The following is a 130,429-nucleotide window of genomic DNA, read 5'->3' on the forward strand; positions in this document are numbered from 1 at the left end:
ATCTAAGGCATCTTTTTCCAAGAGTGCGGCGATCAGGGGAGCCGTTCCTTTCTTGTGATAGCATTTTCATCAGAGGGTCCGAGATTATAACAGCAGTAGTTCCTATGGAGGCCTGCAGGTGACACGTCTCCATAGGTATACAGCATAACTCTCATAGGCTGCAATGATTATTCATTGCAGTGTGTATGGGACAGGCGATCTAACAATCACTTGTTAAAGTCCCCTAAGGGGACTTAAAATATGTGTACAAAAGGTAAAAACAAAACCCATAAAACCATGGGAATTACATTTTTTCCCCAGTTCCAGCCCATTTGGAATTTTTTCCAACTTTCCACTACATCATATACAATATTCAGTGGCGCCAATACTTAGTGCAACTTGTCCTGCGAAAAACAAGCCCTCATACGGTTACATGAATGAAAAAAAAAAAAGAAAAGTTATAATTCCTGGAAGGCAGGGAGATAAAAAACGAAAATGCCAAAATGGAAAATCGCAAGGTCCTGAAGGGGTTAAAAGTTGGGAGGTATGCATATACATAATATACTGACCTAGATTAGTCCTGTCCCTATCCGGATGTCCTCCACTTCACCCTCCATTGCATTCCACTCCCAGAGAAAGCACATAGCAAAATGTGCATTGGAAGACATCGAGATATTCACATGACTAACCTGGGTCAGTGTGGCCATTGTTGGTGATATATTGTGGGATTTTGGAGTGCATACAGTCGTCTCTCCTTGTTTATCACATAGCAGTTTATACTGCTACAGTACATTATTTATTCATTGTATTAGTAGTAAAAGATACATTTTACATTTATAGGTGTGTCAGTATATTCTGCTATAACATTGTATACATTGAGGTCTGAACATCACATTATTGTAGGCGCTCCTGTATATATTGCTATTACATTTTATTCATTGTGGCCATATTATGTACTTTTTGTAGTGTGAGAGAGTGACTGGAAAAGTAGTACAGAATTGTTATATTTCGCCTAGGTTTCTTTCATATACCATGTACTATGCTACAGGAGGTGGATATCTTAACTAAAAAACCTGGGTGAGATATCAGAAATCCAGGAAAAGATGGTCTGCTTTAGCAAAACATAGTTTGCTGAGGACTTTGGTAAATGGTGTTGTCGGGCCTGGATTTTAATGGAATGAGGATGCAGATTGGTAGCGGGGCTCCTCATTCCCTTCCTGTCCAGAACAGGTTTCATATAGAGCTCTCAGCCAGGTGATGGAGCTCAGCTTATTTCTGGGCTATAAAGGTTTGCACTATAAGCATGTCTGGGTGGGGACTGGTTGAACTGACTGGCTTTCACTATTGCTGCTGAAGTCTGCTAAAGCAACAAAAAGGACACTGTGAGTAGAGTTGAGCGAACACCTGGATGTTCGGGTTCGAGAAGTTCGGCCGAACTTCCCGGAAATGTTCGGGTTGGGGATCCGAACTCGACCCGAACTTCGCCCCGAACCCGAACCCCATTGAAGTCAATGGGGACCCAAACTTTTCGGCACTAAAAAGGCTGTAAAATAGCCCAGGAAAGGGCTAGAGGGCTGCAAAAGGCAGAAAAATGTAGGTAAATCCCCTGCAAACAAATGTGGATAGGGAAATGAATTAAAATAAAAATAAAATAAATTAAAATTAACCAATATCAATTGGAGAGAGGTCTCATGGCAGAGAATCAGGCTTCATGTCACTCACCACTAGAACAGGCCACTGTCAGATATTTAGGCCCCGGCACCCAGACAAAGGAGAGAGGTCCCATAGCAGAGAATCAGGCTTCATGTCATAGCAGAGAATCAGGCTTCATGTCATAGCAGAGAATCAGGTTTCATGTCAGCAGAGAATCAGGCTTCATGTCATAGCAGAGAATCAGGCTTCACGTCACCCACCACTGGAACAGGCCATTGTCAGATATTTAGGCCCCGGCACCCAGACAGAGGAGAGAGGTCCCATAGCAGAGATCCAGGCTTCATGTCATAGCAGAAAAATCATGCTTCATGTCACCCAACACTGGAACAGGCCACTGTCAGATATTTTTAGGCCCCGGCACCCAGACAGAGGAGAGAGGTCCCATAGCAGAGATTCAGGCTTCATGTCATAGCTGAGAATCAGGCTTCCTGTCACCCAACACTGGAACAGGCCACTGTCAGATATTTTTAGGCCCCGGCACCCAGACAGAGGAGAGAGGTCCCATAGCAGAGATTCAGGTTTCATGTCATAGCAGAGAATCATGCTTCATGGCCCCCAACACTGGAACAGGCCACTGTCAGATATTTTTAGGCCCCGGCACCCAGACAGAGGAGAGAGGTCCCATAGCAGAGAATCAGGCTTCATGTCATAGCAGAGAATCAGGCTTCATGTCATAGCAGAGAATCAGGCTTCATGTCATAGCAGAGAATCAGGCTTCACGTCACCCACCACTGGAACAGGCCATTGTCAGATATTTAGGCCCCGGCACCCAGACAGAGGAGAGAGGTCCCATAGCAGAGAATCAGGCTTCATGTCATAGCAGAGAATCAGGTTTCATGTCACCCAACACTGGAACAGGCCACTGTCAGATATTTTTAGGCCCCAGCACCCAGACAGAGGAGAGAGGTCCCATAGCAGAGATTCAGGCTTCATGTCATAGCAGAGAATCAGGCTTCCTGTCACCCAACACTGGAACAGGCCACTGTCAGATATTTTTAGGCCCCGGCACCCAGACAGAGGAGAGAGGTCCCATAGCAGAGATTCAGGCTTCATGTCATAGCAGAGAAACATGCTTCATGTCACCCAACACTGGAACAGGCCACTGTCAGATATTTTTAGGCCCCGGCACCCAGACAGAGGAGAGAGGTCCCATAGCAGAGAATCAGGCTTCATGTCATAGCAGAGAATCAGGCTTCATGTCACCCACCACTGGAACAGGCCATTGTCAGATATTTAGGCCCCGGCACCCAGACAGAGGAGAGATTAAGGCTGCATGTCATAGCAGAGAATCAGGCTTCATGTCATAGCAGAGAATCAGGCTTCACGTCACCCACCACTGGAACAGGCCATTGTCAGATATTTAGGCCCCGGCACCCAGACAGAGGAGAGAGGTCCCATAGCAGAGAATCAGTCTTCATGTCATAGCAGAGAATCAGGCTTCATGTCATAGCAGAGAATCAGGCTTCATGTCAGCAGATAATCAGGCTTCATGTCATAGCAGAGAATCAGGCTTCATGTCATAGCAGAGAATCAGGCTTCACGTCACCCACCACTGGAACAGGCCATTGTCAGATATTTAGGCCCCGGCACCCAGACAGAGGAGAGAGGTCCCATAGCAGAGAATCAGGCTTCATGTCATAGCAGAGAATCAGGCTTCATGTCATAGCAGAGAATCAGGCTTCATGTCAGCAGAGAATCAGGCTTCATGTCATAGCAGAGAATCAGGCTTTATGTCATAGCAGAGAATCAGGCTTTACGTCACCCACCACTGGAACAGGCCATTGTCAGATATTTAGGCCCCGGCACCCAGACAGAGGAGAGAGGTCCCATAGCAGAGAACCAGGCTTCATGTCATAGCAGAGAATCAGGCTTCATGTCATAGCAGAGAATCAGGCTTCATGTCATAGCAGAGAATCAGGCTTCATGTCATAGCAGAGAATCAGGCTTCATGTCACCCACCACTGGAACAGGCCATTGTCAGATATTTAGGCCCCGGCACCCAGACAGAGGAGAGAGGTCCAATAGCAGAGAATCAGGCTTCATGTCATAGCAGAGAATCATGCTTCATGTCACCCAACACTGGAACAGGCCACTGTCAGATATTTTTAGGCCCCAGCACCCAGACAGAGGAGAGAGGTCCCATAGCAGAGATTCAGGCGACAATTTGGAGACCCAGAAGTTGAATGGGGCCAAATTATCAGCCAGTACGTGGTGGGGTGTGCACATGTACTGTTCCACCATGTTAGTGAAATGTTGCCTCCTGCTAACACGTTCCATATCAGGTGGTGGTGCAGTTAGCTGTGGCGTGTTGACAAAACTTTTCCACATCTCTGCCATGCTAACCCTGCCCTCAGAGGAGCTGGCCGTGACACAGCTGCGTTGGCGACCTCTTGCTCCTCCTCTGCCTTCGCCTTGGGCTTCCACTTGTTCACCTGTGACATTTGGGAATGCTCTCAGTAGCTTGTACTCGCACATCATCCTATCACGCTCCAGTGCAGGAAGTAAGGTGGGCACATTGTCTTTGTACCGTGGATCCAGCAGGGTGGCAACCCAGTAGTCTGCACACGTTAAAATGTGGGCAACTTTGCTGTCGTTGCGCAGGCACTGCAGCATGTAGTCGCTCAAGTGTGCCAGGCTGACCAGAGGTAAGGACAAGCTGTTCTCTGTGGGAGGCGTATCGTCATCGTCCTGCATTTCCCCCCAGCCACGCACCAGTGATGGGCCCGAGCTGCGTTGGGTGCCACCCCGCTGTGAACATGCTTCATCCTCATCCTCCTCCACCTCCTCCTCATCCTCGTCCTCCTCGTCCTCCAGTAGTGGGCCCTGGCTGGCCACATTTATTTTTGTACCTGGCCTCTGCTGTTGCAAAAAACACGAGTCACTTCGAAGAGACTGGCCTGAAAGTGCTAAAAATGACCCCTCTTCCTCCTCCTCCTGGGCCACCTCCTCTTCCATCATCGCTCTAAGTGTTTTCTCAAGGAGACATAGAAGTGGTATTGTAACGCTGATAACGGCATCATCGCCACTGGCCATGTTGGTGGAGTACTTGAAACAGCGCAACAGGGCACACAGGTCTCGCATGGAGGCCCAGTCATTGGTGGTGAAGTGGTGCTGTTCCGCAGTTCGACTGACCCGTGCGTGCTGCAGCTGAAACTCCACTATGGCCTGCTGCTGCTCGCACAGTCTGTCCAGCATGTGCAAGGTGGAGTTCCACCTGGTGGGCACGTCGCATATGAGGCGGTGAGCGGGAAGGCCGAAGTTACGCTGTAGTGCAGACAGGCGAGCAGCGGCAGGATGTGAACGCCGGAAGCGCGCACAGACGGCCCGCACTTTATGCAGCAGCTCTGACATGTCGGGGTAGTTGTGAATGAACTTCTGCACCACCAAATTCAGCACATGCGCCAGGCAAGGGATGTGCGTCAAACCGGCTAGTCCCAGAGCTGCAACAAGATTTCGCCCATTATCGCACACCACCAGGCCGGGCTTGAGGCTCACTGGCAGCAACCACTCGTCGGTCTGTTGTTCTATACCCCGCCACAACTCCTATGAGTTTCAGAATGGCCTGCTGACGTTTACCCCTGGCTGTGCTGAAGTTGGTGGTGAAGGTGTGTGGCTGACTGGATGAGCAGGTGGAAGAAGAGAAGAACATTTGATTTTATCGTTTACTTGGTTGTGCAGGGAAGGCACGGCTCTCTTGGAGAAGTAGTGGCGGCTGGGAACAACATACTGTGGGACAGCAAGCGACATGAGCTGTTTGAAGCTGTCTGTGTCCACCAGCCTGAATGACAGAATTTCATAGGCCAGTAGTTTAGAAATGCTGGCATTCAGGGCCAGGGATCGAGGGTGGCTAGGTGGGAATTTACGCTTTCTCTCAAATGTTTGTGAGATGGAGAGCTGAACGCTGCCGTGTGACATGGTTGAGATGCTTGGTGACGGAGGTGGTGGTGTTGGTGGTACATCCTCTGTTTGCTGGACGGTAGGTGCCAACGTTCCTCCAGAGGCGGAGGAAGAGGCCGAGGCGGCAGCAGCAGAAGAGGCAGAGGCGGCAGCAGCAGAAGAGGTAGCAGGGGGAGCCTGAGTGAGTTCCTTGTTTTTAAGGTGTTTACTGCAGTTCATGCTTTGCATGCAGGTGCCTGGTCATGCAGGTTGTGCTAAGGTTCAGAACGTTAATGCCTCGCTTCAGGCTCTGATGGCACAGCGTGCAAACCACTCGGGTCTTGTCATCAGCACATTGTTTGAAGAAGTGCCATACCAGGGAACTCCTTGAAGCTGCCTTTGGGGTGCTCGGTCCCAGATGGCGGCGGTCAGTAGCAGGCGGAGTCTCTTGGCGGCGGGTGTTCTGCTTTTGCCCACTGCTCCCTCTTTTGCTACGCTGTTGGCTCGGTCTCACCACTGCCTCTTCCTCCGAACTCTGAAAGTCAGTGGCACGACCTTCATTCCATGTGGGGTCTAGGACCTCATCGTCCCCTGCATTGTCTTCCACCCAGTCTTGATCCCTGACCTCCTGTTCAGTCTGCACACTGCAGAAAGACGCAGCAGTTGGCACCTGTGTTTCGTCATCATCAGAGACATGCTGAGGTGGTATTCCCATGTCCTCATCATCAGGAAACATAAGTGGTTGTGCGTCAGTGCATTCTATGTCTTCCACCGCTGGGGAAGGGCTAGGTGGATGCCCTTGGGAAACCCTGCCAGCAGAGTCTTCAAACAGCATAAGAGATATGCATGGGGGTGATGTGACAGACTTATGGGCTTGGTTTTCAGGCGCCATCTGTGCGCTTTCTGCAGAAGACTGGGTGGGAGATAATGTGAACGTGCTGGATCCACTGTCGGCCACCCAATTGACTAATGCCTGTACCTGCTCAGGCCTTACCATCCTTAGAACGGTATTGGGCCCCACCAAATATCGCTGTAAATTCTGGCGTCTACTGGGACCTGAGGTAGTTGGTTCACTAGGACGTGTGGCTGTGGCAGAACGGCCACGTCCTCTCCCAGCACCAGGGGGTCCACTAACAGCACCACGACCATGTCCGCGTTCGCGTCCCTTACTAGATGTCTTCCTCATTGTTACCGTTCACCACAATAAGTGAAAAATTATTTGGCCAAATGTATTGAATTCAAATTCAGGCCTTTTTTTTACAGACACCTAACACTATCTGGCTATCTATTTAGGTACCGTATTACACTAATACAGGCACAGCAGTAACGACAGATTTAGCTGAATATAAATTGTAGGCCTAGTATTTAGGCGAATGGATGACAGGTATATGTTTACGGACAGAATTAGACTTGGAAATGCACAGTAGCGTGTGAAGTTATTGAGGATGACCCTATCCGCACCTTCAATCTAATATACCCTTTTATGGATAGATTTAAAGTTGGCCTGATACAGCAGAAACCACATATTTAGGGAATTGCTAAGTTGGGAATTGTATTTCAACCCAGAACAAAAATATATCCTTTGCCAGACAGCAGACAGTATTACAATTGGCTAGCCACAGCTGAAACACCAGATTTAGGGTACTGCTATTTTGACAATTGTATTTAACCCCTCAATAAAATAGCAAGCACAGCCAAGCACCTGATGTAGGATATTGCAAAAAAAAAAAAACACACTATTGATGGTTAAATGTATTTGGTGGCAGCTTCTGCTGGCGCACCACAAGACACAAAATGGCCGCCGATCACCCCAGAAAAAAGTGACAGAAAAACGCTTTGGGCAGCCTCAAAACAGTGAGCAATTAAATAGCAGCAGTTGAATGATCCACAGCTGTAGATCGATCACTTCATTAAGTGTTTTTGCTGAGCAAATCCCTGCCTAATCTCGCCCTAACAGCAGCAGCTGCATCCTATCCCTACACTGATCAGAGCAGAGTGACGTGTGGCGCTACGTGACTCCAGCTTAAATAGAGGCTGGGTCACATGCTGCACTGGCCAATCACAGCCATGCCAATAGTAGGCATGGCTGTGATGGCCTCTTGGGGCAAGTAGTATGACGCTTGTTGATTGGCTGCTTTGCAGCCTTTCAAAAAGAGCCAAGAAAGCACCGAACACCGAACCCAAACTTTTACGAAAATGTTCGGGTTCGGGTCCGTGTCACGGACACCCCAAAATTCGGTGAGTCTATTTTGAATTGTGTCGTGTGGCTGGTACTTGGCCTCCTGTATAGAAAGGGTAATTTTATGTTTAGTTAGTGCTCAGCCGAGCAGGAATTTATTTTGTATCTTTGCCTGAATGTAAAGGCCTTATATTTTGTTTGTGGATGAAAATAAAGAAAACAGGCAAATCCCTGTGTGAACTGTGCCATTGTGTCACTGTCTCTGACTGCTGTGCCTACTACTATTGAGCTGACCCCCACATATGTGTCGGATGCGGGCAGTTGGATCAAAAAATGCAGTCTTAAAGAGACAGACACCTAAAAAGTTTGTTGCACAGACCTGCCAATTCACTTCACGGCTGGTGTAATGGAGGACTTTGGCAAACAATTTGGACAAGCCATTCTTCAACAGCAACAGCTGATTTTGCAGCAGCAGCAAACCTTTGCACAGGCTTACAAACGACAGCACCAGGCGCAGGCCAGGCAGGATGAGATGAATCGCCAATTAATGGAAAAAATTGAGGTGCTGAGAGAGGCAATTGTGTGAAAAGCTACCAGTCGACCAGTGGGCAGATGTGGTGGCGCCTTTCTTAACTGGGGAACCGCAGAAAGCCTATTACGATTTGGGTGAGCCAAATGCGAGAATTTATGCAAAACTTAAGGGTGAGATACTTGCTCGACTTGGAGTAAACATGCATGTGCGTGCAGGCCGTGTGCACAACTGGACTTTCTCTGAGAGCTTGCCACCCCGTTCACACATGCACGATCTGATCCATCTTGTGAGGAAATGGCTGCAGCCTGAGGAAAGTACACCAGGTCAAATTATAGAGAAAGTTGTCCTGGATAAGTTCATCAGGTCAGTACCCCCCAAGATCCAGCGCTGGGTTGGACAAGGAGTTCCTACAACTACTGACCAATTGGTGAGTCTCGTGGAGCAGTTCAGTACAACAGACGATCTACTCCAAGCATCTTCCAGGTATGCCAGCCCCAGGGAGAGCAGGTCACCGAAGTCTACTGGTAAGACTGTGCCAATGGCTAGAGAGGTGAGAAATGCTTTAAGGGGAGATGGCTCCAAGGGGTTAGCCAGCTGGGCCACGTTCCGCTGGGACCCGGAGGTCCAGGCCAGGGTCCCAAAATGGGGAACAGTGCCGTGTACAGTGCTGGTGGTGTCATGAATTTGGACATGTGGTTCCTAATTGCCCCCTCACAACTGAGCCAATGGATTGCAATATGTCCAGACGTATTTCTCTGTTTGCACAAACCGTGTATTCTGCAGAAACTGTGTCTTAGTTAGAACCTCAAATGTGTACTGTGTCCATAGGAGGTTGTACAGCTAAGGCGCTGTTGGTACACGGCTCTCTGGTAAACCCTGGGACAAACAGTGGACATACTGTTGGGGTACTATGCATAGATGGAGAAACCAGAGAGTACCCAACTGCTCGGGTCACAATAGAAACTCCATGTGGTGTATCATGTCATAAAGTGCGTGTGGTTAAATCACTAATGCATAGTGTGATACTTGGAAGAGACTTTTCCCTATTCTGGGACTTATGGCAGAGCAGAAATGTAACCTGTGGAGAAAATCTGACCGATAATGTGTGTACTGAGGTTACCCCCTGAACCATATGACCCAGATTCTGAGGTTCCCACAGACTACTGACGAAGTTGATAATTTTCCTCTAGCTGGTGATACTGAAGATGTGGGGAATGCTCCTGATATGCCTAATTTACAGGTATCTCGTGACAATTTTGGGACTGCTCAGCTCAGAGACCCCACTTCGATACGATCAAGAGAAAATGTGAAGGTGTTGAATGTTGTACCACAGTATCCAGGTGCTGATTGTGAGTTTCCCCGTATGGCTGTTAACCAGGATCTATTATACCGGGTAGATAAAATACGTGGGGTAATTGTTGAGTAACTGGTGGTGCCCCAACCGTATCGCAGACTGGTACTGGATCTAGCACACAAGCATGTGCTGTTAGGTCACCTGGGGTCTGAAAAGACCAGAGAATGCATCCTCCATCTTTTTTTTTCAGCCAGGGATTTTTTCTGAGGTACAGAGGTTTTGTGAATCCTTCCCAGAGTGTCAACTAACCTCTCCTGTGTCACATTTTAGAAGTCCTTTGATACCCTTGCCAATTATAGAAGTAGCATTTGAAAGGATGGCCATGGATCCGGTAGGCCCTGTTGTAAAGTCTGCAAGGGGACATCAACACATACTTGTATTGTTAGATTGCACCACACGTTATCCTAAGGCAGTGCCTTTATGAAACACCTCTGCTAAGCTTATTGCCAAAGAGCTTTTTTTACATGTTTTCTCGCACAGGCATACCAAAGGAGATCCTTACGGATCAGGGGACTCCTTTCATGTCCAAGGTCGCTAAAGAAATGTGTAAGCTATTGAAGATTAAACACCTGTGTACTTCCGTGTATCACCCTCAAACTGATGGCCTAGTTAAAAGATTTAACAAGACACTGAAGGGCATGTTAAAAAAAAGTGGTTAGCAAGGATGGAAAGGACTGGGATGTTTATTACCTTATTTGATGTTTGCAGTTCAGGAAGTACCGCAGTCCTCAACAGGTTTCTCCCCATTTGAGCTCTTATATGGCAGACACCCACGTGGTCTCCTTGACATTGCTAAGGAAACTTGGGAACAGGAACCCCACCCTTACCGAAGTGTAATAGAGCATATTGCTCTCATGCAAGACAGAATAGCTGCTGCCATGCCCATCGTCAAAGAACACTTAGAGCAGGCTCAAGAGGCACAAAGTATTGTCTACAACCGGTCAGCTAAAGTTAGAACCTTTAACCCCGGTGACCGAGTGTTGGTGCTAGTGCCCACTGTAGAAAGTAAATTCCTGGCTAATTAGCAAGGGCCATACGAGGTAATAGAAAAAGTGGGAGAGGTAAATTATAAAGTTTACCAGCCTGGTAAAAGAAAGCCTGAACAGTTGTATCATATAAATTTGCTCAAACCCTGGAAGGACAGAGAGACTCTGTCAGCAGTGAGTTCCCCTGGCAGTGTTGCCCCAGAGTTGTCGGCAAATGAGATAAACAACCCTTGTAATAATACAGTCGGTGTGCATATTTCAGAGTCCTTGTCCAAGTTTCAAATGCAAGAGACAAAAGAATATATCTCAAGAAACACTGATGTGTTCTCAGATTTGCCTGGGCGCACTTCAGTTATCAAACATGACATAGTCACTGAGCCGCAGGTATGAGTTCACTTGAAACCATATAGGGTACCTGAAGCTCGGAGACAAGCTATATCTGAAGAAGTAAAAAAGATGCTAGAACTTGGGGCGATTGAAGAGTCGCAAAGTGACATACAAATAGCCAGGAACCTAGAATTAACAGGCAACCTGTGGCCAGCAGGCTGCCTGTATTTATAGTGGGGTCTGAGGGTCATGTGATGTGGCCAGCGTCACATGACCGACAGACAGACAAGTCGAGCACCGAGTGATCAGCTCGGCGCTCAAGGCAGACCTAGGAGCCTCCCAGGCTAAGAAGTGTGCTTTAGGTCTTGAGGAAGTAAGTTATCTAGGGTATATAATTGGGAGAGGGGAAATAAACCTCAAGTAAATAAGGTAGAAGCCATCCAAGATTGGCCCCGGCCCATAACAAAAAAACAAGTGAGAGCCTTTTGGGAAATTGCGGGGTTTTACCGTAGGTTTTTCCCAAACTTTGCTAGTGTAGCAGACAGTACCCTTGACAGACATCACCAAGGGAACAAGGGAAGAAAGTGTCACGGGGTGCTCTCGGTCTCCCATCAGCCGCAGACCTGCTGCTTAGCTTCGGGAGTGAGGATCTGTGTTTGGCCTCGTTCCCAGGGCGGCTTTGCTAGCTGGGAGTCTCCCTGCTCCTAGGTCTGCCTTGAGCGCCGAGCTGATCACTCGGTGCTCGACCTGTCTGTTGGTCATGTGACGCTGGCCACGTCACATGACCCTCTGACTAGGGATGAGCGAACTCGAACTGTATAGTTCGGGTTCGTACCGAATTTTGGGGTGTCCGTGACACGGACCCGAACCCGGACATTTTCGTAAAAGTCCGGGTTCGGGTTCGGTGTTCGTCGCTTTCTTCGCGCTTTTGTGACGCTTTCTTGGCGCTTTTTGAAAGGCTGCAAAGCAGCCAATCAACAAGCGTCATACTACTTGCCCCAAGAGGCCATCACAGCCATGCCTACTATTGGCATGGCTGTGATTGGCCAGAGCACCATGTGACCCAGCCTCTATTTAAGCTGGAGTCACATAGCGCCGCCCGTCACTCTGCTCTGATTAGCGTAGGGAGAGGTTGCGGCTGCGACAGTAGGGCGAGATTAGGCAGATTAACTCCTCCAAAGGACTTGATTAACTGATCGATCTGCAGCTGTGGATCATTGAGCTGCTGATCCTCAATTGCTCACTGTTTTTAGGCTGCACAGACCGTTTGTCAGTCACATTTTTCTGGGGTGATCGGCGGCCATTTTGTGTCTTGTGGTGCGCCAGCACAAGCTGCGACCAAGTGCATTTAACCCTCAATGGTGTGGTTGTTTTTTGGCTAAAGCCTACATCAGGGTGAAGCTGTCACACCAAGTGCATTTAACCAGCAATAGTCTGTTCATTTTTTGGCCATATACAAAATCAGGGGCAAGCTGCGCCTGTCACCAAGTGCATTTAACCCTCAATGGTGTGGTTGTTTTTTGGCTAAAGCCTACATCAGGGTGAAGCTGTCACACCAAGTGCATTTAACCAGCAATAGTCTGTTCATTTTTTGGCCATATACTAAATCAGGGGCAAGCTGCGCCTGTCACCAAGTGCATTTAACCCTCAATGGTGTGGTTGTTTTTTGGCTAAAGCCTACATCAGGGTGAAGCTGTCACACCAAGTGCATTTAACCAGCAATAGTCTGTTTATTTTTTGGCCATATCCCAGTCTAATTCTGTCACTAAATCCATACCGGTCACCCAGCGCCTAAATACTAGGCCTCAAATTTATATCCAGCTAAATCTGTCCCTAGTGCTGTAGCTGGGCGAGTTATTTAGTGTCCGTTCAAGCACATTTCTTGTTCTGGGTTGAAATACAATTCCCAATTTAGCAATTTCATAATTTAGTGGTTTCTGCTATATCAGAGCTATTTGAAATCTATCCCTAAAAGGGTATATAATATTCAAGGTGCACATTGGGTCATTCAGAATAACTTCACACACACCCGCTACTGTGTATTTCCAAGTCTAATTCTGGCACTAAACCCATACCTGTCACCCAGCGCCTAAATACTAGGCCTCAAATTTATATCCCGCTAAATCTGTCCTTAGTGCTGTAGCTGGGCGAGTTATTTAGTGTCCGTTCAAGCACATTTCTTGTTCTGGGTTGAAATACAATTCCCAATTTAGCAATTTCATAATTTAGTGGTTTCTGCTATATCAGAGCTATTTGAAATCTATCCCTAAAAGGGTATATAATATTCAAGGTGCACATTGGGTCATTCAGAATAACTTCACACACACCCGCTACTGTGTATTTCCAAGTCTAATTCTGGCACTAAACCCATACCTGTCACCCAGCGCCTAAATACTAGGCCTCAAATTTATATCCCGCTAAATCTGTCCTTAGTGCTGTAGCTGGGCGAGTTATTTAGTGTCCGTTCAAGCACATTTCTTGTTCTGGGTTGAAATACAATTCCCAATTTAGCAATTTCATAATTTAGTGGTTTCTGCTATATCAGAGCTATTTGAAATCTATCCCTAAAAGGGTATATAATATTCAAGGTGCACATTGGGTCATTCAGAATAACTTCACACACACCCGCTACTGTGTATTTCCAAGTCTAATTCTGGCACTAAACCCATACCTGTCACCCAGCGCCTAAATACTAGGCCTCAAATTTATATCCCGCTAAATCTGTCCTTAGTGCTGTAGCTGGGCGAGTTATTTAGTGTCCGTTCAAGCACATTTCTTGTTCTGGGTTGAAATACAATTCCCAATTTAGCAATTTCATAATTTAGTGGTTTCTGCTATATCAGAGCTATTTGAAATCTATCCCTAAAAGGGTATATAATATTCAAGGTGCACATTGGGTCATTCAGAATAACTTCACACACACCCGCTACTGTGTATTTCCAAGTCTAATTCTGGCACTAAACCCATACCTGTCACCCAGCGCCTAAATACTAGGCCTCAAATTTATATCCCGCTAAATCTGTCCTTAGTGCTGTAGCTGGGCGAGTTATTTAGTGTCCGTTCAAGCACATTTCTTGTTCTGGGTTGAAATACAATTCCCAATTTAGCAATTTCATAATTTAGTGGTTTCTGCTATATCAGAGCTATTTGAAATCTATCCCTAAAAGGGTATATAATATTCAAGGTGCACATTGGGTCATTCAGAATAACTTCACACACACCCGCTACTGTGTATTTCCAAGTCTAATTCTGGCACTAAACCCATACCTGTCACCCAGCGCCTAAATACTAGGCCTCAAATTTATATCCCGCTAAATCTGTCCTTAGTGCTGTAGCTGGGCGAGTTATTTAGTGTCCGTTCAAGCACATTTCTTGTTCTGGGTTGAAATACAATTCCCAATTTAGCAATTTCATAATTTAGTGGTTTCTGCTATATCAGAGCTATTTGAAATCTATCCCTAAAAGGGTATATAATATTCAAGGTGCACATTGGGTCATTCAGAATAACTTCACACACACCCGCTACTGTGTATTTCCAAGTCTAATTCTGGCACTAAACCCATACCTGTCACCCAGCGCCTAAATACTAGGTCTCAAATTTATATCCCGCTAAATCTGTCCTTAGTGCTGTAGCTGGGCGAGTTATTTAGTGTCCGTTCAAGCACATTTCTTGTTCTGGGTTGAAATACAATTCCCAATTTAGCAATTTCATAATTTAGTGGTTTCTGCTATATCAGAGCTATTTGAAATCTATCCCTAAAAGGGTATATAATATTCAAGGTGCACATTGGGTCATTCAGAATAACTTCACACACACCCGCTACTGTGTATTTCCAAGTCTAATTCTGGCACTAAACCCATACCTGTCACCCAGCGCCTAAATACTAGGCCTCAAATTTATATCCCGCTAAATCTGTCCTTAGTGCTGTAGCTGGGCGAGTTATTTAGTGTCCGTTCAAGCACATTTCTTGTTCTGGGTTGAAATACAATTCCCAATTTAGCAATTTCATAATTTAGTGGTTTCTGCTATATCAGAGCTATTTGAAATCTATCCCTAAAAGGGTATATAATATTCAAGGTGCACATAGGGTCATTCAGAATAACTTCACACACACGCTTCTGTGCATTTCCAAGTCTAATTCTGTCACTAAATCCATACCGGTCACCCAGCGCCTAAATACTAGGCCTCAAATTTATATCCAGCTAAATCTGTCCCTAGTGCTGTAGCTGGGCGAGTTATTTAGTGTCCGTTCAAGCACATTTCTTGTTCTGGGTTGAAATACAATTCCCAATTTAGCAATTTCATAATTTAGTGGTTTCTGCTATATCAGAGCTATTTGAAATCTATCCCTAAAAGGGTATATAATATTCAAGGTGCACATTGGGTCATTCAGAATAACTTCACACACACCCGCTACTGTGTATTTCCAAGTCTAATTCTGGCACTAAACCCATACCTGTCACCCAGCGCCTAAATACTAGGCCTCAAATTTATATCCCGCTAAATCTGTCCTTAGTGCTGTAGCTGGGCGAGTTATTTAGTGTCCGTTCAAGCACATTTCTTGTTCTGGGTTGAAATACAATTCCCAATTTAGCAATTTCATAATTTAGTGGTTTCTGCTATATCAGAGCTATTTGAAATCTATCCCTAAAAGGGTATATAATATTCAAGGTGCACATTGGGTCATTCAGAATAACTTCACACACACCCGCTACTGTGTATTTCCAAGTCTAATTCTGGCACTAAACCCATACCTGTCACCCAGCGCCTAAATACTAGGCCTCAAATTTATATCCCGCTAAATCTGTCCTTAGTGCTGTAGCTGGGCGAGTTATTTAGTGTCCGTTCAAGCACATTTCTTGTTCTGGGTTGAAATACAATTCCCAATTTAGCAATTTCATAATTTAGTGGTTTCTGCTATATCAGAGCTATTTGAAATCTATCCCTAAAAGGGTATATAATATTCAAGGTGCACATTGGGTCATTCAGAATAACTTCACACACACCCGCTACTGTGTATTTCCAAGTCTAATTCTGGCACTAAACCCATACCTGTCACCCAGCGCCTAAATACTAGGCCTCAAATTTATATCCCGCTAAATCTGTCCTTAGTGCTGTAGCTGGGCGAGTTATTTAGTGTCCGTTCAAGCACATTTCTTGTTCTGGGTTGAAATACAATTCCCAATTTAGCAATTTCATAATTTAGTGGTTTCTGCTATATCAGAGCTATTTGAAATCTATCCCTAAAAGGGTATATAATATTCAAGGTGCACATTGGGTCATTCAGAATAACTTCACACACACCCGCTACTGTGTATTTCCAAGTCTAATTCTGGCACTAAACCCATACCTGTCACCCAGCGCCTAAATACTAGGCCTCAAATTTATATCCCGCTAAATCTGTCCTTAGTGCTGTAGCTGGGCGAGTTATTTAGTGTCCGTTCAAGCACATTTCTTGTTCTGGGTTGAAATACAATTCCCAATTTAGCAATTTCATAATTTAGTGGTTTCTGCTATATCAGAGCTATTTGAAATCTATCCCTAAAAGGGTATATAATATTCAAGGTGCACATTGGGTCATTCAGAATAACTTCACACACACCCGCTACTGTGTATTTCCAAGTCTAATTCTGGCACTAAACCCATACCTGTCACCCAGCGCCTAAATACTAGGCCTCAAATTTATATCCCGCTAAATCTGTCCTTAGTGCTGTAGCTGGGCGAGTTATTTAGTGTCCGTTCAAGCACATTTCTTGTTCTGGGTTGAAATACAATTCCCAATTTAGCAATTTCATAATTTAGTGGTTTCTGCTATATCAGAGCTATTTGAAATCTATCCCTAAAAGGGTATATAATATTCAAGGTGCACATTGGGTCATTCAGAATAACTTCACACACCCGCTACTGTGCATTTCCAAATCTAATTCTGTCACTAAACCCATACCTGTCACCCAGCGCCTAAATACTAGGCCTCAAATTTATATCCCGCTAAATCTCTCGTTACCGCTGTCCTGTTGTGGCTGGGAAAGTTATTTAGTGTCCGTCAAAGCACATTTTTTGTTCTGGGTTGAAATACAATTCCCAATTTAGCAATTTCATAATTTAGTCGTTTCTGCTATATCAGAGCTATTTGAAATCTATCCCTAAAAGGGTAGATCATATTGAAGGTGCACATAGGGTCATTCAGAATAACTTCACACACACGCTTCTGTGCATTTCCAAGTCTAATTCTGTCACTAAATCCATACCGGTCACCCAGCGCCTAAATACTAGGCCTCAAATTTATATCCCGCTGAATTTGAATACAATACATTGGGCCAAATAATATATTTGTTGTTGTGGTGAACCATAACAATGAGAAAAACATCTAGTAAGGGACGCGGACGTGGACATGGTCGTGGTGGTGTTAGTGGACCCTCTGGTGCTGGGAGAGGACGTGGCCGTTCTGCCACATCCACACGTCCTAGTGTACCAACTACCTCAGGTCCCAGTAGCCGCCAGAATTTACAGCGATATATGGTGGGGCCCAATGCCGTTCTAAGGATGGTAAGGCCTGAGCAGGTACAGGCATTAGTCAATTGGGTGGCCGACAGTGGATCCAGCACGTTCACATTATCTCCCACCCAGTCTTCTGCAGAAAGCACACAGATGGCGCCTGAAAACCAACCCCATCAGTCTGTCACATCACCCCCATGCATACCAGGGAAACTGTCTCAGCCTCAAGTTATGCAGCAGTCTCTTATGCTGTTTGAAGACTCCGCTGGCAGGGTTTCCCAAGGGCATCCACCTAGCCCTTCCCCAGCGGTGAAAGACATAGAATGCACTGACGCACAACCACTTATGTTTCCTGATGATGAGGACATGGGAATACCACCTCAGCATGTCTCTGATGATGACGAAACACAGGTGCCAACTGCTGCGTCTTTCTGCAGTGTGCAGACTGAACAGGAGGTCAGGGATCAAGACTGGGTGGAAGACGATGCAGGGGACGATGAGGTCCTAGACCCCACATGGAATGAAGGTCGTGCCACTGACTTTCACAGTTCGGAGGAAGAGGCAGTGGTGAGACCGAGCCAACAGCGTAGCAAAAGAGGGAGCAGTGGGCAAAAGCAGAACACCCGCCGCCAAGAGACTCCGCCTGCTACTGACCGCCGCCATCTGGGACCGAGCACCCCAAAGGCAGCTTCAAGGAGTTCCCTGGCATGGCACTTCTTCAAACAATGTGCTGACGACAAGACCCGAGTGGTTTGCACGCTGTGCCATCAGAGCCTGAAGCGAGGCATTAACGTTCTGAACCTGAGCACAACCTGCATGACCAGGCACCTGCATGCAAAGCATGAACTGCAGTGGAGTAAACACCTTAAAACCAAGGAAGTCACTCAGGCTCCCCCTGCTACCTCTTCTGCTGCTGCCGCCTCGGCCTATTCTGCTGCTGCCGCCTCGGCCTCTTCCTCCGCCTCTGGAGGAACGTTGGCACCTGCCGCCCAGCAAACAGGGGATGTACCACCAACACCACCACCACCACCTCCGTCACCAAGCGTCTCAACCATGTCACACGCCAGCGTTCAGCTCTCCATCTCACAAACATTTGATAGAAAGCGTAAATTCCCACCTAGCCACCCTCGATCCCTGGCCCTGAATGCCAGCATTTCTAAACTACTGGCCTATGAAATGCTGTCATTTAGGCTGGTGGACACAGACAGCTTCAAACAGCTCATGTCGCTTGCTGTCCCACAGTATGTTGTTCCCAGCCGGCACTACTTCTCCAAGAGAGCCGTGCCTTCCCTGCACAACCAAGTATCCGATAAAATCAAGTGTGCACTGCGCAACGCCATCTGTGGCAAGGTCCACCTAACCACAGATACGTGGACCAGTAAGCACGGCCAGGGACGCTATATCTCCCTAACTGCACACTGGGTAAATGTAGTGGCAGCTGGGCCCCAGGCGGAGAGCTGTTTGGCGCACGTCCTTCCGCCGCCAAGGATCGCAGGGCAACATTCTTTGCCTCCTGTTGCCACCTCCTCCTTCTCGGCTTCCTCCTCCTCTTCTTCCACCTGCTCATCCAGTCAGCCACACACCTTCACCACCAACTTCAGCACAGCCCGGGGTAAACGTCAGCAGGCCATTCTGAAACTCATATGTTTGGGGGACAGGCCCCACACCGCACAGGAGTTGTGGCGGGGTATAGAACAACAGACCGACGAGTGGTTGCTGCCGGTGAGCCTCAAGCCCGGCCTGGTGGTGTGTGATAATGGGCGAAATCTCGTTGCAGCTCTGGGACTAGCCAATTTGACGCACATCCCTTGCTTGGCGCATGTGCTGAATTTGGTGGTGCAGAAGTTCATTCACAACTACCCCGACATGTCAGAGCTGCTGCATAAAGTGCGGGCCGTCTGTTCGCGCTTCCGGCGTTCACATCCTGCTGCTGCTCGCCTGTCTGCGCTACAGCGTAACTTCGGCCTTCCCGCTCACCGCCTCATATGCGACGTGCCCACCAGGTGGAACTCCACCTTGCACATGCTGGACAGACTGTGCGAGCAGCAGCAGGCCATAGTGGAGTTTCAGCTGCAGCACGCACGGGTCAGTCGCACTACAGAACAGCACCACTTCACCACCAATGACTGGGCCTCCATGCGAGACCTGTGTGCCCTGTTGCGCTGTTTCGAGTACTCCACCAACATGGCCAGTGGCGATGACACCGTTATCAGCGTTACAATACCACTTCTATGTCTCCTTGAGAAAACACTTAGGGCGATGATGGAAGAGGAGGTGGCCCAGGAGGAGGAGGAGGAGGAGGAGAAAGAGGGGTCATTTTTAGCACTTTCAGGCCAGTCTCTTCGAAGTGACTCAGAGGGAGGTTTTTGGCAACAGCAGAGGCCAGGTACAAATGTGGCCAGCCAGGGCCCACTACTGGAGGACGAGGAGGACGAGGATGAGGAGGAGGTGGAGGAGGATGAGGATGAAGCATGGTCACAGCGGGGTGGCACCCAACGCAGCTCGGGTCCATCACTGGTGCGTGGCTGGGGGGAAAGGCAGGACGATGACGATACGCCTCCCACAGAGGACAGCTTGTCCTTATCCCTGGGCAGCCTGGCACACATGAGCGACTACATGCTGCAGTGCCTGCGCAACGACAGCAGAGTTGCCCACATTTTAACCTGTGCGGACTACTGGGTTGCCACCCTGCTGGATCCACGCTACAAAGACAATGTGCCCACCTTACTTCCTGCACTGGAGCGTGATAGGAAGATGCGCGAGTACAAGCGCACGTTGGTAGACGCGCTACTGAGAGCATTCCCAAATGTCACAGGGGAACAAGTGGAAGCCCAAGGCCAAGGCAGAGGAGGAGCAAGAGGTCGCCAAGGCAGCTGTGTCACGGCCAGCTCCTCTGAGGGCAGGGTTAGCATGGCAGAGATGTGGAAAACTTTTGTCAACACGCCACAGCTAACTGCACCACCACCTGATACGCAACGTGTTAGCAGGAGGCAACATTTCACTAACATGGTGGAACAGTACGTGTGCACACCCCTCCACGTACTGACTGATGGTTCGGCCCCATTCAACTTCTGGGTCTCTAAATTGTCCACGTGGCCAGAGCTAGCCTTTTATGCCTTGGAGGTGCTGGCCTGCCCGGCAGCCAGCGTTTTGTCTGAACGTGTATTCAGCACGGCAGGGGGCGTCATTACAGACAAACGCAGCCGCCTGTCTACAGCCAATGTGGACAAGCTGACGTTCATAAAAATGAACCAGGCATGGATCCCACAGGACCTGTCCGTCCCTTGTCCAGATTAGACATTAACTACCTCCCCATAACCATATATTATTGGACTCCAGGGCACTTCCTCATTCAATCCTATTTTTATTTTCATTTTACCATTATATTGCGATGCTACCCAAAGTTGAATGAACCTCTCCTCTGCCTGTGTGCTAGGCCTAAATATATGCCAATGGACTGTTGCAGTGGTGGCTGACATGAAGCCTGATTCTCTGCTATGACATGCAGACTAATTCTCTGCTGACATGAAGCCAGATTGTCTGTTACGGGACCTCTCTCCTCTGCCTGGGTGCTGGGCCTAAATTTATGACAATGGACTGTTGCAGTGGTGGCTGACGTGAAGCCTCATTCTCTGCTATGACATGCAGACTGATTCTCTGCTGACATGAAGCCAGATTGTCTGTTACGGGACCTCTCTCCTCTGCCTGTGTGCTAGGCCTAAATATATGCCAATGGACTGTTGCAGTGGTGGCTGACGTGAAGCCTGATTCTCTGCTATGACATGCAGACTGATTCTCTGCTGACATGAAGCCAGATCCTCTGTTACGGGACCTCTCTCCTCTGCCTGTGTGTGTGCTGGGCCTAAATATATGCCAATGGACTGTTGCAGTGGTGGCTGACGTGAAGCCTCATTCTCTGCTATGACATGCAGACTAATTCTCTGCTGACATGAAGACAGATTCTCTGTTACGGGACCTCCCTCCTCTGCCTGGGTGCTGGGCCTAAATATATGCCAATGGACTGTTGCAGTGGTGGGTGACGTGAAGCCTCATTCTCTGCTATGACATGCAGACTAATTCTCTGCTGACATGAAGCCAGATTGTCTGTTACGGGACCTCTCTCCTCTGCCTGTGTGTGTGCTGGGCCTAAATATATGCCAATGGACTGTTGCAGTGGTGGCTGACGTGAAGCCTCATTCTCTGCTATGACATGCAGACTAATTCTCTGCTGACATGAAGACAGATTCTCTGTTACGGGACCTCTCTCCTCTGCCTGTGTGTGTGCTGGGCCTAAATATATGCCAATGGACTGTTGCAGTGGTGGCTGACGTGAAGCCTCATTCTCTGCTATGACATGCAGACTAATTCTCTGCTGACATGAAGACAGATTCTCTGTTACGGGACCTCCCTCCTCTGCCTGGGTGCTGGGCCTAAATATATGCCAATGGACTGTTGCAGTGGTGGGTGACGTGAAGCCTGATTCTCTGCTATGACATGCAGACTAATTCTCTGCTGACATGAAGACAGATTCTCTGTTACGGGACCTCTCTCCTCTGCCTGTGTGTGTGCTGGGCCTAAATATATGCCAATGGACTGTTGCAGTGGTGGCTGACGTGAAGCCTCATTCTCTGCTATGACATGCAGACTAATTCTCTGCTGACATGAAGACAGATTCTCTGTTACGGGACCTCCCTCCTCTGCCTGGGTGCTGGGCCTAAATATATGCCAATGGACTGTTGCAGTGGTGGCTGACGTGAAGCCTCATTCTCTGCTATGACATGCAGACTGATTCTCTGCTGACATGAAGCCAGATCGTCTGTTACGGGACCTCTCTGCTCTGCCTGTGTGCTAGGCCTAAATATATGCCAATGGACTGTTGCAGTGGTGGGTGACGTGAAGCCTCATTCTCTGCTATGACATGCAGACTGATTCTCTGCTGTCATGAAGCCAGATTGTCTGTTACGGGACCTCTCTGCTCTGCCTGTGTGCTAGGCCTAAATATATGCCAATGGACTGTTGCAGTGGTGGGTGACGTGAAGCCTCATTCTCTGCTATGACATGCAGACTAATTCTCTGCTGACATGAAGACAGATTCTCTGTTACGGGACCTCCCTCCTCTGCCTGGGTGCTGGGCCTAAATATATGCCAATGGACTGTTGCAGTGGTGGGTGACGTGAAGCCTCATTCTCTGCTATGACATGCAGACTAATTCTCTGCTGACATGAAGCCAGATTGTCTGTTACGGGACCTCTCTCCTCTGCCTGTGTGTGTGCTGGGCCTAAATATATGCCAATGGACTGTTGCAGTGGTGGCTGACGTGAAGCCTCATTCTCTGCTATGACATGCAGACTAATTCTCTGCTGACATGAAGACAGATTCTCTGTTACGGGACCTCTCTCCTCTGCCTGTGTGTGTGCTGGGCCTAAATATATGCCAATGGACTGTTGCAGTGGTGGGTGACGTGAAGCCTCATTCTCTGCTATGACATGCAGACTGATTCTCTGCTGTCATGAAGCCAGATTGTCTGTTACGGGACCTCTCTGCTCTGCCTGTGTGCTAGGCCTAAATATATGCCAATGGACTGTTGCAGTGGTGGGTGACGTGAAGCCTCATTCTCTGCTATGACATGCAGACTGATTCTCTGCTGTCATGAAGCCAGATTGTCTGTTACGGGACCTCTCTGCTCTGCCTGTGTGCTAGGCCTAAATATATGCCAATGGACTGTTGCAGTGGTGGGTGACGTGAAGCCTCATTCTCTGCTATGACATGCAGACTGATTCTCTGCTGACATGAAGCCAGATTGTCTGTTACGGGACCTCTCTCCTCTGCCTGTGTGCTAGGCCTAAATATATGCCAATGGACTGTTGCAGTGGTGGCTGACGTGAAGCCTCATTCTCTGCTATGACATGCAGACTAATTCTCTGCTGACATGAAGCCAGATTGTCTGTTACGGGACCTCTCTCCTCTGCCTGGGTGCTGGGCCTAAATTTATGACAATGGACTGTTGCAGTGGTGGCTGACGTGAAGCCTGATTCTCTGCTATGACATGCAGACTGATTCTCTGCTGACATGAAGCCAGATCCTCTGTTACGGGACCTCTCTCCTCTGCCTGTGTGTGTGCTGGGCCTAAATATATGCCAATGGACTGTTGCAGTGGTGGCTGACGTGAAGCCTCATTCTCTGCTATGACATGCAGACTGATTCTCTGCTGACATGAAGCCAGATTCTCTGTTACGGGACCTCTCTCCTCTGCCTGTGTGTGTGCTGGGCCTAAATATATGCCAATGGACTGTTGCAGTGGTGGCTGACGTGAAGCCTCATTCTCTGCTATGACATGCAGACTAATTCTCTGCTGACATGAAGACAGATTCTCTGTTACGGGACCTCCCTCCTCTGCCTGGGTGCTGGGCCTAAATATATGCCAATGGACTGTTGCAGTGGTGGCTGACGTGAAGCCTCATTCTCTGCTATGACATGCAGACTAATTCTCTGCTGACATGAAGACAGATTCTCTGTTACGGGACCTCTCTCCTCTGCCTGGGTGCCGGGGCCTAAATATCTGAGAATGGACTGTTCCAGTGGTGGGTGACGGGAAGCCAGATTCTCTGCTATGGAACCTCTCTCCAATTGATTTTGGTTAATTTTTATTTATTTAATTTTTAATTTAATTCATTTCCCTATCCACATTTGTTTGCAGGGGATTTACCTACATGTTGCTGCCTTTTGCAGCCCTCTAGCTCTTTCCTGGGCTGTTTTACAGCCTTTTTAGTGCCGAAAAGTTCGGGTCCCCATTGACTTCAATGGGGTTCGGGTTCGGGACGAAGTTCGGATCGGGTTCGGATCCCGAACCCGAACATTTCCGGGATGTTCGGCCGAACTTCTCGAACCCGAACATCCAGGTGTTCGCTCAACTCTACCTCTGACCCCACTATAAATACAGTCAGCCTGTTAATTAAGGGTTCCTGGCTATTTGTTGGACTACTGAATACTCACCTGATCCTGTTCCCTGACGATTCTTTGCCTGCTCCTCCTGTACTGCGCATCCCTCCTGGTATTGTGACCTCGGCTCCCACCTGACTACTCTTTGCGGACTCCTCTGGTACTTCTCTACTCTCCTGGTATTTGACCCCGGCTTCTTCTGACCTGTCTTTACTTAACCCATTGTACTGCGTAGCTCTCTTGGTTCTGACCCGGTCTGTTCAAGTTCCGTATTTTGTCTTGTCTGTCTTTCCTGCACATATCCTAAGTAAGGGACTGTCGTCCAGTTGTCCCCTGTCATCAGGACTCGTGAGGCAAGTAGGCAGGGCCAGGGGTGAGGGTGGAGCACAGTGGTCACTATCCTTCCCCCTGTGTTTGTGTGTGGACGTGACTGTTACAGATTAACAGGCCCAATAACCACTGTATCATGAATCCTCTTGTGACCCTGACTTACCATGTCTCTAACCTAACACAGATGGTGCAGGAGCTAGGAGAGAAACTCCTTTCTTTTGAGTTAGGGCAAGGTTCTTCCACTCTTCAGCCCTCCAGTCCACATTTTAAGCCCCAGATCAAGCTCCCAGAACCCTTTTCTGGAGACCGGAAGAGGTTTCTCTCCTTTAAGGAAAGTTACAATCTCTACTTCCGTTTGCGCCCGTGTCCACCGTCCCTGAGAGCCAACACGTGGGTATTATTATTTCTCTACTACAGGATGATCCCCAGGACTGGGCATTCTCGTTACCTCCTGGGGCCAGTTGTCTAACTTCTGTGGAGTTTTTTTTTCAGGCCCTGGATACCCTCTATGATGAACCAGACAAGGCCCTGGTAGCTGAGACGGCTCTTAGAGCACTGGTTCAGGGCCATCTCACTGCGGAGGAGTATTGCACCCAATTCAGATGGTGGTGTGTCCCCTCAGGATGGAATGAACCAGCCCTGAAGAGTCAGTTTCGGTCTGGTCTGTCTGATAATTTAAAAGATCTATTAGTCAGTTATCAAATTCCAGAGACCTTAGAGGAGATGATGACCCTAGTTGTCCGACTTGACCAACGAGTTAGAGAGAGACGACAAGAACGACAGTTCTGTTCTCAGATGGTGGTCCATCACCGTACCAGTATGGGTATATGTAAAAATACACCCCAAAACACATTGCCCTACTTCTCCTGAGTACGGCGATACCACATGTGTGACACTTTTTTTGCAGCCTAGATGCATAAAGGGGCCGAAAGTCCAACAAGTACCCTTAGGCTTTACAGGGTTGCTCATAATTTAGCCCCACCCAAAATGCCAGAACAGTAAACACACCCCACAAATGACCCCATTTCGGAAAGTAGACACCCCAAGGTATTCACTGAGCCTGTGAGGTTTGTGCCAGGTCTAAGACACATAGGACTCGCCCTGCTGGTAACCTACGACCCCCTACCCATTCCCAGTAGACCCTGGTCCCATATCTTGATAGACTTTATAACTGACCTACTGCTGGCGGAGGGTAAGACTGTGGTTTGGGTAGTGGTTCATTTCATTCCCCTGTCTAAACTTCCGAATGCAAAAACCCTGGCGTCTATTTTTGTGAGAGAGATTGTTCGTTTACATGGCATCCCGGAAAATATTGTTTCTGACAGGGGTGTGCAGTTTGTGTCCAAATTCTGCAGGGCCTTCTGTCAAAGATGTAAAATTTCATTGTCTTTTTCTTCCGCCTACCATCCTGAGAGTAATGGGCAGACTGAATGTCTTAATCAGTCTGTGAAACAATTCCTGAGGTTGTATGTTGCTGATGACCAGCAATTATGGGTCAAATTCCTTCCCTTACAGGAATTTGCTTTGAATAACCGTGTCAATTCTTCTGCTGGGGTCTCCCCTTTATTTTGTAACCATGGTTTTCATCCCCGTTTTCATTCTGGGTCGTCCATCTCCTCCCCTAACCCTGAAGCGGATAAACTCTCCTCCGAACTGTGCACAGTTTGGGCCCGGGTTCAATCGAACCTAGAAAAGGCTCAAAGTTCTCAAACTCAAGGCCGATAGGAGACGTTCAAGGGGGGAGAACTTTCAGGCTGGGGATAAAGTATGGTTGTCCTCCAAGAATCTATCTCTAGAGGTAGCTTCTAGAAAATTTGCTTCTCGTTTTATTGGACCGTATAAGATCACGGACGTGATTAATCCGGTATCGTTTAAGTTGGAGCTGCCCGAGTCGTTCCACATTCATAATGTATTTCATAAATCTCTACTTAAAAAGTATTTTGAACCTGTTGTACCGTTGAAAGCCTCGCCTCCGCCGGTTCTTGTTAGTGATGCTGTCGAGTATGTGGTGTATAAGATAGTGGATGTCAGGAGAGTGCGTAATTCCTTACAGTACCTGATTCACTGGAAGGGGTATGGACCCGAAGAGAGATCTTGGGTACCCGCCAGGGCTTTTCATGCTCCTAGACTTGTTTGAAAATTTCATTTAGAAAACCCTGAATGGCCATCGCCTGAAGTCTTGGGTCCGGTGGCCAAAGGCACACTCGGTCTCCCATCAGCCACAGACCTACTGCTTAGCTTCGGGAGTGAGGATCTGTGTTTGGTCTCGTTCCCAGGGCGGCTTTGCTAGCTGGGAGTCTCCCTGCTCCTAGGTCTGCCTTGAGCGCCGAGCTGATCACTCGGTGCTCGACCTGTCTGTTGGTCATGTGACGCTGGCCACGTCACATGACCCTCTGACCCCACTATAAATACAGTCAGCCTGCTGGCCACAGGTTGCCTGTTAATTAAGGGTTCCTGGCTATTTGTTGGACTACTGAATACTCACCTGATCCTGTTCCCTGACGATCCTTTGGCTGCTCCTCCTGTACTGCGCATCCCTCCTGGTATTGTGACCTTGGCTCCCACCTGACTACTCTTTGCGGACTCCTCTGGTACTTCTCTACTCTCCTGGTATTTGACCCCGGCTTCTCCTGACCATTCTTTGCTTAACCCTTTGTACTGCGTAGCTCTCTTGGTTCTGACCCGGTCCGTTCACGTTCCGTATTTTGTCTTGTCTGTCTTTCCTGCACATATCCTAAGTAAGGGACTGTCGTCCAATTGTCCCCTGTCATCAGGACTCGTGAGGCAAGTAGGCAGGGCCAGGGGTGAGGGTGGAGCGCAGTGGTCACTATCCTTCCCCCTGTGTGTGTGTGTGGACGTGACTGTTACAGTAAGTCGGCCATGGTAAAATGGAGCACAGAAGCTGAGAGTGCATTTCAGGAGTTAAAAGTCTGCCCTTTGTAGACAACCAGTGTTGATGACCCCAGATTTGAAAAAGGTGTTTACTGTACAGACTGATGCCTCTGATGTTGGTTTGGGGGCAGTCCTGTCACAGGAGATTGGGGGAGAAGAACACCCTGTTACATACCTGAGTAGAAAACTTACTCCTGTGGAGAAAAATTATAGTATTATCAAACGTTAATTAAATGGGCTCTAGAGACTATAAGATATTACTAGTTGGTTCGACAGTTCAGGTTGGTGACAGATCATTCCCCCCCTTACATGGATGAGTCAGGCCAAGGAGAAAAGCGCGAGAGTCACAAGGTGGTTTCTGACTTTACAAAACTTTAAATTTTTGGGTGAGCACAGGTCAGGCAAACTGCAAGGGAATGCCGATGCCCTATCCAGAACACACTGGTGAGTAAAAGTGTTCGGCCCCACAGGTTCGAGCAAAGGCGTGTGTGAGAGTGACTGTAAAAGTAGTAGAGAATTGTTATATTTCGCCTAGGTTTCTTTCATATACCATGTACTATGCTACAAGAGGTGGATATCTCAACTAGAAAACCTGGGTGAGATATCAGAAATCCAGGAAAAGATGGTCTGCCTTAGCAAAACATAGTTTGCTGAGGACTTTGGTAAATGGTGTTGTCAGGCCTGGATTTTAATAGAATGAGGATGCAGATTGGTACGGGGCTCCTCATTCCCTTCCTGTCCAGAACAGGTTTCATATAGAGCTCTCAGCCAGGTGATGGAGCTCAGCTCATTTCTGGGCTATAAAGGTTTGCACTATGAGCATGTCTGGGTGGGGACTGGTTGAACTGATTGGCTTTCACCATTGCTGCTGAAGTCTGCTAAAGCAACAAAAAGGACCCTGTGAGTTTATTTTGAATTGTGTCATGTGGCTGGTAGTAGGCCGCCCGTATAGAAAGGGTAATTTTATGTTTAGTTAGTGCTCAGCCGAGCAGGAATTTATTTTGTATCTTTGCCTGAATGTAAAGGCCTTATATTTTGTTTGTGGATGAGAATAAAGAAAACGGGCAAATCCCTGTGTGAACTGTGCCATTGTGTCACTGTCTCTGACTGCTGTGCCTACTATTGAGCTGACCCCCACAGTAGCTAAATGACTAATCTGGGTCACTATAGTCACTAGGTGATTTATTGTGGGGTTTTAGGGTGTATACCGTCTTTTTGTTCACTACATATATATTATTCTTATACAATTTTTCTGAACAGCACTTTACTATAGGTGTGTCAGTATATAGCATTTTTCTCGTTGTAGTCATATTTAGAATTACTGTAGTAGTAAAACCTACAGTTTACACTTGTAGGCTTGTAGCAGCATATACTGATACACCTATAACATTGTATTCACTGGGGGTCTGAACATCATTTTATTATAGGTGTGTCAGTACATACCGCTATAGCATTGTAGTCCCATTGTTGTAATTAAATGCTGGATAGTGAAATATACATGTCCACAGTCCTTATAATGTCGCCTTATAGTGCCCACATTCCTTATAGTGCCCACCGGTACTGCCCCCAGACCTTGCAGTGCCCCCCTCCAGTTTCCACAGTCTTTATAATACCCCCTGCAGTCCCCACAGTCCTTATAGTGATCCCCTCATACTACCCCAAACCTTATAGTGCCTACCTGTGCTACCCCAGACCTTATAAAGTTCCTCTGTACTACCCCAGAACTTGTAGTGTCCCCCAGTACTGCCTCAGCCTTGTAGTGCCACTTGCAGTGCCCACAGTCCCTATAATACCTCCTTGTAGTGCCCACAGTCCTTATAGTGATCCCCTCATACTTCCCCCAAACCTTATAGTGCCACCCTGTACTACCCTAAACCTTATAAAGTCCCTCTGTACTACCCAAGAACCTATAGTGTCCCCCCAGTACTGGCCCAGACTTGTAGTGCCCCCTGCAGTGCCCAAAGTCCTTATAATGCCTCCTTGTAGTGCCCACAGTCCTTATAGTGCCCCCTGTACTACCCCAAATGTTATGGTACCCCCTGTACTACCTCAGACCTTATAGTATCCCCCTGTAGCACCCACAGACTTGTAATGCCCCCTGCAGTTCCCACAGTCCTTATAATGCCTCCTTGTAGTGCCCACAGTCCTTATAGTGCCCCCTGTACTACCCCAAATGTTATGGTACCCCCTGTACTACCTCAGACCTTATAGTATCCCCCTGTAGCACCCACAGACTTGTAATGCCCCCTGCAGTTCCCACAGTCCTTATAATGCCTCCCTGTAGTGCCCACAGTCCTTATAGCGCACCTTCATACTACCCCAGACCTTATAGTGTCCCCCTGTATTACCCACAGACCTTTAGTGCCCCCTTGCAGTGCCTACAGTCCTTATAATGCCCCCTGAACTATCCCAGACCTTAAGGTCTCCCCCTGTACTAATTTAAGTAAAAAATAATTAATTATACCACCTCTTCAAGTATGTGTACGTGGTATGTAATTACACCCAAATGTAGCAGAAAAATATTGTAAACTGGGATTCAATAAAACGTAACCTTTACTAGGTCATTTAAAATAGTATATCACACTAGGCGAGAGACGACATTGACAACACTAACAACAATTACCTCCACTATATCAATTCATATAACAATAGATGAAATGAAATAAAAAAGGGTGGATCTCACCTCGTCTGGGCGGGGTCCACGACCATGGAGGAAGGTCTTCCTCCATGGTCGTGGACCCCGCCCAGACGAGGTGAGATCCACCCTTTTTTATTTCATTTCATCTATTGTTATATGAATTGATATAGTGGAGGTAATTGTTGTTAGTGTTGTCAATGTCGTCTCTCGCCTAGTGTGATATACTATTTTAAATGACCTAGTAAAGGTTACGTTTTATTTAACCACTTAAGGACCACAGGTTTATACCCCCCTAGTGACCAGGCCCTTTTTTACAAATCGGCACTCCACAACTTTAGCGGTTTATTGCTCGGTCATGCAACTTACCACCCAAATGAATTTTACCTCCTTTTCTTCTCACTAATAGAGCTTTCATTTGGTGGTATTTCATTGCTGCTGACATTTTTACTTTCTTTGTTATTAATCAAAATTTAACGATTTTTTTGCAAAAAAATGTCATTTTTCACTTTCAGTTGTAAAATTTTGCAAAAAAAACGACATCCATATATAAATTTTTCGCTAAATTTATAGTTCTACATGTCTTTGATTAAAAAAAAATGTTTGGGTAAAAAAAAAATGGTTTGGGTAAAAGTTATAGCGTTTACAAACTATGGTACAAAAATGTGAATTTCCGCTTTTTGAAGCAGCTCTGACTTTCTGAGCACCTGTCATGTTTCCTGAGGTTCTACAATGCCCAAACAGTAGAAAAACCCCACAAATGACCCCATTTCGGAAAGTAGACACCCTGAGGTATTCGCTGATGGGCATAGTGAGTTCATAGAACTTTTTATTTTTTGTCACAAGTTAGCGGAAAATGATGATTTATTATTATTATTTTTTTTTTCTTACAAAGTCTCATATTCCACTAACTTGTGACAAAAAATAAAAACTTCCATGAACTCACTATGCCCATCACGAAATACCTTGGGGTGTCTTCTTTCCAAAATGGGGTCACTTGTGGGGTAGTTATACTGCCCTGGCAATTTAGGGGCCCAAATGTGTGGTTAGTAGTTTGAAATCAAAATGTGTAAAAAATGGCCTGTGAAATCCGAAAGGTGCTCTTTGGAATATGTGCCCCTTTGCCCACCTTGGCGGCAAAAAAGTGACACACATCTGGTATCGCCGTACTCAGGAGAAGTTGGGGAATGTGTTTTGGGGTGTCATTTTACATATACCCATGCTGGGTGAGAGAAATATCTTGGCAAAAGACAACTTTTCCCATTTTTTTTTATACACAGTTGCATTTGACCAAGATATTTATATCACCCAGCATGGGTATATGTAAAATGACACCCCAAAACACATTGCCCAACTTCTCCTGAGTACGGCGATACCAGATGTGTGACACTTTTTTGCAGCCTAGGTGGGCAAAGGGGCCCACATTCCAAAGAACACCTTTAGGATTTCACCGGCCATTTTTTACAGATTTTGATTTCAAACTACTTCGCACACATTAGGGCCCCTAAATTGCCAGGGCAGTATAACTACCCCACAAGTGACCCCATTTTGGAAAGAAGACACCTCAAGGTATTCCATGAGGGGCATGGCGAGTTCCTGGAATTTTTTATTTTTTGTCACAAGTTAGTGGAATATGAGACTTTGTAAGGGAAAAAATAAATAAAATAAAAATCATCATTTTCCGCTAACTTGTGACAAAAAATAAAAAATTCTAGGAACTCGCCATGCCCCTCACGGAATACCTTGGGGTGTCTTCTTTCCAAAATGGGGTCACTTGTGGGGTAGCTATACTGCCCTGGCATTCTAGGGGCCCTAATGTGTGGTAAGTAGTTTGAAATCAAAATGTGTAAAAAAGGACCTGTGAAATCTGAAAGGTGCTCTTTGGAATGTGGGCCCCTTTGCCCACCTAGGCGGCAAAAAAGTGACACACATCTGGTATCGCCGTACTCAGGAGAAGTTGGGGAATGTGTTTTGGGGTGTCATTTTACATATACCCATGCTGGGTGAGAGAAATATCTCGGCAAAAGACAACTTTTCCCATTTTTTTATACAAAGTTGGCATTTGACCAAGATATTTATCTCACCCAGCATGGGTATATGTAAAATGACACCCCAAAACACATTCCCCAACTTCTCCTGAGTACGGCGATACCACATGTGTGACACTTTTTTGCAGCCTAGATGCGCAAAGGTGCCCAAATTCCTTTTAGGAGGGCATTTTTAGACATTTGGATCCCAGACTTCTTCTCACGCTTTCGGGCCCCTAACATGCCAGGGCAGTATAAATACCCCACATGTGACCCCATTTTGGAAAGAAGACACCCTAAGGTATTCCGTGAGGGGCATGGCGAGTTCCTAGAATTTTTTTTTTTTGGCACAAGTTAGCGGAAATTGATTTTTTTTGTATTTTCTCACAAAGTCTCCCTTTCTGCTAACTTGGGACAAAAATTTCAATCTTTCATGGACTCAATATGCCCCTCATGGAATACCTTGGGGTGTCTTCGTTCCGGAATGGGGTCACATGTGGGGTACTTATACTGCCCTGGCATTTTAGGGGCCCTACAGCGTCAGAAGAAGTCTGGAATATAAATGTCTAAAAAAATTTACGCATTTGGATTCCGTGAGGGGTATGGTGAGTTCATGTGAGATTTTATTTTTTGACACAAGTTAGTGGAATATGAGACTTTGTAAGAAAAACAAAACAAAAACAAACAAAAAATTTCCGCTAACTTGTGCCCAAAAAAATGTCTACATGGAGCCTTACAGGGGGTGATCAATGACAGGGGGGTGATCAGGGAATCTATATGGGGTGATCACCCCCCTGTCATTGATCACACCCCTGTCATTGATCACCCCCCTGTAAGGCTCCATTCAGACATCCGTATGATTTTTTACGGATCCACGGATACATGGATCGGATCCGCAAAACACATGCGGACGTCTGAATGGAGCCTTACAGGGGGGTGATCAATGACAGAGGGGTGATCACCCATATAGACTCCCTGATCACCTGCGTCATTGATCACCCCCCTGTAAGGCTCCATTCAGACGTCCGCATGTGTTTTGCGGATCCGATCCATGTATCCGTGGATCCGTAAAAAATCATACGGACGTCTGAATGGAGCCTTACAGGGGGGTGATCAATGACAGGGGGTGATCAGGGAGTGTATATGGGGTGATCACCCCCCTGTCACTGATCACCCCCCTGTAAGGCTCCATTCAGACGTCCGTATGTGTTTTGCGGATCCGATCCGTGGATCCGTAAAAATCATACGGACGTCTGAATGGAGCCTTACAGGGGGGTGATCAATGACAGGGGGGTGATCAATGACAGGGGGGTGATCAATGACAGGGGGTGATCAGGAAGTCTATATGGGTGATCACCCCTCTGTCATTGATCACCCCCCTGTAAGGCTCCATTCAGACGTCCGTATGTGTTTTGCGGATCCGATCCATGTATCCGTGGATCCGTAAAAATAATACGGACGTCTGAATGGAGCCTTACAGGGGGGTGATCAATGACGGAGGTGATCAGGGAGTCTATATGGGTGATCACTCCTCTGTAATTGATCACCCCCCTGTAAGGCTCCATTCAGACGTCCGCATGTGTTTTGCGGATCCGATCCATGTATCAGTGGATCCGTAAAAATCATACGGACGTCTGAATGGAGCCTTACAGGGGGGTGATCAATGACAGGGAAGTGATCAGGAAGTCTATATGCGTGATCACCCCCTTGTCATTGATCACCCCCCTGTAAGGCTCCATTCAGACGTCCGTATGCGTTTTGCGGATCCGATCCATGTATCCGTGGATCCGTAAAAATCATACGGACCTCTGAATGGAGCCTTACAGGGGGTGATCAATGACAGGGGGGTGATCAATGACAGGGGGGTGATCAGGGAGTCTATATGGGCTGATCAGTGGTTTATAAAGGGTTAATAAGTGGCAGAGGGGGGTGTAGTGTAGTGTAGTGGTGTTTGGTGCTACTTTAGTGAGCTGCCTGAGTCCTCTGGTGGTCGATCCAAACAAAAGGGACCACCAGAGGACCAGGTAGCAGGTATATTAGACGCTGTTATCAAAACAGCGTCTAATATGCCTGTTAGGGGTTAAAAAAAATCACATCTCCAGCCTGCCAGCGAGCGATCGCCGCTGGCAGGCTGGAGATCCACTCGCTTACCTCCCGTTCCTGTGAACGCGCTCGTCTGCGTGCGCGCGTTCACAGGAAATCTCGGCTCACGCGAGATGACGCCTTTTGGCGTTAGCGTAGCCTGGGAGCGCCGCAGAGATGACGCCTTTCGGCGTTAGCGTAGCGCTAAGTGGTTAATCCCAGTTTACAATATTTTTCTGCTCCCCCTGTACTACCCACATACCTTTAGTGCCCACGGTCTGTATAATGCCCGCCCTGTAGTGCCCATAGTCCTTATAGTGCCCCCTGAACTACCCCAGACCTTAAAGTCTCCCCCTGTACTGCCCACAGACCTTTAGTGCCCCCTGCAGTGCCCACGGTCCCTTATACTCCCTCCCTGTAGTGCCCACAGTACTTATAATGCCCCCTGAACTATCCTAGACCTTACAGTACCTCCTGTACTGCCCAAGTTCTTATAGTGCTCCCCTATACTGCCCCCAAACCTTGTAGTGCCCCAAGCTGCACAGTACTATTTCCGCAAAAGACAATTGGCGGGAGGGAGGGGAATAAACTCACCTGATTTCCAACCACTTTGATGTAGCGATGAGACCACAGATGTGCTACAAAATATAGTTTTCTATTTAAGCTTCTCACTCACAAAAAAAGCCTGACCGTACCTCCACACCAACAGCTATGGACAGCGTGGGGGCTCAGTGATTAGCACTGATGCATTGCGGGCTTTCTTTGTCCAAATCTTTGTATGTTTTCCTTGTGCGGGTTTCCTCTGGATACTCTGGTTTCCTCTGGATACTCTGGTTTCCTCTCACACTCCAATATTAATAGTGCCATCAGTGTGACCCCAAATAATGGTGCCAAAAGAGAACCACCCTGTCCAAACAGACTGCCCCATGAACAATAGTGCCAGCAAAGTGACCCCAACACATATGTTTGTTAATGTAAATCACTTAACACAGCCATAGAATAAAATAAATATAATTCTAGCTAAACACATATGCAGAAAGCTCCACCTTGTGGCAGTTGTCTAATCTGTCAGGAAATTGGAAGATCTTTTCTATTTTGGGTGACTTCTGGAAAAAATGAAACAGTAGACTAGTACATCCTATTTTAGTAATTTTCTTCATTTAGGCATGAGATCCATGGTGTCTTTAGCGACTTCTATAAAAGTCCACAAGGTTTTTTTAATAAACACTATGGGGTAAAGGATTGTGTTAAATGTTTTTCTTTGCATCTTTTACTTTGTAGGTGTTTCAGATGACTTTTCTAAATAAGCTGGAATAACACTACTTCTGACCATTAGGTGCATTTGTCACCAGATTTCTAGACTCCATCTAAAGCATAGCTGCAATTTTGTCTCTCATACAGAGCAGGTAGAGGAGGGGAGATCATGCAACCTGATCTCTCTATAGCAGGGGTGGCCAACCTTACAGACACAAAGAGCCAGGAAAAAAAAACGTATGACTGCCAGGAGTCACAAGCTATATATGCAATTACACAAATGTGTGTGAACACAACAGTATTACTGCAACTGAGTTTACAAACATTTTATGGAACATTTGGCCCATAATAGAACAGTCCTATCCTATTTTTTGGGGGGAGGGACAAGGTAACAAAAAATGTTGAATTGAAATTATTATTTTTTTCTGTTACGGCGTTCACCGCATAGGAGATTTTTTTTTTATATTTTAATAGTTTGGTTTTTTTCAGAAGTTCGGACCCTACCGTAACCCCTATATAAATGAGCATTAGAATTATGCTATAACTGCTGTTGTAAAGGTAGCCTAAAGTGGGCCACCCTAAGTAGTCTGAGAATAAAAAAGGGGGAATGGGTGGGTGGGTGAAATACGCTGAGCCGTGCGTCCTAGGCTACGGAGAGTGAGTTTAAATACTGTGAGAGGGAGCCTCCCCTCACACAAACACGGCAATGTATTTGCCTTACACTTGTGTTCGGATAGGCTATCAGAAGTACGTACCCTACCGTAACCCCTATATAAATGAGCAGTAGAATTATGCCATAACTGCTGTCGTAAAGGTAGCCTAAAGTGGCCAAAAAGTACAGACGTTAGAGTGATACCCTTTATTAAACCAATGTATCATGACAACAGATTGTGAAAGGCAACAGACATTTCTTGACACGGGTCTGGAATGTATGTGACATAACACGAGGACTTCCATCTACCTAGCCTCTTGATGACATGAACCAGGACATTATTTTTAGAGGCGGCTGAAGCGGCACCAATGCGGAATGAGTGTCCCGTAATGCTGGCTGGGTTAACACCGATTTTGACTAAGAGTGTTCTAATGTATCTGAGGAAAACCTGAATGCTGAGAGGCGCTTTGTTGTAAGGCAGCAACGGCGAGTCTGGTGGTAACGTGCGCATGTGAAGTACCCATTCGCTCAGGACTTCGACTGGACACCACTGGTTACTAGTGGGAAAATACCTGATATGTACGACTTCCCCTGGCCGCGCGGCTTTATATTGTTCTACTGTAGGTTTAGCAGGTACCCTGAACTATCACGAGTTAAATCTTCCTTACGGAGAAACTTCGTGGAAGTGGCTGCACATGTAAATTCCCCGGGTCTTAAGAACCCATAGAAACACAAATATAATGCTGTTTTCACTAACCTACTAATCTGGAGACCAAAAGGGCAACCCTGTGGCATGTCGGTCACTGCCCTAAACATAAAGGAACAAAAACACGTCCCACGGCGCGAATTACCGTCAGCCAGTCACCAGGATCAAGAAGAAATCTTTTTATTGCAGCGATACAACGCGTTTCGGGGAATCACTCCCCTTCATCAGGTACACAGAGCTGCACAAAGTAACAGCACAAGGCTACACATATTTATACTTACAAACATACCGCCCTTAAAGGGTCACAGGGTCAGAAGGGAGGAGATTTGGGTGTTGCCTAAATGATCAGTGGCAAATATAATGTGCATATCTGCAAGCTCTCATAATGAGCCGCCGATGTGCACATTAGAAACACATTTGTATTATATAAAGCTAGAAAAGCACACTGAAAATAGTCCGTTTTGTAAGTGACCTCAAAACAATACGCCCATATGGGGGCCGACCCTATGAGGTGTGCAATTGCTATTGCACACCTCATAGGGTCGGCCCCCATATGGGCGTATTGTTTTGAGGTCACTTACAAAACGGACTATTTTCAGTGTGCTTTTCTAGCTTTATATAATACAAATGTGTTTCTAATGTGCACATCGGCGGCTCATTATGAGAGCTTGCAGATATGCACATTATATTTGCCACTGATCATTTAGGCAACACCCAAATCTCCTCCCTTCTGACCCTGTGACCCTTTAAGGGCGGTATGTTTGTAAGTATAAATATGTGTAGCCTTGTGCTGTTACTTTGTGCAGCTCTGTGTACCTGATGAAGGGGAGTGATTCCCCGAAACGCGTTGTATCGCTGCAATAAAAAGATTTCTTCTTGATCCTGGTGACTGGCTGACGGTAATTCGCGCCGTGGGACGTGTTTTTGTTCCTTTATACTATTATCTTCTTGGGGGCTCCAGGCTTCTCCGTTTGAAGATCTTCTGTGATCCCGTGGCTGCAGACCGCCCTATCCAGACATCCAGGCTTGTTTGATAATACCTACAATAGTGTTGTGCCTATCCTTGCACAACCATATAAGGTGAGCCTTACCATCTCTCTCCATATATCAATATATACCCACAGAATTACCCTATGGTGCGCCCATCTGTGTTTTTTTTACAGATTTTAAACCAGCCTGATATATTACTGCCCTAAACATGGGTCCTGTAAAAGGCTGACGAGCCGTAGTTTTCTGAAACGTGGTTTTCTGTATACCACGTAACATTGCCTTGATGGGATGGGCAGTGAATAAAGAAGGCTGCTCTGGGTGAGCGAGATACCAGTAATGCTTGATCCCAGCTAAATATAATTTGATTGTATTGTAGGCTAACTTTAGGTTTGAGTGGCAAAACCCGATAAAGGCCATTAGGTAAGTTATGTGCTCCATGTCTAGCGGTGGATGTGAATCTCTGAATTTATTAAACAACAACCAAGCACTTTTATATACCCTCAAGGTATTTTTAGAGAGGGATTGCTCCACCAAGGATCTGGCTGAGAGTAGCAGTGACGTTAATGCATGACTAGCAGGTTGTGGTGCAGGATCGTAGCTGGTAGCGGATCTGCCCCTGGAGAAACCTGAAAAAAGAATTGAAAGTTAAGTCTGGATAGAGCGTCTGCGGCAACATTCCTCTATCCCTGAATATGTGCGCAAACAAAATTGAACCGATGCTGTAACGATAACCACACAAATCTCCTAAGAAATGCCATGACTTCTTTAGACCCAGACCTACCCTTCATGAGGATGTCCACTAGCGCTGCATTATCTGTTAAAAATAATACTGTCTGATTACCCCATAGCCTTCCCCACACCTGAGCTGCTGCCACTAGAGGATATATTTCAAAAAGGGGGGATGACTGTAGAAAGCCTGGAATAGCCAGTACCTCAGGCGGCCAAGGACTGGCCATCTACCGATTCCCATAAATGGCCGCGAACCCAGTGGAAGAGGCCGCATCCGTGTGGACGACCGGGGATTCACTCGAAATGGAGGGAACAAAAAAGGACACGCCATTCCATAGAGCTAGAAATTTATCCCACATCATGAGATCTGCTAAGGCATCCTGGTCTAATTTAACCACGCTATCTTGATCTGGGGCTATAGGTAGAAGTTTCAGCAACCTGGAGATAAAAGACCTGCCTTGTGGGATTATTCTCATGGCAAAGTTTAACATACCAAGAAGATTCTGGAGATCTGCCTTTGTGGTGACTCTGGCATGTGCCAGTTTGTGCACTACTTCTCTTATCCTGGTTAACTTGTCCTGAGGTAGACTCGCTTTCATACAACCTGTATCCAAGCGAATGCCTAAGAAGGTAATGATATTGGCTGGACCCTCTACTTTACTGGACGCTACTGGGACCTTTAGATCGTCAAAAACTTCTCTCAACACTGAGGTCCTGTGGTACATGTGTGGGTGGCTCGATTAACAGGAAGTCGTCTAAATAGTGGATTACATGATGAACCCGAAAATCATTTGATAGTATCCAATGCAAGCTTTGGGTGAACTGATCGAACAACCAGGGACTCGATTTAGCGCCAAAGGTCAACTTGGTCGCAAAATAATACAGCCCTTGCCATTTAATGCCATGCCACTGCCATAACTGAGGTTTCAAGGGCAGTAACTTAAATGCGTCCGTGATATCGGCTTTGGATAACCAAGTCCCCTTCCCTAACGAGAGGATGACATGTATCGCTTCATCGATAGAAGAGTATTTCATGGAAACTTCTTTAGAAGGAACCAGTGAATTCAGACTTGGAATGGAGAGTGAATGAGGAGCTGACAAATCATAGATTGCCCTTTTTTTATTAGAAAACTTCCCTGTGACAACACCTATGGGGTTAACCCTCCAACAATCATAGGGGGACTGTGCCATTGGACCTATCAAGTAGCCCTTCTCTAATTCCACCGCTAACAGATGTGAAACTGAGTCTGGGTCTCTGACTGCTGACAAAAGGTTCTTGCATTCGTATGTAGCTTGCGGTAGTGCTACCAAACCTGTATGGAACCCATGCCGAAGACCATCACCTAAAAATTGCACCCAACTCTGATCAGGATGGCCTAGTAAATACGTGGCCAGTAAATCCGCATCCACTACGCTTAGTCACGCTGAATGCTGCCCCTTCTGTGGGCACACAGTGTTAGAATGAGCCCTGAAACAAAGGGTACACAGGTGCAGCAGCCTATATTGGTTATAATAACAACCTGTAGTGTTGAAGTTGTTGCATATCTGTGATTTGCCTAGGTATTTAATTGAGCGTCCTAACTTGTCTACGCCTGTTGAAAGCCTGGCAAGTGGAGGTTGTGGGGTATGACCGATTTGAGACCGCTCTGCCTTAGCACTAGCACACCAATCAGTTGCATGCGAATAAGAGCCGCAGTTATTACACGCCGGGGCCTTGAGACCTGCAAAATACCGGCAAAACAACTCAGTATCTACAACCAACCAGTCCACTGCTTTGGATGAAAATGATCTATGATATTCATAGAATGCTGTGCCACCATATTTGTTATGCTAAATCTACGACTTTGAATAAATAAAGATCCAGCTCTTCTCTCCTATTAGGACTCGCTGAGCACAACACATCTCTAAACAAACTGAATGCTAGGACAAATTCTGCTACGGTGAGTTTCCTATTAAGCCTGACATCTCTGGACTTCAAGATAACTGACACCTCCCCACACGCTATGGTTTTGTTGTCTGGTATTTCGTGAGTGGCTATCAGCAACGAAGCTAGGTTGACATCCTTACCATCTAATATGTCCTGACGCACGTTGGCCGGTATAAAATGAGATGGTGCTATGTTAGGCGAGTTAATTTGAGACCCAGCGATGGAGGACTGAGTGAGCGGCAGTACAGCAGTACTGAGACTAACAGTATTTGAAGTAGAGGCCGTATTTTCTACTGCCTCTAACCTGGCCTGACACTGCGACAAGGAGGATGCCATCGTATTCACGACAGCGTGAAGTTGTGTCAGCGAAGTTTGGATCATGTTCATGGATGCCGAGTCTTCCCCAGAAGCAGGGGGTTCTGAAAACAACAATCTATAAAGTTCCGCTTTCCTGGCAGATGCTGGAAAAGGAATCCCTCTTCTTGACAGCTCTGCTGTGAGCCTCGGCACAGTCCAGGACCTGATAGCTTGAACTACATCTCTCTCGGATTGGGAGTCTTCGTTACTGTGAGACGCCAAACTTCCTTCCATGTGGGATTGCTGAGACATCCTGACTGGAAAAAACCTATGGTTAACTATGAGTGCTAGATTCGTGTGCTCCCAACACCAAGCGTCAAATGACCTTGTTGCTAGGATGACCGTCCTGCCCAGTGAAGCGGGAATTGTACTCCTGAATGTGTTGATAACAGCAAGGCTACCGAATGGGATTCATCCTTCCCCTCATGACCTGTAGTCGTGACAGGATTTGTATCGCGTCTGTAGTCGTGACAGGATTTGTATCGCGTCTGTAGTCGTGACAGACTGCGAGTGTCTGTAGTCGTGACAGACTGCGAGTGTCTGTAGTCGTGACAGACTGCGAGTGTCTGTAGTCGTGACAGACTGCGAGTGTCTGTAGTCGTGACAGACTGTGAGCTACGGAGGGTGAGTTTAAATACTGTGAGAGGGAGCCTCCCCTCACACAAACACGGCAATGTATTTGCCTTACACATATGTAAAATTGGGAAAGGGGGTGATTTAAACTTTTAATATTTTGCTGTTTTGTCTTAAGTTTAGCTCTTAGGGGCTAGAACCCTTTTCCTATTCACCCTAGTAGAGCTCTATGAGGGTGAATAGGACCTCACACTCTCCCTGCTGCCCTGTGCATAGTACACACAGCAGCAGGGAGTTTACCATGGCAGCCAGGACCAAAGTGATACATTATGGGGTTAATGTGAGGCACAGGTCCAACCGTTCTAAGTGATAACCCCCATGTTCCTCATAATAACCATTTTAAGTATCCATGAGCTACAAACATGAACAGTCACTCATTAATTAGTGGCCTGTATTCTGTAACTCATATTAACCCCATGTTGCCCACTATGTGAGATTTTACTTTGGGGGTCACTTACTATTAACCCCTTAAGGACGCATGACGTACCGGTACGGCACGTTTCCCGAGTCCTTAAGGACCCATGACATACCGGTACATCATGAGCTTAAAACGGGATTGCGCCAATGCGGGGGTTAAACGGAACAGGATGCCCGCTGAAATCATTCAGCGGGCATCCTGTCACAACGCTGGGGGGGTCATATGACCCCCCCCCCCCGTATCGGCGATCGCAGCAAGCCGCAGGTCAACTCAGACCTGTGCTTTCTGCAGTTTCTGATCACCGCGGTCCCTGACCGCGGGGATCAGAAAATTTAAAGTGCCGAAAATATAGATTTTTCACCCCCCCCTGCACCCCTGAATGATTATTATGCCGGCGGGTGGTGCAGGGGGGGTTTCAGGCGGTGCGGGAGGCAGGCGGGATCGCAATCCCCCGCCCGCATCCTCTTGAATATTCATTGGTGTCCAGTGGTTATACCAGAGTGTCAGCACATTGCTGACACTGTGGTATAAACGGCTGACATCTGTGCTGCGATGTCAGCCCTTTAACCCTTTCCATACCGCGGTCCGTACGGACCGCTGTATGAAAAGGGTTAACATTCAGGGAGCTCCCTCCCTCTCCCTTCGGGGGGCTGCAGTGCCTTTGCAGCCCCCATACAGGATGGGGTCACAGAGGGAGGGAGCCCCCCGCCTTACCCTTCCCCATCTGCTCAGTTGTGGCAGACGGGGAAGGTTCCCATGGCAACAGGGTGCCTTCTCTGTGCTAAAGGCATAGATCTGTTCAGACAAAGTGTAAGTAAAATACAGTACAATACACTATATAGTGTACTGTACTGTATTATACAGACATCAGACCCACTGGATCTTCAAGAACCAAGTGGGTCTGGGTCAAAATTTTCAAAAAAAAGTAAAGATAAAAAAAAACACTTATCACTGAATAAAAATTAAGAAAATAAAATACACTACACATTAGGTATCGCCGCGTCCGTAACTACCTGATCTATAAAACGGTCATGTTACTTTCCCCGCATGGTGAATGCCATAAAAATAAAAAATAAAAACTATGAGGAAATTGAAATTTTCCACTTCATCACCACGACGGCTACAAGGAGATTGACCCCTGACCTCTGTAGGGGCAGGAACAGAGAGAGGGTTTAAATCCCCCCCTCCCACCACCAGCACCAGTGTTTCCTGTCCCTACAGAGGACAGGGGCAGAGAGAGTCTCCCTGCGGGGAGATGAAGATGAAAGCGGAACTTCCTGACACCTACCGGGTGTTCCCCCTGCCCTCCTGCGGTCTCCGTACTAACGCTGGGCAGGGGCGAAGGAGGGAGGCCTCGCTCCATTATTATATGTGAGCCTGCTCCCGGTCGCGATCTCCCGCCGGGCCTGTTTGGCTATCGCCGGGTGCGCGCCTAAGCGCTTCAGGATAACGGCCGTCGTCACTTCCGGGGGCCGAAGGAAGTGACGTCATTCAGAGGCGTCTCCGAGTCAAATTTTCGCGCGCAGCAGCGCCGAATGTCTCAGTGTACCGGCGTACATCGGAGCCAGCGTGCAGTCATGTCGGCTGAACCCCGCTCCCCTGGAGACCCTTCTGTGCCGCCTGTAGTAAGTCCCCTGTGGGGAAGCGCTTCTTCCTTTACCCTGTACTTGTCTATACACTGTACCAGGTTGCTTGTTCCTCCGCCTCCACATCTCTGGCTTGGGGCTATAACCTGCTGTTAGCATGTGTACTTACCATAGCTAATAAGGGTTGTTCTCCCCAGGTCACTAAGGAGGCTCAGAAAAAGATCAAAAAACAGTCCAAATGTGTGTCCTGCCTCAAACGGCTACCGGACGACTACCGTAAAAAGCTTTGTAAGGACTGCATATCTAATGTGATCGCCGAGGAACAGCCTTCTTTCCTTAAAGATCTAAGGTCCATGATCCATGAGGAAGTTAAAACCTCCTTATCCCAGATACCTTTACCTAGGGATGCACCCCCTTCAAAAAGACATAGGGGCCCATCCCCTTCCCTATCTGATCCAGAGATTATAGAGGAGGAGGCCTCGTCCTCCAGAACACGGGAGGACGAGGCGGTCTCCTCTGATCTTGAGACTTCAGAATCAGATCAAAGATTCTGCTTCTCCTTGGACGAGATGCCAGACCTGCTAAGGGCAGTCCGGGCCACTATGGGGGTCGAAGAAACCCCTAAAGCACACTCAGTCCAGGATGAGATGTTTGGGAGACTCAGGGTTAAAAAAACCCGGGTGTTCCCAATCAATGAGAACATACGGGATATGGTGTTGGACGAGTGGTCCAACCCAGAAAAGAGGTTGGGGGTGTCCAGGTCCTTTAAAAACCGGCTGTTGTTTGACACGGACGAAGTTAAAATCTTCAGTGAAACACCGAAAATCGATATTCAGGTCGCAAAGGTCAATAAAAAGACTGCCTTGCCCTTTGAAGACACCTCTCAACTGCGTGATCCCATGGACAGGAAGGCAGATAGCCTCTTAAAAAAATCATGGGAAGCAGCGATGCTTATCTTAAAAACAAACATCGCAGCTACCTCAGTTGCAAGATCCATGAAACTGTGGCTAGAGGAACTGGAATCTCGTATCAGAGATAATACTCCTAGGGATGAGATCTTGAGATCCCTCCCCCTGTTAAAATCCGCCACAGCATTTATGGCTGACACCTCAGCGGAATCGGTCAGATTCGCTGCAAAGGACGCGGGACTCTCCAATGCGGCCCGTCGCGCCCTATGGATGAAAAGCTGGTCGGGCGACAACACATCAAAGATGAAGCTTTGCTCCATCCCGTTCTCAGGGGAATACGTCTTTGGCCCCGTCCTAGACCGTATCCTGGAGAAAGCGGCTGACAAGAAAAAGGGATTCCCAGAAGAGAGACCCTACAAAAGGAAATATCCCTTTCGGGCCCCCACTAGCCAGAACAATCCCTTTAAGGGTAAAGGGAAGTCAGGACGCTGGAGTTACCCCAAAGGGGGCAGGGGTAGGAATAACCCCTCCTCCTCCCAGAGTAAACCCTCGGATAAACAATGACGTCAGAGTGGGGGGGAGATTGAAGAATTTTCTGACTCCTTGGGAGTCCATTACCCCGAACCCTTGGGTCCGGGACATCATAAGATCCGGGTACCGGATCGAACTCTCTTCATCTCCCCCAAACCGCTTCATTGTTACCAACCCACATTCCCCCAAAGTACGCGGAAAGATTCTGGAAGGAATTCAAAGCCTTCTGGCAACGGACGTAATAGTACAAGTCCCGCCAACACAGCAAAAACAAGGTTTCTACTCAAACCTGTTTCTGGTAGAGAAAAAAGAAGGCTCTTTCCGTACAATCATAAATCTGAAAGCCCTGAACAAATTTGTCATCTATCGAAAGTTCAGGATGGAATCCCTGAAATCCCTGATTCCGTTGATAAAGAGGAATGCCCTGATGTGCTCAGTAGACCTTCAGGACGCATACTATCACGTCCCAATTCATCCAGAGTCACAAAGGTTCTTGAGGTTCGCCATCCAGGACCACAAGAGGGTAACCCGTCACTACCAGTTTACGGCCCTTCCCTTTGGGATATCATCTGCACCCAGAGTGTTTACAAAGCTGGTAGTCGAAATGATGGCCTTCTTGAGACACAAGGGACTGGTGATCATACCGTACCTGGACGATTTCCTCCTAATTGGCAATTCAGAGAAAGAACTCAGAAGAGACCTACAAACCTTTCTGTCTCTCGTTCAGGATCTGGGTTGGTTGGTGAACTTGAAGAAATCAAACCTGGTGCCCTCCAGCACTATCCAGTTCCTGGGTGTTATCCTGGATTCCCGAACACAACATACCTTCCTTCCGCCAGACAAGGTCAGAAACCTTCAATTAATGGTCCGACGATTCCAGCACAGGAGGTCCTGTCCTATAAGAGAAGCTATGAGCCTCCTGGGTCTTCTCTCGTCCTGCATCACGTCCGTCCCATGGAGCCAGTCCCACTTCAGATCCCTCCAGTCGTGGATCCTCAGAGCTTGGAACAGACAGCAGGCCTCCTTGGATCAGAAGGTCCTGATCCCTCTGGCAGTAAAAACCTCCCTAGATTGGTGGAAAAACACAAGCAATCTGTCCTTGGGGGTCGTTTGGGAGAAAATCCCCTACATTCAGGTACTTACAGACGCAAGCGAGAAAGGATGGGGAGCGACAGTGGGAGACCGTTGGTTTCAAGGTTCCTGGACCCCAACTATCCGCTCTCAGTCCTCCAATTTCAGGGAACTAGAAGCGGTCTGGAAAGCCCTGAAAACCGCAGAGATACTTCTGAGGGGTCAACACGTAAAGATTCTTTCAGACAACACGACGACGGTGGCGTACCTATCTCACCAGGGAGGCACGAGATCGGAGAAACTGATGTCTATTACAAAGAAGATCTTCAACTGGGCAGAATCCCACGTGAATTCCATCTCCGCAATCCACTTAAAAGGGATACTGAACGTGGAAGCGGACTATCTCAGTCGCCAGTCGATAGACCAGACAGAGTGGTCCTTGAATCCAGAAGTGTTCCAGCTACTGGCAGAAAGATGGGGCACTCCACAGGTGGATCTGTTCGCATCCAAAAGAAACGCAAAGGTACCGACGTTCTGTTCGTTAAACCCACGGGACAATCCCTGGGCGTTGGATGCGCTCACAATTCGTTGGGACTGGGATCTCAGCTATGCGTTCCCACCATTGCCTCTACTTCCCAGGATAATCCAGAAACTCTACCTAGAAGATACGACACTAATCCTGATAGCTCCCTATTGGCCGAAGAGGAGCTGGTTTCCTGCTCTAAGGAATCTATCAGTAGAGGACCCATGGCCTCTTCCTGCCAGGAGGGACCTGCTTCACCAAGGCCCAATACTACATCCAGACCCAAGCTTCCTCAAGTTGTCAGCTTGGATCCTGAGGTCCAGAAGTTGAGGTCACAGGGGCTCTCGGACCAAGTGATAACTACCCTTAAAGCGAGTAGGAAGAAGGTTACCTTCTCAATTTATCTAAAAATTTGGAAGAGATTCTGTACATGGATGGGGAACCCGGCCCCAAACTTAGAGCCGCCCAATTTCTTGAAGATCTTGGACTTCCTCCAGCAGGGACTTGAACTAGGTCTCAGACCCTCTACCCTAAAGGTACAGGTCTCGGCACTAGCCTGCTTCTTTGATCGAGATATAGCCAGTCATCACTGGATCAGGAGATTCATGAAAGCTGCCTCCCGTCTACGTCCCTCTCTAAAATCTAGGATCCCCAGCTGGGACCTTAACGTGGTACTCACTGGCTTAACTCTCGCTCCATTTGAACCCCTATTTGATTGTTCCATCAAACATCTGTCGTTTAAAACTGCTTTCTTGGTGGCCATCACGTCCGCAAGAAGGGTAGGCGAGATCCAAGCATTATCGATACAGGAACCCTATCTCCGTATCACCGATGATAGGATTATTCTTAAATTGGATCCGGGTTTCTTGCCTAAGGTAGTATCGGACTTCCACCGAAACCAGGAGATAGTCTTACCCTCCTTTTGCAATAATCCCTCTAACGATAGGGAATCTAACTTCCACTCTCTAGACGTAAGACGCTCTGTCTTACGGTATCTTGAAGTGTCAAAAGGTTTCCGTAGATCAAATAACCTGTTTGTCCTCTTCTCGGGGAAGAATAAGGGTCTAAAAGCCTCCAGATCCTCTCTAGCACGGTGGATAAAAGACTCCATTTCCATTTCTTACAAGTCCCAAGACCTGTCTTGCCCCTCAAATTTAAGAGCTCACTCTACCCGGGCCATGTCCTCCTCCCAGGCAGAACGGGCCGGAGCTTCCCTTGAAGACATTTGTAAAGCCGCTACGTGGTCTAACATCCACACCTTTACAAAACACTATAGGTTAGACCTATCTAGCTCAGACTTGTCTTTTGGACGAAAAGTCCTTCAGGCGGTCGTCCCCCCCTAAGCTATAATTTTTTATATCTCCTTGTAGCCGTCGTGGTGATGAAGTGGAAAGCCGGAATTAGACTTACCGGTAATTCAATTTCCACGAGATCACCACGACGGCACATATATTCCCTACCCTTCCTTTAGCCTTACCTGGGAGGTTATGAAGTAATACCCTCTTGGTTTATTATGTTTGTTCTCACCACCTTTTTTCTGTCTCTGTAATTTTGGACACACTGGTGCTGGTGGTGGGAGGGGGGGATTTAAACCCTCTCTCTGTTCCTGCCCCTACAGAGGTCAGGGGTCAATCTCCTTGTAGCCGTCGTGGTGATCTCGTGGAAATTGAATTACCGGTAAGTCTAATTCCGGCTTTTCCCACCTTACTTCCCCAAAAAGGTAATAAAAGTGATCAAAAAAGTCACATGTACGCCAAAATAGTACCAATCAAACCGTCATCTCATTCCGCAAAAATCATACACTACCCAAGATAATCGCTCAAAAACTGAAAAAACTATGGCTCTTAGACTACGGAAACACTAAAACATGATTTTTTTTTGTTTCAAAAATGAAATCAGTGTGTAAAACTTACACACTGTTATTAGTTACACACAAATATTAGTTTTCACAATGTTTGCTGCTAAACTGCTTTTAGATCTTTGTTTCGGTTGTTTCTGTGATGTTGTGAAATATAATTACATGCACTTCATACGTTTCAAAGGCTTTTATTGACAATTACATGACATTTATGCAAAGAGTCAGTATTTGCAGTGTTGGCCCTTCTTTTTCAGGACCTCTGCAATTCGACTGGGCATGCTCTCAATCAACTTCTGGGCCAATTCCTGACTGACAGCAACCCATTCTTTCATAATCACTTCTTGGAGTTTGTCAGAATTAGTGGGTTTTTGTTTCTCCACCTGTCTCTTGAGGATTGACCACAAGTTCTCAATGGGATTAAGATCTGGGGAGTTTCCAGGCCATGGACCCAAAATGTCAACGTTTTGGTCCCCGAGCCACTTAGTTATCACTTTTGCCTTATGGCACGGTGCTCACCAAACTTTTGTTGGCAGAAGTTGCTGTTGGAGGGTGTTTTGGTACCATTCTTTATTCATGGCTGTGTTTTTGGGCAAAATTGTGAGTGAGCCCACTCCCTTGGATAAGAAGCAACCCCACACATGAATGGTCTCAGGATGCTTTACTGTTGGCATGACACAGGACTGATGGTAGCGCTCACCTTTTCTTCTCCGGACAAGCCTTTTTCCTGATGCCCCAAACAATCGGAAAGAGGCTTCATCAGAGAATATGACTTTGCCCCAGTCCTCAGCAGTCCATTCACCATATTTTCTGCAGAAGATCAATCTGTCCCTGATGGTTTTTTTATGGAGAGAAGTGGCTTCTTTGCTGCCCTTCTTGACACCAGGCCATCTTCCAAAAGTCTTCACCTCACTGTGCGTGCAGATGCGCTCACACCTGCCTGCTGCCATTCCTGAGCAAGCTCTGCACTGGTGGCACTCCGATCCCGCAGCTGAATCCTCTTTAGGAGACGTTCCTGGCGCTTGCTGGACTTTCTTGGACGCCCTGAAGCCTTAACAAGAATTGAACCTCTTTTCTTGATGATCTTATAAATTGTTGATTGAGGTGCAATCTTAGTAGCCACAATATCCTTGCCTGTGAAGCCATTTTTATGCAACGCAAAGATGGCTGCACGCGTTTCTTTGCAGGTCACCATGGTTAACAATGGAAGAACAATGATTTCAAGCATCACCCTCCTTTTAACAGGTCATGTCTGCCATTTTAACCCAATCAGCCTGACATAATGATCTCCAGCCTTGTGCTCGTCAACATTCTCACCTGAGTTAACAAGACGATTACTGAAATGATCTCAGCAGGTCCTTTAATGACAGCAATGAAATGCAGTGGAAAGTTTTTTGGGGGATTAAGTTAATTTTCATGGCAAAGAAGGACTATGCAATTCATCTGATCACTCTTCATAACATTCTGGAGTATATGCAAATTGCTATTATAAAAAATTAAGCAGCAACTTTTCCAATGTTTTTGTCATTCTCAAAACCTTTGGCCACGACTGTACATAAATAAAGAAAAAGTATACATATTAGGTATTGCCGCGTCCATATCGACCGGCTCTATAAAAATATCACATGACCTTACCCCTCAGGTGAACACCATAAAAAAAGAAAAACGGTGTAAAAAAAACCCCATTTTGTGTCATCTTACATCACAAAAAGTGTAATAGCAAGCGATCAAAGTCATATGCACCCCAAAATAGTGCCAATCAAACCGTCATCTCATCCGACAAATGAGACCCTACCTAACATAATCACCCAAAAACTGAAAAAACTATGGCTCTCAGACTATGGAGACACTAAAACATGATTTTTTTTTTTGTTTCAAAAATGAAATCATTGTTTAAAACTTACATAAATAATACAATTGTATACATATATTGGGTATCGCCGCGTCCGTGACAACCTGCTCTTTAAAAATACCACATGATCTAACCTGTCTGATAAATGTTGTAAATAACAAAAAAAAGTGCCAAAAAAGCTATTTCTTGTTACCTTGCCTCACAAAAAGTGTAATATAGAGCAACCAAAAATGTACCAACAAAACTTCCACCCTATCCCGTAGTTTCTAAAATGGGGTCACTTTTTTGGAGTTTCTACTCTAGGGGTGCATCAGGGGGGCTTCAAATGGGACATGGTGTCCAAAAAAACAGTCTAGCAAAATCTGCCTTCCAAAAACCGTATTGCATTCCTTTCCTTCTGCGCCCTGCAGTGTGTCCGTACAGCAGTTTACGACCACATATAGGGTGTTTCTGTAAACTACAGAATCGGGGCCATAAATAATGAGTTTTGTTTGGCTGTTAACCCTTGCTTAGTAACTGGAAAAAAAATATTAAAATTGAAAATCTGCCAAAAAAGTGAAATTTTGAAATTGTATCTCTATTTTCCATTAAATTTTGTGCAACACCTAAAGGGTTAACAAAGTTTGTAAAATCAATTTTGAATGCCTTGAGGGGTGTAGTTTCTTAGATGGGGTCACTTTTATGCAGTTTCTACTCTAGGGGTGCATCAGGGGGCTACAAATGGGACATGGTGTAAAAAAAAAAACAGTCCAGCAAAATCTGCCTTCCAAAAACCATACGGTGCACCTTTTTCTCTACGCCCTACTGTGTGCCCGTGCAGTAGTTTACGGCCACATATGGGGTGTCTCTGCAAACTACAGAATCAGGGCAATAAATATTGAGTTTTGTTTGGCTGTTAACCTTTGCTTTGTTACTGGAAAAAATGGATTATAATGGAAAATTTCATCTCCATTTGCCAATAACTCTTGTGCAACATCTAAAGGGTTAATAAAGTTTGCAAAATCTGTTTTGAATACCTTGAGGGGTGTAGTTTCTTAGATGGGGTCACTTTTATGGAGTTTATACTCTAGGGGTACATCAGGGGGGCTTCAAATGGGACATGGTTTAAATAATCCAGTCCAGCAAAATCTGCCTTCCAAAAACCATATGGCGCACCTTTCCCTCTACGCCCTACTGTGTGCCCGTACAGTAGATTACGGCCACATATGGGGTGTTTCTGCCAACTACAGAATCGAGGCAATAAATATAGCATTTTGTTTGGCTGTTAACCCTTGAAAAAATGTATTAAAATGGAAAATTTGACAAAATCTAAATTCTGAAATGTTATCACCATTTGCCATTAACTCTTGTGGAACACCTAAAGGGTTAATGACGTTTGTAAAATCAGTTTTGAATACCTTGAGGGGTGTAGTTTTTAGAATGGGGTCATTTTTGGGTGGTTTCTATTATGTTAGCCTCACAAAGTGACTTCAGACCTGAACTGGTCCCTAAAAAGTGGGTTTTTGAAAATTTCTGAAAAATTTCAAGATTTTCTTCTAAACTTCTAAGCCTTGTAACATCCCCAAAAATAAAATATCATTCCCAAATTGATCTAAACATGAAGTAGACATATGGGGAATGTAAAGTAATAACTACTTTTGGAGGTATTACTATGTATTATAGAAGTAGAGAAATTGAAACTTGGAAATCTGCAATTTTTTACAACCTTCGGTAAATTTTTTTAAATTTTTTTTATAAATAAAAATGGTTTTTTTAACTTCATTTTACCAGTGTCATGAAGTACAATATGTGACGAAAAAACAATCTCAGAATGGCCTGGATAAGTCAAAGCGTTTTAAAGGTATCAGCACTTAAAGTGACACTGGTCAGATTTGCAAAAAATGGCCAAGTCCTTAAGGTGAAATAGGGCTAAGTCCTTAAGGGGCAATGTAGGGCACATAGGGTCCAGTCCAAAAGCATGTGCCCAGCCTGAAATTAAAAATAAATGACCCCCATCATGTTTAAAACATGGCAGTTGCAAGATTGGGGTTAATGAGTCACATTAACCCCAATCTTACTCGCTGCCTCATACATATGTTTTTTGCCTGCCTTTATTTTGAGGCACTCTTGCACTGTGTGGTACCTGCTATGCTGGCTGCTCCAGGGCTGGGGCCCGGGCTGACGCTGGGGAGGATGCAAGACACTCGGGTGGAGAAGGAGGAGGCTGCTGCTGCTGTTCGCCAATCTCACTAGCTAACATGGCGCAGCAGTTTATTCCCTCCCCCGTCCCTCATCCTGCTAACCACACATTCATTGGTGGCAGTGGTGCGGGCAGCTTCAGAGCCCGGCCATTTTATTGCTTTCAGTAGTGACCTCGTCATAGGAGGAAGGGACTCCCTCTGTCCCTCCCTCCTTCTCCACTGTCTAGCCGGACAGAACGCGCGCTGAGAGTGGCACACGGCATGTTCTCTTATAAGAGAAGATACTAGGCTGCAGAGCAGCGCAGCCTAGTATTGCAATAACTCAAATCCTGACCGGACCACTCCCCTGCGAGCTGCATGCAGCTAGCCGTGGGTTGGCCACCCCTGCTCTATAGCATCTCCTCAAAAGCTATATGGAGGATACTATGCAGTATGCAGCAGTATTGAGCAGTGTAGCTGTGAATCCAGCATTGGGCTGAGATTATTATTTTTTTTTTTTATTACTAGTGCCTACAGCATTTATGTGTGTGCGTCTGTTGCTCTCCCTGATTCCTTGTCCATATACTTTCATGGCAAGAATGTAACCTGATCCCTCTGTGAGCTGATAATACATTTTCTTCTCTCAAGAAGGATTTTACCAGTGAATTGACAGTGAATGATCAGTGCAGGAGACGGTTGGAAGGAGATTGTCACGCTGGACAGGATACAAGATACACAGAATACCACCAAACAAGTGTCTAGGCAAGAAGCTGGGGATAAAGGTCACCTGACAAATCCCTACCAGCTCTTCCTAGACTTTTATGCCCACGTTCAGACCCTGAAGGTGGGAATGAATGTGTCCCCGTGCCTAAGCTGAAGATTCCCTAAGATGGTGAAAGGGGGAAAGAGGCAGCCTGCTCCCTCAGGACCTGGAGGGGGCAGGCGTCTCTCTAACAGCCTAGACAGACAAACACAAGAAAAACAAAACCAACTTATCTTGTTACTGAACAGGAACAGCAAATCCTTCCTTCCACTGAGCAAGATAGAAGCTATAACCCGCACAGGACACTGGGAGTGGGCGTAATTTAAACTCATACCAACGACCCCACCCAGTGCACCTGAATGAAGGCGGATACAGCTCAACTCCAAAACAAAAACAAAAGGCTACACACGTGCTGCTAACCTGGCAGACCTCCGCACATAATCTGAGCAGGGCATGACAGAGATAAGGTGGCTAATAAGTGGAGAAGAAGACTTTTTTTTTTTTTTTTCTGTATTCATCAGCAGGGCTTCTCTACCTGTGGGGGGGGAGGGTGAAGATGCACCCACCTGCCCTAGGTTGACAGGGCCAGACTTTTAGCCCACTCCTATCAATTTCCTGCCTGTGCCACTGCTTCGATTAGCAGAGCAAGGGCACACTTGAAGAGACCCTGCTGATGAGACAAATTGATTCATTAGAATCAATTTGTTAATCTCTGCAAAGTTTCTCTTATTTGCTTGTACTATTAATGTATGCAACATTTTTTTAATGACTGTGCCCATTAATGGACAGAAGGTTGTGTTGTGTTGCGTTGCTTTAGAATATACATACTGTTGGTAACAAGGAGGCTTTGTTGGTAACACTTTATGTATATTGTGCAATTAAGAGCAGGATTTTGAAGACAAGGATGTATACCAAGACTAAACCATGAATTTAAATAAAGGGCATGTCAGCAGATTTGTACCTATGAAACTGGCTGACATGTTCTATGTGTGCTTGGCAGCTGAATGCATCTGTGTTGGTCCCATGTTCATATTTGCCCTGTGGGGGAAAAGACCCCTTACTCTAATTTATGCTGAGTTCCAAATCATCATTGCCCATAGATTTAGTAATGGGTACCCATTAAGGATTGATTGACCGACACTCAGTGATCAAACAAGTCTCTGTTTATTCAAACAAAATGCATATAATATTATACTGTCTTGGTGAGGAGGGGGTGGAAAAGCCACCCACACACATCTCATGAAGGTCATGACCATATTTGTACATAGATGTGCTTATAGAAACAGAAAATATGAAACAACCAGAATTGCAGATATCAGCTTGACCACAAATTAGGAACCTAGCTTCTCGTAAAATTATAAGGGGAAACGACACCAGGTGCAGACAGCTAAAACTGCAATGACTTTAAAAATAAAAAAACAGAGGAAGTATGTGAAATATGTAACCATTATTTTAAAATAATCACAAGGTCATCAACCTTTTAAGATGACTGACATAAGACAAGAAAAGATCTCCTATCCCTCACATTTCATTTCCCCCATTTGAGACAATGGTGACCCTGTAAGATCTGGCTGGACGTACCCTAGATCAGTGATTGCGAACCTTTTAGAGACCGAGTGCCCAAACTGCAACCTAAAGCCCACTTATTTATCGCAAAGTGGCAACACGGCAATGTAACCTGAATACTACAGTCTAATGTAGTATATCTTCCATGTACTTTATCATTTAGCTATAATAGCCTGCCTACATTCAGTGCGCTGCCTGTGCTGTTCATAGTGTTCCCTGCACTGATGAATGACAGGAAAAGTCTAAGGCATATTGGTACACCAAATACTTTTTTCCAGGGTGCGGGTGCCCACAGAGATGGCTCTGAGTGCCGCCTCTGGCACCCGTGCCATAGGTTCGCCATCACTGCCCTAGATGGATGAAATGTACAGCCGTGCAAAGTTTAGTTGAACCAGGGTTCCAAGCTCATCCATGGTCTCACTACAGAATTGGTAAAAAGTAACTTCTGTCTACAGTCTTTTCAAGCAGTCTTCTAATACATGGCAGAATACAATATACCACTATTACAAGCATAATTATAACAATAAGCAGTGATACAAATATTCAAGATGGACCCTCCATCTTTGAGACATTTGTGGACTGTCACCGCCCAGTACTTGAGAACAAGCTAATCCCATTCTGTCCTTTGGGATCCCTTCCAGGGTGGGAAACAGTACCACAGATCATTCAGTCCCTCAAACAGCAACTGATGGTGCCGTATCAAAGCATTGTCCCATTCATCATTCAGTGGATGAAACACTGCTGACACGCTCAAGGTCAGAGCCACTGCCAACAGAAGGACCCTCATCCTGTGGTTCCAAGACTTTCTTGCAGTGAGAAGCGTGTATCCATTGACTTTTACAGCAGTCTCAGTCTTTAACAAAACTTGGAAGGGACCATCAAATCTGGGCTCAAATGTCTTTCTCACTTGCCTTTTTATGACAACCCAATCACCTTCCACTGAGTCTGGATCTGGAATGGAAGCAAACACTTGTTTATGTTTGTGCTCCAACCTGCGGTTGAGGGCCTTCATGTAACTGACCATGCTTTCAGTCTGAAGCTGCAACTGTTGAGGAAAATACAGCCCCAGTTTGGGTACAGAACCAAATAAGATTTCATATGGGAAAAGGCCAGACCTTTTCCCTGGGGTGGTGCGGATGGAGTACAGGGCAAAGGGGGAGGCACTCAGTCCAGGGCTTCCCAGTCTTCCTCTGTCACGGTGGGGAGTGGGGGAAACCTCCCACCGCGCAGTGTCAAAGGGTAAAAGGCAATCAGCCTGGCCAAAAGGAGTAATAAGGGAGCAGGTCACCTCCTACAGCTTCCCTAATCCTCTCCCTGACTCCTCACTGTATGAACGGAACCCAATGGTAGGACGACTCATACTCAGGATTCCTAGAGACCCTAAGTCGCCCTGGTAATCCCTCACCAATGAGCAGGGAAGAGACGACCTGTTCATCCCAGTAATGGAGGAACAGGAGTCTCTATCTGAGGCAAGGCTGCAAGGAGAGGGGAACACATACAGCATAAGGAGATGGCAGGTAAGTGAAACCAATAACACACCTGCCACAGACACACTGACTGGAAACCGTGGACTAGTGCTGCTGTCCACACCAACATTAAAGGACACAGCACACACCACAAAACCACACAGGAACCCAGAACAGCCGTAGCTGCAATAAACATGAGACAGGGGAATGTCTAGTAAACATGTTGGACACCAAACATGTAACACCAAACTAGACATACAAACACCCTGAACATAACCCACTCCATACAAATAGGGACAGGAAGGGAAGGAGACACCGGGATAACATTGATTATCACAAGGGTGGCCCTCACTGGACAGATGGAACACCCTGGACTGGAGCAGAGACCAATGACAGCTGAAGTACAACTGACTCCAGCCAGGGGGCCACAGAGGATAAAACCCTAGCGACCACACCCAGTCAGGGAGTTACCCCTTACAGCACCAGACAGAGGGAGGCTACAACTTAAAGGGGAAGTGCACGCACAAGCATACCTAATACTTAACCACCGGCAACAGCATGCGTGGCAACCATGTCACAGCAATCACCCAGAAGGCCGAGACACTGCCACTGCATGCTCTCACAGCAACACGTTGTGGCAACAGTTTCACAGCATACACCATAGGCCGTGACACCTTTATAGCTTTCTGGATTTTTAATAGTGCCGTTGAGTCTTTCCACATGGCCGCTGGTTAGGCCGGGTGAAAGGCCTGAGTGACCCCCAAGGCTCCCATCACCTCCCCTGTGAAATGGCTTCCTCTGTCTGATTCTATCACTTCAGGGACTCCATACCTGCACACACGTTCACTGACCAGCTTCTTTGCAGTATTCTTTGCATTTGCATTAGATACAAGGTAAGCCTCCGGCCATCCTGAAAAGAAATCAACGCACACAAGCACATATTTATATGTTCCTACCTTCAGTAACTGTATATAGTCTATTTGCAGTCTCTGGAATAGGTAAAATGGCCTAGGTGTATGTTTCTTAGGTGTCTTAACTACCTGTCTGGGGTTGTTTAGAGCACAGATCACACAGCCTTGTACAAAACTACTGGCAATAGTGGAGAAACCAGGTGCGACCCATCTCTTCAGTACCGTGCTCACCATAGGACCCTTTGCTTGGTGTGTGGGCCCGTGGGCCTCCTGTGCCATCATAGGATAGAGGGCTCTGGGTAGCCATATTTTTACTGACACTTCCCAGAGTCCCTGCCCATTCGGCACTGCTCCTCTCTGAGTCCAGTTTAATCAACATGTCTTCAGACATGTGGTGAGGCTCCAGGACGCCAACAGGGATTGCCTCGGGTTTCCAAGGCTTCACTGCTACCTCTTTTGCAGCCCCATCTGCCCTGTTGTTGCCCCTAGCCTCACAGGTCTGTTGTCTGGTATGTGCCTTAACCTTGATAATGGCTACTCCTCTGGAAGCAGTTTGTTTTTTATAGGTTGACCTGCAGAGGTAAGGAAGTCCCTGGCACTCCAAATAGGGCCATAATCATGTGCAATACCAAACCTGTACCTGGAGTCTGTAAACATATTTGCTAGTTTACCTTGTGCCATTTTACATGCTTCAGAGATTGCCTTTAACTCGGCCTCCTGTGCTGACATGTGAGGAGGGAGTGGTTCAGCCAATACTACCTCATGTTGCATAACCACTGCATATCCAGTATATCAGGATTAGCTATGGGTTGATCATGTACATGTGAAAAGCCAGAAGTTTCTTGTCGCATTAATTGGACATAATCATGTTCATCAGTATCTCTGAATCCAAAATTGGTAGAGTTGCAGGATTCAAAGTAGTACATCTCTTGAAAGTAATGGACTCTGGCATGAGTAAAGAACATTGCAACCGTAGTTGGCATGCCATGGATATGTGCTTTAGTTGCACCTGACTTAGAATACCCTGGATGTCATGAGGGGTCTGTACCACCAGCGAATAGTCAAGTACAACTTCAGAAGCTTTTACCACCATCAGCTGCACTGCGCGACCACCCTGCCACAGGAGGGGGCTCCGCGTGAGACTGGATCTAATCTGGCAGAGAAATAGGCAATCAGCTTTTGTCTGTCCCCATGTTTCTGGGTCACGACTGAGGTACTATGGTCACTTAATTCTGAGCAGAACAGGTTAAAAGGCTGGTCATAGTCTGGTATGTCCAGTGCCGGTGCTGACAGGATTGCCAATTTGAGTAAGTAAAAAGAATCCTCTGCAGGGCTGCTGATTGAAAAAGGGTCAGAGGCCAAGCAGTCATAAAGGGGTTGCATCAACATGGATGCATTCCGGATACAAGGTCTGCAATAGGACACCAGTCCCAAAAACATTCTGAGGGGCTTCGGCCCCTCAGGGAGTGGAATCTCCTTCACAGCCTGTTTTCTTTCCTCGGTGAGGTGCCGGGCACCTTCTGACAAACAGTGACCGAGGAAAGTGACACGGGATTGGCAAAACTGCAGCTTGTCTTTGGAAGACTTAGGGTCCATTCACACGTCCTGTTTTTTTTCATCCTGAAAAACGGTCCGTTTTTTGCGGATCCGTTGTTCCTGAAAATGTTTCCGTATGTCATCCGTTTTTGCGGATCCGCAAAAAACGGGAACATGTATACATTTCAATAATCAAATAAAGTTGTTTGGATTTCTTTGAAAAAAAATTGAAAAAAAATAAATAAATAAAAAAATTTGTTATGTGTTTCCAGGAACGGAATCCGCAAAAAACGGATGACATACGGAATGACATCCGAATGTCATCCGTTTTTTGCGGATCCATTGACTTTGTATTGTACCAGGATCCGATTTTTCAGGACAAGAATAGGACATGTTTTATATTTAAACGGACATGCGGAACGGAACAACGGAAACGGACAGCACACATTGTGCTGTCCGATTTTTTTTTCCAGGACCCATTGAAAATGAATGGGTCCAGATCTGGTCCTGATCTGTTCCTGAAAAAACGGAACAGATCAGGAAAGAAAAAACGGACGTGTGAATGGACCCTTACACCCATTTTCTGCCAGGAAAGTCAACAGTGACAGAGATGCATTTTTACAAGTGTCATAGTCAGGAGTGCAGTGGCCAGGAACGGGTTGTTTAAATGTTCAGTATTTGTCGTGACACCAATTGCAGTGTGCGCAGGGTACTACCACAGGGCCCCTGCATGATGTTATAACTCACGCCCCAGGTTAGAAATGCCAGAGTGGTGTGATTGCCTATAATGTCTCTGTATGGTGATGATAATGGCGTCAACGGTGTCTCCTACCTGGGTACGGCCGGACTCCTGGCTCACTTGCAATAAATTGGAGTGTAGTTATAGGAGGAGTAATAGAGGGATTTTGCAGCAGAAATTGATGTCCAGACCTTTGGTAAACTCGTCTTTACTGAGGGTAACTTTCATCCAAGCAAGGTACAGCTTTGGTCTTAGGTCCCAGCAGGCTTTTAGCAATGGTTGGCAGGAATGAATCTTCTGCTCTATAAACCTGGAGCTTGCAGGAAAGGACGTCTGATTAGTAGCTCTAAAACTATGACAGGAATTTGGCTTCTGCACTTCTTTCTATCTTCTACTTTATGGGGACTTGCTAGCTGAGGAGGAATATGGCTTCTCCTAGGTCTCTGGACTTTACTCACAGTTATAGTCCCAGGGGTAGCTTTCTTCCTGGAACTGGAGGTTGTCTGCTGTCTTGTCATGCAGGGCTCAGGCTGGGGGTTGTGATCAATGTCTCAGTCGAGAAAATATCCTGGCTTGGTTCCCTATATCGGGGAGCTCCTAACACACCCACCCTACCCCTAGCAGGGGGAGGGCTGCACTCCTCACTAACTTCCTTCTCCACCCAGGGTATAGGCTGTGGGAATAGTCCACACCTCCACAGAGGAGGAGCTAAGCTGAAATGAACAATTCCAGCTTAGAAATACTAAACTGAAGCGAACTCCTTACCAATGCATTGCTGACACCTACTGGTGAACATGGAAATTACAACAATAATTTACATTTAACATGGTTTATGCACATTTGTGAATGACATAATGTAAAATCATATCAGATGACAAGGTAAAGGCTCTTAACAGATTGTAGCGGGGTAGAAGAGTGTCGTAACACAACTCTGGGGTGTTACAGGAGCACATAACAATAGATCATCAACATATTGTAACAAAACAACCTGATCAGGAACCTGCCAATCTGTCAGGACTGATTGGAGTGCTTGAGTATACTGTACATGGTGGGTGAGTTTTGAGCTCCCTTTGACAATACCGTCCATGTATACTGTTTACCCTTGAATGCAAATAAAAATTGACATTTTCAAGTGGATCGGGACACTGAAAAATGCATTTGCAAGGTCAATCACCGTATAACACGATGCTCTCGGAGGGACCTGTGACAACAAGGTGTGTGTGTTCGGGACAGTTATTCACCATTCTATAAGTCACAGGCTGGCCTTTTACTGCTTTCTTTTTTTACCGTAAACAGGGGGGGGGGGGGGTGTTGGCGGGAGAATTAGTCACCACCAGGACCCCCATTTGAACATACTGGTCAACCTGTTTTTACGACAGGTGTAATGACTGCCGCAAATGCGCCTAATTTATGACAAGGTGCACACTTCAACATAAAGTCGACGAATCTAACGGCAGCCTAGGGGGGAAACCTAAGACCGGTGCAAAAAGCTGTCTAAGTGTACTTTCACACTAGCGTTATTCTTTTCCGGCAGAATAGAGTTCCGTCCTAGGGGCTCAATACCGGAAAAGAACTGATCAGCTTTATCCTAATGCATTCTGAATGGAGAGCAATCTGTTCATGATGCATCAGGATGTCTTCAGTTCAGTCACTGTACATTTTTTGGACGGAGGAAATCCTGCAGCATGCTGCAGTTTTGTCTCCGTCCAAAATTCCAGAACACTTGCCGGAATGATGGATCCGGCATTCATTTCCATTGACATGTATTAATTGCTGCATTGACGGATCCAGACTTCCAGTCTGCGCCTGCGCCTTGATATAGAAGGAGCTGGCGGCGCAAACTTCCCATTTGTCTGTTTGCTCAGCCTGTGAGGCTGAAGGAAGGATGCCATTGAAGGTGAGTATAAAGTTTTTGTGTGCAACATTAGAAAAATGTTATATAAGCAGCTCCTGTGTACTTATTCATAGGAGCTGTATGTTATAAGTACATAGCTGATGCTAGGAGTAGTAGTACCTAGGTACTGCTACTCCTAGCATCACCTATGTACTTAAACTACCTGCAGTCCCTATGTAATTTTGCACAGGGATTGCAGGTAGTACAGGTCCTTCTCAAAAAATTAGCATATTGTGATAAAGTTCATTATTTTCTGTAATGTACTGATAAACATTAGACTTTCATATATTTTAGATTCATTACACACCAACTGAAGTAGTTCAAGCCTTTTATTGTTTTAATATTGATGATTTTGGCATTACAGCTCATGAAAAACCAAAATTCCTATCTCAAAAAATTAGCATATCATGAAAAGGTTCTCTAAACGAGCTATTAACCTAATCATCTGAATCAACTAATTAACTCTAAACACCTGCATAAGATTCCTGAGGCTTTTAAAAACTCCCAGCCTGGTTCATTACTCAAAACCGCAATCATGGGTAAGACTGCCGACCTGACTGCTGTCCAGAAGGCCATCATTGACACCCTCAAGCAAGAGGGTAAGACACAGAAATACATTTCTGAACGAATAGGCTGTTCCCAGAGTGCTGTATCAAGGCACCTCAGTGGGAAGTCTGTGGGAAGGAAAAAGTGTGGCAGAAAACGCTGCACAACGAGAAGAGGTGACTGGACCCTGAGGAAGATTGTGGAGAAGGACCGATTCCAGACCTTGGGGGACCTGCGGAAGCAGTGGACTGAGTCTGGAGTAGAAACATCCAGAGCCACCGTGTACAGGCGTGTGCAGTAAATGGGCTACAGGTGCCGCATTCCCCAGGTCAAGCCACTTTTGAACCAGAAACAGCGGCAGAAGCGCCTGACCTGGGCTACAGAGAAGCAGCACTGGACTGTTGCATGTCATTCGGAAATCAAGGCGCCAGAGTCTGGAGGAAGACTGGGGAGAGGGAAATGCCAAAATGCCTGAAGTCCAGTGTCAAGTACCCACAGTCAGTGATGGTCTGGGGTGCCATGTCAGCTGCTGGTGTTGGTCCACTGTGTTTTATCAAGGGCAGGGTCAATGCAGCTAGCTATCAGGAGATTTTGGAGCACTTCATGCTTCCATCTGCTGAAAAGCTTTATGGAGATGAAGATTTAATTTTTCAGCACGACCTGGCACCTGCTCACAGTGCCAAAACCACTGGTAAATGGTTTACTGACCATGGTATTACTGTGCTCAATTGGCCTGCCAACTCTCCTGGCCTGAACCCCATAGAGAATCTGTGGGATATTGGGAAGAGAAAGTTGAGAGACGCAAGACCCAACACTCTGGATGAGCTTAAGGCCGCTATCGAAGCATCCTGGGCCTCCATAACACCTCAGCAGTGCCACAGGCTGATTGCCTCCATGCCACGCCGCATTGAAGCAGTCATTTCTGCAAAAGGATTCCCGACCAAGTATTGAGTGCATAACTGAACATAATTATTTGAAGGTTGACTTTTTTTGTATTAAAAACACTTTTCTTTTATTGGTCGGATGAAATATGCTAATTTTTTGAGATAGGAAATTTGGGTTTTCATGAGCTGTATGCCAAAATCATCAATATTAAAACAATAAAAGGCTTGAACTACTTCAGTTGGTGTGTAATGAATCTAAAATATATGAAAGTCTAATGTTTATCAGTACATTACAGAAAATAATGAACTTTATCACAATATGCTAATTTTTTGAGAAGCACCTGTATAAGTACATAGTGGATAGTAGGAGTAGTAGTCCTAGGTACTGCTAATCCTAGCATCCACTATGTACTTATACTACCTGCAGTCCCTGTGCAAAATTACATAGGGACTGCAGGTAGTATAAGTACATAGTGGATGGTAGGAGTAGTAGTCCTAGGTACTGCTGCTCCTAGCATCCACTATGTACATATACTATCTGCAGTCCTTATGTACTTTTGCACAGGGACTATAAGTACATAGTGGATGCTAGTAGTAGTAGTCCTAGGTGCTGCTAGTCCTAGCATCCACTATGTACTTAAACCAACTGCATTCCCTATGTATGTTTGTATAGGGACTGCAAGTTGTATAAGTACATAGTGGATACCAGGATTAGTAGTCTTACGTACAAGATTATGACTACCACTTCTTTTATTAATTTAATAATAGCAAATAATAATATAAAAAGCGGCCATTGCCCGACTGCCAGCCGCCTGCTAGCCAACCCGCCTGCTAGCCAGCCCACCTGCCTGTTAGCCCCCCTGACTGTCAGCCAATTTGGGCAAGAATATCATGTACGTATGATTTTCATGGGTTTGTTGTAATCTCTAAATTGCAAATATTAAAATTTACTTTTAGTTCTATAGGCACATCTTCTTCAAGTGAGGCCAGGAGCTTTCCTCCTCGTCTACGTCAAGTTGGGTAGCATTCCCAACTTAAATATTGTGTCAGTATTCTAATGTTTTTTTTTTCTCTCAGCCATCATCTGTGGAGGAGATGCATCCCGGCCATGAAAGTGCATGAGAGGAGGAAGTCTGGGTCGGAGGACAGCAAATGGTATATTTTTTTCCAGGACGTCCCTCCATGACAGCACCCATGGAGGTTGTCCTATTGGTCTCTGTAGGGACAGGAAGCGAGAGAGATTAAAAGGCCCCCACCCCTCCCACTCTCCAGTGTTCTTCCTGTCCCTACAGGGATGGGAGCCGAGAGAATCTTTTCCCTGCCCTGGGAATCTATATAGGGCCGAGCCTGGTCGGGGGGGGTCTCCCTCTCCTCTTCAGGCTTCGGGGGCCCTAAAAGCTAGCACCTCTCTGGGTAGAGGTCCCCTGGCTTCCCCAGATACCTTCTTTTCTGGCCGCATCGGCGAGGAGCTGAAAGCGGTCGGGAGCGCTGTGTGGTGGCCGCGGTATCAGGGAGCCGGGGCCGCTTCTTCCGGGTTCGGGAGCTCTGGGATCGGCTGCGGCTCCTGCGCTCGGCGCTCCTCCCGTTCGGCGTGCAGCCCATGTGACCGGAAGTGCGGGTCACATGGGCGAAAGAAAGATGGCGGCGCCCAGGGAACGCCGAGCCCGGCGGAATGCACGCAGGGGGGGTCGACTCTGCATGGCATTGAGTCCCCCCCCACCTGGAAATAAGGAGGCGGAGCCGCGCGGCAACGGGTGGACCAGGTAGGACTTAAATTGAATGTCAGTTTGCTGTCCAGGTGTGGTATGGAGGTCCAGATGTCAGCTATGCAGGACACTAGCGCAGACATCCCTACCCCGAGTCATGTAAGTAAAGTGAGATATATCCAGGTCCCTCTCCTTTATTCCTTACGCTGGGCTAATGGTCTCTCTCTCTTCCTACCAGGGGGAGAAAGACACCACGGTTAAGTCGCTGGGAGAGCCTAAAAAGAAACCCAGAAGGTGTGCGCTATGCTCAAAGAGACTGGGGGAGGCATATATAAAAGCCCTGTGTAGTGACTGCCTAGCAAAGATCCTCAGAGACGAACAATCCTCCCTTCTGGCAGACCTGAGAGTGATTGTGAAAGAGGAGATCCAGGCGGCCAGCTCTAGTGTAGCGCAGAAACCCTGTGCCGTCTCCCCTCCCCCCAAAAGACCCCGTGTGCTCAGGGAGTCGGATTCTGAAGAAGAAGGCTTATACCTTTCAGAAGGGGAAACCTTAAAGGGGGACGACGATCAGGGTTCTTCCCATATGGCCGACGATCAGAGAAGATATCTCTTCTCACAAGAAGATCTAGATCCCCTCCTGTCGGCTGTAAGACAGACTATGGATATAGAGGAAGAGGAGCAGACTCGCTCGATACAGGACGAGATGTTCGGCGGCTTAAAAGCTAGGAAGAAAAAATTGTTCCCGGTGAACGAGAATCTGAAGGACCTAGTCATAGACGAATGGGCTGACGCCGATAAGAGATTGTATATACCGCGGGAATTTAAGAACAGGCTTTTGTTCAACCCGGAGGACACAAAACTGTGGGATGTAGTCCCTAAAGTCGATATCCAGGTGGCGAAGGTGGTAAAAAGAACCACCCTCCCCTTTGAGGACTCAGCCCAGTTAAAGGAGCCAATGGATCGGAAGATCGACGGTTTGCTCAAAAGAGCATGGGAAGTTTCGGCCAATAGCATTAACACCAATATTGCTGCTACGTCCGTGGCCAGATCTCTGTGTCTTTGGGTGATGTCGGAATATTTATGCTGTCTCCGATTGACAGTCTATATGATTTATGTGAATAAATTAAAATCGGCAATAAAGGAGATTCTAACTTATTATCATAAATATCAAGCTAAAACAAGCTCGTGATCTGCGTTGAATTGAAGACAAAACCCAGTTACAGACAAAATATATATGTAATTTATTAATACAATTTATAGTGCAAAATAATATATATAATAAAATTGACGGTAATAAAATTCACTCAATGATATGCAAAATAGTGGTAAAGACAAAAATAATTGAGAACATATATATATATATATACACAATTATGCCTTCTTATAATAATACCCCTCACTTATTTTAAAAGTCAATTTAATACTTGATTTCTCTCAGCCGACAAATGTCCGATTAAACCCAAATCTGGTTTATCTTTTATCTATATAAATATATATATATTATCAACCATACTGGTCTAGAACTGAATTCAGTTCCTTGGAGATAATACCGTGTTTTCACTAGTATATTTTTAATCTCCCTGTATTGGATTAATTTTCAGGATGATGCTGCAGGTACACCCCAATCTTATTCCAAAACAGATACTATACACAAAGTATGGTTAATTGAATATATCTATAGATATGTATTATATTAATTAATTATCCTATAAAATATAGGTAAGGTTATACTATACCAAAATGTCAGCTAGCAGGAATCAGTTTCAATGGTTCTAAGATGGCTGCCTCCAATGACTGGCAAGATGGTCAAGATGATGTTCAGAGAGAGAGCCAGATCGACCTCTTCTGTCAGCCCATACCATCTTTTTATCCTCTCTTAGAAAGGGCTTGGCCAAGTTTTATCATTAACTAGTGACCTCACTTTATAATTAATAGAACCTCCCTCTAGGGAAAAATATACCCTAGATCTTTGTTACCCTAACACTAGATGGCACTAGTATTCCATACAAAAATCGAAGCATTAATTTATTTCTCTTTTTCATATACTAGCAATAAAATTTAATCTAAGGTTTCAGACAAACCTTGAGAAGATCTTAAAGAGACAATGAGTTTTATACTTGGTCAACTAACTTGTGTATCCTTAAGTCTTTTGACCAGACTTGATTAAATCAAAATAAATATGGCTATCTCAATTCATTGTTCTTGGATGAGACAGGGTTTGTTCATGATTACCTGTGTCCACATCCATTCCAGGAAAGAAATAATTAATTTGTGTGTTCCACTGAGACAGATTCTAAACATGACAGAGGAGTTTATACCTCATTTCTAATCTTACAATTGAATATATCTATGAGGACTATACTCTTATATATATACTATATATTCAGCACACCTATTAAAATTGATTATATAAAATCAATCTACTCCTATATTGATTAATATAAAAATCACAAAGAAAGATTAGAGTCTTTCTATTTACTAAAATCATCAGAATTCAAATACATTGTCTTATCTAGGCCATCACATTTCATTAGACCTTGGGACATCTCCTTCTCACAAAACAGACTTAGGTAAACACTTTGGTATATATCGTAAACCTTAGGTTAGCGATTTCAGAGTAAAAAAAAATCCTGAATTCACTCTGCCTTAAAATAAGACAAAATGGTTGTCCCTTAGGCTCATGTCCATTCACTTATATAGGCCTTATAATTATGGACTTTATTCATACTCAATAGTTCTGACAAATCCCCCCCCCTTCTTCCCACGTTAGTCAAGGATCCCCTTAAGACCTAACTGGGAGAAGGTCGGAAGAATTTTTATTATTATTTTTTTATGTTGGAATAGATTGCCCCCTTTCTACCCATTCTGATAAAGGAGTATTTTTGTTCCTTTTAGGATTTAACTGGTAAATCTTCCTTGATAAGATGATCAACCAAATGAACCATCCTATTGCGAACACGTGCAACATGATTTCGACAATATTAAAATTAAAATTTGATGATAATAGTTGATGATCTTGCAATGAATATCTGACAGTATTTATCGTTATATTATCTTTCTTTACTAATAATTCTATCGTATGGTTAGGTTTATTATCCAGTAGAAACTTTAAATCTGGATTAATGGGAATTTCTTTTCCCTGAAAAGCATCTACAATCAAAACCTCACTTTCCCATACATCATTATCTACGGGATAAAGGGTAACATCCCCAATAACTACTTTAGCATTCTTAGGTACTTGAACTAGAATAACTGAAGTGGGTAATAAGATCTTTCTATTCTGTATTAGTTCCTTATAATACACATTAGCTTCCTTTTCATTGGTACTTACTAACCATTTGTTTCCTACTAAAATGGCTCGTACACTCTTTTCCTCAGTTTTACTAATAGTTACTTTACATTTTTCGGATCCATATTTTACATAATCTAATCCACATAATGCTTGTGATGCATCATACACAAATGGCTTCCCATCACATTGAAAATTATTATCTTTAAATTTTACACATTCATTTAACATAGGTATGGAAAACACCTCGGGTTCGGACGTTCGATAAGCAATGATTTCCGGAGTTTGTATTTTTAAATATAAATCATTTTGATACGTCCCTACATTATGAATGTATTTCATCTGGAATATGTTTTTATCATCTACAACCGGTATTGATAATAAAAAACAAATCTCCATTCTTTCGGGATCGATATATAATGGTAATGCACTTCCCATCTCAAAGGATAAATTAATGTGGAATTCTTCCATGGCTTCTTCACTTAATTCATTAAACATTTTCCTTATCACGTCCCGTGAAACAAAATATAATGGCACACGACCCTGAATTAAGTCACTCATCCCGGTTTGTATTTCATTCAAAAATGATAATGTGTGGAACATAATTGCATCTTTTATAAATAAAAGTTCATATTTAAATCGTTCATGATTCTGATGTAATTTAGTAGAATGTGAAATTAATTCGGAGTGAAGATTTGAGGTTACAATAATATTATTTACGACGTCCATTAATTTTCCCATGTTCGCCTTTTGGACCTCAATCTCCTGATATAGGAGTTCAATATTTTCCTTCAAATTTCCCACTTCTGCTTGTAAAGTCTTAACGGAAATTGAATTAACTGCTGAGGTTGTAGTAGCCACCACCATTCCTAATGTAGTAAAAACAATACTAGCAATTAAAAACCCAAGGAATCTTTTGGGTCGTTCATTCCGGGACATAGTTTGTAGAATAAAGGGTTTCCTTGCATGTTCCAAAATATCCTGTACTCTCATTTGAGCTCGATTCATATGGACCTGGTACCATTCTTGCATCTCTTCCAACTGAAATTGTGAAGTATTATATCTTCTCTCAATAAAGGTTCTGGGATCCAAATTTACAAAAATTTTCTGTGATAGAATCTTCTTTTCTACCAATAAGAATCCCGGAGCATCTTGTAACATTATTCCCGATGATGGTCCCGACTTGATGATAGGTTCCATCCGAAATTGGTCGCCAAGGATTAATATCATCCACACAATGGCTGTAGTCCTGGTATTCATCATTACTTCAGGGAATCCACGCCTCAGTTTCGCCAATTACTTCCTTTTTCTGTAAAAAGAAATTAAGAGTATAAATATATAGATATCCTTGTCCATTTAAACATGCGGTTTCCTAACTTTATTATATAAAATACTTTGTAAAAAGACACCAGAACTGGAACATCTGTGAACTGAGAGAAATCAGATTAACGCATCCTTATTCATTCTCTTATTCAGCGTCATCTTCTATGATTCTCAATTCTGATCTTGGATGACATACTCGCAGTTGATTTACATGGACCCATTTCTCGATGAAACCATCTTTGGTATTAATTTTTACCTTATAAACTACAGGTGATATTTTATCAATTACATCATACGGACCTTTCCATGATGGTAGAAATTTTCTTTCTTTTACCCGATCCCGGGCAAAGTTATAGAGATACACTCTATCTCCTACCTCATATTCCTTTTTGGTCGTTTTCAAGTCATAATAAGTTTTGTTACTTACGGCGGCTTTCTCAAGATTCTTCTGCGCGAAAGCAAACGCGTGTTGAAGATACTTACGAAGGTCCTCCACATACTGATGTGTCGTGGCTGCATTGATCAGGTTATGATCTGATGTGCGATACAACAGATGTTGAGGAAGTACCATTCTTCTTCCTGTCATCAGCTCAAAAGGTGACATCTGGGTAGCCGTACTTGGAGTAGCTCTAATGGCCATGAGTACTAATGGTAACCTTATATCCCAGTCTTTACCCGACTCCTTAACATATTTCTTAAGGATGTTGACAATAGACTGGTTATAGCGCTCAACGGATCCGCTAGATGTTGGACGATAAGCAATGTGTAATTTTCTCTTCACACCCAACATCTTCCACATCTTCGCCATTACCTCACTTACAAAGTGTGATCCACGATCTGAATCAATCCTTAATGGTAACCCAAATCTGGAAAATACATGGTTAATCAACAAAAATGCACAGGTCTCGGCTGTGTTATTGCGGGCCGGTAGACACTCTACCCATTTTGTAAACACACAAGTGACGGTTAACATGTATTTATTTCCTCGGGATGACCGGGTAACAGGACCAATAAAATCGATTTGGATGTCAGACCATGGTAATGAAAAACCTTTCTTCTGAAGTGGAGCACGATGTTTAGGACCTTGCGGTTGAAATTGCGCACATACCAAACAACCTTGACAATAACTTTGGACATCCTTTAACATATGAGGCCAGTAGGCATAATCACGTAGTGACTCATATGTAATCTTTTCTCCACGATGACCAGCTGTAGGTGCATCATGGGCATGCTGTAACATTAAACCTCTAAATGTAGTAGGAACTACCCACTGCTGAATACCATTTTTAGAGGTTCTCATTAATAACCCATCCTGAATACTAAATTGGGATTTGGATTTCATAAGTAATCGGAGGTCTTCTTTTTGGGTATAATTATCCTCCGATATGGGATTATTATTAGGATCCTCAATATGTTTATAGAAGATTCCCAATATAAGATCTTCCTTCTGGCTTTTAATCAGATCCTCACTAGAAGATTCTTGGCTCCACTGAACTATACTATTTTCAGTTTGGGCCTTAGTTTGTTGTCTAGTGATAGCGTCAATGGGAATCATCTCTAGTAAATGATCTATATTCACATGATCACCACTTATGGCTCCTTGTTTAGCTAGTTTATCAGCTAGGTCATTACCCTCTTTATCTTTATTTTGGGTTTTGGAATGACCTTTAGTCTTTTTCCAATAAATGGTTAGATCATTTTGTCGGACTAGCTCATCTATGGCACAAAACAACTTGGCGTGTTTCACTGGTTTGTTATTGGACCGTAACATATGACTCCTCTTCCATGTGGGCATATATTCTACAAAGCTGTTCCGCACATAATTTGAATCAGTAACAATGACGAATTCCTTTATATTGTGCTCTATAGCAATTTTAACGGTTTGGTAGACAGCTGCTAATTCGGCTACCTGGCTACTCTTAGCACCAATACTATAACCTATTGAAATACTCGGGCACCCATCTATCCACGTAATTCCAATTCCTGCCACTAGTTTTCTTTCATCCCCTACAATGGCATGGTAAGCACAACCATCTATGTACGCACAGGGGAGTAGAGAGCAATAGTCGTCTTCATACACTTTGTAAGGGGAAGATTTTTGTTCCTCTAGAAAATCATCTATCGGTTCTTCCGTTTGAGAATTATCAGCGCAATTATGCAGTTCAGCAAGTCCTTGGGCTACTGGACACTTTTTATTTTGCTTATACTGAACTTCCAACGGCCATCCTTGTAAAGACAAGGTCCAAGCAGTGATCCTGCTGTTAGACAAGTTACCATCCCTAATTTTATCACTCTGTAGATATTGTAGGGGTTGATGGGCCGTTTCAACAATGATTTTCTCACCCTGTATAAAACTTCTAAAGTTTTGAAGCGCCCAGACTGTGGCTAGTAAAGCTTTTTCACAGTTGCTAAACTTTATTTCTACTGGTGACAGTGATTTACTTGCATAAGCTATAACTTTATGCAATTTATCTTGTTTTTGGCATAGGACAGCACTAATACTAAGATTTGTAAAACCAGTTTCCAGATAAAAGGGTTTACCCCCCTCGGGATAAGCTAGACATGGGGCTTGGGTGAGTCTCCTTTTAAGCTCAGACATAGCTTGTTCCTGATCCTCCCCCCATGTCCAGGGTACACCTTTCTTTAACAATGTCAGCAATGGTTTACTAATCTCAGCATAGTTATCAATGAATTTGCGGGAGTAATTCATCATACCCAGAAATGATCTTAATTCACTAATGTTGGTAGGCGTTTTAGATTTCATAACAGCCTCCACCTTTTTCTTCTGGGGATTCAGGCCTTCACAGGTAACCTCATGTCCAAGGAAATTTACCTTAGTTCGACACCACTGGGCTTTCTGTAAAGAAATTTTCACACCTGCCTCTTTCAACTGATTCAGTACATGCCTAATTTCTTGAATATGCTGGTCAAATGAAGTACTTTTCATCAAAATGTCATCTACATAAGTTAAATTTCCTCTTTCTGTGGCATCAGGCATAGCCTTATGTAAAAATACAGCAAATTCATGACCTGAATTTATGTACCCAAACGGTAGTCTAGTCCAGGCAAACTGTTCTTTACCAAAAGTAAAGGCTAATTTGTATTGATCTTCAGGGCTCACTTTGATGGTCCAATATCCCTGAGCGCAATCTAAGGTGGTAAAGATCCTAGCGCCTTGCATTTGTACCAAGCATTGGTCTATATATGGCACGGGCCAGCCGGACATATATACACGTTTATTTAGCTGACGAAGATCAGCACATAAACGCCATTGACCATTCGGTTTAAGAATTCCAAGAATAGGATTGTTATAAGAACTGTGTACTGGTCTTATAATACCTCTCTCCTTGAGATTTTGGATTATTTCCGCTAGCGAGTCGTAACAAGCTAGTGGAAGACGATATTGCTTGATATAAACGGGAGGTGCCTCAGGATCAGTCTGAATCCTAGCAATGTGTATGTCAGTCAGACCACAATCAAAGGAATCTTTAGCAAAGATATCCTTGAATTCTAAGAGAACTTCCTTTAGTTGTTGTCGCTCTGGGTCATTGGAGCATCCATCAGCTAATGAGATTTGTTGCTGGACCATTTCCATAAACCCTGGAAAAACTTCTGGTTGACCTATTTCATAGGTTTCCTCCAACCTGTCAGTGAGGTCATGATTTGACTTACCTGCTTTTTCAGCAAACTCATGATATTCCTGGGCTTCCTGCTCATTGATTGTATGATCAAAGGTAAGAGAGGATTCCTCTACCTTACAGGTACCTTCTTCAAGATTAAAAGGATATACTGAACTAATGGTGAACAATCCTTCAGGAGAAGAATAAAATGTTTGTTCAACCAATTGTTCTTCTGTTAGATACGATTCAGGTATTAGGCCAATAATTATATTCTGAAACCCAAAAGTATAATAATCTGAATCTAATGCCATACCAATGATAGTGTCTTTAGACAAATGAACTTCATTTGGCATACCATTATTCACAATTATTTGGGTTTTAAAGGTTTGTAAATTCACCATAGGGGTATGATTTACTGAAATACCTAATAATTGCATTCTGTTTGACAGGCATATCAATGCATCACCATTCTTTAATTTTTGGCCTTTTGATACCTGAATGGGTAACAGGAAATTATTAGTACCTGGAGGGATGATTATATCTCGTGGCACTAATACACTGACTGCATAAGGCAGTATCTGGGATGACTTGAGTGCTTCATGTTCATCCATAAAACCTTCAGGATTCCCTTTTAATCTTGTCCACAATGTGGAATTCACTATATCCACATGGATAGCAAAACGATGTAAAATATCGTTGCCAATGTACATAGGATATCTGGGTTCATCAAGCACCAGGAATAAATGAGTAGACGATTTTCCTGCAATAGAAATGGTTAATATACATTTTGCAATTATATTATGATCATCAGAATCATTATCTAAGTCATGTATCCAATTATCTTGTGGATTTGGATATCGAATCACTTTAGAATTGGCCACTTGATTTAGTAGATCCCTACTAATATAACTGTTTTCATAGCGCAAATCCAATTTAGCCCTCTTAGTTCTTCCTAAGTCATTCACCTGTACTGGGAAGAACATCTCATCATCCACCTTTTCCATTCCCACTAGGAATTGTTCGTGACCATTAAACCCAATAGGGTCAGTAGTTTCTGGGTGTAGGTGGATTGTAAGAACATCCCCTTCCAAACAGACATCTTTTACTCGTTCAGGAGACACACATATGGTGTTATCTTCCTGTTCACCTATAGTGGAATTTGGAGTGATTTGCAGGAAAGAGACATCAGGGACTTGGCTATTTCGGAAATGTACCTCAATGGAATCCGGCCTTTCCTCTATCACATGGCAGTTACGCCTATTGTGATAGGATTGTGATTGTTCATAATTAATGGGCATCCTCACTTGAGACCATATCACCTTATTAATAAAATCAATAACTGGACTTAATCTTTTCAGGAAATCAATGCCAATAATTAATCTATCAATGGGCATATCCACGATCAATGTAGGATGGCTAATTACTTTGTTTCCTACTTTAAAATCCAGCCAAGCTTTACCTAAAACCTTGAGGGCATTGCCTGAGACACTTACCAGGTTAGCATTAAAACTTTTTAACTTATACCTGTTAGAAGATACCTCCTGCAATTGTTGGAAGTATTTTACAGATAATAAAGTTGCTTGGCTACCTGTATCTATCAAGGCTATTATTGGCGAGAAATTATCAAATAATTCAACTTTCATATAATATCTATTATCTATTTCCTGTATGGAACAAAGATATTTGGCATGATTATTGAAATGGTTTTCCTGCTCAGCAGTTAGACTTGTCCTCAACTCCTCCTCCTTCCTTTTATGAGCAGGATCGCATGTCTTCTTCTGTGCAGCTGAAGACTTTGTGTGCTGTAAGACAGAACAAACAGGTTTCCCCTCCCCCTTGCCATGTGGCTTTGTAAGGGTTAAATTCCTTTTAAAGGGAAAGACAATTATATTAGATTGCTCCACTTTACATACATTTAAGTCATCAACCTCTGCAACATTTGACATACTTACCTGCTTCTCCCCCTTTATATTTGGGGAGGATTCTCTATAGGAGGGGTTACCCCTAAAAAAGGATTTTTAGGGTTAGCAGTGATTGTTTTAGACAATTCCTCCATCCGCTGCATCAACATACCAAACTGATCTTGGATTTGATCCATTCGATCATATAGGTTACTTCTCTTTCTCCCATAACCTTTGGGAGATTGATTTTGGTACCGATATGATTGTGATCTCCCAGAACCATCTGACTCAGAACCACTTTGAGCCCTTTCTGGCCTACGTTGATATCCCCTATAATAATTATTCTGATATCTTTGAAAAGGAGGGAACCGTCTATTTCTAAACTCCTTCTGGTGGTTTGGGTTCTTTTCAGCAACATTTGGACCCTTATTCCCATCTGGCCTAGGCTGAATTTTATTTGGCTCGGAAGGTCTAGGAGTTTTTAACACATCAGCATAACTTCTTTTAGGGCTTTCAAATTTTCCCTGATCTCTTTTTATGTGAGTTTCTATTACAAGCAGATCTCGGTGGGACCTCCAATTTAATGTCGGAATATTTATGCTGTCTCCGATTGACAGTCTATATGATTTATGTGAATAAATTAAAATCGGCAATAAAGGAGATTCTAACTTATTATCATAAATATCAAGCTAAAACAAGCTCGTGATCTGCGTTGAATTGAAGACAAAACCCAGTTACAGACAAAATATATATGTAATTTATTAATACAATTTATAGTGCAAAATAATATATATAATAAAATTGACGGTAATAAAATTCACTCAATGATATGCAAAATAGTGGTAAAGACAAAAATAATTGAGAACATATATATATATATACACAATTATGCCTTCTTATAATAATACCCCTCACTTATTTTAAAAGTCAATTTAATACTTGATTTCTCTCAGCCGACAAATGTCCGATTAAACCCAAATCTGGTTTATCTTTTATCTATATAAATATATATATATTATCAACCATACTGGTCTAGAACTGAATTCAGTTCCTTGGAGATAATACCGTGTTTTCACTAGTATATTTTTAATCTCCCTGTATTGGATTAATTTTCAGGATGATGCTGCAGGTACACCCCAATCTTATTCCAAAACAGATACTATACACAAAGTATGGTTAATTGAATATATCTATAGATATGTATTATATTAATTAATTATCCTATAAAATATAGGTAAGGTTATACTATACCAAAATGTCAGCTAGCAGGAATCAGTTTCAATGGTTCTAAGATGGCTGCCTCCAATGACTGGCAAGATGGTCAAGATGATGTTCAGAGAGAGAGCCAGATCGACCTCTTCTGTCAGCCCATACCATCTTTTTATCCTCTCTTAGAAAGGGCTTGGCCAAGTTTTATCATTAACTAGTGACCTCACTTTATAATTAATAGAACCTCCCTCTAGGGAAAAATATACCCTAGATCTTTGTTACCCTAACACTAGATGGCACTAGTATTCCATACAAAAATCGAAGCATTAATTTATTTCTCTTTTTCATATACTAGCAATAAAATTTAATCTAAGGTTTCAGACAAACCTTGAGAAGATCTTAAAGAGACAATGAGTTTTATACTTGGTCAACTAACTTGTGTATCCTTAAGTCTTTTGACCAGACTTGATTAAATCAAAATAAATATGGCTATCTCAATTCATTGTTCTTGGATGAGACAGGGTTTGTTCATGATTACCTGTGTCCACATCCATTCCAGGAAAGAAATAATTAATTTGTGTGTTCCACTGAGACAGATTCTAAACATGACAGAGGAGTTTATACCTCATTTCTAATCTTACAATTGAATATATCTATGAGGACTATACTCTTATATATATACTATATATTCAGCACACCTATTAAAATTGATTATATAAAATCAATCTACTCCTATATTGATTAATATAAAAATCACAAAGAAAGATTAGAGTCTTTCTATTTACTAAAATCATCAGAATTCAAATACATTGTCTTATCTAGGCCATCACATTTCATTAGACCTTGGGACATCTCCTTCTCACAAAACAGACTTAGGTAAACACTTTGGTATATATCGTAAACCTTAGGTTAGCGATTTCAGAGTAAAAAAAAATCCTGAATTCACTCTGCCTTAAAATAAGACAAAATGGTTGTCCCTTAGGCTCATGTCCATTCACTTATATAGGCCTTATAATTATGGACTTTATTCATACTCAATAGTTCTGACAGTGAACCAGCTGGAAGAACATCTTAGGCAAGACACCCCTAAGGAAGAGATCCTGGCGTCATTACCCCTATTTAAGATGGCTGCATCCTTTGTAGCAGACGCCTCAGCAGAGTCCATAAGATTTGCAGCAAAAACAGACTCCCTAACCAATACGGCAAGGAGAGCCCTGTGGCTAAAACCCTGGTCGGGGGATATAGCCTCCAAGAATAAACTATGCGCCTTACCCCTTAAAGGTTCTCACCTCTTTGGTCCGGTACTGGATGAGATCCTGGAGAAGACAGCGGACAGAAAGAAGGGGTTTCCGGAGGAAAAAGGAAAGAAACCTTTGCCCTTTCGTAAGACAACCAGCAGCTTCCAGGGCACTCCCAGAGGTAAAGGGAAGACTGGAAGGTGGAGCTACCCCAAAGGGGGAAAAGGTCGAGGTTTCCTTTTTAACCCCAATTCCAAGCCTGAGAAACAATGACGCCAGGCCAGTAGGGGGCAGACTCCAGTTCTTTTGGGAAGAATGGACCAGGATAACCAAAAACCAATACATCCTGGAATCCATCCGAACGGGGTTCAAGATAGAGTTTCGCCTTCCTCCTCCTCATCTATTCCAGACCACAGTCTTTCAATCGACCTCTCTGCAGGACCAGCTCCTGACGGACATCCAAAAACTTCTGACTTTAGGCGCAATTGTACAAGTCCCTCCTTCAGAGGAGTTCAAAGGTCACTACTCAAAACTCTTCCTCATCACAAAACCAGATGGCTCCAAGAGAACCATCATCAATCTGAAATTTCTGAACAAATGGATAACACATCATCATTTCAAGATGGAATCAATAAAATCTGCAATTCCGTTGATAAGCCCAGGGGCGTTCCTATGCACCCTGGATCTAAAGGACGCATATTATCACGTCCCCATTCACCCTCATTGTCAGCAATATTTGAGGTTCGCAATCAAGAAGGACGGAAGGATTATGCATTTCCAGTTCCAATGTCTCCCGTTTGGAATTTCATCAGCCCCACGCATCTTCACAAAGGTAGTGGCGGAGATAGTTGCCTATCTAAGACAGAGACAGGTAACTATAGTCCCCTACCTAGACGACTTTCTGCTTGTGGCAGACTCAGAGGAGGAGTTAGAGCTTCACAAAGGAAGGACTCTATCTTTACTCACTCGTCTAGGATGGAAAATAAACCTGGAGAAATCGGACCTACAACCAGCAACGCAAAAGAAGTTCCTAGGAACCCTCCTAAATTCCGTGACCCAGTACTCTCTTCTTCCCCAAGACAAGCAAGTCAGCATAAGGGAAAGAATAAGAGCCTTCAAACTAAAGAAAAAACGGACTCTGCGGGAAGCCATGCAGGTCCTAGGACTGATGACCTCATGCATCACAACTGTTCCTTGGGCCCAGTTCCATACAAGAACCCTCCAGGCGGAGGTCCTCGCTTCTTGGGACAAGGACCACAGATCACTAAACACCAAGGTATCTCTTTCAGACGGGGCGGTAAACTCCCTCTCCTGGTGGTTGGTAACAGAAAACCTGTCCCGAGGAGTTGCCTGGAACACGATACCGCTCAAAACATTAACCACGGACGCAAGCAGCCATGGTTGGGGAGCCCACCTAGGGGACCAGTTCTTTCAGGGCAGTTGGTCCGACGCAGACGCCCTAAGATCCTCAAACTACAGGGAATTGAAAGCGGTCTGGGAGTCCCTAAGAGCGGCAGAACATCTCCTCATGGGTCATCATGTCCGAGTGCTATCGGACAACGTAACAACAGTTTGCTACATAAAAAGACAAGGAGGGACGAAGAATCCTCATCTCCAGGACCTAGCGAATCTCATCTTCAGCTGGTCAGAGGAGAAGATCTTGTCCATTTCAGCCACACACCTGAAGGGATCTCTCAATTACACAGCGGACTTTCTCAGCCGACAATTAGTCAGGCCAGGGGAATGGAAGTTGAACCAGGAGGTATTCCAAATGATTTGCCAACAGTGGGGGAGACCTCAAGTGGATTTATTTGCGTCCAGCAGAAATACTCAGCTGGACTATTTCTTCTCGCTAGACCCAAGAGGAGGACCACTGGCGGTGGATGCTCTTTCCCAACCTTGGGATATGAGCCTAGCCTACGCTTTTCCCCCACTTCTCCTCATACCGCTAATCCTGAAGAAATTGAGAGGGTGCTCATCCACGCTGATCTTGGTAGCTCCAGCTTGGCCCAAGAGAGCCTGGTTTTCGGTTCTAAAGACCATGTCCATCAGGGAACCAATAACCCTTCCAAGAAGACAAGACCTACTATCACAAGGTCCTCTGTTTCACCCCAACCTGGACAAACTGAACCTTACAGCGTGGATCCTGAGAGGCAAACCTTAAGGAACAAGGGACTCTCGGACAAGGTAATTTCAACTTTACAGAGCTGCCGCAAACCTATTACAAGAGCAATATACAACAAGATTTGGAAAAAGTTCTCATCCTGGTTGTCACAGAACCAGGCAGATGCCAGATCCCCCACGGTGGGTTGTATTTTAGAGTTCCTTCAGGAGGGGTTTGATGCAGGTCTGAAACCCAGCACACTCAAAGTACAGGTCTCGGCACTCAGCTGTTGTCTCGATACTCCCCTTGCAGATCATAGGTGGATTAGAAGCTTTCTAAAAGCAGCTTCCAGATTGAGGCCCACTTTAAGACAGTCGGTTCCCCCCTGGAGTCTGAACGTAGTTCTAGAAGGATTATGCGATCCTCCGTTTGAGCCGATTGGGCAGATATCCGAAAAATTTCTGTCTCTCAAAGCAGTGTTTCTTCTGGCTATAACCACAGCCCGCAGGATAGGGGAAATCCAAGCCTTGTCAATTAAACAACCTTACTTAAGGATTTTGGATGACCGCATAATCTTGAAGCCAGACCCAGCCTTTCTACCTAAGGTGGTCTCTGCTTTCCATAGAGAACAAGAGCTAACACTCCCTTCATTTTGTTCCCTCCCCAAAAATATACAGGAGGAAAGATTCCAGAGGCTGGACGTTAGAAGAGCAATCCTGGCCTATCTGGACAGAACCAGTTCCTGGAGAAGATCAAGTAATCTGTTCATCCAGTTCGGTGGGAAGAATAGAGGCTTGAAGGCCTCAAAACAGACGCTGGCTCGGTGGATTAAGGACACCATCAGAGAAACATACAGGCTGCAAGAAATAGCCTGCCCCTTAAATCTGAAGGCACATTCCACGAGAGCAATGGCAACTTCCTGGGCCGAAAGGGCCGACGCTACAATTGACCAGATTTGCAAAGCGGCAACCTGGTCTAGCTTCCTGACTTTTGCCAAACATTACAGGCTAGACGTTTTGGCCGGACAGGACTTGGCCTTTGGGCGGAAAGTCCTTCAGGCAGTAGTCCCCCCCTAGGAGATTCAGTTGTTAGTTCTCCATGGGTGCTGTCATGGAGGGACGTCCTGGAAATACTGGTTTAGTTTACCGGTAAATCCTTTTCCAGGAGTCCGACATGACAGCACCCTGTACTACCCTCCCCGTTATTCTGGTTCCAGCCTTGTAAGCAGTGTGAATATAACATTGTATTAATAAAGGTGTTGGATCCTATCCGGTGTAGTAATTTGGTAAAACACTGGAGAGTGGGAGGGGTGGGGGCCTTTTAATCTCTCTCGCTTCCTGTCCCTACAGAGACCAATAGGACAACCTCCATGGGTGCTGTCATGTCGGACTCCTGGAAAAGGATTTACCGGTAAACTAAACCAGTATTTTTCTCCGAGATAGGTCATTGTATGTTCTTAAATGAAAAAAAAATTTTACAGCCAGCTTGTCCCGTTGCCTCTCAGAGAGGTCATAAAGCCGCAGTCAGAGGACGTCGTGGAGCATGCGGCGGTCGTGGTAATGTGAGTATTTTCAATAAAAGTTTTATAATGTTTTTTTTTTTTTTTTAGGGTTCCAGAGTCTCTACCAGAACAGATGAGGAGAACATCAGCGGGTTTTACATTGACAACGACCAGATAGTGGAGGAACGACCACCGTTGTAGGACCACACCAACCGCCGCCACGAAGACCATCATGCCACACGGCTCCTCTGGCTTGAGATATGTGAGGTCATTGTGCCAAATTGGGACGACCTCAGAGACAACGGGACGAGTGCTGTAAGTATACAGTATTTAATTTGTAAATAGCATACCTGTATGTTTTATTGATCAAAAGTGGTTTACCGTCTATTTGATGTGGGTCACTGCCACCGATAGTTTAATACCATTTTTTTTTTTTTTTATGGTTGTTGTGGCAGGTTCAAATAAATAGTAAACCATTTTTGATGTCAACAAATTATGTATTTTAACCCCTTCAGGACCCTGACATTTTTCACCTTAAAGGGAACCTGTCACCGGGATTTCGTGCATAGAACTGAGGACATGTGTTGCTAGATGGCCGCTAGCACATCCGCAATGCCCAGTCCCCATAGCTCTGTGTGCTTTTATTGTGTAAAATAACCAATTTGATACATATGCAAATTAATCTGAGATGTGACCTGTCCCTGAGATGAGTCCAGTGTGAAGGAGCCCAGCACCACCCCGCATTCCCAGAATCTCCTCCTTTCTCCCCGATGTCAGAAAGCTAGAACGCCGTAATCTCGCGATGTGCGAGCTAGCGCATGCGCAGTTCCTTCCCTGAAGCTGTTGCCAGCACAGGGGAGGAACACTATGACGACACTGAGCATGCGCTAGCTTGCGCATCGCGAGATTACGGCGCTCTAGCTTTGTGACGTCGGGGAGCAAGGAGGAGATTCTGGGAATGCGGGGTGGTGCTGGGCTCCTTCATGCTGGACTCATCTCAGGAACAGGACACATCTCAGATTAATTTGCATATGTATCAAATTATTTGTTTTACACCATAAAGGCACACAGAGCTATGGGGACTGGGTATTGCGGATGAGCTAGTGGTAAATAGAAACGCTGGTGAAGGTAGAAAGACCAATTACAGGCAACCTGTGGCCAGCAGGCTGCCTGTTTAAAAAGCCCAGACTGGTGAGTCACATGACGTGGCCAGCGTCACGTGATTCGCATAACACATCCCAACATAGCCGAGCGCTGATCATCATTATCGGCGCTCAGCTCTCCTGCTGCTTCTTGTCTAAGGGACGAAGGGCGCCGGTCACGCCTAGGAGGCATGCGCGGTCGGATCCTCGCTGCCCTCTGGTCCCCATGGAGACGAGGACACTGTCCTCGCTCCGCTATGCGCGCAGAATGCTGGTGGCGCTGCGAAGGCAGAGTGCGCCGTCGGCCTCCCGTGACAGTAGGTGTTCTGTAGTATGGCACTTTTTTGAGGAAAGTGTGGATGACAAAAGAATAGTAGCAGTAGCAACCTCACCACCACCAGCATGATCCACCACATGGCATCCAAGCACCGTAATAAGAGGGACAAATGCCTGGGTCCACAAGCTGTCTGCGGGTTACACCAGTGCCTCTTCTTCCCCTGTGTTACATGCTGGCCAATCCCGACCTTCACCTGGACCTTCGCAAGCACCATTAGCGACCACATCCACTTCTGTGTCCCAGGGCAGCGTACAAATGTCCTTCCCCTAAGTCTTTCAAATACCCAGCCACCCACCCACAGGCCATAGCACTAAATGCACAGCTTTCCAAATTACTGGCCCTGGAAATGTTGCCATTTAGGCTTGTGGACACTGAGGCCTTCTGAAGCCTGATGTTTGCGGCCATCCCGCGTTACGCAGTCCCCAGCCGCCACTATTTTTAAGGTGTGAAGTGCCCGCCTTACACCAACATGTGTCCCGTAACATCACACGTGCCCTGACCAACACAGTTACTGGGAAGATCGACTTAACCAGGGACACATGGACAAGTGCATTCGTCTAGGGACGCTACATTATCCTGACGGCACACTGGGTGAACGTTGTGGGGGCTGGGAGCGAGTCATCCCCTGGGATGGCACAGGTACTACAGACGCCAAGGATTGCGGGCCGATGTCGATCAGGGTTTCTGCCAGCACCTACGTTAGTGGCTCCAACCCCCACTTCTCCTCCTCCACCTCCTCCACTTCCACCTCCGAATTATCCGCGTGCACCACCAGTCAGCCATCAGTCGGTAGCTGGAAGCAGTGTAGCACTGCAGTGGGGAAGCGGCAACAGGCCCTGCTGAAGTTGATATGCTTAGGGGACAAACACCTCAAGGATTAAATGAAGGTTTCACTTATGCATCATTCCTGTAAAATACAGTAATAAAAAGAAAAAGCAGGAAACTCAAAATTAAAAGTAGGAAATCAAATCTGACCTTTAAGATTATAACTACAGAGTAGTGGCCGATAACTAGATTCAAATATAAAAAATTTTTTATTAGAGAGCAAGATAAATCTAAAATATTACCTCCCAATGGATCCAGCAGTACGAATTGACCTGTAAAAATAACAAAGAGACAAAACATTATAATTAGAGCAATATCTACCAACAAACATAATCTGGAATAAAGAAATAACACCAGACAGACTATTGAATAATTAACAAATAATAAAAAATTAAAACAAAAAACAAAAAAAAAAAGAGGGGGAAAAAGGGAAAAAAAATAGAGATATATAAGCCAAGTACCAGAGAAGACGCATATATATGGTTATCAACAATAATAGAGCAAAAATGAGAGTGGCATGATTCTAAAGAAAAAGAAAAAGTGCCAAAATAACTCAGTATTGATATGTACACTATCTTACAGTAATATTCCTACAGATAGAACACCCAAAGAACAATAAATAATAAATAATCAATAAATAAATAAATAAAATAAACACCAGCATGAGGAACTGTAATCTAGTGGCATAATAAGTGTCGAACATGTCTACCAGGCAATAGTCTAAATATAAATTCACAAACAGTATCCTTAAATCCCCAAGGGTCATTGTACCGATCGGAATAAGCAAGTACGAAATCTTCTAAGTACGGTGACATGCGCACATAGAATGATTGCGCGATTCCTGACCTAGGCATGAAAGTAAATAAATCGCGAACCAGCCAGAAGTTCTAAGTGCAGAGACATGCACGAGAATACAGAAAGATCGCGCGATTACTGACGTCAGGATTGAGCGAACTAAACAGCCAACAGAGCTGCACGCAACAAGCCACCAGGCAATAAGAAATTATGTCACTGGTTTCCAATCGTCTACGTCATTGGAGTAGGAGGTAATAAATATATCCAACAACGGTCACCTCTGTGCAGACTGCCCGATCCCCTGAAGACGCCATGTATATGGCGAAACATGTCGGGGGGCAGCGATTTAGTTAGTTTTTAGATCACAGCAGACCCAGCTTTAGTGTTAAAGCTACCGAGTAGCTATTAGGCAGCATAGGTAGTGACAGCGCTGCTATCAGAAACTGAGTCAAGGAATTGAATAAGTAACAGAGTGTCCAGTGAGCAGAAAAGTGTAGCGATTAAATAGCTACCATTACAGCAATCGAGCTCAGCAAATGTCACAAAGTGTCTGCAAGTATATACACTGAAAAGCTAGCAAGCAGTGGCAGTGATAACAGTGCCATTACAGTTAGTTTAGAGAGCACATACAGAAGCTTTATTGTTTAAAGACAGCCAGTCTTATAATAAACTGCCACAGCATTTTCAAGCTAGCATCAGAACAGAAAAAAATAATAATCTAGCACACTAAGGGTCTGCCGTGGAGATTTTTAAGTCAGTAGGTTAGATGAAAGTGCTCACAATTTATTAAAATAAATAACAATAAAAGTTAAATTTTATCAAATAAAATACCAACAATAAAGAATGCACATGTCAAGAGCAGGCAACTAGTAGTCCCTGACTAAATGTAAATAAATATAGGGGACAAACAGCACACCGCTGCAGAGCTGTGGCAGGGGATAAGAGACCAGACTGAGCTGTCATTCTCGCCACTCAACCTACTAACAGGCATGGTTGTGTCTGATAATGGATGTAACTTGGTGGCGGCTTTGGAGCTCGGCAAGCTCACACACATCCCATACTTAGCCCACGTCTTAAACTTAGTGGTTCAGCGGTTTCTCAAAACCTACCGCAATTTGCATGAGCTACTGTACTGGTAAAAGGTGTGCCGCGTGTGTACGCATTTCTGCAAGTCATCAACAGCTTCAGCCGGGCTTTCAACGTTGCAGCAACGCTTGATATTGCCAGCTCACTGGCTGTTGTGCGATATGAGCACGCACTGGAACTCGACTGTCCCACATGTTGGCCAGGCTTTGTGAGCAGCAGAGGGCAGTAGTGGAATACCAGCTGCAACATGGTCGTCGCCTTTCCAGTCAGCTTCCGCTATTCAAAAGCGAGGAGTGGGCATGGATGTCTGACATCTGTGAGGTTTTAAGAAACTTTGAGGAATAAACACAGGTGGAAGTGGGGGAAGATAGACCACCCTCGGTTCATCTTCTCAGCACGAATTGGACGATAAAGAGGAGGAGGAGGGGGGGGGGGAGCAGGAGACGGTTGCTTCCGCTACATAGGGTAGAACCCATGGAAGTTTAATTCCATCTGTTCAGCGTGGGTAGGCAGAAGAGGAGGAAGAGGAGATTGAGAGTCATCCTCCTGATCACGACAGCGAAGTCTTGACTGTTGGTACTCTGGCACACATGGCTGACTTCATGTTAGGCTGCCTTTCCCGCGACCCATGCGTTATACTCATTTTAGACAACACAGATTACTGGTTGTTCACCCTTCTCGATCCCCGCTACAAAGAGACCTTCTCATCTCTCATTCCTTTGGTGGAGAGGACTAGTAAAACATTGCAATACCAGAAGATCCTTGTTGAAAAATTGCTCCAAAAAATTCCATCTGACAACGCTGGCGGGAGAGTCCCTACTTCCTTGGGCAACTGAGGAGGGGAGACAAGGGGAACACACAGCAGTTCCAAAAGAGGCAGGGCAACACTCTCCAAAGCCTGTGACACCCCGCCAGCACCCTCACCCTGATGCACGGCCGACTGTCACAAGGAGGGAAACATTTTGAAATATGGTCAAGGAGTACATTGCAGACCGTGTCAGCGTTCTCAGTGATCCCTCAGTGCCTTTCAACTACTAGGTGTCCAAGCTGGACACTTGGAAGGAACTGTCGTTCTACGCCTTGGAGGTGCTGGCCTGCCCCGCCGCCAGCGTTTGGTCTGAGCGGGTATTTAGTGCTGCTGGTGGCATTATAACAGATAAGGGTATCCGCCTGTCAACTGAAAATGCTGACAGGTTGACTCTTAAAAAAATGAACAAGGCCTGGATTTCCCCTGACTTCTCGACTCCACCAGAGGAAAGCTGATGTGATGAACCAAAAGGCACTTTAAATTTGTTGTGTAAGCAGGTATGAAGGGGCACACTCAGAAGGGAACACAATGGTGAATATAATATATTATTTTAATGATTTTGCTTTTGAGCGAGAGTTCTATATAAAACATACCGGCACTGACATGGGCACCAGATTCGCCCCCAGCGATGCCAACTTATTTTTGGCTCAGTGGGAAAAGGAGGTCATTCTACCCAGGCTGGTGCTATGGCGGCGTTACATAGACGATATTCTATTTATTTGGCAGGGTACAATTGAATCCCTTGAATTGTTCCTGAGTAACATCAATAACAATGATAGGAACCTGGTATTCAGCCCCATGATCAGTAAAGAAAAGGTTGAATTTTTGGATCTAGAGATACGGGTGAAGGATGACCAACTGCATTGCAATACGTTTTTCAAGCCAGTGGCCAACAATAGTTTCATCAGGTTTTCCAGCTGCCATCTTCCACGATGGTTGATCAACATACCTACCAGTCAGTTCCGTAGACTCAGACGGAACTGCACGGTTGACAGCAAATTTGAGGAGGAAGCCACTGGCTTGAAACAACAGCTATTGGAAAGAGATTACCCCGTCCAGATAATTGATAAATCACTAGAGAAAGTACAAAAAATGGAAAGAAAGGATTTTTTTCTTGGCTAGGCAGCCCCAACTGCCAGATGAAACATTGAGGATCATCCTCCCATTCAATTCCCAGTATAGGACAATGGAAAGGAGCATCCGGAAGCATTGGGAACATTTGCTGAAGGATAAGGTGATAAAATAAAGCATTCAAATAATAAATTTTATATACACCATTGTGTTCCCTTCTGAGTGTGCCCCTTCATGCCTGCTTACACCTCACTTGCTCCTTGTTGGTCCTGAGGGTAGGACTGGAGGGTGAGCACCTTATCCGTACGGAGAGGGGGTGAGCCGCTGTACCTTTCTTATTTCACTTTAAATTTGTTGTTTAGAATGTTTTGAATACACTGTATTCCCATGTACCCCTTCCACAAGAAAAAATTTTATATGGTTGAATCTTCCTTTTCTCCTCCTCCTCTTCCATCATATTAACATGCCTATTCGCCGCATATAATTCCCTAGCAGATAATGTTTTATAGCAGGGGTGTCAAACTCAAATTCATCGGGGGCCGTATCAGCAGTTTGGTCATCCTCAAAGGGCCGGTTGTATCAGACTTATGGGGGATCTGTGGGTGACACTTATGGGGGATCTGTGGGTGACACTTATGGGGGATCTGCCCACCCCTAGGACCGCCCCCTAAAACCGCCCCTTTAGAGAACAGGGATGCAAGTAAAATTTGTGGGGGCTATAAAAGTCCAGCCCAGCAAAGAAACCCCCCAGATGGGGATGGCACTGTTAATGGGGGATCTGGGGATGGCATCCACAGATCCCCCATCCTATAACAGTGCCATCCACAGACCCCCCCCCCATCCTATAACAGTGCCATCCACAGACCCCCCCCCATCCTATAACAGTGCCATCCACAGACCCCCCCCACCCCATAACAGTGCCATCCACAGACCCCCCCCACCCCATAACAGTGCCATCCAGACCCCCCACCCCATAACAGTGCCATCCACAGACCCCCCCCACACCTCATAACAGTGCCATCCACAGACCCCCACCCACCCCATAACAGTGCCATCCACAGACCCCCCCATTGCCGCTCCAGTACAGACTAGTTATAAAATGTGTACAATTAATAAGGATTCTATTCATGAGGCCCCCTCTGCAGTAGAACATTCAATATAGCCACATCCTACTCACAGGGCTGTTATCTTAATGCTGGCCGGGCAGACGAGCGGCAGCGTCACGACTGACGTCACATGCCTGCGCCGCCTCCTTCATTCAGAAAGTAGGCCGGGCACATGACGTCAGTCGTGACGCTGCCGCTCGTCTGCCCGGCCGGCCAGCATTAAGATAACAGCCCTGTGAGTAGGATGTGGCTATATTGAATGTTCTACTGCAGAGGGGGCCTCACGAATAGAATCCTTATTAATTGTACACATTTTATAACTACTGGAGCTGGGGGCCGGAGCACAGTGAACGCACCGGCCCCCAGCTCCTCCTCCCAGTCCCTCCCCGCTGATACATCGCAGCCTGCGATGCTGGAGCATGGCAGGCTGCGATGTCAAAAGGTGGCGGAACGCCGTTCAGGTGCGTTCCGCCAGAAAAAAAGCCCTGCCGCTCATTATGCGATTTATTATCACTTCCTGCAGGGGCCGCCTGCAGGAAGTGATAATAAAAGGTGAAGGCTGGCGGCCGACGGCGGCTACGCGGGCCACATGACGAGGTCTGGCGGGCCGGATTCGGCCCGCGGGCCTTGTGTTTGACACCCGTGTTTTATAGGATCAGCTCACCTGCAGGCCCTTGCATATAATTTTTTTAGAGGGTCAGCTCACCAGCAGGCCCTCACCTATAATATTTTAGAGGGTCAGCTCACCAGCAGGCCCTGCCCTACAATCTTTTACAGGGTCAGCTCACCTGCAGGCCCTCACCTACAATCTTTTACAGGGTCAGCTCACCAGCAGGCCCTCACTTACAATCTTTTACAGGGTTAGCTCACCAGCAGGCCCTCCACTACAATCTTTTACAGGGTCAGCTCACCAGCAGGCCCTCACCTACAATCTTTTAGAGGGTCAGCTCACCAGCAGGGCATCCCGACAATCTTTTAGTGGATCAGCTCACCTGCAGACCCTCACCTACAATCTTTTACAGGATCAGCTCACCTGCAGGCCCTCACCTACAATGTTTTACAGGGTCAGCTCACCTGCAAGCCCTCACCTACAATCTTTTACAGGGTCAGCTTACCAGCAGGCCCTCACCTATAATCTTTTACAGGGTCAGCTAACCTCCTGATGAGGACAGCGAAGTCTTTCCTGTTGGTACTCTGGCACACATGGCTGACTTCGTGTTAGGCTACCTTTTCCGCGACCCGCGCATTATACACATTTTAGACAACACGGATTACTGGTTGTTCACCCTTCTCGGCCCCCGCTACAAAGAGAACTTCTCATCTCAAATTCCTTTGGTGGAGAGGACAAGCTAAACGGTGCTATACCAGAAGTGCTATATTTTTTTTTTGTGGAAAAATTGCTCCAAAGTTGATAGGACAGACATCCAAATAGATTGTCGACAGCACCGGGACATGCGATAATCTAGAAGTTATCTAGAGTCAACACAGCAGCAGCAGGCCCTCGCCCATAATATTTCGAATGGTCAGCTCACCTGCAGGCCCTTGCATATCTGTGACATACAGGGTACTTTTTGCGTAGACGCTGCGAACAGTGACATTACCTGTGGTACCTCTCCTGTATAACATTTCCTCATCCTAAATACCTGTGACATTCCCTGTAATTTTTTATTACTCATTCCAATGACAGAGCCTAGAAAGAGTCATGAATTGTTATTTTTAGTCGCTACCTCCCAGAGTCGGGAGTGGGTAATTTGCGCTCCCCCGGCTGCCTTGTTTGGAAGTGGTAGCCATAGCCATTTCTCAGGCTCCCTCTCCGGAATCCAACCCTGATTCCCCGTTACCCGTGATCACCATGGTAGGCGCACAAAAGTACATCGAAAGTTGATAGGGCAGACATCCAAATGGATCGTCGACATCACAGGGACACGCGATCACCCAGAAATTATCTAGAGTCAACAAAGCGGCAACAGAGCCTCGCCCATAATGTTTTGGATGGTCTGCTCACCTGCAGGCCCTCGCATATTTGTGACATACAGTGTTCTTTTTGCGTAGACGCTGCAAACAGTGACATTACCTGTGGTACCTCTCCTGTATAACATTTCCTCATCCTAAATACCTGTGACATTCCCTGTAATTTTTTATTACTCATTCCAATGACAGGGCCTAGAAAGAGTCATGAATTGTTATTTTTAGTCGCTACCTCCCAGAGTTGGGAGTGGGTAATTTGCGCTCCCCCGGCTGCCTTGCTTGGAAGTGGTAGCCGTAGCCTTCTTTGGCTCCCTCTCCGGAATCCAACCCAGATTCACTGTTACCCAAGATCACCATGGTAGCCGCACAAAAGTACATAGAAAGTTGATAGGGCAGACATCCAAATGGATTGTCGACATCACGGGTGTCACGATGCGCTCTGTGCGTGGTTCCAGGAGGCAGTGACGGCCGAGGCGCGCGTCATCAGCGCATCCGGTGTCGCCCGTTCCCGTGTGAACCACACTGGGGCTGAGTGCCGAGCTGATCATTCGGCGCTCGTCTGTATGGGCTGCATTGGTACTCAGGAGTCATGTGACGCTGGCCACGTCACATGACTCCACTAGTGCACTATTTGAACAGGCAATCTGCTGGACACAGATTGCCTGTTATTGAGGTCCTTCCTGCATGATACTCGCCTGGTTTGTTTGTTCCTGCTTGACTTTCGATTTCCCGTCTGTCTCATCCTCTGGTCTTGGCGTGTCCTCCTGGTTTGACTTCGGCTTGTCCTGACGATTCTCTGTTTGCTCCTCCGGTACCTTTTCTGCTCTCTTGGTTTTGACGCGGCTTGTTTGATCTTTCTGTTTATGTGTTGTTTGTCTTCCCTGCACTATCCTAGCTAAGGGTTTGTCGACCAGTTTTCCCTTGTTGCTAGGACTTGCGAGGCAAGTAGGAAGGGACAAGGGTGAGGGTGGAGTTCAGTGGTCACTACCCCACCCCCTGTGTGTGACAATGGGGACGTGCGATCAGCCAGAAGTTATCTAGAGTCAACAAAGCGGCAGCAGGCCCTCGGCCACAATCTTTCACAGGGTCAGCTCACCAGCAGGCCCTCACCTACAAGTCCAGTCTCACTATCCAAGAGTCTGGTCAACACAATCCTCACCGCCGGGGGTCACATAACTAGTTAGCATGGAGGAATCTCGGTCGTTATCGGAATTAACCAGACAAATCGCTCCATTAACTCAGAACGGCCATGCACCACCACCCACAGAAAAGAGCTATCAATCTGTCAATCCTTTCTGTGTCGGGGCCGGGTGAGGTTTCCTGTGTTCAGTTAAATTAAGCCGCATGCTCCACTCCTGGTGGTGCTCTTCCGTCAATTTAAGTTACAGCTTTGCAACCATACTTCCCCCGGAACCCAAACACTTTGGTTTCCCAGAAGCTGCTCGGCGGGTCATGGTAATAATGCCGCCGGATCGCCAGTCGGAACTACGACGGTATCTGATCGTCTGCAAACCTCTGAATTTGTTCGTGATTAATGAAAAGATTCTTGGCACATGCTTTTGCTTTGGTCCAAGAATTTCACCTCTGGTTGCGGATGCCCCCAGCCGTCCCTCCTAATCATGGCCCCAGTTCCAAAAACCAACAACATAGAACCGGAGTCCGATTCCATTATTCCTAGCTGAATTATTCTGGTGACCTGGCCTGCTTTGAATACTGTCAATTTTTCAATGGTCAACTAAGCAGCAGGCACTCTCCCATAATTTTTTTTAATGGGCAGCTCACCTGCAGGCCCTGCCCTACAATCTTTTACTGGGTCAGCTTAACTGCAGGCCCTCACCTACAATCTTTTACTGGGTCAGCTCACCAGCAGGCCCTCACCTACAATTTTTTACAGGGTCAGCTCAACTGCAGGCCCTCATCTACAATCTTTTACTGGGTCAGCTCACCAACAGGCCCTCCACTACAAGTCCAGTCTTACTATCCAGGAGTCTGGTCAACACAAACCACACCCTGACGGCACACTGGGTGAACGTTGTGGAGGTCAGGAGCGACTCGGAAGCTGGCACCAGACTTGACCTCCAATAGATCCTTGTTTAAGGTTTTAAAGTTTGCTCATTACAATTACAGGACCTTGAAAGAGTCCTGTATTATTATTTATCGTCACAACCCCCCCGAGTCGGGAGTGGGTAATTTGCGCGCCTGCTGTCTTCCTTGGATTTGGTAGCCGTTTCTTAAGTTCTCTCTCCGGAAACGAACCCTGATTCCCCGTTACTCGTGGTCACCATGGTAGGCGCCCAAAATTACATCGAAAGTTGATAGTGAAGACATCCAAACGTATCGTTGCTGTCACGGGGCGTGCGATCGGCCCAGGGTTATCTACAGTCACCAAAGCGGCAGCAGGCCCTCGCCAATAATTTTTTTCGATTGTCAGATCACCAGCAGGCACTCACCCATAATTTATTAAATGGTCAGCTAAGCAGCAGGCACTCATCCCTAATTTCATTTTTGATTAATGAAAACATTCTTGGCAAATGCTTTCGCTTTGGTTCGTCTTGCGCCGGTCCAAAAATTTCACCTCGGCACAATACAGATGCCCCCGGCAGTGTCTCTTAATCATGGCATCATTTCCGAAAACCAACAAAATAGAACCAGAGTCCTATTCCATTATTCCTAGCTGAAGTATTCACGCGACCCGGCCTACTTTGAACACTCAAATTTTTTCAATGGTCAGCAAAGCAGTAGGCCCTCAACCATCATTTTTTGATGGTCAGCAGCAGACCCTCACCCCATTAGAGGCCATTGCCCCTAATGTTTTACATGGTCAGATCAGCAGGCCCTTGCTCCAAATGTTTTTGAGGGTCACCAGCAGGCCATCAATCATAATTTTTCAAGTGTGTGTATGATGCCCTTCTTTTATGTGTAACTAGGGATGAGCGAACCCGAACTGTACAGTTCGGGTTCGTACCAAATTTTGGGGTGTTCGTGACACGGACCCGAACATTTTCGTAAAAGTCTGGGTTGGGTGTTCGACGCTTTCTTGGCACTTTTTTAAAGGCTGCAAAGCAGCCAATCAACAAGCGTCATACTACTTGCCCCAAGAGGCCATCACAGTCATGCCTACTATTGACATGGCTGTGATTGGCCAGTGCAGCATGTGACCCAGCCTATATTTAAGCTGGAGTCACGTAGCGCCGCACGTCACTCTGCTCTGATCAGTGTAGGGATAGGATGCAACTGCTGCTGTTAGGGCGAGATTAGGCAGGGATTTACTCTTCCAAAACACTTAATGAAGTGATCGATCTACAGCTGTGAATCATTCAACCTCTGCTATTTAAATGCTCACTGTTTTTAGGCTGCCCAGAGTGTTTTTCTGTCATTTTTTTCTGGGGTGATCGGCGGCCATCTTGTGTCTTGTGGTGCGCCAGCACAAGCTGCCACCAAGTACATTTAACCAATAGAGTTTTTTTTTTTTTTTTTTGCTATATCCTATATCAGGGGCTTGGCTGTGCTTACTATTTTATTGATGGGTGAAATACAATTGCCAAAATAGCAGTACCCTAAATCTGGTGTTTCAGCTGTGGCTAGCCAATTGCAATACTGTCTGCTGTCTGGCAAAGGATATATTTTTTTCTGGGTTGAAATACAATTCCCAAATTAGCAATTCCCTAAATCAGTGGTTTCTGCTGTATCAGGCCAAGTTTAAATCTATCCATAAAAGGGTATATTACATTGAAGGTGCTGATAGGGTCATCCTCAATAACTTCACATGCTACCGTGCATTTCCAAGTCTAATGCTGTCCGAAAAAGGGATACCTGTCGTCCAGGGCCTAAATACTAGGCCTACAATTTATATTCAGCTAAATCTGTGGTTATTGCTGTGGCTGGTCAAGTTATTTATTGTCCGTCAAAGCACAGTTTTTGTTCTGGGTTGAAATAAAATTTCAAACTTAGCAATTCCCTAAATCAGTGGTTTCTGCTGTATCAGGCCAAGTTTAAATCTATCCATAAAAGGGTATATTACATTGAAGGTGCTGATAGGGTCATCCTCAATAACTTCACACGCTACCGTGCATTTCCAAGTCACATTCTGTCCGTAAACGTATACCTGTCATCCAGGGCCTAAATACTAGGCCTACAATTTATATTCAGCTAAATCTGTGGTTACTGCTGTGCCTGTATTAGTGTAATACGGTACCTAAATAGATAGCCAGATAGTGTTAGGTGCCTGTAAAAAAAAAGGCCTGAATTTGAATTCAATACATTGGGTCAAATAATTTTTTTCTTATTGTTGTGTACGGTAACAATGAGGAAAACATCTAGTAAGGGACGCGGACATGGTCGTGGTGGTGTTAGTGGACCCTCTGGTTCAGGGAGAGGACATGGCCGTTCTGCCACAGCCACACGTCCTAGTGTACCAACTACCTCAGGTCCCAGTAGACGCCAGAATTTACAGCGATATTTGGTGGGGCCCAATGCCGTTCTAAGGATGGTAAGGCCTGAGCAGGTACAGGCATTAGTCAATTGGGTGGCCGACAGTGGATCCAGCACGTTCACATTATCTCCCACCCAGTCTTCTGCAGAAAGCTCACAGATGGCGCCTGAAAACCAAGCCCATCAGTCTGTCATATCACCCCCATTCATATCAGAACTGTCTGAGCCTCAAGGTATGCAGCAGTCTCTTATGCTGTTTGAAGACTCTGCTGGCAGGGTTTCCCAAGGTTATCCACCTAGCCCTTCCCCAGCGGTGGAAGACATAGAATGCACTGACGCACAACCACTTATGTTTCCTGATGATGAGGACATGGGAATACCACCTCAGCATGTCTCTGATGATGAAACACAGGTGCCAACTGCTGCTTCTTTCTGCAGTGTGCAGACTGAACAGGAGGTCAGGGAGGAAGACTTGGTGGAAGACGATGCAGGGGACGATGAGGTCCTAGACCCCACATGGAATGAAGGTCGTGCCACTGACTTTCAGAGTTCGGAGGAAGAGGCAGTGGTGAGACCGAGCCAACAGCGTAGCAAAAGAGGGAGCAGTGGGCAAAAGCAGAACACCCGCCGCCAAGAGACTCAGCCTGCTACTGACCGCCGCCATCTGGGACTGAGCACCCCAAAGGCAGCTTCAAGGAGTTCCCTGGCGTGGCAGTTCTTCAAACAATGTGCTGATGACAAGATCCGAGTGGTTTGCACGCTGTGCCATCAGAACCTGAAGCGAGGCATTAACGTTCTGAACCTTAGCACAACCTGCATGACCAGGCACCTGCATGCAAAGCATGAACTGCAGTGGAGTAAACACCTTAAAAACAAGGAACTCACTCAGACTCCCCCTGCTACCTCTTCTGCTGCTGCCGCCTCGGCCTCTTCTGCTGCTGCCGCCTCGGCCTTATCCTCCGCCTCTGGAGGAACGTTTGCACCTGCCGCCCAGCAAACAGAGGATGTACCACCAACACCACCACCTCTGTCACCAAGCATCTCAACCATGTCACACGGCAGCGTTCAGCTCTCCATCTCATAAACATTTGAGAGAAAGTGTAAATTCCCACCTAGCCACCCTCGATCACTGGCCCTGAATGCCAGCATTTCTAAACTGGCCTATGAAATGCTGTCATTCAGGCTGGTGGACACAGACGGCTTCAAACAGCTCATGTCGCTTGCTGTCCCACAGTATGTTGTTCCCAGCCGCCACTACTTCTCTAAGAGAGCCGTGCCTTCCCTGCACAACCAAGTATCCGATAAAATCAAGTGTGCACTGCGCAACGCCATCTGTGGCAAGGTCCACCTAACCACAGATACGTGGACCAGTAAGCACGGCCAGGGACGCTATATCTCCCTAACTGCACACTGGGTAAATGTAGTGGCGGCTGGGCCCCAGGCGGAGAGCTGTTTGGCGCACGTCCTTCTGCCGCCAAGGATCGCAGGGCAACATTCTTTGCCTCCTGTTGCCTCCTCCTCCTACTCGGCTTCCTCCTCCTCTTCTTCCACCTGCTCATCCAGTCAGCCACACACCTTCACCACCAACTTCAGCACAGCCCGGGGTAAACGTCAGCAGGCCATTCTGAAACTCATATGTTTGGGGGACAGGTCCCACACCGCACAGGAGTTGTGGCGGGGTATTGAACAACAGACCGACGAGTGGTTGCTGCCGGTGAGCCTCAAGCCCGGCCTGGTGGTGTGCGATAATAGGCAAAATCTCGTTGCAGCTCTGGGACTAGCCGATTTGACGCACATCCCTTGCCTGGCGCATGTGCTGAATTTGGTGGTGCAGAAGTTCATTCACAACTACCCCGACATGTCAGAGCTGCTGCATAAAGTGCGGGCCGTCTGTGCGCGCTTCCGGCGTTCACATCCTGCCGCTGCTCGCCTGTCTGTGCTACAGCGTAACTTCAGCCTTCCCGCTCACCGCCTCATATGCGACGTGCCCACCAGGTGGAACTCCACCTTTCACATGCTGGACAGACTGTGCGAGCAGCAACAGGCCATAGTGGAGTTTCAGCTGCAGCACGCACGGGTCAGTCGCACTGCGGAACAGCACCACTTCACCACCAATGACTAGGCCAACATGCGAGACCTGTGTGCCCTGTTGTGCTGTTTCGAGTACTCCACCAACATGGCCAGTGACGATGACGTCGTTATTAGCGTTACAATACCACTTCTATGTCTCCTTGAGAAAACACTTAGGGCGATGATGGAAGAGGAGGTGGCCCAGGAGGAGGAGGAGGAGGAGGAAGAGGGGTCATTTTTAGCACTTTCAGGCCAGTCTCTTAGAAGTGATTCAGAGGGAGGTTTTTTGCAACAGCAGAGGCCAGGTACAAATGTGGCCAGCCAGGGCCCACTACTGGAGGACGAGGATGAGGATGAAGCATGTTCACAGCGGGGTGGCACCCAACGCAGCTCGGGCCCATCACTGGTGCGTGGCTGGGGGGAAACACAGGACGATGACGATACGCCTCCCACAGAGGACAGCTTGTCCTTACCTCTGGGCAGCCTGGCACACATGAGCGACTACATGCTGCAGTGCCTGCGCAACGACAGCAGAGTTGCCCACATTTTAACGTGTGCGGACTACTGGGTTGCCACCCTGCTGGATCCCCGGTACAAAGACAATGTGCCCACCTTACTTCCTGCACTGGAGCGTGATAGGAAGATGCGCGAGTACAAGCGCACGTTGGTAGACGCGCTACTTCCCAAATGTCACAGGGGAACAAGTGGAAGCCCAAGGCGAAGGCAGAGGAGGAGCAAGAGGTCGCCAACGCAGCTGTGTCACGGCCATCTCCTCTGAGGGCAGGGTTAGCATGGCAGAGATGTGGAAAAGTTTTGTCAACACGCCACAGCTAACTGCACCACCACCTGATACGGAACGTGTTAGCAGGAGGCAACATTTCACTAACATGGTGGAACAGTACGTGTGCACACCCCTCCACGTACTGACTGATGGTTCGGCCCCATTCAACTTCTGGGTCTCTAAATTGTCCACGTGGCCAGAGCTAGCCTTTTATGCCTTGGAGGTGCTGGCCTGCCCGGCGGCCAGCATTTTGTCTGAACGTGTATTCAGCACGGCAGGGGGCGTCATTACAGACTAACGCAGCCGCCTGTCTACAGCCAATGTAGACAAGCTGACGTTCATAAAAATGAACCAAGTATGGATCCCACAGGACCTGTCCATCCCTTGTGCAGATTAGACATTTATAACTACCTCCCCTTAACCATATATTATTGCACTTCCTCATTCAATCCTTTTTTTATTTTCATTTTACCATTATATTGCGGGGCAACCCAAAGTTGAATGAACCTCTCCTCTGTCTGGGTGCCGGGGCCTAAAAATATCTGACAGAGGCCTGTTCCAGTGTTAGGTGACATGAAGCCTGATTCTCTGCTATGACATGAAGCCTGAATCTCTGCTATGGGACCTCTCTCCTCTGTCTGGGTGCCGGGGCCTAAAAATATCTGACAATGGCCCGTTCCAGTGTTGGGTGACATGAAGCCTGATTCTCTGCTATGACATGAAGCCTGATTCTCTGCTATGGGACCTCTCTCCTCTGTCTGGGTGCCGGGGCCTAAATATCTGACAATGGCCTGTTCCAGTGTTGGGTGACGTGAAGCCTGATTCTCTGCTATGACATGAAGCCTGATTCTCTGCTATGACATGAAGCCTGATTCTCTGCTATGACTTGAAGCCTGATTCTCTGCTATGACATGAAGCCTGATTCTCTGCTATGGGACCTCTCTCCTCTGTCTGGGTGCCGGGGCCTAAATATCTGACAATGGCCTGTTCCAGTGGTGGGTGACGTGAAGCCTGATTCTCTGCTATGACATGAAGCCTGATTCTCTGCTATGACATGAAGCCTGATTATCTGCTATGACATGAAGCCTGATTCTCTGCTATGGGACCTCTCTCCTCTGTCTGGGTGGCGGGGCCTAAATATCTGACAATGGCCTGTTCTAGTGGTGGGTGACGTGAAGCCTGATTCTCTATGACATGAAGCCTGATACTCTGCAATGGGACCTCTCTCCTCTGTCTGGGTGCCGGGGCCTAAATATCTGACAATGGCCTGTTCCAGTGGTGGGTGACGTGAAGCCTGATTCTCTGCTATGATGTGAAGCCTGATTCTCTGCTATGCCATGAAGCCTGAATCTCTGCTATGGGATCTCTCTCCTCTGTAATCAAATATCCACATGACAGGTTCCCTTTAATGTCACTCATTTGCCTTGTGGGTAGCCAAAATCCATAAAACTTCCAGGATAGGTTTGGGAAGCTGGGAACTAAGGTTGTGCAAAGTTTCAAGACAATTGATTGAGGTTTAGGCTCATTATGGTACATTAAGCTCTTTTTACATTAAGCTAAATGTAAAAAGGGAATAGTTTAATGTGAATAACTTTTGGGTTTTTTTTTCAAATGACCCCAAATCTTCAGAATATGTTGGCATAAATAGTCTAGTAGGATAGGAAGTTTGGGGGAAATTGGTTAACATCTGAGTTTTTTGTACGTTAAGCCACATTAAGCTCATCAAAAAACAAGCTTAGGCCTCATGCACACGACCGTTGTTGTGTCCCGTGTCCGTTGTTCCATTCTCCGTGATTTCCTGCGGACCCATTGACTTTCAATGGGTCCGTGGAAAATTCAAAAAATGCACCGTTTGTCATCCGCGTCCGTGATCCGTGTTTCCAGTTTGTGAAAAAAATATGACCTGTCTTATTTTTTTCACGGACAACAGTTTGCGGACCCATTCAAGTCAATGGGTCCGTGAAAAAACACGGATGCACACAAGATTGTCATCCGCGTCCGTGATCCGTGTCCGTTTTTTCCCCTATCATTTGCAAGGCAAACTTGCCTTTTTTTTTCACTTTCCTTCATGTCTGGTGATCCTCCAAAAATCAAGGAAGACACACAGAAACAAAAACAGAAACGGATCACGGAACAACGGAACCCCGTTTTGCGGACCGTGAAAAGATACTGTGGTGTGCATGAGGCCTTAATGTCACTCATTTGCCTTGTGGGTAGCCAAAATCCATGAAACGTCCAGGATAGGTTTGGGAGGCTTAGAACTTAGGTTGTACAAAGTTTCAAGGCAATTGATTGAGGTTTAGGCACATTATGGTACATTAAGCTACATTAAGCCATTTTCACAATAAATATTTTAGGATGTCCCTGGAAATAACTGATTAAAATCACTGAAATGTGAACTAGGCCTAAAGATGCGGAGATAAATCAATTCTGGAATTATATTTGAAGCAAAGCAGGCAGTAATTGGTTGTATCAGGTTCCAGAAGGGTTTTGAAAATGCATTTAAACCATATATGAGAAATAGTACCTAGATTCACATCTCTAGCAATGGTTTGGATTGCAGCAATTCTGATGTTTTATGCTAACATGAGACCAAATGATACATCAGTTTAACAAATTACTACAGTTTAAGTGGAACCTTTAATTTGCCTAGACCCACAAGGCCATAGGGTAGCTGTCCCTAGACAGCATTGATCACTTACTGTATGTATCTTCGTTATACTTATGGTGGCAAAATATAAAGCCATGGGTTTAGGGTTCCACCTGACATGGTCCGTGTCTGGTATTGTGAAATGCATGGGGGTGAGTTACAACACCAGTCATGGGCCATCATCAAGATTCAAGGAGGGAAGGAAATAGAAGCAATCCCTTTTTTTAATCCTGTAAAACCACTTTAAAAACCCTATCCTATTGCTTGGGCCACTGGCATCATGCTCGGTGGTAGTTCTTGATAACAGCACTTATACTTAAAGGGGTTGTCTAGGTTCAGAGCTGACCCCAGATATAAACTCCTCTTCACTCTGTTACCGTTCATTGTTAAATACCATCCATGGATGAACAAGTTTCGCCATGTTGTCAATAAACATTGGGGCATTATGCGTGCAGCTTACCCAGATATTGCTGAATTTCGTAACATACCTATGATCTGTTATAAGAGAACTAAAAATATCAGAGATACCATCGTTAAAGCAGACATAGGTGGGGTCACGAATATTCCACGTCAACTTTTTCTTTCAACACCTAAAAGGGGCACCTTTCCCTGTTTACAATGCATTTATTGTTCAGCAGTTATCAAAGGTGAATCCTTTTCTCATCCACACACGGGTAAAAAATTCCCTGTTATAGTTTTTTTTACCTGTGACAGTAACTATGTTGTGCATTTGCTAAAATGCCCTTGTGGCCTCCTGTACATTGGTGAGACATCTACCAGAATGACGGATAGGTTCAGCAACCATAAGTCTACTATACGAAAGAAAAATCTATTGCTGCCGATTCCTTTTCATTTTGATAGATGTTCTCACAATGTTGCACAACTCAGATTCCAGATTATTGAGCAGGTGCTGCCAACACGGAGAGGTGGCAACAGGTTGCTAATGCTCAAAAAACGTGAAAGTTTTTGGATTCACACCCTGCAAACCATTGAACCAAGAGGTTTAAATCATGAATTCGAATTGAGTGCATTCTTGTAGGATAAATAAATGTTTTTTCTTTCTGTAACAAATATTGTCATATTTGAATATATATTGTTTGTACTTATTTAGTCACAGAAAAAATGATAAAATTTGATGTCTCAAGCTATGTGTAGCCTGCATGAGATTAACATCTCAGGGCAATTATTTCAATATCTATATATATGTGGCATTTTTGTATTACATGTTTTCCGCTGACTCTTTTTCTCTTTTTTCCATAGCCCATTCTATCTAAAGCCACAAGATTTAATTCAAATGTCTATCAGCATTGTAACAATGTTGCAACAATGTTTGTAATTGTTGCACTTGATGTTTTTTGTTTCTATGGCGAAGTGATGTCATTGCATTTGACGCCGGTATGGGCGCTCTATTTAAATGTGTTTCATGTAGTTATTCACCATGCTTGAAAAAGGCTCGCATTCGAGCCGAAACACCTGTCGCATCTGCGCTGTGTCTCCTCCAATGCTTTGAATAAAGCAGAGTGATTTCTACAACAAGTGAAGTGCCGATCTCTTTCTTATATAGGCTCACTGCTAGGTAGAAATCTCCATCTAGCAAAGTAAGCAAACAGACCTTGTGCTGCGCAATGCAGCACAAGGCAAGGAGAAGCATTGGAGCAAGGAAATGCTCTGATGCTCCACCTGTATATAGTAAAGTATAAAGAATACTATTCTTTACTATAGTATAGTAAAGAATAAAGAAAAGCTTACAATATATCCTGGTTCAGCCCTGAAACCAGAGAACTGTAGCCGGCCAGTAGGGATGAGCAAACCCGAACTGTATAGTTCGGGTTCGTACCGAATTTTGGGGTGTCCGTGACACGGGCCCGAACCCGAACATTTTCGTAAAAGTCCGGGTTCGGTGTTCGTCGCTTTCTTGGCTCTTTTTGAAAGGCTGCAAAGCAGCCAATCAACAAGCGTCATACTACTTGCCCCAAGAGGCCGTCACAGCCTCACCTACTATTGGCATGGCTGTGATTGGCCAGTGCAGAATGTGACCCAGCCTCTATTTAAGCTGGAGTCACGTAGCGCCGCACGTCACTCTGCTCTGATCAGTGTAGGGAGAGGTTGCAGCTGCGACGTTAGGGCGAGATTAGGCAGTGATTAACTCCTCCAAAAGACTTAATTCAGTGATCGATCTGCAGCTGTGGATCATTGAACTGCTGCTATTCAATTGCTCACTGTTTTTAGGCTGCCCAGAGCGTTTTTCATTCAATTTTTTCTGGGGTGATCGGCGGCCATTTTGTGTCTTGTGGTGCACCAGCACAAGCTGCCACCAAGTGCATTTAACCATCAATAGTGTGGTTGTTTTTTGGCTATATCCTACATCAGGGTCAAGCTGTCACACCAAGTGCATTTAACCATCAATAGTGTGGTTATTTTTTGGCCATATACTACATCCGGGGCAAGCTGAGCCTGTCACCAAGTGCATTTAACCATCAATAGTGTGGTTGTTCTTTGGCTATATCCTACATCAGGGTCAAGCTGTCACCAAGTGCATTTAACCCTCAATAGTGTGGTTATTTTTTGGCTATATCCTACATCAGGTTGAAGCTGTCACCAAGTGCATTTAACCATCAATAGTGTGGTTATTTTTTGGCTATATCCTACATCAGGGGCTTGGCTGTGCTTGCTATTTTATTGAGGGGTGAAATACAATTGCCAAAATAGCAGTACCCTAAATCTGGTGTTTCAGCTGTGGCCACCAATTGTAATACTGTCTGCTGTCTGGCAAAGGATATATTTTTGTTCAGGGTTGAAATACAATTCCCAACTTAGCAATTTCCTAAATTAGTGGTTTCTGCTGTATCAGGGCTACTTTAAATCTATTCATTAAAAGGGTATATAAGATTCAAGGTACAGATAGGGTTATTCTCAATAACTTCACACACACGCTACTGTGCAATTCCAAGTCTAATTCTGTGTGTAAACGTATACCTGTCACCCAGCGCCTAAATACTAGGCCTGAGGCCTCAAATTTATATTCATAAAAATCTGCCTTTATTGCTGTGGCTGGTCAAGTTATTTAGTGTCCGTCAAAGAACAGTTTTTGTTCTGGGTTGAAATACAATTCCCAATTTTGCAATTCTCTAAATTAGTGGTTTCTGCTGTATCAGGCCTACTTTAAATCTATCCCTAAAAGGGTATATTAGTTTCAAGGTGCAGATAGGGTTATTCTCAATAACTTCACACACACGCTACTGTGCAATTCCAAGTCTAATTCTGTCCGTAAACGTATACCTGTCATCCAGCGCTTAAATACTAGGCCTCAAATTTATATTCAGCTAAATCTGTCGTTACTGCTGTGCCTTTATTAGTGTAATACGGTACCTAAATAGATAGCCAGATAGTGTTAGGTGTCTGTAAAAAAAGGCCTGAATTTGAATTCAATACATTGGGCCAAATAATATTTTTCTTATTGTGGTGAACGGTAACAATGAGGAAAACATCTAGTAAGGGACGCGGACATGGTCGTGGTGGTGTTAGTGGACCCTCTGGTGCTGGGAGAGGACGTGGCCGTTCTGCCACAGCCACACGTCCTAGTGTACCAACTACCTCAGGTCCTAGTAGCCGCCATAATTTACAGCGATATTTGGTGGGGCCCAATGCCGTTCTAAGGATGGTAAGGCCTGAGCAGTACAGGCATTAGTCAATTGGGTGGCCGACAGTGGATCCAGCACGTTCACATTATCTCCCACCCAGTCTTCTTCAGAAAGCGCACAGATGGCGCCTGAAAACCAAGCCCATCAGTCTGTCACATCACCCCCATGCATACCAGGGAAACTGTCTAAGCCTCAAGTTATGCAGCAGTCTCTTATGCTGTTTGAAGACTCCGCTGGCAGGGTTTCCCAAGGGCATCCACCTAGCTTTTCCCCAGCGGTGGAAGACATAGAATGCACTGACGCACAACCACTTATGTTTCCTGATGATGAGGACATGGGAATACCACCTCAGCACGTCTCTGATGATGACGAAACACAGGTGCCAACTGCTGCGTCTTTCTGCAGTGTGCAGACTGAACAGGAGGTCAGGGATCAAGACTGGGTGGAAGACGATGCAGGGGACGATGAGGTCCTAGACCCCACATGGAATGAAGGTCGTGCCACTGACTTTCACAGTTCCGAGTAAGAGGCAGTGGTGAGACCGAGCCAACAGCGTAGCAAAAGAGGGAGCAGTGGGCAAAAGCAGAACACCCACCGCCAAGAGACTCCGCCTGCTACTGACCGCCGCCATCTGGGACCGAGCACCCCAAAGGCAGCTTCAAGGAGTTCCCTTGCATGGCACTTCTTCAAACAATGTGCTGACGACAAGACCCGAGTGGTTTGCATGCTGTGCCATCAGAGCCTGAAGCGAAGCATTAACGTTCTGAACCTTAGCACAACCTGCATGACCAGGCACCTGCATGTAAAGCATGAACTGCAGTGGAGTAAACACCTTAAAAACAAGGAAGTCACTCAAGCTCCCCCTGCTACCTCTTCTGCTGCTGCCGCCTCGGCCTCTTCCTCCGCCTCTGGAGGAACGTTGGCACCTGCCGCCCAGCAAACAGAGGATGTACCACCAACACCACCACCACCTCCGTCACCAAGCATCTCAACCATGTCACACGCCAGCGTTCAGCTCTCCATCTCACAAACATTTGAGAGAAAGCGTAAATTCCCACCTAGCCACCCTCGATCCCTGGCCCTGAATGCCAGCATTTCTAAACTACTGGCCTATGAAATGTTGTCATTTAGGCTGGTGGACACAGACAGCTTCAAACAGCTCATGTCGCTTGCTGTCCCACAGTATGTTGTTCCCAGCCGGCACTACTTCTCCAAGAGAGCCGTGCCTTCCCTGCACAACCAAGTATCCGATAAAATCAAGTGTGCACTGCGCAACGCCATCTGTGGCAAGGTCCACCTAACCACAGATACGTGGACCAGTAAGCACGGCCAGGGACGCTATATCTCCCTAACTGCACACTGGGTAAATGTAGTGGCGGCTGGGCCCCAGGCGGAGAGCTGTTTAGCGCACGTCCTTCCGCCGCCAAGAATCGCAGGGCAACATTCTTTGCCTCCTGTTGCCTCCTCCTCCTACTCGGCTTCCTCCTCCTCTTCTTCCACCTGCTCATCCAGTCAGCCACACACCTTCACCACCAACTTCAGCACAGCCCGGGGTAAACGTCAGCAGGCCATTCTGAAACTCATATGTTTGGGGGACAGGCCCCACACCGCACAGGAGTTGTGGCGGGGTATAGAACAACAGACCGACGAGTGGTGGCTGCCGGTGAGCCTCAAGCCCGGCCTAGTGGTATGCGATAATGGGCTAAATCTCGTTGCAGCTCTGGGACTAGCCGGTTTGACGCACATCCCTTGCCTGACGTATGTGCTGAATTTGGTGGTGCAGAAGTTCATTCATAACTACCCCGACATGTCAGAGCTGCTGCATAAAGTGCGGGCCGTCTGTTCGTGCTTCCGGTGTTCACATCCTGCCGCTGCCCGCCTGTCTGCGCTACAGCGTAACTTCGGCCTTCCCACTCACCGCCTCATATGCGACGTGCCGACCAGGTGGAACTCCACCTTGCACTTGCTGGACAGACTGTGCGAGCAGCAGCAGGCCATAGTGGAGTTTCAGCTGCAGCACGCACGGGTCAGTCGCACTGCGGAACATCACCACTTCACCACCAATGACTGGGCCTCCATGCGAGACCTGTGTGCCCTGTTGCGCTGTTTTGAGTACTCCACCAACATGGCCAGTGGCGATGACGCCGTTATCAGCGTTACAATACCACTTCTATGTCTCCTTGAGAAAACACTTAGGGCGATGATGGAAGAGGAGGTGGCCCAGGAGGAGGAGGAAGAGGGGGTCATTTTTAGCACTTTCAGGCCAGTCTCTTCGAAGTGACTCAGAGGGAGGTTTTTTGCAACAGCAGAGGCCAGGTACAAATGTGGCTAGCCAGGGCCCACTACTGGAGGACGAGGATGAGGAGGAGGTGGAGGAGGATGAGGATGAAGCATGGCCACAGCGGGGTGGCACCCAACGCAGCTCGGGCCCATCACTGTTGCGTGGCTGGGGGGGAACGCAGGACGATGACGATACGCCTCCCACAGAGGACAGCTTGTCATTACCTCTGGGCAGCCTGGCACACATGAGCGACTACACGACAGCAGAGTTGCCCACATTTTAACGTGTGCGGACTACTGGGTTGCCACCCTGCTGGATCCACGGTACAAAGACAATGTGCCCACCTTACTTCCTGCACTGGAGCGTGATAGGAAGATGCGCGAGTACAAGCGCACGTTGGTAGATGCGCTACTGAGAGCATTCCCAAATGTCACAGGGGAACAAGTGGAAGCCCAAGACCAAAGCAGAGGAGGAGCAAGAGGTCACCAAGGCAGCTGTGTCACAGCAAGCTCCTCTGAGGGCAGGGTTAGCATGGCAGAGATGTGGAAAAGTTTTGTCAACACGCCACAGCTAACTGCACCACCACCTGATACGCAACGTGTTAGCAGGAGGCAACATTTCACTAACATGGTGGAACAGTACGTGTGCACACCCCTCCACGTACTGACTGATGGTTCGGCCCCATTCAACTTCTGGGTCTCTAAATTGTCCACGTGGCCAGAGCTAGCCTTTTATGCCTTGGAGGTGCTGGCCCGCCCGGCGGCCAGCGTTTTGTCTGAACGTGTATTCAGCACGGCAGGGGGCGTCATTATAGACAAACGCAGCCGCCTGTCTACAGCCAATGTGGACAAGCTGACGTTCATAAAAATGAACCAGGCATGGATCCCACAGGACCTGTCCATCCCTTGTGCAGATTAGACATTAACTACCTCCCCTTAACCATATATTATTGTACTCCAGGGCACTTCCTCATTCAATCCTATTTTTTATTTTATTTTACCATTATATTGCGGAGCAACCCAAAGTTGAATGAACCTCTCCTCTGTCTGGGTGCCGGGGCCTAAATATCTGACAATGGACTGTTCCAATGTTGGGTGACGCGAAGCCTGATTCTCTGCTATGACATGCAGACTGATTCTCTGCTGACATGAAGCCAGATTCTCTGTTATGGGACCTCTCTCCTCTGCCTGGGTGCCGGGGCCTAAATATATCACAATGGACTGTTACAGTGGTGGGTGACGTGAAGCCTGATTCTCTGCTATGACATGTAGACTGATTCTCTGCTGACATAAAGCCAGATTCTCTGTTACGGGACCTCTCCTCTGCCTGGGTGCCGGGGCCTAAATATCTGACAATGGACTGTTCCAGTGTTGGGTGACGTGAAGCATGATTCTCTGCTATGACATGAAGACTGATTCTCTGCTGACATGAAGCCAGATTCTCTGTTACGGGACCTCTCTCCTCTGCCTGGGCCTAAATATCTGACAATGGACTGTTACAGTGGTGGGTGACGTGAAGCCAGATTCTCTGCTATGGGACCTCTCTCCAATTGATATTGGTTAATTTTTATTTATTTTTATTTTTATTCATTTCCCTATCCACATTTGTTTGCAGGGGATTTACCTACATGTTGCTGCCTTTTGCAGCCCTCTAGCTCTTTCCTGGGCTGTTTTACAGCCTTTTTAGTGCCGAAAAGTTCGGGCCCCTATTGACTTCAATGGGGTTCGGGACGAAGTTCGGGTCGGGTTCGGATCCCAAACCCGAACATTTCCGGGAAGTTCGGCCGAACTTCTCGAACCCGAACATCCAGGTGTTCGCTCAACTCTACCGGCCAGCTAAGACCTGTTCTATGTTGCTAATATAGCTTGTGTGTTTATACAGCTAGACCTGCCAATAACCTTAATAGAGTTCCTATGTTTGTGTGATAAAGACAAAAGCAGAGGTATTAACAGTGACTTCATGTTTAGATGTCATATAACTGTTATATTTTGTGTTCAAAGAAGTATAAAAGATAGTCTGCCTTTAACCTCTTAGGGACCGGGCTCATTTTCACCTTAAGGACCAGGCAATTTTTTGCAAATCTGACCAGTGTCACTTTAAGTGGTGATAACTTTAAAACGCTTTGACTTATCCAGGCCATTCTGAGAATGTTTTTTCGTCACATATTGTACTTCATGACACTGGTAAAATGGAGTAAAAAAATACCAAATTTGCCAAAAATGTGGAAAAATTAGCAAATTTCCAAGTTTCAATTTCTCTACTTCTATAATACATAGTAATACCTACAAAAATAGTTATTACTTTACATTCCCCATATGTCTACTTCATGTTAGGATCATTTTGGGAATGACATTTTATTTTTGGGGGACGTTACAAGGCTTAGAAGTTTAGAAGCAAATCTTGAAATTTTCAAAAACCAAATTTTTAAAGACCAGTTCAGGTCTGAAGTCACTTTGTGAGGCTTAGATAATAGAAACCACCCAAAAATGACCCCATTATAGAAACTACACCCTTCAAGGTATTCAAAACTGATTTTACAAACTTTGTTAAACCTTTAGGTGTTCTACAAGAATTAATGGAAAATCGAGATACAATTTCAAAATTTCACCTTTTTGGCAGGTTTTCCATTTAATTATTTTTTTCCAGTTACAAAGCAAGGGTTAACAGCCAAACCAAACTCAATATTTATGGATCTGATTCTTTAGTTTACAGAAAGACCCCATATGTGGTCGTAAACCGCTGTGCGGGCACACGGCAGGGCGCAGAAGGAAAGGAATGCCATACGGATATTGGAAGGCAGATTTTGCTGGACTGTTTTTTTGACACCATGTCCCATTTGAAGCCCCCCTGATGCACCCCTAGAGTAGAAACTCCCAAAAAGTGACTCCATTTTAGAAACTAGGGAACTGTGGAGGTCACAGTTAAGGGGACGGTCCACTATGGAGGTCAGTGTTAAGGGAATAGAGCTCTGTAGAGGTCACTGTTAAGTGGGCGGGATATCGTGTAAATCGCTGTTAACAAGGTGGGGTACTGTGGAGGTCACTAACAAAGGGGCGGCTGCTGTGAAGGTCACTGTTAAAGGGGCGGGTACTGTAGATGTCACTGGTATAGTGGATACTGTCGATATCTTTTAATGACATACACAAACATTAAATTAAATAGATGAAATATACCTGTGCGAAGCCGTGTACTTCTGGTAGTATAATTATATTTTTGAAGGTACAACTGTAAAGCAGAATCCAGTGTACTGCTGCTAGAATAGACAAGTTTGCAAAAACCCAGCCTTAAATAAGTTGTCCAGGGTTTTTTTTTTTTTTTTATCCTAACACCGGCCAGTGGTGGTCTGATCTGTTAGCATCTGCATGGATGGGGTCACTTGCATTGCTTTAGCCAATGAGTGGTCTCAGCAGTGATGTATTCCAACTAGGTCACATGCTACTGGGGAGACATGTCACTGCTGAGGTCAGTCGTAGGGCTGCAGGAGTGCATACGACCTAGTCTGTGCATTCGTGGAATCTGGAAATCTGGTGAAGACGGCCAGGTTGCCAGAACCGAGCTCAAGGAGCAGGTACGTATGTTTTTCTTTACAGGTCCTTCTGGCTGGGGGGGGGGGGGGACAAGCCTTTCAAGTACAGAACTACTCTGTGTCCTAAGGGTTTAACACTATCATGCAGTTTTTAAACTGTAATAGTTTTTTTGCAGACACTTTATAAGAACACAAACTGATTGCTTATATAATAAATAAAAAGGATGTTACAAGTAGTACACAACTCACCGGCCGGAGGACTCTCTGGATCTCTTTCAGTACAGCTGGTGTGTTAAGCACAGAACAAGTCAGCAACGTGCACACAACAACATCCATAGAGCCATCAGCCACAGGCGTCATGTTGTCAGCAGATGCTACCAAAAAGCGATCGTAGGTCAGGTGGTCATTTTCTGCTTGACTTTTGCTCAGGAACTTTTGGAAGTTCGGGTTGACATCCAAGCAGGTCACTTTGCAGCCCCTGGGATAAAATTTGAAGTTTGCACCTGTGCCACAGCCAAGCTCTAGGAGCCTGAGCTCTTTGGAATCGCATGAAAAGTCAGAGATATTGCTAAAGTGTCTTCTTTTCTGATCCTCCATAAATTTGTTGTAGATGTCAGAGAAAATGTTCATGAAAAATGGAAACCGTTTCCTAATAAATGAATCCCAAATGCCGAAATAATTAAGGATGTGAGCAGGCAGCATGATGACAGCCATTATAAACTGCAGAAGAAATATAATCCCAGGCATGGTGACCGAGTTGAATGTTGCAGGCAGAGAGAGTGGATTCAGAGTGAAGCTCAGCTTCTCTAGGCAATTGTTTAACCTACTGTATGTAGGTCCACCCCTCACTCTACAAGAGGGGGGGAAGGCTACACAGTGCAGGGTCTGTGAAAACTTCTACTCAGCACATGTGCACAAACTCGCACCCTATGTAGGCATTTTCTATGAGCAAGAACCATGCTATAGACATACATGCATGCTGTGATCATAGCAGAATTCAAGAAAATGAGGGCTATGTTCTGCTCGGACAACAGTAACAATAATCAACGCCGTAACTACTCAAACAGAAATGTGGGTCTTGATGGATCAGTTGCACTTTTCAGTTTAGTGCTAAGAAGTACCCAATTACAATTTTGCACGTGACGTGACGTATTCCTTAAAGGGGTTATCCGAGTTATGAAAAAAAAATAATTATAGCACTGTAAATCTGATGGGCAGCAGTATATAACTAAGCTGATAACAACAATCTCTGCCCCTCCTCCTGCTCTGTAAAAGGAGTGAATACAAGTGCTGCCCTGAGTGATATGTCTGCCTGCTGGGAGAATCAGCAGCATGTTGTATGTGTAGGACTACAAGTCCTAGCTGTTCAATGACACTGCTGATACACACAGGATCTTCTCCCTACCTGTTCTTGTGCAATGCTCTGCAGAACTCCTCTGTCAGCTCCTGTGCCCAGCATTCGTCTCTTCACTGCCTGCAGCTACTCAGTAAAACCTTCAGCCCTGAGTCTGTGCAGCCAAAGGGGTTAATGTTTTTCCTCAAGAATCCAGGTAGAGGGCAATAAGCAGCAGTGCAGGGGGGCATGGCCAGCACAGTGACGTCTCGTGTACAAGCACATATCTGCTCTCTCAGGCTTGTGCACAAATCATCATCAGAGCAGGGAGAGAAGCTGACATCACAGGTCATGTGACCCTCAGTGAAATCTGAGAAAGCAGCAACTGGAGATAAAGTAAGTGAATTGTAAAGTCCTTTCATTTGCCTAGAACAAAAAAATAAATTCGGCAACCATTTTAAGGCTTCTTGTATATAGTACAAAGATTGTAATGTGGCACACAAGTCCTGTTAACTTCAGTCAGGCGCTCCACGTACAGAGCTATTTTCACCTAGGATCAATGATCAATGCCACTGGGAAGAAATGATCCTATGCACTATGAGTGCACTATAATGACTCCTTAGTGTCACAACCAGACAGCTGAGAAGCTCTGACAGAGGCCTTTCAGAACCTCCTCCTTGAGTTCTCTTTGTTGTGCTGTTCAGTTCCTCATCTCGTTAGCCTCTCTCAGCTGTCATGGAGTTGGACTGATTGCATCCCTTTAAATTGCGCCCCATAATGCATTACTGGGCGGCTTATACTTCTTCCTGGAGTGTGTGTGCATGCTGATCTTGTTTTCCAGTCTGCTACAAAGTTAAGTGCTGAACATTTATCTGTTATTTTCTGTTTGCTGGTTCCCAGGTGACCCTGACTCCCTCCGTGTCTGGTGTAGGGAGCCGGTGGTCATGTCCCCTCACTATTGTAGCGTGTTCAGGGGTTATATAGTCGAGGTACGTGGATATGCAACCTTCCACCTTTCGGATCTTTGCATAGGCTGAGCAGCCAGGGAAAGTCTCAGGTCTTGTGCAGGGGTCTCCCTTTTGGTTCCTTAGCTTTGGATCCACTCAGTCATATATGCATGTTGCTTTGTCTTGTTTCCTGTACACCGTCAGTGACACTTAGAAACAGAGCTATAATATCACTGTGATGTGCACGAGGTCTAAGACCGAGTTGTAACATGCGGTATATCTCTTCTGTTGTCAGATTCCCTTTAGAAAAATATTCAGACAGATCTACTTTACGGAACATAACTGTTTTTGTATTTGTTACTATCACTTTAAGAGGCACAACGGCTCTAATTCATCAGCAGGGTACTACTTGTAGTGTGTCCTTAAATGTTAGTAAGGCCAAGTTCACACTTCAGTAAGACTACTTTCACACTAGCGTTTTTGCTGGATCCGGCAGGGTTCAGCAAAAACGCCTCTGTTACTGATAATACAACCATCTGCATCCGTTATGAACAGATCCAGCTGTATTATCTTTAACATAGCCAAGACAGATCCATCATGAACTCCACTGAAAGTCAATGGGGGACGGATCCGTTTTCTATTGTGTCAGATTGTGTCAGTGAAAACAGATCCGTCTTGCTCCATATCCCAGGATGGAAGGCAAACCGCAGCATGCTGCGGTTTTCTCTCCGGTATGAGAATGGAACGGAATGCAGTTTGGAATGCAGTTACGTTTCGTCCCCATTGACAATGAATGACGGATCTCAATACCGGAAAATAGAAACACTAGTTCCCAAGTAGCCTTATTTGGTCAGTTATTTCCATTAGTTAAGGTTCTATTAAACCTACAGATAATTGCTAAGATCATCGCAAACAAATGCTCGTATGAAGGCTCATTAGCAATGATCTGGCAGTGTAATACTGCCGCAGATGAACAAGCTTGTTCATAGGGTTATCAGAGTCTTTCAACATGTTTATAAATAATAGTTTCCCAGCTGCAGATCGCGCTGTGTAATCAGCACTTTGCTGTCGGCAAATAATTATTCAGTATGGGGACGAGCAATGGCATAGCGATCATTCGTCCCCATACCGAGGAGGAGATCACTGCATGAAATGACAGTGGTCTCCTCCACTAATGAGCAACCAATCGCTGGGAAGGCATGCTTCCCTCCCAACAATTGCCTGCAAAATCTGTAGGTGTAAGGTCCACGCTCTGGACTCGCAGTGTGAGTATGCAGCAGCTCCCGTCCTAACCCCCTGGTACTGATTGGGTCGCATAGCATTATATTGATTTATGATGGTATGTAACCCTTAGGCCTCATGCACACGACAGTATTTTTTCACGGTCCGCAAAAACGGGGTCCGTAGGTCCGTGATCCGTGACCATTTTTTCGTCCGTGGGTCTTCCTTGATTTTTGGAGGATCCACGGACATGAAAAAAAGGCCTGGCCATGCGGAGCCAAACAGATCCGTCCTGAATTACAATGCAAGTCAATGGGGACCGATCCGTTTGACGTTGACACAATATGGTGCCATTTCAAACGGATCCGTCCCCATTGACTTTCAATGTAAAGTCTGGAGTCCCTTTTATACCATCGGATCGGAGTTTTCTCCAATCCGATGGTATATTTTAACTTGAAGCGTCCCCATCACCATGGGAACGCCTCTATTTTAGAATATACTGTCGGATATGAGTTAGATCGTGAAAACTCATTTCCGACAGTATATTCTAACACAGAGGCGTTCCCATGGTGATGGGGAAGCTTCGAGTTAGAATATACTACAAACTGTGTACATGACTGCCCCCTGCTGCCTGGCAGCACCCGATCTCTTACAGGGGGCCGTGATCATAGTAACATAGTAATATAGTACATAAGGCCGAAAAAAGACATTTGTCCATCCAGTTCGGCCTGTCATCCTGCAAGTTGATCCAGAGGAAGGCAAAAAAAACCTGTGAGGTAGAAGCCAATTTTCCTCACTTTAGGGGAATAAAAATTCCTTCCCGACTCCAATCAGGCAATCAGAATAAATCCCTGCATCAACGATCTCTCTCTAGTAGCTATAGCCTGTAATATTATTACACTCCAGAAATACATCCAGGCCCCTCTCTAGTAGCTATAACCTGTAATATTATTAAGCTCCAGAAATACATCCAAGCCCCTCTTGAATTCCTTTATTGTACTCCCCATCACCACCTCCTCAGGCAGAGAGTTCCAGAGTCTCACTGCTCTTACCGTAAAGAATCCTCTTCTATGTTTGTGTACAAACCTTCTTTCCTCCAGACGCAGAGGATGTCCCCTCGTCACAGTCACCGTCCTGGGGATAAATAGCTGATGGGATAGATCTCTGTATTGTCCCCTGATATATTTATACATATTAATTAGATCTCCTCTCAGTCGTCTTTTTTCTAAAGTGAATAACCCTAATTTTGATAATCTTTCAGGGTACTGTAGTTGCCCCATTCCAGTTATTACTTTAGTTGCCCTCCTCTGGACCCTCTCCAGCTCTGCTATGTCGGCTTTGTTCACTGGAGCCCAGAACTGTACACAGTACTCCATGTGTGGTCTGACTAATGATTTATAAAGTGGTAGGACTATGTTCTCATCACGGGCATCTATGCCCCTTTTGATGCAACCCATTATCTTATTGGCCTCGGCAGCAGCTGCCTGACACTGTTTTTTGCAGCTTAGTTTGCTGTTTATTAAAATTCCTAGATCTTTTTCCATGTCAGTGTTACCGAGTGTTTTACCATTTAATAAGTACGGGTGACTTGCATTATTCCTTCCCATGTGCATAACTTTACATTTGTCAGTGTTAAACCTCATCTGCCACTTATCTGCCCAAGCCTCCAATCTATCCAGATCGCTCTGTAGTAGTATACTGTCCTCATCAGTGTTAATTACTTTACACAGTTTAGTGTCATCTGCGAAAATTGATATTTTACTATGCAAGCCTTCTACAAGATCATTAATAAATATATTGAAGAGAATAGGGCCCAATACTGACCCCTGAGGTACCCCACTAGTGACAGTGACCCAATCTGAGTGTGTACCGTTAATAACCACCCTCTGTTTTCTATCACTGAGCCAGTTACTTACCCACTTACTCCCAGTCCGAGCATTCTCATTTTATATACTAACCTTTTATGTGGTACAGTGTCAAATGCTTTGGAGAAGTCCATATATACGACATCCATTGATTCGCCGCTGTCAATTCTAGAACTTACCTCCTCATAGAAACTGATTAAATTTGTTTGACATGACCGATCCCTCACGAAGCCATGGCGTTATTTGCTTATTTCCGTTAAGATGCTCTAACATAGCATCTCTCAGAAAACCTTCAAACAGTTTACCCACAACAGATGTTAAACTTACCGGCCTATAGTTTCCAGGCTCTGTTTTTGGACCCTTTTTGAATATTGGCACCACATTTGCCATGCGCCAATCCTGTGGGACATTCCCTGTCAATATAGAATCTGCAAATATCAGAAATAAGGGTCTGGCTATGACATTACTTAATTCCTTTAGGATACGGGGGGTGTATGTCATCCGGTCCTGGCGATTTGTCTATTTTAATCTTTTTAAGTCGCTGTTGCACTTCTTCCTGGGTCAGACAGGACACTTTTAATGGGGAATTTATTTCAACATTCGGCATGTCATCTGACAGTTTATTTTCCTCAGTGAATACATTGGAGAAAAAAATATTTAACAGCTTTGCCTTCTCCTCGTCGCTCTCTGCGACTCCACCCTCATTACTCTTTAACGGGCCGACACCTTCAGATTTATACTTTTTAACATTTATATAATTGAAGAACATTTTAGGGTTAGTTTTACTCTCTTTGGCAATTAATCTCTTGGTCTCTAGTTTGGCCGCTTTTATTTGTTTTTTACATGTTCTGTTTTTTTCCTTATAGTTTTTCAGTGCTTCCATGCTACCTTCCTGTTTTAGTGTTTTATATGCTTTCTTTTTGTCATTTATTGCTTTCTTTACAGTTCTGTTTATCCACATTGGTTTCTTTTTGTTCCTTAACCTTTTATTACCATACGGTATGTACCTCTCACAATGAGATTTTAGGATGCTTTTAAAGATATCCCATTTTGTGGCTGTATTTTTATTTGTGAGGACTTTATCCCATTTAGTTAGGCTTATGGCCTCTCTTAGTTGGCTAAATTTAGCTTTTTTGAAGTTTGGTATTTTTGTTCCTCCCTGTAGAAACGCTCTTTTGAATGATAATTGGAAGGTTATTACTTTGTGGTCACTATTTCCCAGGTGTCCCCCAACCTGCACGTCTGTTGTTCTGTCAGGCCTATTGGTTAATACTAAGTCCAGTATGGCCGTCCCTCTAGTCGGGTCCTGAACCAGTTGGGAGAGGTAATTGTCTTTGGTTATTGCCAAGAACCTGTTTCCTTTATGAGATATACAAGTTTCAGTTTCCCAGTCTATATCTGGGTAGTTGAAGTCCCCCATAATAACAACCTCATTATGATTTGCCGCCTCGTCTATCTCGTTTAGTAGTAGATTTTCTGTGGACTCTGGTGTATTAGGTGGTTTATAGTAAACTCCTATTAGTAATTTATTATTGTTTTTAGTGCCATGTATCTCTACCCACAGTGACTCCACAGGTTCATGTCCCTCACTTATATCTTCCCGGAGTGTGGGCTTTAGACAGGACTTTACATAAAGGCAGACCCCTCCCCCTCTCCGGTTTTGACGATCCTTTCTAAACAGGCTGTAACCCTGTACATTAACTGCCCAGTCATAGCTATCATCCAGCCATGTCTCAGTTATTCCCAATATGTCATAGTCCTCCTCACACATCACTAATTCCAGTTCACCAGTTTTATTAGTCAGGCTTCTGGCATTAGTATACATACATTTGAGAGGTTTATGTATATTTTTTACTCTACACCTTTCCTTCTGAACTATTCTAGTCCCTCCTTCCGTTCCTCCCCCAGTCTCACTACCTTGACCCCGGTCTCTATCTGCATTATCTTCCCATTCTATAACATAATTACCCTCCCCCAGTCCCTAGTTTAAACACTCCTCCAACCTTCTAGCCATCTTCTTCCCCAACACAGCTGCCCCTTCCCCATTGAGGTGCAGCCCGTCCCTACGATAGAGCCTGTAGCCGATAGAGAAGTCGGCCCAGTTCTCCAGGAACCCAAACCCCTCCTTCTTACACCAGTTCTTGAGCCACTTGTTAATTTCCCTAATCTCCCGCTGCCTCTCTTGTGTGGCCCGTGGTACAGGTAGTATATTTCGGAAAATACTACCTTTGAGGTCCTTGCCCTCAGCTTTTGACCTAAATCCCTGAAATCAGTTTTAAGGACTCTCCACCTACCCCTAACTTTGTCATTGGTTCCGATATGGACCATGACCGCTGGATCTTCTCCAGCCCCTCCCAGTAATCTGTCAACCCGATCCGCAATGTGTCGAACTCTAGCGCCAGGAAGACAGCACACTGTTCGGCGATCACGGTCTTTGTGACAGATTTCCCTATCTGTTCCCCTAATAATTGAGTATCCCACTACCAGCACCTGTCTGGCCTGCCCTGCTCTCCTGGTCCCCTGCTTACCGGAGCTGGCATTCCCCTGACTGGCAGAGGAAGTGTCTGGCTGCGGCAGTGCCATCCCTGGACTGACATCCCCCTCATCTGCCAAACGTGCAAACTTGTTGGGGTGTGTCAGATCAGGGCTAGCCTCCCTGGCACTCTTCCCTCTACCCCGCTTTCTAACTGTTACCCAGCTAGCTACCTCACTTTCCTCAGCCTCCTCTCTGTCACCCTCCCCCTCATCTACCCCAAAGAGTGCTGAAGGGGTTAATTGTACTATATTATCCCCCTGTAAGAGATCAGGGCTGCCAGGCAGCAGGGGGCAGACCCCCCCCCCCCCTCCCCAGTTTGAATATCATTGGTGGCCAGTGCGGCCCCCCCCCCCTCCATCTATTGTAATAATAGGTTGGTGGCACAGTGTGCGCCCTCCCTCCCTCTATTGTAATAATAGGTTGGTGGCACAGTATGCGCCCCCCATCGCCCCCCCCCTTCCTCCATCTATTGTAATAATTCGTTAGTGGCACAGTGTGCGCCCCCCCTTCCTCCCTCTATTGTAATAATTCGTTGGTGGCACAGTGTGCGCCCCGAAGCCCACTCGCCCCCCCCCTTCCTCCCTCTATTGTAATAATTCGTTGGTGGCACAGTGTGCAGCCTCCCATCTCCCCCCCGATCATTGGTCGCTGGGGCTCCGATCGGTAACCATGGCAACCAGGACGCTACTGCAGCCCTGGTTGCCATGGTTACTTAGCAATAGTACAATAGTAAAAGATTCATACTTACCTGCGAGCTGCGATGTCTGTGTCCGGCCGGGAGCTCCTCCTACTGGTAAGTGACAGTTCATTTAGCAATGCGCCGCACAGACCTGTCACTTACCAGTAGGAGGAGCTCCCGGCCGGACACGAACATCGCAGCAGCCAGCAGGTAAGTATGAATCTTCTACTATTGTACTATTGCTAAGTAACCATGGCAACCAGGACTGCAGTAGCGTCCTGGTTGCCATGGTTACCGATCGGAGCCCCAATGCACACGGAGCACACTGCCACCAATGTTGTTAATGCTATAGAGGGAGGGGGGGCCGATGTGGGGCGCACACTGTGCCACCAACGAATTATTACAATAGAGGAAGGAAGGGGGGGCGGGGGGGCGCACACTGTGCCACCAACAAATTATTACAATAGAGGGAGGGAGAGGGGGGGCGGGGGGGCGCACAATGTGCCACCAACAAATTATTACAATAGAGGGAGGGAGGAGGGGGGCCGCACTGGCCACCAATGATATTCAAACTGGGGAGGGGGGTTCTGCCTGGCCGTAGGTTACTTTCATACAGACGGATCCGAAGATCCGTCTGCATAAAAGCTTTTTCAGAGCTGAGTTTTCACTTCGTGAAAACTCATATCCGACAGTATATTCTAACACAGAGGCGTTCCCATGGTGATGGGGACGCTTCTAGTTATGCAACACGCCAGACCTGCAGGGTATAGCGAAGTGAGGTCACGGTTATGGGCAATCGAGGGTTACTCACTGTATTGGAGAACCCTGGGCAGGCATGTGGCAGTGAAGGAGAGGTAGGCACGGTTCCTCTGGGGCACACTCTGTATGTAGGGACCAGGCCTGATGGTGGATGAGGTGCCCTGGATGTTACGGGTATTTTGAGTGCCTGGGGCAAGGTCCCTTTAAGGTTCGTGACGCCAGTGCCTTTGACGGTGGCACACCGGTTGATAGTTGGAATAAGTGAGGTACACAGGTGGTATAGTGAACCAAACGTTGCTTTACTAAACAGTCCAACTTTGTACATAAAGATAGTGACACAGTCTCTTAGTTCACAGCTTCAGAAGTAGGCTTACTCCACAAAATGGCAGGTATTAATTATGCAAGGTACTCAGAGGGTAAATCCACAATGCACTCAGAATCAGGTTGTACCTTTCCTCAGAAATAGTGTACACTGTTCTTTTTAGAACTCCTGTCTGGCTTTCTATCCCAAGGCCCGGATGCCTAAATGGTGGCTTAAATCCTTGGTAACTATCTCTTCCTCTGGTATTAAATAAATCCTTGCTTTACTTTGTAATGCATCTGCCCATCAGGGTTACTTAGCTTTCCCTGGGATGTCCTTACTTGTCTGGTGGATGACTGTGGGTTTCTCCCAGGAGGTTCCGTCCTGCAACTGGGGTGTCTCTACTGAGCTAATCCTAGCCTCAGGAGCTTCAGGTGGACGAAGTAACTCCTCTAGTCCCCTGGAATGAACTAACTCTCTCCTGTCTGGGCCTTCCTATATGTATCTAGGGCTCTCTAGCTCCCTCAAACGTCTGGGAGGCTAAATTACACCCTGACAGGCCTGACACCCAGATAACACAGGGGAAAACATGCACATGACATTCAATGCAATGAAACACATTAACCTGTGCAGTGCCCACCTTTACCTAGTGGGACACTACAGTTAGAATACACTACAAACTGTGTACAAGACTGCCCCCTGCTGCCTGGCAGCCCCGATCTCTTACAGGGGGATATGATAGTACAATTAACCCCTTCAGGTGCCGCACCTGAAGGTGTTAATTGTGCTGATCACGGCCCCCTGTAAGAGATTGGGTGCAGCCAGGCAGCAGGGGGCAGTCTTGTACACAGTTTGTAGTGTATTCTAACTAGAAGCGTCCCCATCACCATGGGAACGCCTCTGTTTTAGAATATACTGTCGGATATGAGTTTTCACGAAGTGAAAACTCAGCTCTGAAAAAGCTTTTATGCAGACGGATCTTCGGATCCGTCTGTATGAAAGTAACCTATGGCCACGGATCACGGATGCCAATCTTGTGTGCATCCGTGTTCTTTCACGGACCCATTGACTTGAATGGGTCCGTGAACCGTTGTCCGTCAAAAAAATAGGACAGGTCATATTTTTTTGACGGACAGGATACACAGATCACGGTCTCGGCTGCAAAACGGTGCATTTTCCGATTTTTCAACGGACCCATTGAAAGTCAATGGGTCAGCGAAAAAAAAACGGAAAACGGCACAACGGCCACGGGTGCACACAACGGTCGTGTGCATGAGGCCTTAGGCCGCTTTCAGACGAGTGAGTGTCACGCTCCAGACTCGCAACGCAGCTCCCGTCCTGAACTTTCAGCACTACTTGGGTCACATAGCATAATATTGATTTTTGATGCTATGTAACCCTTACAGTTCTGGAATGTATTGGATAACACTGACATAATGCTGTCTGTAGAAGAATCACAGTTCTGACTAATAACCTGTCAGGAGGTCCGATAAGCTAAAGTGGTATAGTATAAGTACCGTAGTATATCACTAACTACCACCATTTTAAATATAGCCTTTAATATCACTATTAAAAGAGTATATATAAGCCAAGAAATAAACAAAACATAATACCAAAATATAAAAAATATAAAATAATACATTCAGAAATAAGGCGTCTGATGAGGGGAATGCTGACTCTAAAGCTCACCCTTTATTGAATGCCCTGCCTAAAAACAGAATGGCCGCCCCGATAGGGGCGATCCCGTGTCAGGAACCTCCTGTACACCCTAAGATGGCCCTGATCAAGGGATGAAGTTTCCAACAAGAACAAGTTGATGTTTGATATATTATACAAAAAATGAAAACCCCAAAAAACACAAAAATTATAAACCAGAGGTATGCCACACTCTTAAGACTGACATATAGCAGACCTTAAGATGAAAAAGTTGGTAGAGGAATATATATAGTATCGGGTATGATGTACCCCATATTAAGAAAATGTCCCTGTCTCAACGCGTTTCGCCCTTTGAATATGAGGGCTCCTCAGGGGACTAACTTAAATCTGAAACAATAGATAATGGATGCAATAAAGAAAAAAGTTATTCCACCTATACCATTCCTAGAAGATTGACACCAGGACGCCCACCAGCACGGACGCGTCCCAGACTGGGACTCTGACCGGACAGGAATTGGGCCCCCTTCTGCGCAAAAAAATAAAAAAAAAGTGCAAAATAGCGCTGCATGCAGGATCTCAGCCTTTGTTGTGAATGGGATCCAACAGGTGCCAGCAGTGTTCGGAATATGATGGATCTGGCGATTCTGGTATTCTGCTGGTATGCTGGAACACAATACAGAAATCTGAGTACCTAGCCTTACCCGATGAATTGTGCAAGCTGCTGCTACTTTTTATATAGTGTGCCATCCTTCCCCCATGAACTGTGCCTGCTGCTGTTTCACCTCCCCCAATGCCTACTTAAGGTACCTTAAGGACCTTAAGGTAAATTATTGTTAAATGGAGCGAGACTGCACGATTATCGAACAGTGTAAAAGCAATGAACGATAGAGCAACAACTAAACAATCAGTAGATTTCTCGTTGGTTTGATCGTTTGTGTCGGCACAAAATTCATTGTTGGATGTTAATGATTTCATAGATGTAAACAAGAATTTGTCACTGCATGCCAATCAAATTTCGCTTTGTGTAAATGCAACAGTCTGCTTTACAAACGATGGAATATGCAATCGAAATTACGATTTTGTGAACGATAATCGCCGCGTCTAAAGGGTCATTGTTGAAACGTTCAATACACCAAGAAACAACTTGTTTGTTACTCAGTCATGCCGATCATTGCCTCATGTAAAGTTACCTTTAGGCTTGGTCTACACAACGACATTTGTCGCGCAACCTTTTGTTGCACTAATGTCGCACAACAATTTTTATATAGGCAGTCTATGGTGTCGCACTGCAACATGCAACATGCTGTGACTGCGACGAAACAGTCGCAGAAAATCCATTCGAGATGGATTTTTCTGCGACCGTTGCATCGCAGTCGCAGCATGTCGCATGTTGCAGTGCGACACCATAGACTGCCATTATAAAAAAATGTTGCGTGACAAATGTTGCGCCCTATCTGTCACGCGACTTATTGTCGTGTAGACCTAGCCTTACTGTTTGTGCTGCTGGCAGAGCGCAGTCAGGGCCTGGGGCTGGTTTTCACGGAGCTGGACTGGAGTCTGGACTGGTGACAATGTTGGATCAGGTCAGGTTAGGTCACAGTGGGACGTGTGCTGGCAGAGTAACAGGGATGGGACAAGGTAGTTTGGTGCTCCAGACAGATCACGAAAATGGCGCCCCTTTGTATTAATAATTAAAAACTAGCTTACTTATTAATAAAATGAAAAACATTAAAATAATAAAAATACGCAACTCAGATGCTGCTGAACCTCATAATATACATCTCAGCTGCTGCTGAACCTCATAACACACATCTGAGCTGCTGCTGAACCTCCTAACACACACCTCAGATGCTGCAGAACCTCCTAACACACACCTCAGATGCTGCAGAACCTCCTAACACACACACCTCAGCTTCTGCAGAACCTCCTAACACACACTTCAGCTGCTGCAGAACCTCATAATAGACACCTCAGCTGCTGCAGAACCTCCTAAAACACATCTCAGCTGCTGCAGAACCTTCTAATACACTCTTCAGGTGCTGCAGAACCTAATACACAGGTAGCCATATAAGTGTAATCAGTGGGCGTGGCATATCCTCCACTGCAGGCCCCCAACTAACAGGGACCCTATAGCAGCTGTGTGGTCTGCCTCCATTGGAGGTACCCCAGTGTTTCCAGGAGACATGCAACTTTTCTCCCACAAAGATGTGCAAATAAATTAGACCAGCCTAAGTGAATATGAACCTGTTGTATTGAAAAACAACCACCAGAGGTCAGACTAATAAAAATACGCCTAGTCTAATTCATCAAAGACCGCGACTTTTAATAAATACTCGGCAAAAGAAAGACAGCTGAATGAAAAACGCCCGTCTAAGGCTACTTTCACACTAGCGTTTCTATTTTCCAGTATTGAGATCCGTCTTATGGTCTCAATACCGAAAAAAAAGCTTCAGTTTTTGTCCCCATTCATTGTCAATGGGGACAAAATGTAACTGAACAGAACAGAATGCTCAAAAATCCATTCCGTTCCATTTGGTTGTATTCCCATACCGGAGAGCAAACCACTGCAAGCTGCGGTTTTCTTTCCGTCATGGGATGCGGAGCAAAATGGATCCAGCATGACCCACAATGCAAGTCAAAGGTCTCCGCATGCGCAGACCGAAATGCCGGATCCATTTTGCCAGAACACTAATGCCGGATCCTAATACACTTCAGTTGATCAGTTTTTTTTCCGTTATTGAGCTCCTGTGACGGAACTCAATACCGGAAAACAAAAGCGCTAGTGTGAAAGTACCCTTATGTGTGTCATGGTGCTCCTACCTGGATACTGCTGGACCCTAGGCTTTGGCTCAGAATCAATAAATAAAGGAAATAATTGAGGGATTAAGGAATAACTTGAGTCCAGACCTTGAGATGATGTTCAATGGCAGCTTTACTTTTCATAAACATTTTCCAGAATGGTTTACAGGCTTTGTCTTGGTTCCAGCAGGTTTTAGCATTAAACTGGCAGGCAAACTTCACTCTGCTATATCTGTATCTCTCTGAATCTGGTGTACTGACACGCTGGCTGTATAACTCAGCTTCTTCTGTATGCTGCACTTCACTTGGTAGTCTGACTCTAGGTTATGCCAGGGTACTTTCCTCCCGGCTCCTTAGGCTTCAAGCTTTGGCTTCCAAGCCCACTTCTCTCCGGAGGGGGGTTAAAATAGAATGGTACGTTCCATTCTATCTAAGTACAGCTCTGCCAGCTCTGCCATGTTTGCTGCCACCTGCTGGTGAACCAGGCACATTACATGAACAGTTACATAACACTATAAATGCACAGTGTGCAGGACCTGGACAAAATACATCAGATGACTTGAGGTTAGACCAATAAAGACAGTAGCAAGGTGCAGAACGTGGCTGATTTCAAAATCTTTTGAGATCTTTTTAAATCCCTTCCCAGACTCATAGGCTGCTACAATATTTTTTCTGAAGTCCTCTGACAGCTCTTTTGCTCTCACCATGGTGCTCACTCTCACTTCAACAGTCAGGAGCACACCAAACTAAATGTCTGAGGTTTAAATAGGGCAAGCCTCATTCAACATGCAGAGTAACGATCTACTAATTATGTGCACCTGGTGTGATATACCTGTGTGAGATCTGAGCCAATTTAAGAGGGAATACATGTGAGGGTGTCCTATCTTTTTCCTCAGTTAGAATAGGCATTTTTGTAGAATGACATTTACAGAAGATCTTGAAAAGACTTTTCTTCAGTTTTCTTTGTTTAGTTGGATTACTTTAATCTCTCTGTATTGTTGAAACGGAGATGAAATAACCTTTTATTAAAAATGTTACAAAAAACCACATGCTTTCAAAGGGTGTCCTAATTTTTTCACATGACTGTATATAAGCTACCTATAGCATCATAAACGGTGTAAATTCCCTAGTGCAGCATAATGTATGTAAACCGCTTATTGCATCATAAATTATGTTAACCCCATAGTGCACCGTGATGTATATTAAATCCCTTTTGCATTAATGGCCCTGTCAGCAGCATCAACATTAGATGGCATGGCAGCAGTGGCGTGCCTAGGTTGTTTGGCACCCGGGGTGGGTCCTTTCTCTGGCACCCCCCTCTCCCAATACTTTAAAAAAATCGTACCCCCTCACAGTAGTATTGCCCTCATTGTACAACCTTTACACTAGTTTTGTACAGATGTGTGCCCCCTAACAGTAGTTATACCCACATTGTGCTCCCTTAAAGTACTTATCCCTTCATTGTGCCCCCCTCACAGTAGTTATGTCCTCTCTGTGGCCCTTTCACATTAATAATGCCCTATCTGTGACTCTTCACAGTTGTAATGCTCAACAACACTGCCTCACCTGCATGGCTTAAAGAGGTTTACAACTTTTCAGAAAAATTGCCTTCCGGCAAATGTATGGATAGCAAAGATTGTCACTGCTCCTTGGAATCCTCCTAAGGGACCAATATATGGGCGACCCCCCCACCAACCATACACTTATTGACAGTGGGGAAGAGCAGCCCTCACTCATTTTAAGTGACTGAGGGCTGCCCTCCCCCACCACTGTCCGACATACATTGGTGCCCCATATACTGGTGACCCCCACAGAGCTTCACCAATCACAATTAGATCTCACCCCCTCACAGACTAATCACATTCTGACCTCCCCCCTCCGAAGTAGTCAGATAGCTTCTTGTCCCCCCCCCCAAATCATTTTCAGGCTTATCACTCCTTCCCCCAAAGTAGTCAGAAAGCTGGTTTCCCTTCATAACGTGCCTCTCCTACCCCCCCCCCCCCCCAGCTATCGTGTTCAGACTCACCAACCTCCCCCCACCCCTAATCTGGTCACAGTGTTCATTCCCCCATCTCCCTAAACTCACAATCCTGCCCCCCCAATCAGGTCACATGCTTGTTCCCTCGTCTCCCCAAGCTTACCTTCTTCCCCTACCACAAATCTGGCCATTTGCAAATTGCCCCATCTCCTAAGCTCACCCCCCTCCTGAATACGCCCACATGCTTGTCTTCCCATCTCCACTTCCTGCCCCCAGTCCCAATCTGGTCACATACAAAGGCCAGCCAGTAGCGTAGCAGAGTATCTACTATCACTCCTTTGTGGAGTCCGGGGCAGGAAGCGTAAGGGGCGGGCCTAGCAGACGCGTCGTGCATGACTTGTCTGAAGATCTTTACTTAAAGTGGTACAGTGCCGCGGCGGGGCATCCAAAAAATGGAGACAAGATTGAAAAGTCTTGCCGTCATATGGTGACAGCTGGCATGCCAGAAAAATGTGGTCTGCGTGCCAACTCTGGCACATGTGCCGCAGGTTGCTGACCCTTGGTCTAGATAGTACTTAACCAGACAGTCAAAAGGTCACTGTGTCTGTTTTTCACTCCAAAACTTAACTCTTCCTATTCTACTATAGCAACTGTGGAAAACTACTAGCTTATCAGTGCTATACCAATAACCAAAATAATTACCAATTATATCTATACACATGCCTATGGTATAAATTAAAAATAAACGCCTATAAAAGAACTACCAGACCGCATGGAATCAGTATAATATCTTATTAGACAAAATCAATAAAATGAATTACAATAAAACAAGTGCAGGGAAAAAGCGACATCAACCAGAGGGGGGGCACAATGGTACTAATTCATGCTGCTCCACCATTTAATAAAAGAATATACTGTAAAGTGCAAGTACAAACATTGCAACAGATTACAAAGGCAGAATCAATTACCCATAATGTGCCTCCTCCGGGATGGCGCCAACCCTGACGTTCGTTTCGGCGAACCCTCGTCTGGGGTCATCACTGCAGGACACACAATAAATACTTCCAATAACCAATCGAAATGCTCATTGCAAATGTCACCAATTAAATACACCTGGACCATAAGATATGCGAACACATATAAAGTGAGCCGCATATATGTGACATGAATACGTCACGTGACAAATCAGTCATGTGATCCATCGTCTAGTCACATGATGCTGCCGGCAAATGCCACGATAATTACAGGGATAGATGTCTAGAGAATAATAGCGCATGCGCAGGCCTGGCATTACAACGTACAAAAATAGACAGACAATCCATAACGCCCTAATACCATAGATGTGAATAGTAACCAACATGATTATATACAAATGTTGCAAATAACAGCAAAAATACATAAGTGATACAAATCGCATGATGAGATGTAAACAATGCATGCCATAAGTGATGATCAATGAATGTGATTAGAATGTGTAAATGAATAAAAATTACAGTGAATTTTTTTTAAATATAAATAAATAAATATAAAAATGATAAAAAACAAATAAATAAATAATGTGCAGTGAAAAAAATGAAAGAATGAAAGTGAAAAATATGATGTGAAAATATTGAATTAATAGTGGTGTATGAATAAAAATATGTGAATTTTTTTTTTGCGTTAGTATATTCTCTTTTTTGTCCAGGAACATATTGCAAACGAGCCTAAAAAGTGTATGAAAGGTGGTTAATTTCATGCAATGACAACAATGATTATTAAATAATAAACAAATACAAATAGCAATTCATAATTGAAAGTAAAAACTATTAAAAACAATGACATATGCTGACCCAGGAGGTGCCTATAGGAAAGGCAAAAAGCCAGGAGACTCATTGGCCTCTTTCACACGAGCGTGGCGTGTGAGGGCCCGATAAGATGCGGGTGCGTTGCGGTAAAATGCGCAATTTTTCCGCGCGAGTGAAAAACGTTTAAATGCGTTTTGCATGCGCGTGAGAAAAATCGCCATGTTTGGTACCCAGACCCAAACCCGGACTTCATCACTGAAGTTCAGGTTTGGGTTAGGTGTTGTGTAGATTTTATTATTTTCCCTTATAACATGGTTATAAGGGAAAATAATAGCATTCTTAATACAGAATGCAAAGTAAATTAGGGATGGAGGGGTTAAAAAAAAAAAAAAGTTAACTTACCTGCTCCATAGCTGCCGATCTCTGTTCTTGTCATGGAACCATGAACCAGACGTACAACAGAGATGAGTGGAAATAAGAAGGCTTTATTGGAAATCAAGCCGTAGCAAAAGTCCAAACGGATGGCTAAACCGAAGCAGGGTCTTGCGTAGACAGAGGTCAGGAACCAGGAGGGTGGTCAGACGAAGCCAGGATCAGGAACCAACAGGGTAGTCAGACGAAGCCAGGATCAGGAACCAACGGTGTAGTCAGACGAAGCCAGGATCAGGAACCAACGGGGTAGTCAGACGAGGCCAGGATCAGGAACCAGAAGCAGCAGCAGTCTTAGAAGCATGTGAACACAGGAGGACCAAGCAAGGAACTGAAGCCACAGACCTTCTATATATATGAGCTAGGCATCCAGCTCCTCCCAGTGGGAAGGAGAAGCCGCAGGGTGGGAGGCTACAAGAAACCCAGAAACCAAGATGGCCGCCAGCACATGTCAAACGAAGGTAAGACCATGACAGTTCTATCTTCAGGACCTGGCAAAAGACCTATGGTGACGTCACTATGGTCCAATCACATGGTTCATCACCATGGTGAGGGACCATGTGATTGGATCATGTGATGTGACGTCACCACAGGTCCTTAGCCGGCAGCTCAACATTACAGAAGAAGACAGAGATCCGCAACTACGCGATCAAGTGGACTCGGTGAGTTAATTTTTTTTATTTTTAACCCCTCCATCACTATTTTACTTTGCATTCTGTATTCAGAATGCTATTATTTTCCCTTATAACCATGTTATAAGGGAAAATAATACAGATCGGGTCCCCAGCCCTATCATCACCTAGCAACCATGCGTGATTTCATTTGCATTCCAATTGAGCAAGTTTCTTTGAAATATCTCCACCACGAGCATTTTTTTGGTATGCAATCTATTCCCTGGACTTTCAAACCCCTGGGATCACAGGCATAATACATTTTGAAATATTTGGCAACAGGTTTCAAAACGATTTTTAAGAAAGTGATTTGAGACAGCGCTTCTCCAACCTTGGATATAGCCAACGATCCATCAAAGATGACTGTAGGAGGGCTAAATCATGTTCTCGTTCTGACCTCCTCTATAAAAAAAAATTATCACAATTTATCATTCTAGATGGTTTGAGATGAAGGCTTGTTGGGAAAAATATTGGACAATACTATTGACTGATACGATTGTTGCAAGATATGCTACGTCGGGCCCTTCAATAGTGGCAAGAAGATCCAGAAATTTGAGAGATCATTTGGTAAAGAGACGTTATACAAAACCGACTCCTCCAATTTTTACTGGGATAGGAAAACCCAAATGGGGCTTTGTCCCTTGTGGGAGTTGTATGGGATATACCAATATGGATAGGGCTACTGAATTCTGTGATGTTACTGGTGAGAAGGTTTTTCAAATTACACATCGGTTAACCTGCTCTAGTACAGCAGTGGTTTACTACGCAAAATGCCCATGTCCAAAAGTGTATGTGGGCCTCACTACGAGGGAGTTGAAGGTCAGGGTACATAAGCACATTCGTGACATGCTGCTCTTAATGAAAGGCATATGACTATTTTGAAACTTGTTGCCAAACATATCAAAATGTATCATGCCTGTGATCCCAGGGGTTTGAAAGTCCAGTATATAGATTGCATACCAAAAAATGCTTGTGGTGGAGATATTACAAAGAAACTTTCTCAATTGGAATGCAAATGGATTTGGAAATTGAACACATTGCATCCAACTGGACTCAACGAGTCTCCTGGCTTTTCGTCTTTCATATAAGCACCTCCCGGGTCAGCATATGTCATTGTTTTTAACCCCCTTCCGGACTGCCAAACGGCTAGATACGTGCTAGCTGCACATACCCCGTGCAGCTAGTACTGGTATAGACATCATAGCAGCTCTTTAATCCAAGCGCTGCAAAACGCTTGGATTAAAGCTTCTGCCCCTGGACTGCTGCTGTCACGGACAGCATACAGTGCAGTAATGCCGGCAAGGGACCAATCAGAGTGGTCCCTTGCCGGCAATCGATCCGATTGGTTGGTCTGTGCAGACTAACCAATCGGATCGCGGCAGTGTAAAAATGCCTGTTCCAGGCTCTGATCTACACTCTGCAGATCAGAGCCTGAAATCAGTGAAATCAGGTAGTGTATGCTCCTGCCCCCCTGATCTGGCACCCCCTGTGCGCCTCCAACAAACCCCCACCCCAGGAAACTGGCCTCTTTCCTGGGCAGGCGCTCTCCCGTCTGGCCATCTGTCCCCGCCTGCCCCTGATGTGGGTTCCCCCATGTATCCAGCCCCCAGCAAGTGTCAGCCTGATGCAGGGGAACAATACATATAAAAACCTATAGAAAATACATTAAAATGCATAGTTAAATATAATGCCACTGTGTCATGGAACCATGAACCAGACGTACAACAAGAGATAAGTGGAAATAAGAAGGCTTTATTGAAAATCAAGCTGTAAGCAAAAGTCCAAACGGATGGCTAAACCGAAGCAGGGTCTTGCGTAGACAGAGGTCAGGAACCAGAAGGGTAGTCAGACGAAGCCTGGATCAGGAACCAGCAGGGTAGTCAGACGAAGCCAGGATCAGGAACCAACGGGGTAGTCAGACGAGGCCAGGATCAGAAACCAGAAGCAGCAGCAGTCTTAGAAGCATGTGAACACAGGAGGACCAAGCAAGGAACTGAAGCCACAGACCTCCTATATATATGAGCTAGGCATCCAGCTCCTCCCAGTGGGAAGGAGAAGCCGCAGGGTGGGAGGCTACAAGAAACCCAGAAACCAAGATGGCCGCCAGCACATGTCAAATGAAGGAGAACAGTAAGAAGGTAAGACCATGACAGTACCTCCCCCTCAAGGGCCCCTCCTCCGCGGAGTAAGGAACGGTTTCTGAGGGAAGCGTGCGTGGAAGGCTCGGAGCAAAGCAGGAGCATGGACATCTGCGGAGGG

General features: G+C 45.5%; 1 protein-coding gene across 3 annotated transcripts; it reads right to left on the bottom strand.

Annotated features, from left to right (window-relative positions):
• Window positions 1–55,094: 55,094 nt before the first annotated feature.
• Window positions 55,095–110,051, bottom strand: LOC122931269 (methyltransferase-like protein 7A). Of its 3 annotated transcripts, none has more exons than XM_044285328.1 (3): window positions 109,462–110,050; window positions 83,241–83,270; window positions 55,095–55,778 (listed from the first exon to the last, which is right to left on the bottom strand). In XM_044285328.1, the coding sequence occupies exons 1-3, from the start codon at window positions 109,957–109,959 to the stop codon at window positions 55,743–55,745; spliced, it is 564 nt and encodes a 187-aa protein (XP_044141263.1). In that variant the 5' UTR covers window positions 109,960–110,050; the 3' UTR covers window positions 55,095–55,742. The 3 variants fall into 3 exon arrangements, with proteins under 3 accessions (XP_044141263.1, XP_044141262.1, XP_044141264.1); XM_044285327.1 differs by lacking the exon at window positions 55,095–55,778 and adding an exon at window positions 67,735–69,107 and having other exon boundaries at window positions 109,462–110,051; XM_044285329.1 differs by lacking the exon at window positions 55,095–55,778 and adding an exon at window positions 83,060–83,080 and having other exon boundaries at window positions 109,462–110,043.
• Between the last annotated feature and the right edge of the window lie 20,378 nt (window positions 110,052–130,429).

This window comes from Bufo gargarizans, chromosome 3, assembly GCF_014858855.1.
Source record: "Bufo gargarizans isolate SCDJY-AF-19 chromosome 3, ASM1485885v1, whole genome shotgun sequence".
NCBI lineage: Eukaryota > Metazoa > Chordata > Amphibia > Anura > Bufonidae > Bufo > Bufo gargarizans.

Excerpts from the sequence above, each read along its gene's own strand:
- LOC122931269 (XM_044285327.1), bottom strand. The coding sequence starts at position 109,959 with ATGCCTGGGATTATATTTCTTCTGCAGTTTATAATGGCTGTCATCATG. Across the intron at positions 83,271-109,461 it reads TCCAGAGAGTCCTCCGGCCG|GTCAATTCGTACTGCTGGAT; the intron begins GTGAGTTGTGTA and ends TTATTTTTACAG. Across the intron at positions 69,108-83,240 it reads ACTGCTGGATCCATTGGGAG|AAAAAGGAAGTAATTGGCGA; the intron begins GTAATATTTTAG and ends TTCTTTTTACAG.